At 48.1% G+C, this 124,314-nt stretch overlaps 1 pseudogene; it reads right to left on the bottom strand.

The window, feature by feature from the left end:
- Positions 1-24,160: 24,160 nt before the first annotated feature.
- On the bottom strand, positions 24,161-86,938 carry LOC121290040 (annotated as a pseudogene).
- Positions 86,939-124,314: the final 37,376 nt, after the last annotated feature.

Genomic DNA, 124,314 nt, shown 5'->3' with positions numbered 1-124,314 from the left:
GTGTGCATGTGTGAGTATGTGTGTGAGTGTGTGTATGTGTGTGTGTGTGAGTGTGAATGTGTGTGAGTGTGTGTGTGTGTGAGTGTGCGTGTGTTTGTGTGAGTGTGCGTGTGTTTGTGTGAATGTGAGTGTGTGTGTGAGTGTGAGTGTGAGTGTGAGTGTGTGAGCGTCAGTGTGTGAGTGTGTGTGTGAGTGTGTGAGTATGAGTGTATGTGTGAGTGTGTGTGTGTGAGTGTGTGAGTGTCAGTGTGTGAGTGTGTGTGTGAGTGTGAACAAGGTGCTTCACCCTGCTGGATGTTCTTGTCGGGATTGTCAGTGGGAGAGGAGGTTGGGTTTGTAGTGCGAAAGGAGTCTGGAATTGGAACTTTGATGGACCTTTCGGATAATGCCAAGGGGGACACACAGCCAATTGTAGCAATCATTCCAAAATTCAAGTTCAGGTTAAGCAGGAGAGTTGGAAGGCGGAGGAATAGTCGAGATTGGGAGGGGGAACAAAGCAGCCAGGGAATTCGGGTTGCCAACCCTGGCTGGTCATATGCCAGGAGAGGTTGTTGATGTGACATCACAGAAAGAGTGACTTTAGGAAACCGGGTCCATTTCTCGATGGGGGCCAGTTGCTGTGGAATGGCACCATTGGGCAGAGAGACCACCTCAGTGCAGTTTGCCCGAGATGCAATGAAGGATTTCACAGTGAAACTGGGACTGTTTAACATAAGGCATTTTGAAAAAGAGATGAAGCGAGTGTGGGCACCGGAATTTGCCTTATTAATTTTGCCTTATTAAGGGTGATTTAGTGTCACTCCCTGAACTGGAGACTGAGGGGTGCCAGACGCTGACCCCTGGCTGCCTCCCCCTCACTGGGTTATCAGCTGCAGCTCAGCACTGGTGGGGCAGAGTTCGGCATGAAGTGGGGGCACCTACTCTCGGTGCCCAGGAAGAGTTCAGCTGGTGTCGCTGGCACCCCGGTGTCAGGGGTCCAGCTTCCTCCCCTCCCTTTGGCAACTTGTCGCTCAGTGTTGCTGGCACTGGACCCAGGAGCAGCTGCTGGACAGTCCTCCCAGCCTCCTACAGGGCAAAACCAGAGACACGATGGTCACCATTCCACCACTCGGAATCACGCCTGCAGCTAGCAGCTCGTTCACTGTGCATGCTGAAGGATTTCAAAATCAGGGGCCAGCGCAGTTTGCAGGAAGACATTTACTGGGCAGTTAGTGTCCTCGGCCCAACCATCTTCAGCTGCTTCATCAATGACCTTCCTTCCATCATAAGGTCAGAAGTGGGGATGTTCGCTGATGATTGCACAATGTTCAACACCATTCGCAACTCCTCAGATACTGAAGCAGTCCATGTCCAAATGCAGCAAGACCTGGACAATATCCAGGCTTGGGCTGACAGGTGGGAAGTAACATTCACACCACACAAGTGCCAGGCGATGACTATCTCCAACAAGAGAGAATCAACCATTGCACCTTGATGTTCAATGGCATTACCATCACTGAATCCCCCACTATCAACATCCTGGGGGTTACTATTGACCAGAAACTGAAACTAGCCATGTAAATACTGTGGCTACAAGAGCAGGTCAGAGGCTGGGAATTCTCCAGGAGTAACTCAGCTCCTGACTCCCCAAAGCCTGTCCACCATCTACAAGGCACAAGTCAGGAGTGTGAAGGAACACTCTCCACTCGCCTGGATGAGTGCAGCTCCCACACACTCAAGAAGGTGACATCGTCCAGGACAAAGCAGCCCGATTGATTGACACCCCATCCATAAACATTCACTCCCTCCACCACCGACGCACAGTAGCAGCAGTGTGTGTACCATCTACAAGACGCACTGCAGAAACTCACCAAGGCTCTTCTGACAGCACCTTCCAAACCCACGACCGCTACATCTAGAAGGACAAGAGCAGCAGATAGATGGGAACACCACCACCTGGAAGTTCCCCTCCTAGCTGCACACCACCCAGACTTGGAAATATATCGGCCTTTCCTTCACTGTCACTGGGTCAAAATCCTGGAGCTCCCTCCCTAACAGCACTGTGGGTGTACCTACACCACATGGACTGCAGCGGTTCAAAAAGGCAGCTCACCCAGCACCTTCTCGAGGGCAACTAGGAATGAGCAATAAATGCTCCAAGAACAATATGACTTCTAGGGATTTAACAGTTTGGGGGTGGTGAAATAGCTGAATTACTCCAGCACTTCTGAAATGAAATGTCTTCTATTAATTTAAGTTCTGTTGGCAATGATCAGTGGGAGAAAGATTTAAAAGACAGAATTTAATATATGAAGTTGCTAAAAACGACAGCTACAGAACATCAGGCAGTTTATCAAACCTAACCTGTCAGAATGCTCAACCTACCTAAACACTCCCACTCCACCCCAATCCCTTAACCTTAACCCTACAGGGAGAGGCCAAAATACCCAAAGACACGGGTTTCTCCTGCCAGGATCCTCATTGTTAAGTTAAACAGTGACACATTTTAAAAGGGCTTTTTAAAAAAAAAATCCAAATGCATCTATTGTTGAGGAACACCACAAAATAAGAGCATGTTTTCCAAGGTGCTTAGTTTTGGAAGGCTGGGTTTTGAACTCCCACGCAGCAGGATTGTGGTGTTAACAATGTGTTCTGGTGTGATACAGAAGAATGCTCTCATGCTCTGGTCTAATATAAAAACTAAAAGGGCTATATTTGGAACTAAAATTATTAAAGGGGCATATTTTTAATTCTGTACCCTGACTGTTTACTTTCAGATGAGAGTCACAGAGTGCGAACTGACACCTAGAGTGTGGGCAGAAACGACTAGGGTCTTCACATCACTAAAAGGATTCAAATTCGCCAAAGGATGACTTTATGGATTGGTGTTAGGTGGAAGTGGGGTTATTATGTCAGTGGCTATCAAGATTATTTCCCCACATCCATTACCACTGGCCAGTCTGAAACCTCAAGAGGTCAGAAATGGACCCTCCAAATTTGTGTCGCCCTGTCAGGCAGTGCATTGCAGATCACCACAGGTCACTGTGTAAAATGTGGTCCTTTTGCCATTTATCTTGTAACTGCTCTCTAGTTAGACAATCTCCTGCCCCTGGAGAGCATCTCTGTGTATCGAAACCCCTATTGGTTTAGAACGCCACGTTCTAATTTGAGTATTGCTGAAAAAAGAGACATGTCGAAGCTTTTTGTCTTGCACTCATCAAGATGCTTCCCAAGAATACCAATATGAGGGGAAAACAACAATTTATACTGTATGAGAAGAGAGTGCTGATTGGTTGGCAAGTGGACTCTGATTGGTAGAGGCATCGTCATGGAGAATGCGCCAGTTGATTATGACTGACAGTTAACTGCCAAGCACTGTTTGAAATTTAAACCAGGCAGCTTGGCCCTGATTGCCTTGAGGAATGAGTCAGTGAATGGCTGTCACTTGTTTTGTTTGGCTGAAACAGGCGCAATGTGAGTACATGTTCTTTTCTGCCTGTAAAGAACAGGGCCCCGTGTATCAATATAATATTAATATTGGTATTCTCGCCAAGTGTCCTGATGAGTGCAAGATGAAAAACTTCAACCTGTTTCTCTTGTCAGCGCTACACTTCCTAAATTGTTGTGCCCAGAATTTGCTGCAATACTCCCAACTGAAGACTTTTACAAGGGCTTAGCATAACGTGCTTGCTCACTTATAAATCCTTATGCCATTTTTGAAAAGAAAAACAAGTTTTATCCAGCCACTTTCAAGGATTTGTGTATGTAAACGGTTAGCTCCTCGCTCTTGCAGCTCTCTTGAAAATTGTACCATTCCCAAATATTATTTCATCAATAAAATACAATTACAAAAAGATCAAATAATTATCCAGTCTGAATGACATTGAGAAATATACTGTATCTGTAAGCTATTTTATATATATATATATTTAGTTATAGATACATATGTGTGTGTGTGTTGAAGCTTTTCATCTTGCACTCTCCGTGAGAATACCAATATTAATATTATGTTGACATACAGAGCCCTGTTCTTTGCAGGCAGAAAGAACATGTACTCACATTGTGCCTGTTTCAGCTAAACAGAATAAGTGACAGCCATTTGCTGACTCATTCCTCGGGGCAATGCTTTGACCAATCCGAGTCAAGCTGCCTGGTTTAAATTTCAAACAATGCTAGGCAGTTAACTGTCAGTCACCACCAATTGGTGCATACTCCATGACAATGCTTCTACTAATCAGAGTCCACTTGCCAACCAACCAGCACTCTCTTCTCATACAGAATAAATTGTCGCTTTCCCCTTATGTTGGTATTCTTGCAAAGTGTCCTGATGAGTGCAAGATGAAAAGCTTCGACATGTCTCTTTTTTCAGCAATATATATCTCTCTCTCTCGCTATATATATATAATATACACACACATGCACAAACAGTTCACATTAAACACTGAATTATTATTGCACATTATTTATATCCTGTCTCCTCCTCTCAAATCTCAAGATGTTTTGCATTAGCTACTGTTTGTCTTGCTGTGCAGTCACAATAATAATGTGGCTTTGTATAGCTGGTCCTTTCCAGAACCCACCAGACATGGGGCGGTGCCAGGAAACATGGGGACTGGGTGGCATTGGAGCCCAGGGTCCAGCAGCAAGTGCGGGATGACCAGCTGGTACCCAGGGTGTGGCTTGTAGATTGCTGGTGAGTAGGAAATGCCCTCGGGAAGGTGGGTACAGCTGGCGTATGGACTGTGGTCATAAGCGGGCACACCTGAATATGCCAGGAGTTGGGAGGCAAAGTCCCAACGGAAGCCTTCGGCCCCTGAATGCTCCATCTGACGTTTTAACTTCATTCTCCTGTTCTGAAACCAGGTCTTAACCTAAAAGAAAAACCGAATTGAAATCGAGAGTTATTGAACTGACAGATAGTAAAGCGAGGCTGCAGCCATTCAGGTCAAAACTACCGTTCGGACGCAAGATTTTTATTGAGGTGCATTTCGCAGCACAGAAAGAGGCCATTCAGCACATCATGAACAACACACCTCGTCCCACTCCCCCGCCTTCTCACTGTATCCCTGCACATTCTTCCTTTTCACATAATAATCCAATTCCCTCTTGAAGGCCTCGATTGAACCTGCCTCCCCTACACTCTCAGGAAGTGCATTCCAGACCCTAACCACTCGCTGCGTGAGAAAGTTTCTCCTCATGTCTCCATTGCTTCTTTTACCAACCACTTTCAACCTGGGCCCTCTGATTCTCAATCTTTCCACCAATGGGAATAGTTTCTCCCTATCTACTCTGTCCAGACCCCTCACGTTTTGAACAACTCCATTAAATTTGGGCTCAGGTTTCCGATCCTGGGCCCTGCATAATTTGGGTTTATGATAAACTGATTAAAATCTTGTTTCTTTTTGATGAGGTGGCTTTTCCTGTCATCGTTTTGCAACCAGCATTTGGGGAAATGGATTCAATGTGCTGCTTCCGTGAATAAAGTAAATCAGCAACCTTAAGGCAGAAGGAGCACCCTCCCCCCACCCCCAACACATCCCCTCCGCCCCCCACCCCCCCCAACCACCCACCCCTCCCCCTCACCTCCCCAAGGAGTCTAACAAGCAAACCATGCCCACCATGCACGTCAAACAGGTCCAGGTTAAAGGCAAAATTCTGTGGACGCTGGAAATCTGAAACAAAAACAGAAAATGCTGGGAAAATCTCAGCAGGTCTGACAGCCTCTGTGGAGAGAGAGATGGAGATAACGTTCCGAGTCTGTATGACTCTCCTTCAGAGCTAAAGAGAAGTAAAAATGTGGTGAAATTTATACTGTTTAAGGTGGGGGGGGGTGGAAACAGGTGGAGCTGGATAGAAGGCCAGCAAAGAGTGGGGGCAAAGGAGAGATTGCCGAAGGTGTCATGGACAAAAGGTCAAAGGGGGTGTTAATGATGGCAGTTCTGACTAAAGGAGGTGCCAAAGATGGCATTAAGGTCAGAAAGCAGAATGTGATAATAGCCGGACAAGGGTGAGCACTCTGGATAGAACAACATGAGCAAGTGACAGAGCCCCTAGTGGGGGTGGGGTGGGGGGAGGGGACGGTGGTGGGAAAAGAGATGGAAAATAGGATAAAAGGTGGGGATAAAACAAGGAATAAAAATGAAAATAAATAAAAATAAAAATAAGTGGATCAAAAGTGAAAATGAAGATCCTGGGTTAAAGCTGGGACCAAAGCAGTGTTCACCGTGAGGGGTTAGGGGAGCTACGGTTCAGTTAGATTCAGCCAGGCCTGGTCACTATGTATCCTCCCAGTTGGAATCGTATTCTCCCTACATGTCGACAGCCTCACCCCCCGAGACGTTGCCCTCGAGGTGGCTGTGGTTGTCCATCTCCTTCCGGAAGGTGTTTTTGCGGAGAGGGTCTGCAGAGAGATGCCATGGGTTTTATGTTGAACTTCATCCCGAGCAGTTTGGTGATCGCAGGGCTCTGTGCTCTATGGGCTGTTCCCAAGGATGCACACCCAGGGAAACATCAACTCAGCGAAAGGCGCTCTTTAGTCTGCCTGAAACCTGCTGGATTTCCAGTGCAAAGGATTGTCCACGGCCAAGTATAGCAGACTGGCACGTTCCAAGGTCCGGGACTACGTGCTGAGGGATGTACTAAAGCTGCCTCAGAGGCGCAATGGGGAAAGATTGCTGTCTAAGGCCTTTCAGCAATAGTGCACTGAGGGGCTGGAACCCATGTAGAAGCCCTCAGGCTGTATGATGGATGTGGAATGTATATTGTGAATATCAGAGTGTCGAAATTGTTTGGAGGCTCCTTAGAGTGGAACATGCTGGATGAAGGAAGCTGAGTTTAATTGCACTTTCTGTAATATTCAATTTGAAATGTTTTGCTCATGGGCTATATGCCTGACATGCAATGTAAATAAAGGGTATTGCAATTATACTGCGGCACCTCAGAGTGGAACATGCTGGATGAAGGGAAGCTGAATTTTATCGCACTTTCTCGAATTTTCAAGCCAAAATATTTTGTGATATACTTTTCCAAATTTTATCAATAAAGTATATTTTTGAAAAAAAGAACAGGCTGAATAATATCCCTGCAGTCACTTTTTGAAATGTAGTTGCTATTGAAATGTAGGAGGTGTGCCAGCCAATTGTACACAGCAAGCTCCCACAAACAGAAATATGTTTATGGCCAGATAATCTGCCTTTAGTTGTTGGGAGACCCAGGACACCAGGTAAAACTTCCCTGTCTTTTTTCAAAATAGCGCCACAGGATCTCTTCTGCCCAACTTAAAGGGCAGATGGGGCTTCAGCTTAACAATTCATCCAAATACAAGCATCTCTGACAGTGCTGCACTCCCTCAGTACTACACTGGAGTACCAGTCTCAACTTTAAACTCAAGTCTCTGAAGTTGGTCTTGGACTCACAATCTTTTTTTAAAATTCGTTCACGAGATGTGGGTGTCGCTGGCTGGGCCAGCTTTTATTGCCCACCCCTAACTGCCCTTGAGAAGGTGGTGGTGACCCGCCTTCTTGAACTGCTGTGGTACACCCACAGTGCTGTCAGAGAGGGAGTTTCAGGATTTTGACCCAGCGACACTGAAGGAACAGTGAACAGTTTTTCCAAGTCAGGATGCTGAGTGGCTCAGTGGGGAACTTCCAGTGGTGTTCCCATGTATCTGCTGCCCTTGTCTTTCCAGGTGGTAGTGGTCGTGGGTTTGGAAGGTGCTGTCAAAGGAGCCTTGGTGAGTTTCTGCAGTGCATCTTGCAGATGGTACACACTGCTGTTACTGTGCGTCGGTGGAGGAGGGAGTGAATGTTTGTGGATGTGGTGCCAATCAAATGGGCTGCTTTGTCCTGGATGGTGTCGAGCTTCTTGAGTGTTGTTGGAGCTGCACTCATCCAGGTAAGTGAGGAGTATTCCATCACACTCCTGACCTGTGCCTTGTAGATGGTGGACAGGCTTTGGGGAGTCAGGAAGTGAGTTACTCGTCACAGGATTCCTAGCCTCTGACCTGCTCTTGCAGCCACAGTATTTATATGGCTAGTCCAGTTCAGTTTCTGGTCAATGGTAACCCCCAGGATGTTGATAGTGGGGGATTCAGTGATGGTAATGCCATTGAACATCAAGGGGTGATGGTTGGATTCTCTCTTGTTGGAGATGGTCATTGCCTGACACTTGTGTGGTGTGAATGTTACTTGCCACTTGTCAGCCCAAGCCTGGATATTGTCCAGGTCTTGCTGCATTTGGACATGGACTGCTTCAGTATCTGAGGAGCCGAGAATGGTGCTGAACATTGTGCAATCGTCAGCAAACATCCCCACTTCTGACCTTATGATGGAAGGAAGGTCATTGATGAAGCATTCAGTGACCACTGAAGATGGTTGGGCCGAGGACACTACCCTGAGGAACTCCTGCAGTGATGTCCTGGAGCTGAGATGACTGACATCCAACAACCACAACCATCTTCCTTTGTGCTGGGTATGTCTCCAAACAGTGGAGAGTTTTCCCCCTGATTCCCACTGACCCCAGTTTTGCTGGGGCTCCTTGATGCCACACTCGGTCAAATGCTGCCTTGATGTCAAGGGCAGTCACTCTCACCTTACCTCGGGAGTTCAGCTGTTCTAAATCAAATCCAAGGCACTAACCCAGAATTGTTTCCTTGGCATTTGAACCATAACCCAGGAGTTAAGAGAGGAAGACAGAAAAGTTGGAGGGGGGGGTGGTGATATAAAAAAAAGCAAAATGCTTCCAATTCAAGCCACTCAGGTACCTGTTTCTCCGAGAGGGAAAGGTTTCTGGCCAACTCTTGCCTCTCCCGCGCCCCCAGGTACAGCTTCTTCTTAAATCTCTTCTCCATTTGTCCGAGCTGTTCGACTGTGAAAGCGGTGCGGGCTCGGTTGGCTGCCGGCAGCGAGTCAGAACGCTCCCCCTCACTCTCGTAGCCTGAAGTCTCTCCGGAACTGTTGCAGTTTAACTCAGTCTCTGAAGGAGAGAAGAGGGTCCAAGGGTGAGCGCTGGCCGCACTGTACAACCTGAGGGCACCTCTCTGCTTCCTCAATCAGGTCGCTCAGCTTCATCCCTTCAGCTATATTAGAATCGCCCCATCTGTAATAACCTCCAATGAAAAAGAGAGCAGCAAGCCTTATCCTCTCTTTACAAAATTCAAGAACAGGCTGCGAGTCCGTCACTTTACCAAAATGTGCTAACAGCAGAGTCGGGTGGAGGGGCTGAATGGTCTTCTCCTGTGTCTATAACATTTGATTGGTAATCCTTCTTCTTGTTTTTTTTCAATATTATTTATCTTTATTATTATTCATTATTGCTAAATTATAATTTATTTAATTATTTGCTCATTATTTATTATTAGGGAGACTGGGCTGATCTTCTCTAGAGGGTAGAATTATGACAGGAGAGATGAGGAAACATATTTCACCCAGAGGGCTGTGGGGGTCTGAAGCTCACTGCCTGGAGGGGTAGTAGAGGCAGAAACCCTCAACTCATCTAAAAGGCGTCTGGATCGGCATCTCATAACCTGCAGGGCTACAGAGCAAACGCTGGACAGTGGTGGAAAATGAAAAGGCCGGGGGTGGGGGGAGGACTTGTTTCTCAGCCAGCACAGACAAGATGGGCCGAGTGGCCTCTTTCCATGATTCTAAGAATGAGAGATGATCTCATTGAAACGTGCAGAATTCTTACAGGGCGTGACAGGGTAGATGCAGGAACAATGTTTCCCCTGCCAAGCAACAGGGGACACAGCCCCAGAATAAAGAGTCGACCACTTAGGACTGAGATGAGGAGGGATTTCTTCACTCAGAGGCTGGTAACTCTTTGGAATTCTTTACCCCAGAGAGCTGTGGAAGATCAGTCATTGAGTATGTTCAAGACCGAGATTTCTGGATATTAAGGATATCAAGGGATGTGGGGACAGTGCAAGAAAATGACAATGGGGTAGACGGTCAGCCATGGTCTAGTCGAATGGTGGAGCAAGCTCGAGGGGGTGAATGGCCTCCTCTTGTTTCCCACGACATTGTTTATCATTTATAATTGGTTATTATTTATTATGCATGGAAGTCCTTGGGCTTTTGTGATGAGTTTATCGGGGTTGGGTGGGTAGATTAATCTCTTTCCTTTTCAAAGCCCCCTTACTGCTCCTGTTCTTTGCCTCTTTGTGTATTTATCTTGCTCCGCTGGCTGGAAGCAGAGTTGCTGCTTTTTTGGCGCCAAAACTGACGAACGAGTGACTGAGCAACATGAGCGCCCAGAGCTCTGCAAAACAGTCAGTGACTCCATCCTTCTCCTGCCCTGTTCCAAACCGCGTCACCGCCCCCCCACCCACCCCGCCCACCTCCCCCCCCCACCCCCACCGACACCACCCCCCCTCCCCCCCTCCGTGCCCTGAGCACAGTCCCAACAGGAAAGGAGTGTGGTCAGCCAGCAGATTCCAGGGATTTCCCAACAATTCCCTCCCATGTTATCCAAAAGTGCACAAAAGCAAAGTTTAAAGGCAGTTATAACAGGACAAGCGTTAATTATACAAAACACAGCTTTGTAGACAGAGGCCGACAATGACATGGGTATCTCCAGCTGCTCAGTAAAAAATAGTTTGGTAATTTGACTTCAAATAGCACAGACTGAATCAAGTTTGGAATCTCGTTCACAACGAAAACAGAAAATGCTGGAAAAACTCAGCAGCTCCAACAGCGTCTGTGGAGGGAAAGACAGAGTTAACCTTTCCAGTGCGTATGACTCCGCTTCAGAGCTAAAGAGAAGTGGGAACGCGATGAAGTTTATACAGTTTAAGGGGTGGGGAGAGGGGACAGTGGTGGGGGTGAAAAGATTGAAAATAGGATAAAAGGTGGGGATAAAAAAATGAAAAATGAATAAAAATGAAAATAAATAAAAACAAATGGATTTAAAAACAATGAAGATTGAAAAAAGGGATTAAAAAAGAGGGGTGAGGATGGAGGAGAGAGTCCATGAAGATGAGGCCATGAAGATGAGGCCATGAAGATTGAGTTTAACACCTTCCAGAGAGAAGCTGTTGAACTCAATATTCAGTCCGGAAGACTATAAGGGGCCTAATCGGAAGATGAGGTGCTGTTCCTCCAGTTTGCGTTGAAATCCTGCTATTTGCATTCACACTCAAGCAGTTGTTAGAATGAACTCACCCCCTCCCCCTGTACAAATCCCCCAAACCAAGTCAAATATTTCAACCATCTCTCCTGATCTGAAATGACTCCCAGTTTTTATTCGGGTGCCTCAAGGGTGAGAAGGGAAAACACAGAGATAAAAACAAAAAACTGCGGATGCTGGAAATCCCAAAGATAAACAGAATTACCTGGAAAAACTCAGCAGGTCTGGCAGCATCGGCAGAGAAGAAAAGAGTTGACATTTTGAGTCCTCATAACCCTTCAACAGAACAATTGCTTTTAACCTGGATGTAATTCCTTTAGCAGATTTGCGCCTGACTGTCGAGGTCTTACCTGGGGTGCTGCCGGCCGGGTCTTGGCCCTCCACTCCGGCTGGGGGATGCTCCAGAAGGTGCTGCTGGGAGCGGGTTTCACGGCTGAGCCCATCCAAACCACGTCCCGCACACACCCCCCTTTCAGATCCGATCCCTGCGTTTGCTCTGGAGACAGGAGGCAGCCTGCTCGCCCCACTGCCAGCCCTCACCACCTCGGGCCCTGCTGCTTCTCGGGGGGCCAGCTGGGGCCTGCTCTTGTGGCTGCTTTGAGACAGCCACTCAACAGAGAAGCTGCAGCTCATCCTTCAGGGCTGCCTGTGGGAGGCTTTGCTGTAGATATGCTGGCTGCAGGGGGACTTTTATACAGGAGATCTCAAGGCCTTTTTTTAAATCTGTAATCTGTTTTCCCCCTCACATCAAAGTAAGTTTGTCAACAATACAAGCTGGTCACGAGTACCATAATTAACTTCTTTCCCAGTTGAACGTGGTACAAAACGAAACTATTAATTCCAGGCTCCACAGAGTCTGCACCTCACAGATGTCTCTACCTCCCAGATAGGAGCCAAGTTCAAACGGGACCAGGATCCCTGAACCTCCTTTCTCTCTCCCCTGCAATCCCGGGAGCTCTTCATGTTTGGGCTCGGGGTTTCCTGTGCGTGCTGCTCTCCCCAACTGAGCTGGCGGAAAGTTCCCAGCCCAGTCCAGATCAGTTTCTCCTTCACTGTCGCTGGGTCCAAATCCTGGAGCTCCCTCCCTAACAGCACTGTGGGTATACCTACACCACATGGACTGCAGCGGTTCAAGAAGGCAGCTCACCACCACCTTCTCAAGGGGCAATTAGAATTGGACAATAAATGCTGGCCCAGCCAGTGACACCCACATCCCATGAATGAATAAAAATAATATGAATGTATCAGCTTCATACTGATTCCACCAGATCAGAGTGGCACCACTGATCCTTTTATCTAGTTTTTAAAAAAGGATACATTGCCCATAAATTAGAGCATTGTGTCTCGAGTGCAAGCTCGGGGGATCCTTTCAAATCCTTAGATAGCCCGCTTGCTGCTGAGTGAAGTGTTTCTCTGAAGTTCAGCATTTGCCTCCTCCCCCATGTTTGCAAAATCTTTCAGCACAGCCGATCATTGTTTAACCTTCCTGCCTGTGCCTGAATTGTAACTGTACCTTTGTCACCTTGAGGCCCGACTGTTCCAATCGGCCCTCCAATTCTCCCGCTCCCCCCAGCAGTGTAAGCTCATCCAAAAGCCTGTGTTCCAAACCACGTCAGGTCCTGCTCATCAGTGTTGTTGCTGCAGATCTACACAGGCGAGCTAGTTTTGAATGAGCTGATGTTTATGGCGGCTGGAGGATAACCACAGAGCAGTCAGTACAGCATTAGAATGTCTGCGTTACTTTAATCACCTTAATTAGACGACCAAGGTGTTAGCGATGCCCTTAAGGAGGGTCACTTTGTAATGCTAGTAAAGTCAGGGCAGCAGAATTAGAGTCTTTCAAAAACAGTTCCTCTGACATGTCCTCCTTCTTCCTTAACTAAGGTTTTCCGCACACGCTGGTTGACAGGGCCCTCAACCGTGTCCAGCCCATCTCCCGCGCATCCACCCTCACACCTTCTCCTCCCTCCCAGAAACATGATAGGGTCCCCCTTGTCCTCACTTATCACCCCACCAGCCTCCGCATTCAAAGGATCATCCTCCGCCATTTCCACCAACTCCAGCATGATGCCACCACCAAACACATCTTCCCTTCACCACCCCCCGGCGGCATTTCACAGGGATTGTTCCCTCCGGGACACCCTGGTCCACTCCCCCATCACCCCAACACCTCAATCCCCTCCCACAGCACCTTCCCATGCAACTACAGAAGGTGCAACGCCTGCCCCTTTACTTCCCCTCTCCTCACGTCCAAGGGCCCAAACACTCCTTTCAAGTGAAGCAACATTTCACTTCCACTTCCCTCCATTTAGTCTACTGCATTCGCTGCTCCCAATGTGGTCTCCTCTACATTGGAGAGACCAAACGCAGACTGGGTGACCGCTTTGCAGAACATTTTTTCCAATAATTTATATAAATTTTTCTTTTCCCACCTATTTCCATTATTTTTAAATGTATTTCCATCCATTGTTTTAGCTCTACCTTTTAGCCTATTTCGATCCCTTCCCCCCACCCCACCCCCACTAGGGCTATCTGTGCCTTGCTCGTCCTGCTTTCTACCCTTAATTAGCACATTCCATAGATAATATCACCACCTTCAACACCTCTTTGGCCTTTTGTCTGTGACATCTTTTGGTTATCTCCACCTATCACTGACCCTCTATCCAACTCTACTTGTCCCACCCTCCCCGCTTAAACCAGCTTATATTTCACCTCTTTTCTATTTTTCCTTAGTTCTGTTGAAGAGTCATACGGACTCGAAACGTTAACTGTGTTCCTCTCCGCAGATGCTGAGTTTTTCCAGTATTTTTATTTTTGTTTTGGATTTCCAGCATCTGCAGTTTTTCGCTTTTATTATATTAAATTAGAGTCTGATTGTGATCAAGCTGTACAGGCCTCTCTCTGATACAAAGCACCTTTAGTAGTGCGTCAAATCCTGGTTACTGGCCACTAGGAGGATCTACCACTGGGGCAGTGTAGAGAGATGATTCCCCTTGTCCCCTGCTGTAGCAGGGTGTGAAATGCATCATACTGTGGCTACAAGAGCAGGCCAGAGGCTGGGAATCCTGCCACGAGTAACTCAACTCCTGACTCCCCAAAACCAGTCCACTATCTACAAGGCACAAGTCAGAAGTGTGATGGAATACTCTCCACTTGCCTGGATAAGTGCAGCTCCCACAACATTGAAGAAGCTGGACACTGTCCAGGGCAAAGCAACCCCGCTTGATTGGCACCCCATCCACAAACATTCACCACCTCCACCATCGACCTGAAGGCATTAGAGAGGGTGCAGAAAAGATTCATGAGAATGGTTTCAGGGATGAGGGGCTTCAGTTAGGTGGAGAGATTGGAGAAGCTGGGGCTGGTCTCCTTGGAGATTAAGAGGAGATTTGGTAGAGGTGTTGAAAATCACGAGGGGTCTGGACCGAATGGATAGGGAGAGACTGTTCCCATTGGCGGAAGGATCGAGAACCAGGTTAAAGGTAATTGGCAAAAGAAGCAATGGAGACATGAGGAGAAATTTTTTCACGCAGCGAGTGGTTAGGATCTCGAATGTGCTGCCTGAGAGTGTGGAGGAGGTAGGTTCAATCGAGGCTTTCAAAAGGGAATTGGATCATTATGTGAAGAGAAATGATTTTCAGGGCTGCAGGATGGATTGGGCAAGTTGGTCTAGCCAAGTTATTCTTGCAGAGGGGGCCAGCATGGACATGTGGGGGCCAATTGGCCTCTTTCTGTGCAACCATTGTGTGTTTCTCTGATTCTAAGGCAGTAGCACCTGACAAAACCTTCGACCATGATTAAGGTTTAATCTTTAAGCACAATCGTCACTCCTAGCTCGGAGGAATGAAGTGTTGCCGCTGGGTGATGGGCAGGAGGCACTGGGGGGAGATGGGCAGAGAAAGGGGAAAGCTAAGAGTGAGACAATGCAGGCTGGAAAGTCATAATTTCCTGCTTTAGTCGTTTCTTCACTCGAAGACACAACCGATATGGTTGAATGAAGCTGACTTATTCTGAACATTAAGCTCTGTCCTGTGGGTCTAGACGATCACTGACTGCCTGGGGACACTGGCTGCACTTCAGAAGCACTTTATTGATGATCAAGAATCTTGGGTACCGAGCTTGTGTAAGGCAGGTCTTCCTCCTCCTTCTTCCTGGTTCTGATTTTCCAGAATTCCCCGGATTCTTGAAGAGTCCCCACAGGTTGAAAGGTTGAAAACATAACCGCGTTTTTCAAGCAGGGAACTCAGGGAACTATAGACTAGTGAGCCTGACATCAATAGCAGGGAAAATGCTCAAATCTTTATTACTAGGAATATGGTAATTATAATTTAATTGGACAGAGTCAACGCAGATTTATGAAAGGGAAATTAGGTTCAATAAGTCTCTTAGAGTCTTTGAGGAAGTAATTAGTAAGTTAGATGAGGGGGAACAAGTGGATGCAGTATATTTTGGATTTCTGGAAAGCATTCGATAGGGTGTCCCACAGGAGATTGTTACACCAAATTAGGGCTCCTGTGGGATTGGAGCAAAATATTATCATGGACTGAGGTTTGGTTAATGGATGAAAAAACACAGGCGGTGGTAATATTCGGGATGAAAGGCTTTGAGGCACCTCAAAAGTCAATGGTTGAGCCTTGGCTATTTGCAATCTACATCAATGACTCGGCTGAGGGGATGGATCCAAGTTTGTGGACAATAGGTGAAGTAAGTTAATGTGGAGGATGCTTAGATGCTGCAGGGGGATATAGATAGGTTAGGTGAATTGGCAAGAGCATGACAGTTGGAATATAAGGTGGAGATATGTAAAGGAAAAGTAGAGGAAAATTGAGTAATCTTTTTATATTTATTAATTATTTTATTAATTTATTCACTTACAGGATGTGGACATAGTTGGCTAGCTCAGAATTTATTGTTCATCCCTCATTGCCCTTGAGAAGGTGGGGGTGAGCTGCCTTCTTGAACCGCTGCAGTCCATGTGGTGTAGGTACACCCACAGTTAGGGAGGGAGTTCCCGGATTTGGACCCAATGACAGTGAAGGAACGGTGATACATTTCCAAATCAGGATGATGAGTGGTTTAGAGGGGAACTTCAAAGTGGTGTGTTCCCATGTGTCTGCTGCCCTTGTCCTTCTGGATGGTATTGGTCATGGGTTTGGAAGATGCTGTCGAAGGAACCTTGGTGAGTTGCTGCAGTGCATCTTATAGATGGTACACACACTGCTGCTGCTACTGTGCATCGATGGTGGAGGGAGTGAATGTTTAAGATGGTGGATGGGGCGCTGATCAAGCAGGCTGCTTTGTCCTGGATGGTGTCGAGCTTCTTGTGGGAGCTGCACTCATCCAGGCAAGTGGAGAGTATTCCACTCCTGACTTGTGCCTTGTAGATGGTGGACAGGTTTTGGGGAGTCAGGGGGTGAGTTACTCTGCAGAATTCCCAGCCCCTGACCTGGTCTTGTAGCCACAATATTTATTAGGCTGGTCCAGTTCAGTTTCTGGTTTAAAATCATGAGATATTTTGATGGATGGTAGAAAAAGAAAATGTTTCTAATGATGGAAGGGTCAATAGGGTGAGATGAAGAGCTAGAACTTAGATATAGAAGAAGGTTTTTTTATATAACTGCTGTTTAGGATTTAGGAATGTGCTGATATGATGGTGGAGAGAAATTCAAGAGGAATTGGATGAATAGTTGATGGAAAAAGAAATGTGGCTGTTGTTTGGGAAAAGAGAAGTGGGACTAACTGGATTGTCCTTCAAAAGAGCTGGTACTGACTGGATGGGCCAAATGGTCACCCATCATTCTCTAAAGTAAATAGCACAGAGAAGGAGACATAATAAAGGCAAATTTTTAACTGACATCAAGAAATGTTACTTCAAAGATTCAGCAATGCATCGACCAGCCTCCTGTGGAAAGCATTAGAGATATTTAAAGGGGAATCCCTCGCTTTATCCACGTCGCTTGCTGTGCCTTATCCTTGCTATTGTAGCCCCCCACCTCCCCCCCACCCCCTTGCTGTGTCTGTCTCTCCCCCTCTGTGGCTGGGGAGGGGGTCAGGGTTCAGAGACAGTTGTCACATGTTGTACAGTTCCGTCCACAGATACAGACCAGAGAATCCAGCTCCCGAGACCCACAGAACATGTGTCAAAATGTCAATCGAAGCCAACAGTGAGACGACAGTTTGTTGCGTGTTTACTGTTGAATGGAGCTTTTCGATTTTAAAATCCTTCTCTCCGTCAGATACAGAGCCTCCTTTCTTTGTGTTTTGATACAAGCTTGTGTTATGCCTTAAGTTATCACTTCCAGCAAGGGGAGGTGGGGGGGTGGTTCTGTTTTGGAAGTGGAGGTAAAAGGGAGTCTTTAATCTCTCTCAGTGTTGTTTGCACTTGGGTTCAAATGTGGCCCCTGCACTTGATGATTGACCCGAGTGTGTGGTTCATGTGAACCGTGTTAAGTGATTAGCAGTTATCTTGTCTGTGTGGAGCTGCTTTAAAGCTGCCTCAAGATGAAAAAGCCGCAAGATGGCTTTGTGAAGATAGGACCCTCTGCTCTGAGGTCCCAGAGGCACTCATTATCTCTTCAGTGGCTCCCTGCGTCCCCTAAACACCACCATAGCTGCAATAACACTGGTTTAAAAATCATAGGATAGAATCATAGAAATTTTATGGCACAGAGAGAGGCCACTCTGCCCATCATGTCTGTGCCAGCCGAGAGATGTGCCTCCCCAGCCTAACCCCACTGTCCAGCGTTTGGTCTGGAGCCCTGCAGGATACAACACTCGAGGTGCCGATCCAGACACCTTTTAGATGAGTTGAGGGTTTCTGCCTCTACTACCCCTTCAGGCAGTGAGTTCCGGACCCCCACACCCTCTGGGTGAAAAAATCTTTCCTCATCTCCCCTCTAATCTTTCTACCAATCACCTTGAGTCAATGCCCCCTAATCACTGACCTCCCTGCTAAAGTAAATAGACCCTTCCCATCCACTCTATCCAGGCCCCTCACAATTTTGTACATCTCTCCTCAGCCCCCTCTGTTCCAAGGAGAACAACCCCAGCCTCTCCAATCTTTCCTCATTGCTGCAATTTTCCAGTCCTGCCAACATTCTTGTAAATCTCCTCTGTACCCTCGCTAATGCAATTACATCCTTTCTATAATGAGGTGACCAGAACTGCACACAGTCCTCGAGTAGTGGCCCAACTAATGTTTTATATAGTTCCAGCATAACCTCCCTGCTCTTATATTCTGTGCCTCAGCTAATAAAGGAGAAGATTCCATTTGCCTTCTTAATTACTTTATTGACCTGTCCTGCTACCTTCCGGGATCTGTGGACATTCATTCCAAGGTCCCTCACTTCCTCTACACCTCTCAGTATCCTCCCATTTACTGTGTATTCCTGGGCTTGTGTGGGTCAGAGCTCCTGAAGTGCTTGAGGCAGTGTTCAATCCGCCAGGGTTTCATTCTTTTTATTAAACTGGGGTGCTACCAAATCCTGATGTGTGAGCCAGTGGCTCTGACAAGTGGACCTGGGGGATTGTGAGATGTGTGTGTTTAGATGGCATTATAACAAATTATTCTTTATAAATAATCACGATCTGGTAGCTAAACACAATTCTCTCAAGATCAGCTGTGGCTCAGTCAGTTATGGGTTCAAATCCCAGTTGGAGCAAAGAAGGAGGCCATTCAGCCCATCAAATCCTTGCTCTGTAGGTCAATCCAGTCAGTCCCATTCCCCCCCACTCCATCCCCGTCTCCCTGTGAGTTTATTTCCCTCGAGTGTCCATCCAATTCCCTCTTGAAATCTTTCATCGTTTCCACTTTCACCACCCTCATAGGCAACGAGTTCCAGCTCATTCCCACTCGCTGTGTAAAAGAAGTTCCTCCTCACATCCCCCTCCCCCCAACAACCCCGTATCTGTTACCCAAAATTTTAAATCTGTGTCTGCCCCCTCATCCTCGCACCATCAGCCAATGGGAATCAGCTTTTCCTTGTCTACCTTCAGCACCACCGAGGGAGGGTCACACTTCCAGAGGTGCCTGTCTTTCACATGAGATGTCCAGCGGAGACCCTGTCTGACTTCTCAGGCGAATGCAGAAGTGGCGCGATTTCGACGAGTCCCTGGCACCCAGGTCAATATTCAGCCCCTCACTCAACAACACTCAGACAGGTGATCTGGGGCAGGATTTTTCGCTGAGTGGAGTGGGTGGGTGTGTGACCGACCAGCTCGAGTGCAAAACGACGCCTGGTAATGTCCGGCAAGCGCCCCGACATCATTGCGCACTCGTGGGATATTTCTGTTGGCAGGCGCGCACTGGAGTTGGCAGCGCAGCCACCGACAATTAACAGGCCTGTTAAGGCCATTGAAGTCCCAATTAAATGTAACTTTCTGCTGCCCATCTAACCTTACGATTGGCAGGAGGGCAAAAAGGCCAAGTGGCCTCTGCATTTTTTAGGGAACCTCATCCACGGGTGGGATGAGGTCTCCAACAATGTTTTAAATTAAAATATAAATTTTAACGTTTCATTAAGAACATGTCCCTGCTCCTGTGACCAAGTTACATGAGGGGACATATTTTTTAAACAATTTTCAATTGTTTATTTTTAATTCTCAAACCCTTCATCTCCTGTTCCAGTGCACACCCACCCACCCCCGTTTAAAATGTGCAGGATAAATGCATCATGCTTTTTTTATCCTTTCGTGGGATGTGGGTGTCACTGGCAAGGCCAGCATTTGTTGCCCGTCCCTAATTGCCCTTGAACTGAGTGGCTTGCTTGGCCATTTCAGGGGGTAGTTCAGAGTCAATCTCATTGCTGTGGGTCTGGAGTCACATGTAGGCCAGATCAGGTGAGGAAGGCAGATTTCCTTCTCTAAGGGCATCAGTGAACCAGATGCATTTTTACAACAGTTGATGTTAGTTGTCATACTGCTTTCAGCTCCAGATTTTTAAAATTGAATTTGAAGTCAGCCAGGGTGAGATTATGAGCCCATGTCTTCAGGCATTAGTCTGGGCTTCTGGATTATTAGTCCAATGACGTTAGCACTATGCCACAATTGCCTCATATATCACTTGTGGGAGCTGTTATGTTATTAAGTCAAGTTTATTAATGGCACCCAGAGTTGACCCTTCATGACAGACGTCTGTAAACGCTCGCAGGTCCAAAGAGGGCTGAGCTTGTGTGAATTGTACCACTGTCCCCATCTGGTGGACAAAACCAAAATAACAGCCAAATATCGTGGGCCAATGGGTTCAATGGGCTATCAGAGGGTGAAGGCAGGTCAGGAGGGGAGGGGAGGGAATTGGTAACTTACATATCACATTAATCAGAAATCCATCGGTTTCAGCCTTTCTCCAGTTCTGCATTTTAGTTTCTCTTTCAAAACAAACCGCAGTCTGTTACTGGAAAGATTACCTTTTCATATAAGGTTAATGATTATGGCTTTCTCTTTACGCTGGGGAATTCGAACACTCATTTAGGCTGGTACCTTTCCTGTGGAATTGGTTCCGCTGATTGATCAGAACGCAAATAGACAAAGAGAAGCCGTTCCCATTGGCTGATGGTGCAAGGACTAGGGGGATACAGATTTAAACTTTTGGGTGAGATATGGGGCGGTTGTGAGGAAGAATATTTTTGCACAGCGAGTGGTAATGAGCTGGAACTCGCTGCCCACAAGGGTGGTGGAAGTGGAGACGATGAATGATTTCAAAAGGAAATTTTTGTGGCCATTTGAGGGAAATTAACTCACAGGGATACGGGGATAGAGGGGGGAATGGGACTGACTGGATTGAGCTACAGAGAGCCAGCATGGACTCAATGGGCTGAATGGCCTCCTTCTGTGCTCAATGACTTTAAGTAATTACCTGCTGTTGACTTAAGTAGAACCTGTGAGGCACAACTTTAATGGACCAAAATTCTAGAGGAAAACTGTGCTTTCCAGACCTATTCCTCTCATTTGTAGGTGACTGAGATTTAATTGTATCTTATCCAAGCTAACTCTGAGGTGAGTTGATTCTGAGTGATACACTTGGGGAATTTGGGATGTGTGTGCCCTGAAATATATTAAAGTTCCCACACTCAGGAACAGACAGTTTGAAAAAGGATCCATATTCTATTTATAGTAAGTCGGGTTTGAATTCACCGTTCAAAACTCTTCCAAACTGATTCCCCTGAAGCGCATGTGTAGACAAATCTGACTTCATTTCCTCTCTGACCCACCATGGCCAGTGTAAAGTACAGAATATTTGGGGTTGGTAGCGAGCAGAGAGTTACTGTCCTATAGTCCAGACATGAGAATCAGCAAGAGGTTTAAGGCTCAAGACCTTCATCAGAACAAGATCTGAACCTTGTCGTCACCAAAAGCCACCACGTTTAAATCCTTGCCAGACCTCCCTGCCTATGAAGACTGTTGCCAAGCGCTCTGTCCCTCAAAAGTCCTCGAACAAGCTCACAAATCTGCGTCCACCTTTCCCACCTTGAATCCCTCCCATCACATCACTGAAGCATCACTGGCAGGAGCAGGTAACACCCTGTGGAGCTGTAATGGTGTGGGCTGTCCCTTCTCGACCCCTCCACAGCCTCTGGCACGGTCAACCACACTGGCCTCCTCCAGCGCCCCTCCACTGTCTCCCAGCTGGGTGGGACTGCACTGGCCCAGTTCCATTCTTAACTATCAGATCGTAGCCAGGGAACCACCTGCAATGGCTTCCTTCCCACACCCGCAACCTCACCTGATACTCCCCCAAGGATCTATCCTTGGATCCCTCCTATTTCTCTTCATGCTGGCCCTCGCCATATCCGATTCCACACATACACTGACGACTCTCAGCTCTACCTGGCTCGACTCCTCTTCTGTTTCTAATTTGTCGCATGGCGTATTGGACACCCAGTACTGCACAAGCAGGAATCTCCTCCAATTAAATCCCAGGAAGGCCAAAGCCATTAACTCCAGTCCAAGCAGCAACAAAGTTGCTCCATACCTACTGCCTGTGCCCCCCCTTGCCAGCTGATTCAGTCTGGTTTGTAGTCTCGACATCCATTCGGCCTTTGGCTGAACTTCCAGATTTTCTCTCCATCAGCTTCCTCCTTCCACCCTCCATCACACCGCTCGACTTCGCCCTGTCTCAGCTCGTCCACTGCTGAAACCCTCATCCCTGCCTTCGATACCTCTAGTCTCAACTATTCCGACACACTCCTACCTGGTCTCCCTCATTCTACCCCCCGTAAACTGGAGCTCATCCAAAATTCTCCTGCTCGAGCCATAACTCACACCGAGTCCCCTTCCCTTATCATCCCCTATGCTCGCTGACCTACACCGGCTCCTGGTCAAGCAACATTTTGATTTAAACATTCTCATCCTTGATTTCAAATCCCTCCATCGCCCGTCCCTATCTCTGTAATCTTCCCCAGCCCCAATAACCCTCTGAGATCTCTACACTTCTTTAATTCTGGCCTCTTGAGTAAGCCTGATTTGAATCGCTCTATCATTGGCGGCCATGCCTTCAGCTCTGGAATTCCCTCTCTCTACCTCTCTCCTCTCCTTTAAAACTCTTTGGCTTTGGTTACTGTTTGGTCATAATTTTCTTCCCATGACTCTTTGTCAATTCCTGATTCTGTTCCTGTGATGATGCACCATGTGAAATGTTTTCCCACACTAAAAGTTCCATATTAGTCCAAGTTGTTGGTATTGGCCTGTTACAGATGATTGGGATGCAATGATTTGATGTCAAATTGACTGGACTGCACCAGTCTTTTGTTCAAATGCTTGGTATTCAATTAGTTGAAAGCTCAGACTATTTTTAGTTACATCGAAAGCTGTTGGTCTGGTGTTGCTTAATCCATAACAGGGACAGTGACAGAATGGTAAAGATTGAACCAATACAAATCATTGCCTTAGTTGCATACGGTGGCTGAGGTGGGGTTGAGATTGAGAAGATGCATGGCCAGTGGTTGCTTGGCTGGTATTAGTGTTTAAGGTGAGGTGGTTGTGTAGCGATATTGGTATGGGGCTGGTAACCCTAAGAGCCCAAGGTAATTCTCTGGGGACTGTGTTCAAATCCCACTGTGGCAATGATCAAATTTGAATATGATGGAAAAATTGGAATTCAAAGTCTAATGATGACTATGAAACTGTTATTAAAAACTCATCTGGTCTACTAATGGAAGGGAATCTGCTGTCCTTACCTGGTCTGATCTCTATGTGACTCCAGACCACATTGTAATGTGGTTTGACTCTTAAATCCCCCCTGAACCAGGGCAATAATGGATGAACATTAAATGCCCAAATCCCATGAATGAAATTTTAAAAACTTATCTCAATGCCAATAATGGACAAGCTTTACTGTGGCATGTTTAGAAGGACATTCTGCCCATTGAGTCCATGCTGGCTCTCTGTAGGGAATTCAAGTGAGTTTGATTCCTGTTCCCACCAACCATCCAATTTCTTTTCGAGATCATTGGTCATATCCACTTTCGATACCCTCGTAGGCCCACTTACAGGGTAAAAAAGCTGTTGCTCACATTCTTGTTGCTGCTGAAACCAGCGCAGGAGGAGCAGGGGTGAAAGAGGTCTTATTATGCACAGAAACGCATGGATTTTGCGTTTTCCCCCATGTGTGCTCACCTGGCGTTGCTGGTCTTTAAACAACAGTGACCTTTCAGCGTAAAGTCCAGCTCAGTCGGTTCTGACGACAGCAGGAAGAAGAATTAAAGGTTGGCACTCTGTCACTTCATGCCGGCCAGGCTGTGGGACACTGCCTGGCACTTTTGAAACCAATACATCACACTTTGCACATTTTTCAGATGGTGTGAACAGCTCAAAATTTTATTGTAAGTGTAACTGAATCATAACTAATGGTCGTTTGGTGTTTCAGAGCTTGATATTGGTGAATAAAGACATTTTGTCAAAGTTTGTGGTTTTACACTCATCAGGAAAATTGCAAGAATACCAATGTCTGGGGAGCAACAACTTTATACTGTTACGAGAAGAGAGTGCTGATTGGTTTGAAAGTGCATGATGTTTGGTAGAGGTGTTGCCAAGGAGAATGCACCAGTTGATGGTGACTGACAGTTAACTGCCCAGCATTGTTTGAAATTTAAACCAGGAAGTTTGACTCTGATTGGTCGAGGCATTGCCCTGAGGAATGAGCCAGCTTTGACAAAATGTCTCTTTCCAGCAACACTGAATTGTAACTACTGCACGGCATTTGAGCCTGTGGTTAGGTGACTGATGGGATAAGTCTGTAACGTTTACTTTGTGCGGAAGCCATATGTCACCAGTGCCCTGCCAGCAATCAACTCACTGTTGCTGAAGTGCTCGGAGGATTTCTGCACGATAGTGCTGCGCATCCATTATACTAAATGGCCACTTAATTTAAGAAAACCAAAACTGTTTTTAGCTCTCTGTTAATGGAGGAAGGTCCGAGTACCGACTACAAAATGTGCAAATAGTCTTTTTTAGAAATAAACCGAAAGTTTTCCCAATTAACATTTGCAACAAAAGCACAAAGCATCCCCTTTTTGAAATGCAAAGCTCAAAGGTGAGGCTCAGCAGCTCTCAAGAGTCATACGGACTCGAAGCGCTAACTCTGTTGTTTTTCTCTCTCCACAGAGGCTGTCAGACCTGCTGAGTTTTTCCAGCGTTTTCTGTTTTTGTTTCAGATTTCCAGCATCCACAGTATTTTGCTTTTATCTCAAAGGGAAAGTCTCCCCGGAGGTGACAGATTGTTTGGGACCCTGCGTCCAGTTGTGTCTCGAGAATGTACAAGGCTCCGTCCAGAGTGCAGCGACGAAGCTGGTCGGCTGAGTGGCAAATGCCCGGTCACAGCACAGGCAGTCAGTGAGTGAGCCGCCCCTCTCCCGCTTCAGCACCGGCGGAACGTCCTTCCGACCATCCGGAAGAAACTCCGGTTGTGTTGGTGGAAGTAGCGGCAGAGCTGGCCCAGCGCTGTTCTGTTCACCGCAGGGTGGGTCCGGCCTTTGGAACGGTCCAGGCACCTCTGGCAGCCCCCGGTCCGCAGGCAGTAGAAGTAGAAATTGGAGGGCTGGATGCGTGGAGGGAGTCGGAGGAAGCTCTCCACCTTCTGCAGCTCTGACAGCGAATCCTCGATCAGGACGTCTCCGTCGACAATGTGGATTTGCTGCAGCGGGAAGCACTCGAGCCAGGCTGTCATGTGAACGTGGTAGAGGCTGCGCTGATCAGCTTTGTACTTGCTGTTCACTTTTCCGTTCTGCATGAGGATCTCTTCGAGTGGCTCTTGGCCTTGTGGTGCTCGATCCTGTTGCACAGCACCTGGGTGTAGTCTGATATAACCCGCTCGGTGAGATCCCGCACAATCAGCAGGAGCCGGGTGGAGCTGTTCATGCCGTGAATTCTTCCGGGGACCTTTGCGGACGTGAAGTAACCGGGTGTCTTCTCCATGGTGACTTGGCTGAGCAGTGAGGCTGGCATCTGCTGACGGTACCAGCCGAAGCCCCTGTGGTAATCATCGTCCCAGCCTTGAACTTCAGCCTTGACCACCACAATGTCCGGGTGGAGGTTCAGCATCTCTAAGAGCACCCGGGTGCCCCCTTTCCGAACGCCAATGATGATGGACTGAGGAACCTGTCACCACAAAATTGTTCCGTGTTAATAAAATTGGACCAAGCAGTCGCTGAGTAGTCTGGAACCAAGGCCCAGGGGAGGGGGAGGGGGTGGGGAATCCCCTGTTGTGGGCAGGGTGGGGGAGGGGTGCTCTGGCTCAAAGTCATGAGATTACAATTATTTTTTTAAATGAGAAAAGGGAGGGGTAGGGGACATGGCGGTCAGAAAAGATCAGAGGAGGGCAGGTGCCACCCAGACAGGTCAGTGGGGAGGGGGACCTGTATGAATAAGATAAGATTCGTTCTGTGTGAATAAGGTTCATTCATGGGATGTGGGCATCACTGGCTAGGCCAGCATTAATTGCCCATCCCTAATTGCCCTTGTTCAGGGGCCAGTTTAGAGTCAACCACATAGCTGTAGGTGTGGAGTCACACGGAGGCCAGTAGATTTCCTTCCCTAAAGGACATTAGTGAATTAGATGGGTTTTTTTTTACAATACTCACATTTAATTCCAGATTTCTATTGAATTCAAATTCCACCACCTGCTGTGGTGGGATTTGAGCCCAGGTCCCCAGAGTATTACCCTGGGTCTCTGGGTTACTAATCCAGCAACAATACCACTATGGTTGAGGGTCAAAGTGGGGGGAAATAAGGGGCCAGGAAACAGAAGAAGCTCCAGGGCGCAGGGATTCTCTTCCCAGGCCCTGTACAGATTTTGAATCTCACAGAAACGAGAGACATGTTGCCAAAACTTTTCATCTTGGACTTATCTTGGACAAGCACAAGAATGCCAAATTTCAAATGATCATGAGGAGAAAAGGGTGCTGATTGGTTGACAACTCAACTCTGATTGGCCGCGGTGTTGCCATTGAGAAAGCAACAAGAAAATAATCAAACAGATAATAAAATAAAAGTCGGCCAGTCAGAGATGAAGTGCTAACCAATTAGCACCCTTTGTCTCCTGTAGTATAAATTACTATATACTATAAATCAGTATAAATTGTAATGGCCTGATATTTGGCATTCTTGTATTTGTCCTGATGAGTCCAAGATGAAAAGATTTGGCGACCTGTCTCTTTTCAGTAATATTTAAGTTAGACTGCCAACATTAACATATCTCCCAATTCCCTTAAGAGGATCACAGCCCTCCAGAAACATCAAAGCCCCTGACTAGCGACCCCGGACAGGAACGCACTGCAGTTGGGAGGTTTGTCTTGCAACACTGAGATTCAGGCCAGCATCGACAGTCGTCCTGAATCACAGAGGGACTTATACAGTTAACACAAGCTGAATTCCAGCTGTGTGGAATAACCCGACAAACCGTGTATAGTACATTACAAATGGCACAGCCTCTTTAGGGGCCTTTCCTAGCATCTGAGGGATCCAGGGACCCCATTCTACAGTGTGTCTCTTGCATTTTGCTGCTAATAATTTATCGCACATTAATTAGTGGCAAAGCTGCTGAATGAACCACACTGTAAGGATTTCTCCTTCGATCGTCTTGGCCTAGATTCCAGGCCACCTCCTGCCCCAGTGTTGTACAAAATGAATGACAGCTATAGCATTGCCTTCAAGCTTAAACAACAGTGAGATAGTTAGTTCCACACCACTCGTCCACCTAATATCACCCAACCTTCAGATTCATGCCAGCAACCAACTTTCAAAGCAACTGTGCATGAAGGTTATTATCCATTTTGGTCAGAAGAATAAAAAAGCGACTTATTATTTAAATAGAGAGAAACTTCAGAATGATTCAGTGCAGAGGGATCTGGGTGTCCTCGTGCATGAATCACTGAAAGCTAGTCTGCAGGTACAGCAGGTAATAAGGAAGGCAAATGGAATTTTGACATTTATTGCTAAAGGAATAGAGTATAAAAACAGGGAAGTGTTGTTGCAACTGCACAAGGCATTGGTGAGACCGCACCTGGAGTACTGGGCACAGTTTTGGTCCCCTTACTTGAGGAAGAATGTAGTTGCATTGGAGGCGGTTCAGAGGAGGTTCACTAGATTGATTCCAGAGATGCAGGGCTTGTCTTATGAGGAGAGATTGAGCAGTTTAGGCCTATACTCGCTAGAGTTTAGAAGGATGAGAGGAGATCTAATTGAGGTATATAAGATGCTAAAGGGGATAGACAAAGTAGACGTGGAGCGGATGTTTCCCCTTGTGGGGCATTCTAGAATGAGAGGTCATAGTTTTAGGCTAAGGGGTGGTAGATTTAAATCAGAGATGAGGAGGAATTACTTTTCTCAAAGGGCCGTGAATCTGTGGAATTCACTACCTCAGAGTGCAGTGGTTGCCAGGACGCTGGATAAATTTAAGGAGGAGATAGACAGATTTTTAATTAGTAACGGGTTCAAAGGTTATGGGGAGAGGGTGGGAAATTGGAGTTGAGGCCGAAATTAGATCAGCCATGATCGTATTGAATGGCGGGTCAGGCTTGAGGGGCTGAATTGCCGACTCCTGCTCCTCGTTCTGATGTTCAAAGGGTGCAGCCAGGTGGCTGCAACAACCCAAGTGCTCAGTCCTGGTTAAGACAGAGGAAGAGGCATTGAAAAAGGAGCAAAAATTATTTCTAAGGACAACACTGGCACTGAGAGCATTAACTATCAGGAAAGACCGAAACAGACTGGGGCTGTTTGATCAGAAAAGACCTCATGGTGATCTTCAAAATGATTAAAGGATTTCACGGGGTTGATATGGGGATATTTCTACTTGTGGGGTGTCCAAAGCTAGGGGCGATAAATATTAGATAGTCACTGATAACTCAAGCAGCGAATTCAGAAGAAACTTCTGTACTCAAAACAGTGATAAGCATCTGGAGCTAGCTGCCATATGGAGTATCTGAAGATAATAGTAACGATGCATTTAAGGGGAAGCTAGATAAGTACATGAAAAAGAAATTATATTTATTTATATTGCATTAATTTAGTGTCTTTCATGACTATAGGGTGTCTTGAAGCACTTTATGGACAATGAGGTGCCTATTTAAGTAGGCATTTAATAGTGCAGAACTTGGGTATTGCTAAAAAAAGAGACATGTTGAAGCTTTTCGTCTTGCACCCATCGGGACTCTTCGCAAGAATAGCAATATAAGGGGAAACAACAATTTATACTGTATGTGAAGAGAGTGCTGATTGGTTGGCAAGTGGACTCTGATTGGTAGAGGCGTTGCCATGGAGATTGCACCAATGATGGCTGACAGTGAACTGTTAAGCATTGTTTGAAATTTAAACCAGGCAGCTTGACTCTAATTGGTCAAGGCATTGCTCTGAGGAATGAGTCAGCAAATGGCTGTCACTTATTCCATTTAGCTGAAACAAGCAAAGTGGGGGTACATTTTTGAAGTACAGTCACTGTTGTAATGTCAGAAATGCAGCAGAAACTTTGCGCACAGCAAGCTCCCACAAGCAGCAATGCGATAATGACTGGCTGTTTTTTTTTTGTGATGTTGATTGAGGGGTAAATATTGGCCAGGACACCAGGGAGGATTCCCCTGCTCTTCTTCCATATAGGGCACCGGAGAGGGCAGGCTCATTTAACGCCTCCTCGAAAGAGGGCTCCTCCCACAGCCATGATCATGTGATCACCACACGGAGCAGACCTCTGTCTTGGGTTGGCAGTGTTAAGAGCTGTCTAAAGCACTCAGGGAAGCGGTCATGAGATACAGACCTTGCGCGTGGTATTCGTGCCCAAGAAGGGCAGGAGTAGGGTTCTCGGAGTTGGTAGGTCCACGTGGTGTTGTGGGTCTGCGAGCGCTGACCCTGTCAGCTGGGCATTCGAGAGGTGCAGAGGAACCCTGAGGAGAATCATCACTCCTCCAATGGTTACCCATGACATGAGGAGAGACAGGGTCAGTCTCCAGGCAGCAGGCCCTCAGCAGGACATGTCACAAATTAAAACCATGGTGCCACTGTCCGAAATCCCCTGCGACTCCTTGGGGGAAGGTCCACACAGTCCAGGACGAGCTGTTTGAAAAACAGAAATGAAAATATCGGGATTATTGAGGACTATTAGAACCGGCCAACTATGGAGCTGGAATGTGTCGCTGTAAATCAGAACTTTTTCTGATTTACAAATGGGTTTCACCCTTGCCAATTTTTGTGTCCGCCAATTTGAACTCAAAAATTAAATCATTGTGAGAGTTTTCCATAGCATGGGTCAAGGGTCAGTGAGCAACCAGCCCATGTGAAAGATGTGTAAGACCCAGCACCCCTTGGCAACTGGTGAGCTAAGAGTGGGGACTGACCCTTTTGGCAGCCTCCGCGCACAATCCGAGCTCCCACCGTCACACCATGCTTAGGGGCTAGTCCCCAGTTTTGTGCTTTCCGCAGTCTTCCAGCTCCTCGTTGGTTTGGCTGCTGCTTCTAGAGTGCCGCTCTGAGCTGTGGGCCTTCACATGCGCTAGTCAAAGGCTCATTATGGGGATGTTCCTGTGGGAGCGACACTGCCATCAAAGCTGAGGCCCCCCCAGGCCCCTCTCTGTCTGTCGCGGATTGAACTAAGTGCTCGTTTGGCTTCTTGGCCCCTTTCTGCTGCTTGGAGAGAGGCGGGACTGTCCCTATAACATCCCTCGCCCACGTTATCTTTTACCCTGTGGCTTTTACTAGAAGTAGGGGACAATCCATGCTGGCTTTTATTTCAACAACAAATTATATCACACCATTCACGTAAATCCCAAGCTTCACAGGAGCATTGTAAAACAAAGAGTGACCCCGGGCCACATAAGGAGATATTAGGTCAGATAACCAAATTCTCGGTCAAAGAGGTGGGTTTTAAGGAGCGTCTTAAAGGAGGAGTGTGATGTAGAGAGGGTGGGGAGAGGGTGTAGGGAGGGAATTCCAGAGCTCGGGGCCCAGGCAGCTGAAGGCACGGCCGCCAATAGTGGAGAGATTCAAATCAGGGGGGCTCGGGAGACCAGAATTAGAGGAAGGCAGAGATCTCGGAGGGTTGTGGGGACTGGAGGAGATACAGAGACAGTGGGAGCGAGGTGGTGAGAGATTTGAAAGCAAGGTTGAGAATTTTAAAATCAAGATGGCGCTTGACCAGGAGCCAGTGTTGGTCAGCGAGCACAGGGAGTGATAGGGAAACGGGACTCGGTGTGAGTTAAGACACAGGAAGCAGAGTTTTGGGTGAGCTCGAGTTTACACATTCACTTATCCCAGTATCACAGAAGAGGAGGGCTGCTAATTTGGGCCTGGATTAAGGAGAGGACGTTGCTCCTGATCAGTGCAGCAAGACCTGGTGGGGTGTGTATTTGTGTGGGTGAAGGATAAGGCCAAGATCAAGCTAGAATTCAAGGCCACATCCTGTCAACACTCACTGTCTGACTAGAATTGGGGACACAGTTTAAAAATAAGGGGTCTCCCATTTAAGACAGAGATGAGGAGGAATTTCTTCTCTCAGAGGGTTGTTAATCTGTGGAATTCTCTCCCCCAGAGAGCAGTAGGGGATAGCTCAAGGCTGTGTTAGATTTTTGATCAACAAGGGAGTCGAGGGGAAAGGCAGGAAAGTGGAGTTAAGACTATAATCAGATCAGCCATGAATGGTGGACAGGCTCAAGGGGCTGAATGGCCTACTCCTGCTCCTATTTCTGATGATCTAAGTTCTCAGACAAATTATGCCTCAGCAAGTGCTGCCCCAATGAGGATCCTTCAGGAGGTAAATAACAAGGTTTGCTAAGGTGATTAAAAATTAATACAGTTATGAGATGCTATGGGACATATTGAGTTTGGCCTTCATATAGTAACATGGAATGGATTCCTTCACCCCTAGGCGCAGAGGGAGGCCTATCAGCCCTTCACAGCTCTGGTGTACATGGGGAAGGAAGAGTGTACAGGCTATTCTGAAGTGTATTGAAAGCCTGTTATTGTGTCGGGAAGCATGGCAACTAGTAGTGTGCAGGAAGATGACACAAGGAGTAATGAAATAAGTGATGTTTTGATGTTTTGTTCATTCATGGGATGTGAGCACTGGCTGGGCCAGCGTTTATTACCCATCCCTAGTTGCCCTTGAGAAGGTGGTGGTGAGCTGCCTTCTGGAACCGCTGCAGTCCATGTGGTGTAGGTACACCCACAGTGCTGTTAGGGAGGGAGTTCCAGGATTTGGACCCAGCGACAGTGAAGGAACGGTGATATATTTCCAAATCAAGATGGAGATTGGCTTGGAGGGGAACTTCCAGGTGGTGGTGCTCCCATGTGTCTGCTGCCTTTGACCTTCTAGATGGTACCGGTCATGAGTTTGGAATGTGCTGCCTAAGGAACCTTGGGGAGTTCCTGCATCCTGTAGACGGTACACACTACTGCCAATGTGTGGATAGAATGAAGGTTATGGATGGGGTGCCAATCAAACGGGCTGCTTTTTTACTTCCCCTCTATCTTTCTTCTGAAACTTCTCTCACCAAAGATGAGTTGTTTGTGATTGGAAAAACCCACCAAAAGACCTCATTGCTGCAAACTGGGAGTTCATAAAGGAGAATCCCGAGGCAACACTACTGTCTCCAGTGAGAAACCCCAAGAACCAGCAGCTTCTGTGGACCAGGACCCTCCAGCTGTCAACAAGCATCAGGAGACTCCAGGAATTATTTCTTTCCCCTGTCTTTACTTGCTTCTTGGCCAAGTTTTTAAGATCCGATTCTCTGTAAGAGTTTTATTTCTTTTCTGCATGCTCAGACTGGCAGGGAGGAGGATTGTGTGTGTGTTGTTTTACATTAATGGATAATTGGACATTTTATACTTTTTAAACCTTTTATTAATAATTTCTGCTTCTTTACCTGAGTGAGGTTCATCAATAAACCTAACTTCTTCCTTGTTAACTTAAGGAAACTGGTTGGCTTATTTCTTGCACGGAGATAGTACAATGTTAAATAAATATTAAATTGGCAATGTCACCTCCCTTTCAAATTCAAACTCTGTTATAACCAACTCAGGAGTGGGACAAAGAGAGGAGTCAGTTCACCCCTGTTAACCTGGTGGTAACTATATCAATATATCCTTACACTGCCTCTCCGCTCTACCCCATCTAGGTTCTATTTAAATGAAGCTATTCAAAAGTCCTGAAGGGATTAAAGAGACAAAATCGGGAGAGAGTAGGGTCGATGATGTAATCCTAATGAAATCACTAGGGGATTGTAAAAGATTGATTGTGCTTGGTTGAAATTCTTTCCCTGGCATGTCCCTTTCTTTCCAGTAACTCGCTCCTTAATTAAATCCCCTGATAATAGCACCACTGCCTCCCGGTCTCACCAAAAAGCATCAGGATTCATGGGATGATTAACTCTAAAGATTCAAATGCATTCACTTTGAAAGTAGTGTCACCTTGCCTGGTACTTTAAGCAGGTAAGCGATAGCATGGTTTCATATACACTGGGGGAGAGGTCAGCTCCAATTCCCCAGCATATCAGCAGACCTGATAAACTACTAGTGCCTCATTTCCTTGGCTGTAGTTCCAAACTGAAGTCAATGACTGTCCTTTCTTGTACTCAGACCGTGTTGGAGCGATGTATTTTTCGGTGTCTACATGGCAATAATGTTTCACTGTTTTGGTGCACAGCATAGAAGCAGTCCATATTAGAAGGGAATGGATTCTTTGTTTTAATTATTGCCCCATTCAAATCTCATCACCTTTGCATGGCTCCAGCACAAAGCTGAGCTGTTTGTGATTTGAAAAACCCACCAGAAGACCTCATTGCTGCAAACCGAGAGTTCATAAATGAAAATTCCGAATCAACACCACTGTCTCCCCTCAAGAACCATCAGCTACTGTGGCCCAGGACTCTTCAGCTGGTTCAGTCTCAGAGTGTCAGCCATGGCTCAGTAATAGCACACTCGTCTCTGTTCCAAGTCCCACAACAGGCCGTGAGCACCACAATCTAGGCTGATGCTCCCAGTGGAGTACTGAGGGAGTGCTGCACTGTCAGAGGTATGGCGAGGCTCTGCCTGCCCTCTCAGATAAAAGATCCAGTGGCATGGAGTGGAGGAACAGAAGCGGAGTTTGAAGTTTGCAGGCGGTGCCAACCTTGGGAATGCAATGAAAGGCGGGTGATAGACTTCAAAAGGGTGGAATGGGCGGGTGCATGGCAGATGAAATTCACTGTAGTGATTCATTTTGGTAGGAGGAACGTGAGAAGCAATATAAAATAAAGAATACAATTCTAAAAGGAGATACAGGAACGAGGGACCTGGAGGTATAAATCATTGAAGGTGGCAGGGACAGACTGAGAAAGTAGTTAAAAGGCAGACAGGATCCTGGGCTTTATAAAGAGAGACATAGAGTGCAAAAGCAAGGAAGTTATTGTGAACCTTTATAAAACACTGGTTTGGCCTCAACTGGAGGATTATGCCCATTCTGGGTGCTGCACTTTAGGAAGGATGTGAAGACTTTAGAGAGGGTGTGGAAAAGGTTCACGGGAATGGTTCCAGGGATGAGGAACTTGAGTTGCGTGGAGAGATTGGAGAAGCTGGGACTGTTCTCCTTGGAGAAGAGAGGGTGGAGAGGAGATTTGATAGAGGTGTTCAAAATCATGAGAGCTCTGGGCCAAGCCAATAGGGAGAGACTGTTCCCATTGGTTGAAGGATCGAGAGCCAGAGGCCCCAGATTTAAGGTGATTTGTGAAAGAAGCAATGGGGACATGAGGAAAATGTTTTACACAGTGGATCAGGACATTGGTGGTAGATTCAATCATAGCTTTCAAAGGTGAATTGGATAAGTTCATGGTGAGAAAATAAAGTTGCATGGGTGTGGGTCCAGTTGAGTTGCTCTTGCAGACAGCCAGCATGGGCTTGATGGGCTGAATGGCCCATAGAAGAACTCTATGCTTCTATGAGTTCTCCCTGGTTTCCTGGCCAATAATTATCCCACAGTCGCCATCACTGAAAGAGATCATGTGGTCGTGATCATTTTGAAGTTTGTGGGAGCTTGCTGTGCACAAACTGGTTGCCGCATATTCCACATGACAACAGTGACTATGATTCAAAAGCACTTTATTGGCTTTTTATGTGCTTTGGGACGTTTCTTGCATTTAGATTGGTTCTTGTGTCCAACAGGAATCAGTCAGGAAGGGAAGGGACAAAAGCAAAGAACTGTGGATGCTGGAAATCCAAAACAAAAACAAAAACAAGAAGGGATAACGTTGGTGCAACACTGAGGATAGGGTGCTATGTGTTGGTGTTGTCTCTTGGGTCTCTGCTGTGGGTAATAATTACACATCAAGCTTGGAAAGATCAGAACTCTTTATCTTTAACTTGCCATGCTGCCTTGTACACAAGAAGGACTGGTTTGAACATCATATCAGTCTCTAGTGCAGCTGTGAAATGCGGCCCCGGAACACATATAACAACTAGCTTCTAGCTAATTGGTTCCCAGCTCTTTCAAGATATTTACAGATGATAACATATAACAGAGGGAAAGAGATAAGTTGAGAGGACGATGCTTCATCTGATATGCACTGATATGAACCTTCCTGTGTGTGCTAATTACGAGTTGCTAATGAATGGATGTAATTGTTTGATATATTACTTCTATCTGAGTGTATTCGAAGTTACAGTCAGGTGCTAATCCTACCTTGCACAAGTGACCTTTCCGAAGTGTGAGCGAAGACGCTAGAGGTCAAAACCAGCCTGAAACTGACCCCAGATATTGCTCTGTCCAGCAAGCAGATAGCAATTCAACCATACACTAACGCTGCACAGAATAATAGGAGCAGTGAATGATACTGTACAGAAGGAGCAAAAATGGCCAAACGGGTCTGTGCCAACTCCATTAAAGAGCCATCCAGTTGCTCACACTGAACAACCCACTCCCGATATCCCTGCATTTTTCCTCAAAGTAGTTAAACCATTCCATTTTGAAAGCAAGAATTTAATCTGCATAATGGTCATCCCCAGTCAGACAGTGTGTTCTCATCTGTATCCCCCAACCATGATCAGACAGTGGGTTCTAAATCTGTATCCCCCTTCCCTGACCAGACAGCGTGTTCTCAGTCTGAAACACCCTCCAGGATCAGGCAGTGCATTCCCAAACTGTATCCCCCTCCCCGATCAGTCAGTGTGTTCTCAATCTGTATCCCACCTCTCCAATCAGTCAGTGTGTTCTCAATCTGTATCCCCCTCCATGATCGGACAGTGTGTTCTGTATCTGTATCCCCCCTGCTCAATGAGACAGAGTTCTCAGCCCGAATCCCCCGCTCCACCATCAGGCACTGCATTCCCAATCTGTATCTCCGCTCCTCAATCAGACAGTGTGTTCTCAATCTGTATCCCCCCTCCCCGATCAGACAGTGTGTTCCCAATGTATATCCCCTGTCCCCGATCAGAGAGCGTGTTCTCAATCTGTATCCAACCCTCCACGATCAGACAGTGTGTTCTCAATCTGTGTCCCCCCCTCCCCGATCAGACTGTGTGTTCTCAATCTGTATCCCCCCACCCCAATCAGACATTGGGTTCTCAATCTGTATCCCCCCTCCCAGATCAGACAGTATGTTCTCAATCTGTATCCCCCTCCCCAATCAGACAGTGTGTTCTCAATCTGGATCCCCCCCTCACCGATCAGACAGTGTGTTCTCAATCTGTATACCCCCTCCTCGATCAGTGTGTTCTCAAACTGTATCCCCCTACCCCATCAGACATTGTGTCCTCAAACTGTATACACCCACCCCGAACAGACAGTGTGTTCTCAAGCTGTGTCCCCCCACCCAGATCAGACATTGTGTTCTAAATCTGTATACCCCCTCCGCGATCAGACTGTGTGTTCTAAATCTGTATCCCCCTTTCCAGAGCAGACAGTGTGTTCTAAATCTGTATCCCCCCACACCGATCAGACAGTGTGTTCTAAATCTGTATCCCCCTCCCGGATCAGACAGTGTGTTCTGAATCGGTATCCCCTCCACCTCGATCAGACAGTGTGTTCTCAATGTGTATACCCCCTCCCCAATCAGACAGTGAGTCCTAAATCTGTATCCCACCTCACCGATCAGACAGTGTGTTCTCAATCTGTATCCCCCCACCCCGATCAGACATTGTGTTCTCAATCTGTCTCCCCCCTCCTCGAACAGACATTGTGTTCTCAATCTGTATACACCCTCCCCAATCAGACAGCGAGTCCTAAGTCTGTATCCCCCCACCCCGATCAGACAGTGTGTTCTCAATCTGTATCACCCGTCTCCAATCAGACAGTGCGTTCTCAATCTGTCTCCCCCCTCCTCAATCAGACATTGTGTTCTCAATCTGTATACGCCCTCCCCAATCAGACAGCGAGTCCTAAGTCTGTATCCCCCCACCCCGATCAGACAGTGTGTTCTCAATCTGTATCCCCCATGCCCGATTAGACAATGTGTTCTCAATCTGTATCCCACCTCACCGATCAGACAGTGTGTTCTCAATCTGTATCCCCCCACCCCGATCAGACATTGTGTCCTCAATCTGTCTCCCCCCTCCTCGATCAGACATTGTGTTCTCAATCTGTATACGCCCTCCCCAATCAGACAGCGAGTCTTAAGTCTGTAACCACCCTCCCCGATCAGACAGTGTGTTCTCAATCTGTATCCCCCTCCCCGAACAGACAGTGTCTTCTCAATCTGTATTCGCCCCTCCTTGATCAGACAGTGTGTTCTCAATCTGTATTCCCCCCCTCCCCGAACAGACAGTCTGTTCTCAATGTTCAAACCCATCCCCGATCAGACAGTGTGTTCTCAATCTCTACCCCCCTCCCCGATCAGACAGACAGTGTGTTCTCAATCTCTATCCCCACTCCCATATCAGACAGTGTGTTCTCAATCTGTATCCTCCCCCCCATATCAGACAGTGTGTTCTAAATCTGTATCCCCCTTCCATATCAGACAGTGTGTTCTCAATCTGTATCCCCCCCCTCCTCGATCAGGCAGTGTGTTCTCAATCTGTATCCCCCCTCCCCATCAGACAGTGAGTCCTAAATCTGTATCCCCCCTCCCCATCAGACAGTGTGTTCTCAATCTGTATGCCCCCTCCCTGATCAGACAGTGTGTTCTCAATCTGTATCACCCCTCCCCAATCAGACAGTGTGTTCTCAATCTGTATCCCCCGTCCCCGATCAGACAGTGTATTCTCAATCAGCATCCCCCCTCCCCGATAAGATGGTGTGTTCTGAATCTGTATTACCCCTTCCCCAATCAGACAGAGAGTCCTAAATCTGTATCCCCCCTCCCCAATCAGACAGTGTGTTCTCAATCTGTATCCCTCCTCCCCGATAAGACGGTGTGTTCTGAATCTGTATTACCCCTTCCCCAATCAGACAGTGAGTCCTAAATCTGTATCCCCCCTCCCCGATCAGACAGTGTGTTCTCAATCTGTATCCCTCCTCCCCGATAAGATGGTGTGTTCTGAATCTGTATTATGCAATTCCCGATCAGACTGTGTGTTCTCAATCTGTATCCCCCCTCCCCGATCAGACAATGTGTTCTAAATCTGTATCCCCCCTCCCCGATCAGACAATGTGTTCTAAATCTGTATCCCCACTCCCCGATCAGACAGTGTGTTCTCAATCTGTATCCCACCTCCCCGATCAGACAGTGTGTTCTCAATCTCTATCCCCCCTCCCCGATCAGACAGTCAGACAGTGTGTTCTCAATCGGAATCCCCCCTCCTCGATCAGACAGTGTGTTCTCAATCTGTATCCCACCTCCCCGATCAGACAGTCTGTTCACAATCTGTATCCCCCTCCCCAATCAGTCAGTGTGTTCACAATCTGTATCCCCCCTCCCTGATCAGACAATATGTTCTCAATCTGTATCCCCTTCCCCAATCAGACAGTGTGTTCTCAATCTGTATCCCTCCACCCCGATAAGACGGTGTGTTCTGAATCTGTATTACCCCTTCCCCAATCAGACAGTGAGTCCTAAATCTGTATCCCCCCTCCCCGATCAGACAGTGTGTTCTCAATCTGTATCCCTCCTCCCCGATAAGATGGTGTGTTCTGAATCTGTATTATGCAATTCCCGATCAGACTGTGTGTTCTCAATCTGTATGCCCCCTCCCCGATCAGGCCGTGTGTTCTCAATCTGTATCCCCCCTCCCCGATCAGACAATGTGTTCTAAATCTGTATCCCCACTCCCCGATCAGACAGTGTGTTCTCAATCTGTATCCCACCTCCCCGATCAGACAGTGTGTTCTCAATCTCTATCCCCCCTCCCCGATCAGACAGTCAGACAGTGTGTTCTCAATCGGAATCCCCCCTCCTCGATCAGACAGTGTGTTCTCAATCTGTATCCCACCTCCCCGATCAGACAGTGTGTTCACAATCTGTATCCCCCTCCCCAATCAGTCAGTGTGTTCACAATCTGTATCCCCCCTCCCTGATCAGACAATATGTTCTCAATCTGTATCCCCTTCCCCAATCAGACAGTGTGTTCTCAATCTGTATCCAACTCCCCGTTAAGACAGTGTGTTCTCTATCTGTATCCCCCTCCTCAATCAGACAGTGTATTCTCAATCTATAACACCCCCACCCCGATCAGACAGCGTGTTCTCAATCTGTATCACCCTCCACAATCAGACAGTGTGTTCTCAATCTGTATCCAACTCCCCGATCAGAGAGTGTGTTCTCAACGTGTATCTCCCTCCCTGATCAGACAGTGTGTTCTCAATCTGTATCCTGCCCTCCCCGATCAGACAGTGTGTTCTCAATCTGTATCCCCCCCACCCCGATCAGACAGTGTGTTCTCAATCTGTATCCCACCAACCCGATCAGACAGTGTGTTCTCAATCTGTATCCCCACCTCCCTGAACAGACAGTGTGCTCTCAATGTTCAACCCCATCCCCGATCAGACAGTGTGTCCTCAATCTGTATCACCCCTCCCCATTCAGACAGTGTGTTCTCAATCTGTATTCCCCCTCATCGATCAGACAGTGTGTTCTCAATCTGTATCCCCCCTCCATAATCAGATAATGTGTTCTTAATCTCTATCCACCCTCCCCGATCAGACAGTTTGTTCTCAATCTCTATCACCCCTTCCCGATCAGACAGTGTGTTCTCGATCTGTATCCCACCACGTCGATCAGACAGTGTGTTCTCAATCTGTATCCCCCTCCCCAATCATACAGTGTGTTCTCAATCTGTATCCCTCCTCCCCGATAAGACGGTGTGTTCTCAATCTGTATCACCCCTCTCCGATCAGACAGTGTGTTCTCAATCAGCATCCCCCCTCCCCGATAAGACGGTGTGTTCTGAATCTGTATTACCCCTTCCCCAATTAGACAGTGTTTTCTCAGTCTGTATCCCCCCTCCCCGATCAGACAGTGTGTTCTCAGTCTGTATCCCCCTCACCAATCAGACAGTGTGTTCTCAATCTGTATCCCCCTCACCAATCAGACAGTGTGTTCTCAATCTGTATCCCTCCTCCCCGATAAGACGGTGTGTTCTGAATCTGTATTACCCCTTCCCCAATCAGACAGTGAGTCCTAAATCTGTATCCCCCCTCCCCAATCATACAGTGTGTTCTCAATCTGTATCCCTCCTCCCCGATAAGATGGTGTGTTCTGATTCTGTATTACGCCAACCCCGATTAGGCGGTGTGTTCTCAATCTGTATCCCCCCTCCCCGATCAGACAGTGTGTTCTCAATCTGTATCCCCCCTCCCCGATAAGACGGTGTGTTCTGAATCTGTATTACCCCTTCCCCAATCAGACAGTGAGTCCTAAATCTGTATCCCCCCTCCCCGATCAGACAGTGTGTTCTCAATCTGTATCCCTCCTCCCCGATAAGATGGTGTGTTCTGAATCTGTATTACGCCATTCCCGATCAGACTGTGTGTTCTCAATCTGTATGCCCCCTCCCCGATCAGGCGGTGTGTTCTCAATCTGTATCCCCCCTCCCTGATCAGACAGTGTGTTCTAAATCTGTATCCCCCCCTCCCCGATCAGACAGTGTGTTCTCAATCAGTATTCCCCCTCCCCGATCAGACAGTGTGTTCTCAATCTGTATCCCACCTCCCCGATCAGACAGTGTGTTCTCAATCTCAATCCCCCCTCCCCGATCAGACAGTCAGACAGCGTGTTCTCAATCTATATCCCTCCTCCCCGATCAGACAGTGTGTTCTCAATCTGTATCCCACCTCCCCGATCAGACAGTGTGTTCTCAATCTGTATCCCCCTCCCCAATCAGTCAGTGTGTTCACAATCTGTATCCCCCCTCCCTGATCAGACAGTATGTTCTCAATCTGTATCCCCTTCCCCAATCAGACAGTGTGTTCTCAATCTGTATCCACCTCCCCGTTAAGACAGTGTGTTCTCTATCTGTATCCCCCTCCTCAATCAGACAGTGTATTCTCAATCTATAACACCCCCACCCCGATCAGACAGCGTGTTCTCAATCTATATCCCCCTCCCCAATCAGACAGTGTATTCTCAATCTATAACACCCCCACCCCGATCAGACAGCGTGTTCTCAATGTGTATCTCTCTCCCCAATCAGACAGTGTGTTCTCAATCTGTATCCTGCCCTCCCCGATCAGAGAGTGTGTTCTCAATCTGTATCCCCCTCACCAATCAGACAGTGTGTTCTCAATCTGTATCCCCCCTCCCTGATCAGACAGTATGTTCTCAATCTGTATCCCCCCCACCCCGATCAGACAGTGTGTTCTCAATCTGTATCCCCCTCCCCAATCAGACAGTGTGTTCTCAATCTGTATCCCCCCTCCATAATCAGATAATGTGTTCTTAATCTCTATCACCCCTTCCCGATCAGACAGTGTGTTCTCGATCTGCATCCCACTGCCTAGATCAGGCAGTGTGTTCTCAATCTGTATCCCCCCTCCCCGATCAGACTGTGTGTTCTCAATATGTATCCCCCCTCCCCGATCAGAGAGTGTGTTCTCAATATGTATCCCCCCTCCCCGATCAGACAGTGTGTTCTCAATATGTATCCCCACTCCCCGATCAGACAGTGTGTTCTCAATATGTATCCCCCCTCCCCGATCAGACAGTGTGTTCTCAATCTGTATCCCCCCCTCCCCGATCAGACAATGTGTTCTCAATCTGTATCCAGCCTCCCCGATCAGACAGTGAGTTCTCAATCTGTATCCAGCCTCCCCGATCAGACAGTGTGTTCTCAATCTGTATCCCCCCTCCATGATCAGACAGTGTGTTCTCAATCTGTATCTCCCTCCCCGATCAGACAGTGTGTTCTCAATCTGTATCCCCCTCCCCGATCAGACAGTGAGTTCTCAATCTGTATCCTCCTGCCCGATTAGACAGTGTGATCTCAATCTGTATGCCCCCTCCCCGATCAGACAGTGAGTTCTCAATCTGTATCCTCCTGCCCGATTAGACAGTGTGATCTCAATCTGTATCCCCCCTCCATGATCAGACAGTGTGTTCTCAATCTGTATTCCCCCTCCCCGATCAGATAATGTGTTCCCAATCTGTATCCCCCCCTTCCCGATCAGACAGCATGTTCTCAATCTGTATCTCCCCTCCCAGATCAGACAGTGTATTCTCAATCTGTACCCACCACTCCCCGATCAGACAGTGTGTTCTCAATCTGTATCCCCCATCATCGATCAGACAGCTTGTTGTCAATCTGTACCCAACCCTCCCCGATCAGACAGTGTGTTCTCAATCTGTATCCCCTCTCCCCGATCAGACAGTGTGTTCTCAATCTGTACCCACCCCTCCCCGATCAGACTGTCTGTTCTCAATCACTATCCTCCCTCCCCAATCAGACAGTGTGTTCTCAATATGTATCCCCCCTCCCCGATCAGACAGTGTGTTCTCAATCTGTATCCCCCCTCCCCGATCAGACAGTGTGTTCTCAAGCTGTATCACCCCTCCCCGATCAGACAGGGTGTTCTCAATCCAAAGCAGAATTACCTGGAATAACTCAGCAGGTCTGGCAGCATCGGCGGTGAAGAAAAGAGATGACGTTTCGAATCCTCATGACCCATCAACAGAACTGAGTGAATATTAGGAGAGGGGTGAAATATAAGGTGGGGGGAGGGAGGGTTGGGTGTTGAGAAGTGGAGGGGGATGGTGTGGTTGTAGGGACAAGCAAGCAGTAATAGGAGCAGATAATCAAAAGATGTCACAGACAAAGAAACAAAGAGGTGTTGAAGATGGTGATATTATCTAAACGAATGTGCTAATTAAGAATGGATGGTAGGGCACTCAAGGTACAGCTATAGTGGGGGTGGGGGGCATACAAGTTTTAAAAATAATGGAAATAGAATGGAAAAGAAAAATCTACATAAATTATTTGAAAAAACAAAAGGAAGCGGGAAGAAACAGAAAGGGGGTGGGAATGGAGGAGGGAGTTCAAGATAGAAAGTTGTTGAATTCAATATTCAATCCGGAAGGCTGTAGAATGCCTAGTCGGAAGATGAGGTGCTGTTCCTCCAGTTTGCGTTGGGCTTCACTGGACAATGCAGCAAGCCAAGGACAGACATGTGGGCAAGAGAGCAGGGTGGAGTGTTAAAATGGCAAGCGACAGGGAGCTTTGGGTCATTCTTGTGGACAGACCTCAGGTGTTCTGCAAAGTGGTCGCCCAGTTTACGTTTGATCTCTCCAATGTAGAGTAGACCGCATTAGGAGCAACGAATGCAGTAGACTAAGTTAGGGGAAATGCAAGTGAAATGCTGCTTCACTTGAAAGGAGTGTTTGGGTCCTTGGACGGTGAGGAGAGAGGAAGTGAAGGGGCAGGTGTTGCATCTTTTGCGTGGGCATGGGGAGGTGCCATAGGTGGGGTTTGAGGAGTAGGGGGTGATGGAGGAGTGGACCAGGGTGTCCCGGAGAGAACGATCCCTACCGAATGCCGCCAGGAGGGGTGAAGGAAAGATGTGTTTGGTGGTGGCATCATGCTGGAGTTGGCGGAAATGGCAGAGGATGATCCTTTGAATGCAGAGGCTGGTGGGGTGATAAGTGAGGAAAAGGGGGACCCGATCATGTTTCTGGGAGGGAGGAGAAGGCATGAGGGCGGATGCGCGGGAGTTGGGCCGGACACGGTTGAGGGCCCTGTCAACTACCGTGGGTGGAAAACCTCGGTTAAGGAAGAAGGAGGACATGTCAGAGGAACTGTTTTTGAAGGTAGCATCATCAGAACAGATGCGACGGAGGCGAAGGAACTGAGAGAATGGGATGGAGTCCTTACAGGAAGCGGGGTGTGAGGAGCTGTAGTCGAGGTAGCTGTGGGAGTCGGTAGGCTTGTAATGGATATTGGTGATATTCTCAAACTGTATCCCCCCTTCCCGATCAGACAGTGTGTTCTCAATCTGTATCCACCCTCCCCGATCAGACAGTGTGTTCACAATCTGCACCCACCCCTCCCCGATCAGACAGTGTGTTCACAATCTGCACCCACCCCTCCCCGATCAGACAGTGTGTTCACAATCTGCACCCACCCCTCCCCGATCAGACAGTGTGTTCACAATCTGTACCCACCCCTCCCCGATCAGACAGTGTGTTCTCAGTGTATATACCCACCACCTGGAGCATACAGTGTGTTCTCAGTCTGTATACACACCTGTTGGAGCAAACAGTGTGTTCTCAATCTGTATACCCACCATTCGGAGCAGACAGTGTGTTCTCAATCTGGTATCCCCCCTCATTGATCAGACAGTATGTTATTAATCTACAACCCCCCTCCCCGATCAGACAGTGTGTTCTCATTCTGTAAACGCACACGCCGATCAGCCAGTGTGTTCTCAATCTGTATACGCACACGCCGATCAGACAGTGTGTTCTCAATCTGTATTCCCCCTCCTTGATCAGATAATGTGTTCTCAATCTGTATCCAGCCTCCCCGATCAGACCGTTTCTTCTCAATCTGTATCACCCCTCCCCGATCAGACAGTGTGTTCTCAATATGTATCGCCCCTCATCGATCAGACAGTGTGTTCTCAACTTGTAATCCAACTCCCCGATCAGCCAGTGTGTTCTCAATCTGTATACGCACACGCCGATCAGACAGTGTGTTCTCAATCTGTATTCCCCCTCCTTGATCAGATAATGTGTTCTCAATCTGTATCCAGCCTCCCCGATCAGACCGTTTCTTCTCAATCTGTATCACCCCTCCCCGATCAGACAGTGTGTTCTCAATATGTATCGCCCCTCATCGATCAGACAGTGTGTTCTCAACTTGTAATCCAACTCCCCGATCAGACAGTGTGTTCTCAACAAAAACAAAAACAGAATTACCTGGAAAAACTCAGCAGGTCTGGCAGCATCGGCGGAGAAGAAAAGAGTTGACGTTTCGAGTCCTCATGATCCTTCGACAGAACAGTGTGTTCTCAATCTGTATCCCCCTCCCCAATCAGACAGTGTGTTCTCAATCTGTATCCCCCTCCCCAATCAGAGAGTGTGTTCTCAATCTGTAACCGCCCTCCCCGATCAGACAGTGTGTTCTCAATCTGTATCCCCACTCCCCGATCAGACAGTGTGTACTCAATCTGTATCCCCACTCCCCGATCAGACAGTGTGTACTCAATCTGTAACCTCCCTCCCCGTTCAGAAAGTGTGTTCTCAATCTGTATCCCCCCCTCGAAGATCAGTGTGTTCTCAATCTGTATCCCCACTCCCCGATCAGACAGTGTGTACTCAATCTGTATCCCCACTCCCCGATCAGACAGTGTGTACTCAATCTGTAACCTCCCTCCCCGTTCAGAAAGTGTGTTCTCAATCTGTATCCCCCCCTCGAAGATCAGTGTGTTCTCAATCTGTATCCCCTCCCCGATCAGAAAGTGTGTTCTCAATCCGTATCCCCCCTCCCTGATCATACAGTGTGTTCACAATCTGTAAAACCCCTAGCTGATCAGCCAGTGTGTTCTCAACCTGTATACCGACAGACCAATCAGACAGTTTGTTCTCAGTCTTTATACCCACCACCCGGAGCAGACAATGTGTTCTCAATCTGTATACCCACCATCCGGAGCAGACAGTGTGTTCTCAATCTGTATACCCACCAACCGGATCAGAGAATGTGTTCTCAATCTGTATACCCACCAACTGGAGCAGACAGTGTGTTCTCAATCTGTATCCACCCTCCCTGATCAGACAGTGTGTTCTGAATCTGTATCCCCCTCACCGATCAGACAGTGTGTTCCCAGTCTGTATACCCACCACTCGGTTCAGACAGTGTTTTCTCAATCTGTATCCCCGCTCCCTGATTAGTTAATGTGTTCTCAATCTCTATCCACCGTACCCGATCAGACAGTTTGTTCTCAATCTGTATCACCCCTTACCGATTAGACAGTGTGTTCTCAATCTGTATCCCCTCTCCCCGATCAGACAGTACGTTTTCAATCTGTATCCCCCCATCCTCGTTCAGACAGTGTGCGCTCAATCACTATCCCCCCTCCCCGATCAGACAGTGTGTTCTCAATCTGTATCCCCCCTCCCTTATCAGACAGTGTGTTCTCAATCTGTATCCCCCCTCCCTTATCAGACAGTGTGTTCTCAATCACTATCCCCCCTCCCCGATCAGACAGTGTGTTCTCAACCTGTATTCCCCCCTCCCCGATCAGACAGTGTGTTCTCAATTTGTAATCCAACTCCCCAATCAGACAGTGTGTTCACAATCTGTATCCCCCCCTCCCCGATCAGACAGTGTGTTCTCAATCCTCTTTCCCCGATCAGACAGTGCGTTCTCAATGTGTATCGGCCCTCCCCGATCAGACAGTGTGTTCTCAATCTGTATTCCCCCCTCCCCGATCAGACAGTGTGTTCTCAATTTGTAATCCAACTCCCCAATCAGACAGTGTGTTCACAATCTGTATCCCCCCTCCCCGATCAGACAGTGTGTTCTCAATCTGTATCCCCTCTCCCCGATCAGACAGTGCGTTATCAATGTGTATCGGCCCTCCCCAATCAGACAGTGTGTTCTCAATCTGTAACCGCCCTCCCCGATCAGACAGTGTGTTCTCTATCTGTATCTCCCCTCCCCGATCAGACAGGGTGTTCTCAATCCAAAGCAGAATTACCTGGAATAACTCAGCAGGTCTGGCAGCATCGGCGGTGAAGAAAAGAGTTGACGTTTCGAGTCCTCTTGACCCATCAACAGAACTGAGTGAATATTAGGAGAGGGGTGAAATATAAGCTGGTTTAAGGGGGTGGGAGGGAGTGTTGGGGGTTGAGAAGTGGAGGGGGTTGGTGTGGTTGTAGGGACAAGCAAGCAGTAATAGGAGCAGATAATCAAAAGATGTCACAGACAAAGAAACAAAGAGGTGTTGAAGGTGGTGATATTATCTAAACGAATGTGCTAATTAAGAATGGATGGTAGGGCACTCAAGGTACAGCTCTAGCGGGGGTGGGGGGCATACAAGTTTTAAAAATAATGGAAATAGTCTGGAAAAGAAAAATCTATATAAATTATTTGAAAAAAACAAAAGGATGGGGGAAGAAACAGAAAGGGGGTGGGAATGGAGGAGGGAGTTCAAGGTCTAAAGTTGTTGAATTCAATATTCAGTCCGGAAGGCTGTAAAGTGCCTAGTCAGAAGATGAGGTGTTGTTCCTCCAGTTTGCGTTGGGCTTCACTGGAACAATGCAGCAAGCCAAGGACAGACATATGGGCAAGAGAGCAGGGTGGAGTGTTAAAATGGCAAGCGACAGGGAGGTTTGGGTCATTCTTGCGGACAGACCGCAGGTGTTCTGAAAAGCGGTCGCCCAGTTTATGTTTGGTCTCTCCAATGTAGAGGAGACCACATTGGGAGCAACGAATGCAGTAGACTAAGTTAGGGGAAATGCAAGTGAAATGCTGCTTCACTTGAAAGGAGTGTTTGAGCCCTTGGATGGTGAGGAGAGAGGAAGTGAAGGGGCAGGTGTTGCATCTTTTGCGTGGGCATAGGGAGGTGCCATAGGTGGGGGTTGAGGAGTAGGGGGTGATGGAGGAGTGGACCAGGGTGTCCCGGAGGGAATGATCCCTACGGAATGCCGATAGGGGCGGTGAAGGGAAGATGTGTTTGGTGGTGGCATCATGCTGGAGTTGGCGGAAATGGCGGAGGATGATCCTTTGAATGCGGAGGCTGGTGGGGTGATAAGTGAGGAAAAGGGGGACCCGATCATGTTTCTGGGAGGGAGGAGAAGGCGTGAGGGCGGATGCGCGGGAGACGGGCCGGACACGGTTGAGGGCCCTGTCAACGACCGTGGGTGGAAAACCTCGGTTAAGGAAGAAGGAGGACATGACAGAGGAACTGTTTTTGAAGGTAGCATCATCAGAACAGATGCGACGGAGGCGAAGGAACTGAGAGAATGGGATGGAGTCCTTACAGGAAGCGGGGTGTGAGGAGCTGTAGTCGAGGTAGCTGTGGGAGTCGGTAGGCTTGTAATGAATATTGGTGATATTCTCAACCTGCATCTGGCCTCCCCGATCAGACAATGTGTTCTCAATCTGTATCCCCACTCCCCGATCAGACCGTGTTGTCTCAATCTGTAACCCACCCTCCCCGATCAGACAGGGCGTTATTAATCTATACCCCCGCTCCCCGATCAGACAGTGTGTTCTCAATCTGTATCCCCACTCCCCGATCAGACCGTGTTGTCTCAATCTGTAACCCACCCTCCCCGATCAGACAGGGCGTTATTAATCTATACCCCCACTCCCCGATCAGACAGTGTGTTCTCAATCTGTAACCCACCCTCCCCGATCAGACAGGGCGTTATTAATCTATACCGCCGCTCCCCGATCGGACAGTGTGTTCTCACTCTGTATACCCCCTCCCCACCCAGACACTGTGCTCTCAATCTGTATACCCACCACCCGGATCAGACAGTGTGTTCTCATTCTGTATACCCAACAACCGGATCAGACAGTGTGTTCTCAATCTGTATCCCCCCACCCCGATCAGACTTTGTATTCTCAATCTGTATCCTCCCTCCCCGATCAGACAGTGTGTTCTAAATCTGTATCCCCCCACCCCGATCAGACTTTGTATTCTCAATCTGTATCCTCCCTCCCCGATCAGACAGTGTGTTCTAAATCTGTATACCCTCTCCCAACCCTGACACTGTGCTCTCAATCTGTATACCCACCACCCGGATCAGACAGTGTGTTCTCATTCTGTATACCTACCAACCGGATCAGACAGTGTGTTCTCCATCTGTATCACCCCTCCCCACCCAGACAGCGTGTTCTCAATCTGTATCCCCCATCCCCGATCAGGCAGTGTATTCTTAATCTGAGTCCCCCCTCCTCACTCAATGTGTTCTCAATCTGTATTCCCCCTCCCCTCACAGATCAGGCAGTGTGTTCTCAGTCTGTATCAACCCCTCCCCAATCTGAAAGTGTGTTCTCAATGTGTGTCCCCCCTCCCCAATCAGACAGTGTGTTCTCAGTCTGTATCCCCCCTCCCCGATCAGACATTGTATTCTCAATCTGTATTCCCCCACCCCGAGCAGACGGTGTATTCTCAATCTGCATCCCCCCTCCCCGATCAGACAGTGTGTTCTCAATCTGTACCCCACCCTCCCCGATCAGACAGTGTGTTCTCAATCTGTATCCCCCCTCCCCGATCAGTCAGTGTGTTCTCAATCTGTACCCCACCCTCCCCGATCAGACAGTGTGTTCTCATTCTGTACCCCACCCTCCCCGATCAGACAGTGTGTTCTCAGTCTGTATACCCACCACCCGGATCAGACAGTGTGATCTCAATCTGTATCCCCACTCCCTGATCAGGTAATGTGTTCTCCATCTCTATACACCCTCCCCGATCAGACAGTTTGTTCTCAATTTGTATCACTCCTTCCCGATTAGACAGTGTGTTCTCAATCTGTATCCCCCCCTCGCAGATCAGACAGTGTGTTCTCAATCTGTATCACTCCTTCCCGATTAGACAGTGTGTTCTCAATCTGTATCCCCACCTCGCAGATCAGACAGTGCGTTATTAATCTATATCCCCGCTCCCCGATCAGACAGTGTGTTCTCAATCTGTACCCCACCCTCCCTGATCAGACAGTGTGTTCTCAATCTGTATCCCCCCTCCCCAATCAGTCAGTGTGTTCTCAATCTGTACCAAACCCTCCCCGATCAGACAGTGTGTTCAAAATCTGTATCGCCCCTCCACGATCAGACAGTGTGTTCTCAATCTGTATCAAACCCTCCCCGATCAGACAGTGCGTTATTAATCTACATCATCCCTCCCCAATCAGGCAGTGTGTTCTCAGCCTGTCTAACTACCTACTGGATCAGACAGTGTGTTCTCAATCTGCATTCTCCATCACCGAACAGACAATTTGTTCTCATTCTGAATCCCGTCTACCTGATAAGGCAGTGTGGCCTCAATCTGTATGCCCCCTCCCCAATCAGACAGTGTATTCTTAATCTGTGCCCCCCCTCCTCACTCAATGGGTTCTCAATCTGTATTCCCCCTCCCCTCACAGATCAGACAGTGTGTTCTCAATCTATATCCACCCTCCTTGATCAGACAGTGCGTTCTCAGTCTGTATACCCACCACCTGGATCAGACAGTGTGATCTCAATCTGTATCCCCCTCACCGATCAGACAGTGTGTTCTCAGTCTGTATACCCACCACCCGGATCAGACAGTGTGTTCTCAGTCTGTATACCCACCACCCGGATCAGACAGTGTGTTCTCAATCTGTATCCCCCCTCCCCGATCAGACAGTGTGTTCTCAATCTGTATCCCCCCTCCCCGATCAGTCAGTGTGTTCTCAATCTCTATCCCCTCTCCCGGATCAGACAGTGTGTTCTCAATCTGCATTCTCCATCACCGAACAGACAATTTGTTCTCATTCTGAATCCCGCCTACCCGATAAGGCAGTGTGGTCTCAATCTGTATCCCCCCTCCCCAATCAGACAGTGTGTTCTCAATCTGTATCCCCCTCACCGATCAGACAGTGTGTTCTCAGTCTGTATCCCCCTCACCGATCAGACAGTGTGTTCTCAATCTGTATCCCCCCTCCCTGATCAGACAGTGTGTTCTGAATCTGTATCCCCCCTCCCTGATCAGACAGTGTGTTCTCAATCTGTATCCCCCCTCCCTGATCAGACAGTGTGTTCTCAATCTGAATCCCCCCTCCCTGATCAGACAGTGTGTTCTCAGTCTCTATACCCACCACCCGCATCAGACAGTGTGATCTCAAACTGTATCCCCCCTCCCCTACCAGACAGTGTCTTCTCAATCTGTATCCCCCCTCTTGGATCAGTAGTGTGTTCTCAATCTGTATCCTCCCTCCCCGATCAGACCGTGTTGTCTCAATCTGTAACCCACCCTCCCCGATCAGACTGTGCGTTATTAATCTATACCCCCGCTTCCCGATCAGACAGTGTGATCTCAATCTTTATCCCCCCACCCGGATCAGACAGTGTGTTCTCATTCTGTATCGCCCCTCCCCACCCAGACAGCGTGTTCTCATTCTGTATCCCCCCTCCCCGATCAGACAGTGTGTTCTCAATCTGTATCCCCCCACCCCGATCAGACAGTGTGTTCTCATTCTGTATACCCACCAACCGGATCAGATGGTGTTTTCTCAATCTGTATCGCCCCTCCCCACCCAGACAGCATGTTCTCAATCTGTATTCCCCCTTCCTAATCAGACAGTGTGTTCTCAATCTGTATCCCCCCTCCACGATCCGACACTGTGTTGTCCATCTGTATCACCCCTCCCCACCCAGACAGCGTGTTCTCAAATCTGTATCCCCCATCCCCGATCAGACAGTGTGTTCTTAATCTGTGTTCCCCTCCTCAATCAATATGTTCACTATCTGTATTCCCCCTCCCCTCACAGATCAGACAGTGTGTTGTCAATCTGTACCCACCCCCTCCCCGATCAGACAGTGTGTTCTCAATCTGTATCCTCCCTCCCCGATCAGATAGTGTGTTCTCAATCTTTATCCAACCCTCCCCAATCAGACAGTGTGTTCTCAATCTGAATCACCCCTTCCCGATTAGACAGTGTGTTCTCAATCTTTATCGCCCCCTCGCAGATCAGACAGTGTGTTCTCAATCTGTACCCACCCCACCCCTCCCCGATCAGAGAGTGTGTTCTCAGTCTGTATCCACACCCGCCGATCAGACAGTGTGTTCACAATCTGTATCCCCCCTCATCGATCAGAGTGTTCACAATCTGTATCCCCCCTCATCGATCAGACAGTGTGTTCTCAACCTGTATTCCTTTTCCCCGATCAGACAGTGTGTTCTCAATTTGTAATCCAACTCCCCAATCAGACAGTGTGTTCTCAATCTGTACCCACCCCTCCCCGATCAGACAGTGTGTTCTCAATCTGTACCCACCCCTCCCCGATCAGACAGTGTGTTCTCAATCTGTACCCACCCCTCCCCGATCAGACAGTGTGTTCTCAATCTGTATCCACCCCTCCCCGATCAGACAGTGTGTTCTCAATCTGTACCCACCCCTCCCCGATCAGACAATGTGTTCTCAATCTGTACCCACCCCTCCCCGATCAGACAGTGTGTTCTCAATCTGTACCCACCCCTCCATGATCAGACAGTGTGTTCTCAGTCTGTATACCCATCACCCGGAGCAGACATTGTGTTCTCAATCTGCATCCCCCCTCCCTGATCAGACAGTGTGTTCTCAATCTGTGTCCCCCCCTCCCCGATCAGACAGTGTGTTCTCAATCTGTATCCCCCCTCCCTGATCTGTCAGTGTGTTCTCAATCTGTATCCCCCCTCCCCTCACAGATCAGTGTGTTCTAAATCTGTATCCCCCCTCTCCTATCAGACAGTGTGTTCTCTATCTGTATCCCCCCTCCCCAATCAGACAGTGTGTTCTCAATCTGTATCCCCCCTCCCCGATCAGACAGTGTGTTCTCAATCTGTATCCCCCCTCCCCAATCAGACAGTGTGTTCTCAATCTGTTTTCCCCTTGATCTTAACGTCACTGAATAATAAATATCTTCTTCATGTTACCTCTGCTTATTTTCATTCAGCCACTGGAAACAACTTCTCTTCATTTACTTTACCTAAAGTCTTGATGATCTTAAACATTACCAAATCCACTCTTCATCTTCTCTGCTTTAGTGAATGCAACCCCTGCTTCTCCAGTCCATCCATTTAACTGGAATATCTGCACCCCTGTAACAATTCTAGTAAATCTCTCCTGCACCCTCTCTAAAGCCTTCACATCTTTCCTGAAGTGTGGTTGCCCAGAATTCAGTCCAGTACTCTAGTTGAAGCTGAACTAGTGTTTTATTAAGATTTAATCATGATGTCCTGGCTTTTGTATTCTCTCCCTCTATTTTGAAAGTTCAGAACTCCGTATGTTTCAGGAGGATACAGACAGACTGGCAAAAATGGCAAACACATGGCAGATGAAATTTAATATAGAGAAATGTGAAAGATTATGTATTTGTAAAAAAGGCAATATCAACTAAATGGTACAATTTTAAACCTGGGGGTGAATGTACATAGAGTCTTGAAAGTGACAAGACATGTTCAGAAGGGGATCTGCAAAAGAGTCATATCAACCTCGAAACCTGAGTTAGAAACCTTCATGTCCTAGAAAAAGGCTGGTCTTAAATCCCATTTTTTTCTCCATTACTATTTCCTTCTCTGCTTTTTGACTTATTTTAGATTCTAGAATATTATCACCAATAACAATTGATCTGTTCAAGTCAATGTTCAAACTAATCTCGCATTATAACCACATTGTTTTTGGTTGATGTTCCCTCCTCACTGGGTTTATCTGTTCATGTCTTGTCAATTACGTTGTTGAGGTTTGTTAATGTCAATTACATTGTTAAATTTCAGAGAAGGAGAAGTGTATTAATTGTCTGTGAGCACATATAAATAGGGGACAGCAGGGCCGTGTGGGAGGAGAGCTTTGAGACTGAGCAAGTTAATAAACTCTCTCAAGAAAGAAAAGCTTCAGCTTCAACAACGGGCTTGGATCCTGTTAACATTATCCACCCTAATCCCAACCACAACCCAGCCACAGGTGATATGTAGACTGTCCCTACTAGAGTTTTGCAACCTTTGCTGTTCATTAATTCGACCCATAGGTTTGGGTTTTAATGCCTCCACCCGTGTCAGAATGGGGGTGGGTGGGGTTTAAAAATGGAGGGCAGGGCCTGATTCTGGGATTCACGCCTCCATTCCCACTGGCGTGGGAGTTTTATGGTCCTGGGAAAAAGGTGCGGGTAGTGGGCCCACACATTTCTGCCCTTGCCCACTCCATTGTGGAATTGGGCATTTTAGACCCCCTGTTATTCCCATGAAGTCAGGCCAGTTTTGGAAGGAGACGTGGTTCACAGCACCTCAGCAGTGTCATGAATCATGAGGAAAACCTAGTTTGGATTTCAGAATCTTTTGACAGGTGAGTTCAAAAGCTGTTGACAACTTTACATGTCATCATGTAATGGTGTAGGATGGCCATCTGTTCCATTACTTCAAAGGTTTCAATGTTTCTAGGTCTAGAGGATTTGTTGACACAGCTGTGCAATGCCATCCAATTGTGAATGCTTGGCTGAGCTCCAAACTCCACAAAATGGATTCAGCTCAGTAGGGGTTGTTGACACAGCTGTCAAGGGGACAATGAGCTTTGTTTTGATTGGCAGTTTTATGAGCTTCTTGCCAATTATACGTTTGAATGGCTGTGTTTGATTGACAGTCCTTTGAGCAGTTAATAGGATTAAGGTGTTTTGAAAAGTCTTTTGAAGGATACTGGTTTATTTTGACTGTTTCATGAGCATCTCAAATTCTTCTCAATGTGATTATAGGGCTCAGGAGTTCTTTCCATAGTGGGTACTTGAGTGACTGGACATGGTAGGGAGGGGTTGGATGGAGCAAGGAATTATATGAGTAGGCATTTGGTATGGAGGGGGCTTGGGGAAATAAAGTGGCATGGGTGGGGGAGGTTAGGACATGAGGGTTAGGATGACTAACACTTACTAAGACCAGTTATAATTTTGAGCAGCTCTTTGTTCTCTTGAAAAGTGACTCTAGTTTCTCTTCTCTATCACCCTAATTAAAACTTCTGATCCCTGGTCTTATTGCCTCTGCACCAACTTGCCATGGGGCATAGTGGCATTGTCGCTGGACTAGTAAATAAAGGGACGTGGGTTTGAAACCCACTACGCAGATGGTGAAATTTGCATTCAATAAAAATCTGCCATTGTCAAAAAAACTGTCATTGTTGATTGTTGTATAAACCCATCTGGTTCACAAATGTCCTTTAGGGAAGGAAATCTGACATCCTTACCTGATCTGGCCAACATGTGACTCCAGACCCACAACAATGTGGTTGACTCTTAACTGCCCCCTGAAATGGCCAAGCAAACAACTCAAGTTTCTCAAAGGAAATTGAGGATGGGCAATAAATGCTGGTCCACTAGAATGTAAAATTCCTCGCTAACTGTAGGCTAACAAATAATTGCCATAGGGTTACCAGCACCTCTGTATTTTTGCACACTGAATGCTTGCCTGAAACCTGGGATCTCGCAATTCCTTACATCGGGGAAGAGGACAGGGGCCATTTGTTTCCACTATCGTATTGCATCCTCCCCGCCTAAGAACAAGGGAGACAGCAAACACCGTTTCCTGTCTTCTTTCCACAAGTTGCCATGGGAAACCATCTCCGACTGTGGTATTCAAAGGGGCAATGACATTTCATTCTTTGCTTAAGTTGACTCAAGGGGCCAGGAGGGGGCAGGGGCTGGGCAGGGAAGACGAAGCATTATTGTTAATGGTGAGAGGAAAGGGCAGAGACCTCAATGTACTGCGTGTGTGATGGTGGGGGTGGGGCGTGGAAGGGTCACGCCAGAAAACACATGACTGGAGTGTACAGAGATGCAGAGGACTTTTTACCCCTTCAACATCTTACCACTCACTTCTTGACTATATTGCATTTTGCCATCATGTGTGTGACAACGGGTAACTTTGCTCCCACAATTGCTAAGTGCCTTCATGCGGTGAAGATATGCAAATGTGCTTACCAGTCACCAGATGTGAGCGAGCAGGGCTTTGCAGTGTGGGCTATGTCCTTGTAGTCTGCGAATTGAATGCTGTTACCAAGTATGAAGCAAAGAGGACCAATTGACAACAAGACAGATCTGAGGGGGAGCTGGAAGGCAATGGTTCAAGATGAACGATACCAGTTTATTCATTGCACGGCCACTCTTGAGTTCACCCCAGTTTATTTCAGTGATGAATGTTTATCGACCAGTCTGTTGTGCAAACAATGCTGCTGAAGTCAAAAGGTGCCAAATGTTCTTCTCATACTCCCGCCATGTGACACTACCCTAGTTGGTTTCCATGCCACCAATCACACCTTACACAAAACACTGCATCAAAACGGTGAGGGGAAAGGAAACAGTGAGCTCAATGAAACTTTGAGCTCAGAAGTCAGGTCCATGGGGCTTCTGGAGTCCACCTTCAGGAGCTGTAGGCATGGGCAGAGCTTCTGGTCACTTCCGTCACAGCCCTCAGGGTGCCCCCATGCTGAGAAACATGCCAGTGCGGGCACTGCCAATGGGTAGATCCTAACTGTGAAGGTTTTAAATCTAGCAGCCACTCTGACCATTCCATGCACGCTTTTGAAATTTGACCTGCACAGGTCCACTGGATGCCTGTGCCATTCACTCACAGCTGTTCAGCTACAAAAAGTACCCCGCACCAACACTACATGCTTTGCTGAGAGCACTCCTCCTCCTCCCTCTTCCAGCAGCTTGTCCTACTCTTTGTCACCTCTCTCTGTCAGGCTGTAGTCCAAGGGGATGCAAAGTACTGTACCCTGGCCTGGGAGTGAATGACTTGTGTAGAATCCTTGCAGTCATGCACGCGCCATGTCACTCTCCCTGCTAACGTGAGATCGGGAAACCACCAAACACTTTGCCAGCCTGCAAAAATCAACCAGCAACTGGTCTGAAAGGATCTGTGGATGCCTTCATGCTGGTGGGGCTGTTCTCCCTGCTGCTGCTGCACGTTCTGCTGGGCAAGGCTAAAGTCTGAATTTTACAGCCAATAGCAAATAACCCATCAACCAACGGAGAAGGGATGGGAAGGACAGAGTTAAATTGAAGGCTGACTGTGGTGCAGCATCCAGTCTAGTAAATCAATGACTTCACTCCCTTGCAAAGCGCTAATAATTTGATGCTTATATCAGTAATCACAAAATTGTTGATGTGGAGAGGGCCTATCACTCTCAAGCTTTGCCGGCAATGAGGATGCAGAAATTACTCTCAGTGGGGTTCTCCAAGCTCATTTATTTGGTGTTATGACTGCGAAACGGTTGGGAAATACTCAGTGTGGCTTCTAACAGCGCACCACAAAGGCCTGAGGTCCCTGACTGTGCATGTTGCAGACCTTCAGTCTGTCCAAATAAATGAAGTAATCAGTCATTTCTGCAGCAGCACAGCAGCATTTAAACATGTTGGGCTAAACTCAGGCATTCGAGAAAGGACCAGCCACAAACCTCGCATAACAAGGCCAGAAAGATGCTGATTAGTCAGCTCAACCATTCAGCCCTACTTATTCGATAGTGGCTGCTGGTGAAGCCTTGTTAAATCTAGAAGCCATCACTCAATACTGGTGCAAAAAGACACTCTGTCAAAGCTTGTCTTGCGCCATCAGTATTGCCAGAGGAAAAGCTCCAACAAAATGTCTTTTTTTCTGAGATACTCAAATCCTGTACTTCCAGATGACAGGATTAATAACTAGAAAAAGGCTCTGCCTGATAAGTAAGTGAGCATCTGTTCTGATGACGCCACTTTCATAAACAGTTCCTCTGACATGTCTTCCTTCTTCCTTAACCGAGGTTTTCCACCCATGGTGGCTGACAGGGCCCTCAACCATGTCCGGCCCATCTCCCGCGCATCCACCCTCACACCTTCCTCTCCCTCCCAGAACCATGATAGGGTCCCCCTTGTCCTCACTTATCACCCCACCAGCCTTCGCATTCGAAGGATCATCCTCCACCATTTCCCTCAACTCCAGCATGATGCCACCACCAAACACATCTTCCCTTCACCTCCCCGGCGGCATTCCACAGGGATCGTTCCCTCCGGGACACCCTGGTTCACTCCTCCATCACCCCCTACACCTCAACCCCCTCCCACGGCACCTTCCCATGCAACCGCAGAAGGTGCAACACCTCCCCCTTTACTTCCCCTCTCCTCACCGTCCAAGGGCCTAAACACTCCTTTCAAGTGAAGCAGCATTTCACTCGCACTTCCCTCAATTTAGTCTACTGCATTCGTTGCTCCCAATGAGGTTTCCTCTACATTGGAGAGACCAAACACAGACTGGGTGCCCGCTTTGCAGAACACCTGCGGTCTGTCTGCAAGAATGACCCAGACCTCCCTGTCGCTTGCCATTTTAACACTCCACCCTGCTCTCATACCCACATGTCTGTCCTTGGCCTGCTGCAATGTTTCAGTGAAGCCCAACGCAAACTGGAGGAACAGCACCTCATCTTCCGACTAGACACTTTACAGCCTTCCGGACTGAATATTGAGTTCAACAATTTTAGATCATGAACTCTTTCCTCCATCCCCACCCCCTTTCCGATCCCCTTTTTTCCAATAATTTATATGGATTTTTCTTTTCCCATCTATTTCCATTATTATTAAATGTATTTCCATCCATTGTTTTATCTCTACCTTTTAGCCTATTTCGATCCCTTCCCCCTACTCCACCCCCAACAGTGTTATCTGTACCTTGCTCGTCCTGCTTTCTACCCTCAATGTCACCTATTAGCAATTCCTTAGATAATATCACTACCTTCAACACCTCTTTGTCCTTTTGACTATGACATCTTTTGGTTATCTCCACCTATCACTGGGCCTCTATCCAGCTCTACCTGTCCCACCACCCCTTAAACCAGCTTATATTTCACCTCTTTTCTGTTTTTCCTTAGTTCTGTTGAAGAGTCATTCGGACTCGAAACATTAACTGTGTTCTTCTCCACAGATGCTGTCAGACCTGCTGAGTTTTTCCAGGTATTTTTGTTTTTGTTTTGGATTTCCAGCATCCGTGGATTTTGGTTTTATCTCAGTAGGTGGGCTACACAGTCCCAAGCTGTGCTGTCTCCATTCTGCAGCTCAATGCCTTGGGATCTGAGGTGCATGAGGGCAGATGCATCCTCAATTTCCAGTCTGGATTAAGCCTTGAGAGGTTGGAGGGTTGGGGGACAGAAAGCGCTGGCCTTCTCACGGAGTCGATCGACATCCTCAACACCCTCGAAGCTCCTCACATGTCGCCATGCAGGCAAACAGCACAGCAAGATCCCACAGGTTGGTGCCTGGGCCTGAATTCCCTTGGTTGCGTAGAAGCTAAGAGCCGCACAGTAATCTGCGAATAATGCAAACCTTTTGCAAATGAGAAGGGGGCGGAGACACAAAGCATGGCAGGCATTTTGTGTCTGACGGGCATTGTTAATGGATCATCATTCAGTCCATCTGACACAATTTACTTCAATTCTGTTGCTTTGGTTGATTCTCCCTCAGCGTCGACTCCACATGCTGACGTCCGACAGAGTCTGAAATCATTCCCTGATCTGCCATTTTCCACTTATATAATTCTGCTCTGAAGTTTGACCGGTCAGGTTGTAATCCCAAATGAAAAAAATATCAAGAGACATTGGTGCTCCAAAATAATACTCATCACTTTTAGTCTCAGGTATACAAAAGGTTGCTTGGCTGGACAGAACCTGAATCTTGCTGAAAAGAGAGATATGTTGCTGAAGTCTCTCATCTTGCATTCATCAGGACAAACAAAAAAATGCCAAATTTCAAACAATCACAATTTATACTACAGGAGAGAAGGGCGCTGATTGGTTGCAAGGTCGACTCTGATTGGTTGAGGCGTTGCCATGGCGACAGCAGTGGGGAGCTATAGGCTCTCCAAGCTCCCAGGTAACTCTAAAAAGATGCAAGGCATCATTTCCCTTCTGTTTGCAGAGGACGGGTCCCTGTGTATGAATCTATGTTACCTGTAGCGAGGGTAAATAAGCCACATTACCAGCTCGACTGATTATTTTAAGTTGGTTGTTAGTTTAGCTGTTCATGCACTGAGGATTGTTCCGCAAATCTTCGGAAGCATATCTCCTCTCAGCAAACATTGTAATCTGCTTTTCCATTAGCTTTGGACGCGCTCTTATTACAAGACACCCCAGCAAATCCTGTTAAATCACTACAGTTCTTGGACCAAATATAGTTTAGGGTTTTACGACAAGTCTCCTCACACACTCCCATCATTCTGTGCAGTCTGGACAACACACTGCAAAAGCCTGGGAGGCGATGGTGTAGTGGCATTGCTGCTGGAACCAGTAATCCAGAGACCCAGGGTTAATGTCCTGGGGACCCAGGTTTGAATCCTGTCACAGCAGATGGTGGAATTTGAATTCAATATTTAAAAAATCTGGAATTAAAAGTCTAATGATGACCATGAAACCATTGTCAATTGTTGCAAAGACCCATCTGGTTCACTAATGTCCTTTAGGGAAGGAAATCTGCTGTCATTACCCGGTCTGGCCTACATGTGACTCCAGATCCACAGCTATGTGGTTGACTCTTAAAGGCCCTCTGAAAAAGGGCAATTAGGGATGGGAAATAAATGCTGGCCTAGCCAGCGATGCCCATATCCTGTGAATGAATAAAAGAAAATCCTACTCTCCAAGTAGCACACAGGAATCCCCAAGTCATTTTGCTGTAGAAGTAACTGTGAGCCAACCACAGTCACTGATACAACCAAAAGTCCCGATTGCAATCCTCTGCCCACACAGGCACTGACAGGAACACACCGATGTCCCAATGATGTTTCACTTGTGCTAATACAGCCGCGGAGTGGGGCTTTTGCAGACTGAATACTGGCCTGATTGCATTTGGAACATTCTAGCAATACTTGTCTTAATAAGTTGACATCATTGGAATATTTATTGCCCATCCCTCATTGCCCCTTGAGAAGGTGGTGGTGAGCCGCCTTCTTGAACCGCTGCAGTCCATGTGGGGTAGGTACACCCACTGTGCTGTTAGGGATCTTCTGCCACATTCCACTTTCTCGCTTGCTCCCCATATCCCTCAATTCCCAAAAGGGCCAAAAATCTGTCCAAAAGATGGGACTTTGCTGCGAAGGAACCTGATGGGGATATTATTCCCCAGTGAGATACATTTAAATATTTACCTTGATTCGCTTCATCCCATCTCCCACTGAGTGATCCACCTCACCCATTCAGACTGCTTCCTCACTACCTGCTACAATCTAAGAAGGAGCACAGGATTGAACTAGCCCACAAACCACGCAAGAGAAATGTTCCACTTGAAGCAGCCTAAGCACAATGGGCTGAATGGCCTCTTCCTGTGTTTGTGTGCTCTCAATGGGCTGAATGGCCTCTTCCTGTGTTTGTGTGCTCTCAATGGGCTGAATGGCCTCTTCCTGTGTTTATGTGCTCTCATGAGACCGCAGAGCCTGCACATAATCGTGGCAACTCCTAAACCTTAAACACTGACCGGATGCTGGGGGATTCAGAAGCAAATGCCCTAAAACCGTCAGCCATCCAAACTCTCCGGCATCACAGGGTAGGACAGCAGGAGGCCGTTCAGCCCATCGAGTCTGTACTGGCTCGTTCTCGCTGCGTTCCTTCAATTCTGTCCTCATGTATGAGCATTCCCCAATTTTAATGGCTCCACCACTGGTTGCCAGGAGAATGCCTAGGTGCTAATTCTCTCGCTAACCCTGCCCCCTTCAAGAAGCTCCTTTAAATGACCTCTTTGGCTGAGTTTTGGCCTAACATATCTTTATGCGCCTTGGTGTAAAAACAATTTTTAGTATTGCTCCTGCAAAGCATCTTGGAATGTACAAATTGTTGAATTGAAGGAGGAGATGGAGAGAGAGAGAGAGAGAGACAGGGAGAGATAAAGAGGTGAAGAGGGGTAGGGAAGGCATTCCAGAGCTTAGACAGATGAAATATGATTTGTTACCATTGCTACATATGGGACAGATTTAAGGATGAAAGTGCCTGAGGTGTGGGGAACAGAATATTATTAATATCTAAGCATTTGCCTGGTTACACTCTAACGATGAGGACACCCCTTTCTACGCAGTTGCTTCAGAGAAATTAAGCATAAGGTACAAGAGTGCACAGTACGGACATGCAAATCGGGAGGAGTAGACCACTCGGCCCCTCGAGCCTGCTCCACTATCCACTAAGATCGTGGCTGATCTGATTGTAACCCCAACCCCACATTCCACTGATAACCTTTCACCCCCTTTCACACAACAGGAAGGGGTGATGTGTTCGAAGTATAGCATGAGATTTCAGATTGCTGCATACCTGGACAGATACTACATCGCCCTGGGTTAAAAGCTCCTCAATGTAACCAGAATATGGGAGACACAGCACAGGCAGGCCAGCTGATTCAACTTGTTTAATCTGCACAGCAGTCTTCTCCCTCTCATTTTCTCTCTCTCTCTCTCTCTTTCACTACATCCTTCTATTCCTTCCACCCTTGTGTGCATATCTAGCCTCCCCTGAAATGAATCGACACTGTAGAAAGGTTTAAGAATTCTTGTTATATTTCTTGTGATTGTGCAGCCCCCAATAGCAAAACACAAGGATTTTTTTCTGCCAATAATAATTTTAAATCCAAATATGAGCTGCTGAATATTTAAGTTGCCAACTGATCAGCACTCTCTTCCCATTCGGTGTGAATTGTTGTTTTCTCCTAATATTGGTATTCTTGTGAAGTGTCCTGATGAGTGCAAGATAAAAAGCTTCAACGTTTCTTTTTTCGGCAATACTCAAGGTCTGTACCACCAAAAGACCCCTAGGTTAAATATACTCAGCACATCAATAAATGGAGTTACAAAAGCTGTACAAACTACTCACGTCAAGCCAATGTGGAACTGTACTTATCCCTCAGATGAACTGTTGGGTTAGAAACACTCCAAATTGACTTCACCCCTATGCCAGCAAGAACAGCAACACCGTGAGACGGAAGAATCTTTTCGTACACACGTTTTGCTTTCTTCTTTCAAACATTTAGTGTGACATCTCCTGCTAAAGAGCAACGAGGGGGATCAAGCTGCTAGGTGAAGTAATCACAGACACCTTCACAAGGGCCTGCCAGTCTGTCACCAGCTGGCATCGGGCACAAAACGCTGCCATGTCTCTCCGCCTTGCATTGGTCAAGACGCTCTGTGCCCACACTCAAACCTCAGCATTCAGGGGTGGAGGGGGTGGGAGTCGGGAGGGGGGAGCAGGATTCGCTCTGCCACTCTGGGCATCAGAAGAGTGCTTGCAAACATTGTCACCACACCCAATCCTGGCAGCTTTCAAAGAAGCAAATTTAACCCAGTATGCTTAACAATAAAAACCCCACAATCTCACAGATCTGTGATTGAACGGCATTGAAAGCAGTCAGGAAAGGGCTGAGCTACCTTTGGAGTCGGTGGCTGACGATTGTCCTGATTTCAGACGGGTCTTCATGGTAGCAGAGCCTGCCTGGGGCTGTTTAGCTGGTGCTATGAGATACACACACAGAGCCCTGCTACTGCTGGAGTCTGACAGGAGAGAGAGTGTTCCCAGCTCGCTCACAAACATAGAGTCACAGCTAAACCTCCCTGAGCCCGGCTCCCTGCGGGTTACTCAAAAGGGAAAGGCACTGACTTCTCTTTTCCATCTGCTGATTCACTAATCAACCAGCACCACCCCCACCCCCACCCCCACCGCTACACCCAACCCCACCCCCACCCCCACCCCCACCCCCACCGCTACACCCATTCCCACCCCCACCCCCACTCCCACCGCCAACCCCACCCCCACCGCTACACCCAACCCCACCCCCACCCCCACCGCCAACCCCACCCCCACCGCTACACCCAACCCCACCCGCACCCCCACACCCACCCCACCACCAACCCCAACCCCACCCCCACCCCCAACGCTACCCCCAACCCCACCCCCACCTCCACCGCCAACCCCACCCCCACCCCCACCGCTACCCCCAACCCCAACCCACCCCCACCCCCACCCCCACCCCCACCGCTACCCCCAACCCCACCCCTACCGCTACACCCAACACCACCCCCACCCCCAACGCTACACGCAACCCCACCCCCACCCCCACCCCCACCGCCAACCCCAACCCCACCGCCAACCCCACCCCCACCCCCACCCCAACCCCACCGCCAACCCCACCCCCACCCCCACCCCAACCCCACCGCCAACCCCAACCCCACCGCCAACTCCACCCCCACCCCCACCCCCACCGCTACCCCCAACACCACCCCCACCCCCACCGCTACACCCAACCCCACCGCCAACCCCAACCCCACCGCCAACCCCACCCCCACCCCCACCGCTACCCCCAACCCCACCCCCACCCCCACCGCTACACCCAACCCCACCGCCAACCCCAACCCCACCGCCAACCCCACCCCCACCCCCACCCCCACCGCTACCCCCAATCCCACCCCCACCCCCACCCCAACCCCCACCGCTACCCCCAACCCCACCCCCACCGCCAACCCCACCCCCACCACCACCCCCACCGCTACCCCCAACCCCACCCCCACCACCACCACTACCCCCAACCCCACCCCCACCCCCACCCCAACCCCCACCCCCACCACTACCCCCAACCCCACCCCCACCACCACCCCCACACCCAGCCCCACCGCCACCCCCACAATTCCGCTCCCGGGTGAACCCCCATAGTGGCGCTTCATGCTTGCTTGTTAAACAGCTCAATATCACAGTAACTTCACTTACATTCTCCCCCGACCTTCCCCGCTTTAATCAGAAGCAGAATCTGAAAGGGTGGAGCACTCCCTCACTACTGACCCTCCGACAGTGCAGCTCTCCCTCAGTACCGAACCTCTGACAGTGCAGCACTCCCTCAGTGCTGACCCTCCGACAGTGCAGCTCTCCCTCAGTACCGAACCTCTGACAGTGCAGCACTCCCTCAGTACTGACCCTCCGACAGTGCAGCTCTCCCTCAGTACTGGACCTCTGACATTGCAGCACTCCCTCAGTCCTGACCCTCTGACAGTGCAGCACTCCCTCAGTACTGACCCTCTGACAGTGCAGCACTCCCTCAGTACCGACCCTCTGACAGTGCAGCACTCCCTCAGTACTGACCTGCTGACAGCGCAGCACTCCCTCAGTACCTCCCCTCTGACAGTGCAGCACTCCCTCAGTACTGACCCTCTGACAGTGCAGCACTCTCTCAGTACTGTCCTACTGACAGCGCAGCACTCTCTCAGTACTGACCCTCTGACAGCGCAGCACTCCCTCAGTACTGAACCTCTGACAGTGCGGCTCTCCCTCAGTACTGAACCTCTGACAGTGCAGCACTCTCTCAGTACTGACCCTCTGACAGCGCAGCACTCCCTCAGTACTGACCCACTGACAGTGCAGCACTCCCTCAGTACTGACCCTCTGACAGCGCAGCACTCTCTCAGTACTGACCCACTGACAGTGCAGCACTCCCTCAGTACTGACTCTCCAACATGGAGAACATGTTCCCCACATTCCTACAAGTCTCCACAGATGACAGTAGTGATAGCCTCCAATTCAAAGCTGAAATTTAAAAATGCCTGAGTCTCTGTTCAGGGCAAAGCCTTCAGATGTGGAATATGCAGCTGTTATTTTAGTAAGCACCAACCTGACTATCATTATTATTCGAATGAATCAGCGTCTGTGTGTCCGAGTGCTGAGTGTGGCTCCGGGACAGGAGGCATCAAGCTGTGGGGCTGGGGGACAGGCTTCGGGTCAAAAGGGTGTGGGCTCCAGTTCCACATCAGAGGACAAATATTGAGATTGTCACTCGTACAGTACTGAGGGAGTGCTTCACTGTCGGAGGGTCAGTTTTGAGGGATTGATGCATTGTTAGAGGGTCAGTATTGAGGGCGTGCTGCGCTGTCAGAGGGTCAGTACTGAGGAAGTGCCGAACTGTCGGAGGGTCATTACTGAGTGAGTGTTGCACTGTCAGAGGGTCAGTACTGAGGGAGTGCTGCACTGTCAAAGGGTCAGTACTGAGGGAGTGCTGCAATGTCGGAGGCTCAGTTTTGAGAGAGTGCTGCACTGTCGGAGGGTCAGTTTTGAAGGAGTGCTGCACTGTCAGAGGATCAGTACTGAGGGAGTGCTGCACTGTCAGGGGTCAGTGCTGAGGGAGAGCTGCACTGTCAGGGGTCAGTGCTGAGGGAGTGCTGCAATGTCAGAGGATCAGTACTGAAGAAGTGCTGCACTGTCAGAGGGTCAGTACTGAAGAAGTGCTGCACTGTCAGAGAGCCTGTACTGTGAGCAAGCTGCATTGTCAGAGGTCAGTACTGAGGAAGTGCTGCACTGTCAGAGGGTCAGTACTGCAAGAGTGCTGCACTATCAGAGGGTCAGTACTAAGGGTGTGCCGCACTGTCAGGGGGTCAGTACTGAGGGAATGCTGCACTGTCAGAGGGTCAGTACTGAGGAAGTGCCGTACTGTCAGGGGGTCAGTACTGAGGGAGTGCCGCACTGTCAGAGGGTCATTACTGAGGGAGTGCTGCACTGTCAGAGGGTCAGTACTGAGGGTGTGCCGCACTGTCAGGGGGTCAGTACTGAGGGAGTGCTGCACTGTCAGAGGGTCATTACTGAGGGAGTGCTGCACTGTCAGAGGGTCAGTACTGAGGGAGTGCCGTACTGTCGGAGTGTCAGTACTGAGGGAGTGATGCACTGTTAGAAGGTCAGTATTGAGGGAATGCTGCATTATCGGAGGGTCAGTACAGATCGAGTACTGCACTGTCAGGTTGTCAGTACTAAGGGAGTGATGGACTGTCAGAGGGTCAGTACTGAGGGAGTGCTGCACTGTCAAAGGGTCAGTACTGAGGGAGTGCTGCACTGTCGGAGAGTCAGTACTGAGGGAGTGCTGCACTGTCAGACGGTCAGTACTGAGGGAGTGCTGCACTGTCCGGGGGTCTGTACCACGAGAGTGCTGCACTGTGAGAGGGTCAGTAGAGAGGGAGTGCAGCACTGGTGGAGGGTCAGTACTGAGGGAGTGCTTATTGTTGGAGGGTCAGTGCTGAGGGAGTGCAGCACTGGTGGAGGGTCAGTACTGAGGGAGTGCTGTATTGTTGGAGGGTCAGTACAGAGGGAGTGCAGCACTGGTGGAGGGTCAGTACTGGCTGCCTAACTGTTTTTCTTTTCAGATGCTGTTCTGTTACTAGGAATAGATTATCTTAAACGTCTCCCAATTGAAACTTTTCACACATATGTCGTTATCGATGAGGTTTACAGAAGCTGTTTGTTCTGCTGTGGGTGGTGAATCTAAGTAAGAATCCACAGCTTAGGAAACATATGTTGAATTTGCCATAAAGAAAGGATATAATAGATCAACAACAAGCATCTTTTTACTCATGGAATGTGGATGTCACTGGCTCAGCCAGTATTTATTGCCCATCCCTAGTTGCCCTTGTTTAGGCTCAATTTTAAGAGCCAACTGGAATTACATATAGGCCAGATTTCCTTCCCTAAAGGGGATGAGTGAACCAGATGGGGTTTTTTGAACAATGGTTTTATAGTCACCATCAGATTTTCTAATTCCAAGTTTTTATTGAACTCAATTTTCCCTAACTGCTGTGGTGGGATTTGTACCCAGGTCCCCAGAGCATTACCTGAGATCTCTAGAATACTAACTCAGCAACAATGTCCCTCAGCCACTAAGCACTGCCTCCCCCTTCCCCAAATGCAGAACTTTTAAAAAGCTTCACAAGGCATATTCGTAAACAACTTTTGACACCGAATCACAGAGAGAGATAGGGAGCGCCTTGATGGGTGACAGGGAGAGAGAGAGGTGGAGAGATATGGGAAGGTAATTCCTGACCTTGGGGCCCAGGCTGCTAAAGGCTGAGTCACCGATGCTGGAGCGATTCAAACCCCTCTCCTTCTTTCCTGCTGATCGGTGGCTTATTATTGAGACCCCTGGAGTGCCAGGAAATAGAATACCTGAGGTTTGCTTTACCTCCAGAGTCAGTTCAATATTAATTTGAGTTCAAGTCCCCACCAGCAACTTGGGAAATGGCCCTCGAGGGGTTGCATGCTAGGGGTACTGTCTATAATGCTACCCCAATAAGATACAAGCCGGCCCATACCTTTCACTCAGGGGCATTGGCAAGATCTGGTTGCCTAATTTCAGGGTAATGTTCCTTCAAGTCGCTGTGGGTTTCACACGCATCATCAGAGTCACAATGGGCCAATCAGGAGCCTTCGTCCAAAATTTCAGAGCCCGCCACCTAATTGGCAATTCTCTAATTAACTTACTACAAATTCCATATTCATTAAGATTATGCAATTGAGAGATGCCTATGTGTCCTTTGACACCATAGGACTTGTAATTTTCACAGCTACTGTTCATTTACAGCTCACATTAGCTGCACGTATTTAAATTCACCAAAAGGCAGAATAATCAATTTGATTTTACATCAGGCTGGACAATCTGTGGTCGAGGACAGTGATTTTATGACAATTTTGGGCATTATTATGGAGCACAAGTATTGCACAAAGCCCCATGCCAGTGGTGGTCTCCTGCTCTGCTTGCGAAGCACTGACTTGAGCTCCAGCTCGACCTCCACTACGCCACCCCCATGTGTCTGCTCCTCCTTCGTAAGTCTAGGCAATGGTACTGTTCAACTGCAGCGGGATTCACAGCTGAGCTTGATCGCGTCCGCACTTAACATGGCCGGTGTCGGTGGGTAGTGATTGGCGTGGTGAGGGAGGGAGGGGGAACCCTGATTGGTGCCCCCCTCCCCCGTGACTTAAGGTACTAAGGCCAATTTTAGTCACTGGCTCATCTGGCTGAGATCAACTAATGCGACACAGACTAAGATTGGACTCACTACATGTGTGTCTCTAAAGGAATTTCTGGCCGGAAAGCAAGCCTTGGCAATGTCATTCATTCTCTCTTTATGCTCCAATTTATTAACTTTACATAATAAACTCATTTCTTAAAAGCCATTTACTATAACTTGTGTTAATGCTGCTATTTTGCTGATGGGGAGTTAATATGACGGTGTTAACCAGCACGTTAAGATTATTTTAAACCTCCATGTTGCCCTCACTTGAATTTGCATTCCTCACCATGGATGAAAAAGGTGTGGAAAGTAAAATCTGGCGCATTATCAAGGGAGCTTTTGTGTTCAAACGTGAGTCATTGTGTTAATATGAAGCAAAATAATAAAGGTGACTTTTCTTTAATTTTTTTTTCCAACCCCCTCCCCCCACAGGGCCATCTGCAACTCGTGCTTTCAAAGAGCGCTGACCCTTGTTCTGCTATTAACACATTCTGCTACCTGACCTTATTGCCACTATCAACACTTTCTTTAGTCTTTAACACTACCATTAACACTCCCTTTGTCTTGTGTCCATGACATCTTTGTCAATCTCTCCTGGGATCTCACCTATCCCTGACCAGCTCCACCCTCTTAAACAGTATAAAATCCACCGCATTTCTACTCTTTAGAACAAAGAACAAAGCAAAGTACAGCACAGGAACAGGCCCTTCAGCCCTCCAAGCCTGCGCCAATCATATTGCCTGTCAAACTAAAACATTTTGCACTTCTGGGGTCCGTATCCCTCTATTCCCATCCTATTCATGTATTTGTCAAGCTGCCTCTTAAACATCACTATTGTACCTGCTTCCACCACCTCCTCTGGCAGGGAATTCCAGACACTCACTACCCTCTGAGTAAAAAACTTGCCCCGCACATCTCCTCTATAGTTTTCTCCTTTCACCTTAAATCTATGTCCCCGAGTAATTGACTCTTCCAACCTGGGAAAAAGCTTCTGACTATCTACTCTGTCCATGCCACTCATAATTTTGTAAACTTCTATCAAGTTGCCCCTCAATCTCCGTCACTCTAGTGAGAACAATCCGAGTTTCTCCAACCTCTCCTCATAGCTAATAACCTCCAGACCAGGCAGCATCCTGATAAACCTCCTCTGCACCCTCTCCAATGCCTCCATATCCTTCTGGTAATGTGGTGACCAGAATTGCACGCAATATTTCAAGTGTGGCTGAACCAAGGTTCTATACAGCTGCAGCATGACTTCCCAGCTTTTATACTCAATACCCCTGCCAATGAAAGCAAGCATGCCATATGCTTTCCTGACTTTCAGTGACCTGTGGACCTGTACACCCAGATCCCTCTGCCCGTCGATGCACTTAAGGATTCGGCCATTTACTGTATAATTCTTGCCTGTATTAGACCTTCCAAAATGCATTACCTCACATTTGTCCAGACTAAACTCCATCTGCCATTTCTCCACCCAAGTCTGCAACCGATCTATATCCTGATGTATCCTTTGACAATCCTCTTCACTATCTGCAACTCCTCCAACCTTAGTGTCATCTACAAACTTACTAATTAGCCCAGTTACATTTTCCTCCAAATCATTTACGTAGACTACAAAAAGCAAAGGTCCCAGCACTGATCCCTGCGGAACTCCACTAGTCACAGCTCTCCATTCAGAAAATCACCCTTCCACTGCTACTCTCTGTCTTCTATGACAAAGCCAATTCTGTATCCATCTTGCCAGCTCACCTCTGATCCCGTGCGACTTTACCTTCTGTACCAGTCTGCCATGAGGGACCTTGTCAAAGGTCTTACTGAAATCCATGTAGATAACATCCACTAACCTTCCATCGTCGATCATCTTTGTCACTTCCTCGAAAAACTCGATCAAGTTAGTGAGACATGACCTCCCCTTCACAAAACCATGCTGCCTCTCACTAATATGTCCATTTGCTTCCAAATGGTAGTAAATCCTGTCACAAAGAATCTTCCCCAATAATTTCCCTACCACTGATTTAAGGCTCACCGGCCTGTAATTTCCTGGATTATCCCTGCTACACTTCTTAAACAATGGAACAACATTGGCCATTCTCCAGTCCTCTGGGACCTCACCCGCAGCCAGTGAGGATACAAAGATTTCTGTCAAGGCCCCAGCAATCTCCTCCTTTGCCTCCCTCAGTACTCTGGGGTAGATCCCATCTGGCCCTGGGGACTTATCCACCTTAATATTCTTCAAGACGCCTAACACCTCCTCTTTATTGATCTCAATATGATCCAGGCTATCTACACACTCTTCCCTAGACAAATCGACCGCTAAGTCCTTCTCTTGGTGAATACTGATGAGAAGTATTCATTTAGTATCTCTCCCATTTCTTCTGGCTCCACACACAGATTCCCACCTCTGTCCCTGACTGGGACTACCCTTTCCCTGGCTAGCCTCTTGCTTTTTACATGTGCAAAAGAGTCATACGGACTCAAAACGTTAACCCTGTTTCTCTCTCCACAGATGCTGCCAGACCTGCTGAGATTTTCCAGCACCTTCTGTTCTTATATCCCATTCCCTACACTTCAAAATGTATTCAAGTGTCTAAATCGCTTTGGGATATCAGGGGAATGTGAAAGACTCTATACAAACACAAGTTTGCTTCTTTTTTTCAATAGCTTCGAGGCTGCATCTTGAGTTCCTTAAGCTTGGACTGAGGTACTTTCCACTCGTAGCAAGAATGAAATGAAAACAGCTTTCTGATAAAGAGCTAGTGATAAAAGTGAAAAACGAAATAGAAACTTAAAGTGCTGGAAGTACAAATGAATAAAGACAGGTTAATGATTTGGACTTTAACTTGCTTCTTGTCCCCCTTCAGGTTGATGGCACTGCTGTGTATGTTTTCTGGACTCTCTCCTGTCTACTGTAGGCTGTGTCACTGCACACGATGCAGTCTCACGCTGCTGCCTCCTTACCAAGTGTGGCCTCCAAACAGGGACAGGACTACCTGCCTCTGGCCAACTCAAAGACAATAACATCGACATGACAGCTTGTGCCCCAGCCCCCTTGCCCTCACCAGTCTGAAAGTGGCTTTGGCACAGTGTTGCCCTCCAAGATGCAAGTCTTCACCCTTTGGAAAGAGGGGGGGATGAATTAGAAACATATAATGTGCAAACAGAATTAGAATGAATGCTAAAGAAGGCAGAAAAGAGGTTTGTCTTCCTCTCGAACCTTTCATGACTTTGCGATGTGCTTCAGAGGCAACCACGTACTTTGTAGAGTGGAGCTGCTCTCGCAAAGTAGCAAGTGCAGCAAGCAACGTGCGCACAGCAAGCTCCCACAAACAGCAATGTGCTAATGGTCAGATAATCTGTCTGGCTGACAGATAAATACAGGGCAGGGAGAATTTCAAAGTGAAATCTTTTCCCGTCACATGAGAGGCCAGACAGAGCCTTGGGTTCACATCTCACTGGGCAGGTGAATGGAGACAGATTAGCAAATTATTCCCTCTGCAAATATATTACAACAAGGCTTTGGAAACCTCACTTGTGACTGTGCACGCTGGAAACTGCTGAAGTTAAAACCTGTGGAGAATAAAAGCTTCAGCGAGCTGACAGAACCAAATACTAAAAGGTGTAAATGATACCAACTGTAAGCTACTTTGCTGTTGAAATAAAGCCCATCAGTTAATGGTGTCCTTCCTCAATAAGCGATTAGCACTTAAAGGCTCGACGTGATTGTTGGACTCAATTAGTGATTAATGGGGCTGGATAACAGATGACTAAAGGTCAGAGGGCACACAGCAGGTGAAAAAAAATAATTCAATTGTCAGTTTGCTTTTGTCAAGAGAAACCAATCGGATCCGGAGGGTATTGTTCGCAGTGAGATTGTGCGCACGCATCCTAACAGAAAATATTGAAGGGCTTTTCACTCAGGCTTCAAGGCCCTGACATCAGGGTCACATGGGGGGGTGGGTCAGAAACCCGCACTGTGTGGGAAACCCCACCCAGTCTTGATTTGATTTTCCCGGAACTGGCCAGCGTGTGGCCGGCTGAAGGACCTCGAACTCAGAGGAAAGAACAGCCTGCTCTGGTCTGGAGCTGGAAAAATGTACTAATTTTGCTTCCAATCTCCACCCCTCCACATGGTCCATCTCTGACACTTCCCTTCCCTTCCTTGACCTCTCTGTCTCAATCTCTGGTGATAGACTGTCCACCAATATCCATTACAAACCTACCGACTCCCACAGCTACCTCCACTACAGCTCCTCACACCCCGCTTCCTGTAAGGACTGCATCCCATTCTCTCAGTTCCTTCGCCTTCGTCGCATCTGTTCTGATGATGCTACCTTCAAAAACAGTTACTCTGACATGTCCTCCTTCTTCCTTAACCGAGGTTTTCCAGCCACGGTGGTTGACAGGGCCCTCAACCGTGTCTGGCCCGTCTCCCGCACATCCACCCTCACGCCTTCTCCTCCCTCCCAGAAACATGATAGGGTCCCCCTTGTCCTCACTTATCATCTCACCAGCCTTCACATTCAAAGGATCATCCTCCGCCATTTCCGCCAACTCCAGCATGATGCCACCACCAAACACATCTTCCCTTTACCCCCCTGGCGGCATTCCGCAGGGATCGTTCCCTCCGGGACACCCTGGTCCACTCCTCCATCACCCCCTACACCTCAACCCCCTCCCACGGTACCTTCCCATGCAACCGCAGAAGGTACAACACCTGCCCCTTTACTTCCCCTCTCCTCACCATCCAAGGGCCCAAACACTCCTTTCAAGTGAAGCAGTATTTCACTTGCACTTCCCTCAATTTATTCTACTGCATTCACTGTTCCCAATGCAGTTTCCTCTACATTGGAGAGACCAAACACAGACTGGGTGACCGCTTTGCAGAACACCTTTGGTCTGTCCGCAAGCATCACCCAGACCTCCCTGTCACTTGCCATTTCAACACTCCACCCTGCTCTCATACCCACATGGGAGTCAAACTCAAATTCTGTCGAAGGGTCATGAGGACTCGAAACGTCAACTCTTTTCTTCTCCACCGATGCTGCCAGACCTGCTGAGTTTTTCCAGGTAATTCTGTTTTTGTTTTGGATTTCCAGCATCCGCAGTTTTTTTGTTTTTGTCTCTGTGTTTAATTGACTGCCACTGCTCTTCAAGAAATGCCTACCTCCTTGAAGAAGTTCTGTTCCTCTCTGCGACAAGATTTCCGTATCTCTCTGTTGCCTTGCTCACCTTCCTTGCTTTCCATTTCCCTCCTGGTGTTTGACAAGGTTTTTACTTGGACTCGAACTCAAGTTCTGTCGAGGCGTCATGAGGACTCGAAACGTCAACTCTTTTCTTCTCCGCCGATGCTGCCAGACCTGCTGAGTTTTTCCAGGTAATTCTGTTTTTGTTTTCTCATACCCACATGTCTGTCCTTGGCCTGCTGCATTGTTCTAGTGAAGCTCAACGCAAACTGGAGGAACAGCACCTCATCTTCCGACTAGGCACTTTACAGCCTTCCAGACTGAATATTGAATTCAACAACTTTAGATCACGAACTCTCTCCTCCATCCCGAACCCCTTTCCGATCCCCCTTTTTTCCAATAATTTATATAGATTTTTCTTTTCCCACCTACTTCCATTATTTTTAAATGTATTTCCATCCATTGTTTTATCTCTACCTTTTAGCCTATTTCGATCCCCTCCCCCCAGCCCACCCCTACTAGGGCTATCTGTACCTTGCTCGTCCTGCTTTCTACCCTTAATTAGCACATTCCTTAGATAATATAACCACCTTCAACACCTCTTTGTCCTTTTGTCTTTGACATCTTTTGGTTATCTCCACCTATCACTGGCCCTCTATCCAGCTCTACCTGTCCCACCACCCCTTAAACAAGGTTATATTTCACCTCCTAATTTCACCTCCTTTCTATTTTTCCTTAGTTCTGTTGAAGGGTCATTCGGACTCGAAACGTTAACCATGTTCCTCTCCGCAGATGCTGTCAGACCTGCTGAGTTTTTGCAGGTATTTTTGTTTTTGTTTTGGATTTCCAGTATCCGCAGTATTTTGCTTTTATCAGGTAGCCCAGGCCCGGTGCCCCCCACCACCACCCCCCCCCCGCCCTTATGAAAACGGCTCCGGGGCCCGGCAGGTACACCAACTGTACGGTGCCAATTTCTGTGCCCACCATCACCAGTTTCTCAGCCCACGTACACACGGATAATTAAATTATTCACACAACACAGCTCTATAATAATACATTACTGCACTCATCACGGAGATGTAGATCTCAAGCCTCGGCTAACGTCTGTTCCTTGTGTGCAGTTTGAGAAAAAAAGATAAAGCAACATTTGATAAAGCCCCCCTCGTGCATCTGAACTTCAACCCACCCACTCCTCAGCCCTCAGGAAGCCCATCGGAAGTTTCCGCTTGCCAGGGAGGCAGCCAAGCCAGATTGAGAGGCACCTACAAGAGGGAAGGGAGGCTGAATGGCCCAAACCACCAGAGCAGTTATTGGATCTTGGAACTGAGGGCTGGCATCTTCCGCTAGAAAGCTCCCACTATTCCAGGGTACGCAAGTGGCAGCAGCAGGCTCAGGGAGTGGCTGGGGAAGAATCCCGACCTGGAAGATGCGTGAAAACGGTGTGACAGGCCAGGGAACCTGCTCCCACAACACGGATTCAGTGCGAGAAAAAGTTCAATGACCCCACCCGTGCAGTCAAGGTCATTGAATGTATCCTCAAATGTCTTATGGCACCAACTGCACCACTAGTGTCACGCATCACTCACACCCAGATCACTCACTTACCCAACAATCTGTACCAATCACAACTCATCCCTGACACTCATAGCTTCAACCTCCCCCTGCACACTTCCCTATCTTTTGCAGACAATGGGTAACAAAGACACAGGAGCAAACCAGCGCGGGACAGTCAGAAATAAACTCCAGCACTTGGAGACACAAATGCCACTAATATTTGTGCCCTGCTTTCTTGGATCTTGTCAACAAAGAAATGGCTTCTCAGACATCCTCTGCCAATGCATGATTCACAGACTACAGGCCTCTGATAGAAAACATCACTGGAAAGCTTCGAGAGCAGAGCATGCAATCATACAAGTGATTATTACCATTAACTATTTCCTTGGAAATGTAGTCATTGCTTAAAAATATCCCAGAATGGTTCCAGCACAGAAGGAGGCCATTCTGCCTATTGTGTCTGTGCTGACTCTCCAGGTGAGCAATGCACCTTGTCCCACCTTCTCCGTGTAACCTTGCACATTTTTCCTTTTCCAGTAATAATCCAATTCCCTCTTGAAGGCCTCGATTGAACCTGCCTGCCCCACACTCTCAGGCAGCGTGTTCCAGACCCTAACCACTCGCTGCGTGAGAAAGTTTCTCCTCATGTCTCCATTGCTTCTTTTACCAATCAGCTTCAATCAGTGTCCTCTGTCCAGACCTCTATCAAATCTCCTCTCAACCTTCTCTTCTCCAAGGAGAACGGTCCCAGCTTCTCCAATCTATCCACGTAACTGAATGTTCCTCATCTCTGGAACCATTCTTGTGAATCTTTCCTGCACCCTCTCTAATGCCTCCACATCCTTCCTAAAGTGGAGCCCAGAACTGGGCACAATGTTCCAGGGCCAATTTGAATTGGCTGTGCCCAATGAGGGTTAAAATAGGGGCTGAGTGCTGCGTGGACCCTTCCCCCATCGCCCTCTGACCCTACAACCTTGATGGCATATCTTACTGCTGAGGAGCGCTCCCTGTGCCACCTGAATGCTTACCCCCGTCTGCCCGGCAGCCCCCTCACCATTTCCTTAGGTGTGTCTATGGGGGTGAAACTGTCATGTGGTTCTAGCCACCCCAGTAGTGTGAGCTTGTTTCTTGCCCCCACCCCCTCACCTCCCTACTCACAAATTGTACCCGAATTAAAATCCGGCGGTGAGGGGGGATAGATTAGCGTCACAGTGTCCAGCACTTAAAACCGCCCCAAAGAAACAATGGCCGGGACTTTCTGGCCTGTTGTGGTGGGACCCACTGTGGGGGAGGCGGTGGCCCAGCCAAAACTCCATTGGCTTCGGGCAGACCGGACAATCCCGGCGGCAGGCGAGGGGCCGGAAAATCCCGGCCAGTGTTTGGGTCCCAGTATTGCCCGAGGCTGATCCGGCCTTTCGAGCAGAGCTGGATATGTGCTCGCAAAATCTGTGTTAAACCAGCCTCAGTGTAAGGTGAAACTTTCTCCACTGGCTGTGATGAAGGGGTTACACGTGATGGTAATTAATTAGAAATGTTTGTTAACAGCACACTGAGCAACTTTGCAGTTCTATCCGCACGCAAGTTATTTACCATTCAAATAAAATGACCTGGGCTCTACTTTTGGAGGACTCCATTTTTATGCTTCACTAATGCTGCAAGATGTCGCTGCCATGGCAACCTGAAGCAGAGGTCAAACCTCGGCCCTTCACAAAGTCAAAGCATGAATGTGACTAAATCGTCGGCACGCGGGGGGAGGTGGGTCAGTATTCCGAGTTTATTTCCATCTCAGGTGCCCGGGAGTCATCACTGATAGGAGGATTGAGTCAATGAAGCACTTTCTGAAGCGTATCCAGCCTTGCAAAGTCAGAAATCCCACAGCCAATCTGCGCACAGCAAGCTCCCACAACCAGCAATGTGATAATGACGTGAGAATCTGCTTTTTGTGATTTTGGTTGAGGACTAAATATTGGCCAGGACACCAGGGAGAACTCCCCTGCCCTTTCTCTGAAACAATGCCATGCGAGGGGACTGACGTCTCACCTGAAGAGTGACACCTCTGACAGTGCGGCACTCCCTCTGTGGTGGGGATATCTGGAATGCTTAAAGCATAGGGTCATACCCGGCAATCCAAAAGTTGAGATTCTGGAGATCTGGGAACATGAACTTTATCTCCTCATTTTCACGACCCATCATGTAGCGGGAGGCGATGGTGGAGTGGTATTGTCGCTGGACTAGTAATTCAGAGACCTAGGGTAATGCTCTTGGGGAGCTGGATTCAAATCCTACTACAGCAGATATAATGGACAAAAAAAATATCTGGAATTAAAAGTCGATTGTCATAAAAGACCCATCTGGTTCACTATTGCCCCTTTAGGGAAGGCAATCTACTGTCCTCACCTAGTCTGGCTTACATGTGACTCCAGACCAACAGCAATGTGGTTGACTCTTAAATTAGAGATGGGTAATAAACGCTGGCCTAGCTAGTGATGCCCTCATCCAATGAAATAAAAAAAAACAAACACCATCACCTGGCTCTGTAACAAACCCAAAGTAGGTACTCTTCCAGACCAATCCATCTCAAGTAGTAGATAGTGGAATATGTGACTCATGTAACCAGTAGAATGGAATGACTTGCTTAACCCTCCTTAAAAGATGCTCTGCCTACCACACAAATGAGCAATGTCGTGTATGTATGTCAGATATATAGGCCCTACATCTCAGCGATCGGACAATCGAATTAAAAGGAATGTTCCTTTGCTTGTCTGTAATAGGCAGAGTGCAGACTGCACTTGACCAGCCTGTGCTTGTAAAACCCAAAACAAGTGTCTCCCATGTCAAACCTTTGACACATATATAATTAAAGGTTTATTGATGAGGTTCACTCACTTGTACATCGACAACTTGAGAAAAAGGTGAGGAATTACTGTTGAAATTATTAGCTTGTTTTCCCAAGCGTTGCTGATCTAGGGTCTGGAGCATGTTTAGCTGTTAATGTCATGCCTGTCTCTTTAAGAGCACAGCTCTCGACAATCAAATCCAGGTCAGTGCAGCTCCGTCTAAACTGTGAGGGATCCGTCAGAGGACAGCGTGGACGTGCTCCTAAACTCCACATGCTAGACTGGCCTTCTTTACTGTCTTGCATCGGACGGAGCCCTGAGGAGGATTTCAATTGAAATCAGGTAGCGGTTCGAATAGCAAAACTCGGAATACAAAACGATAGAGCGACAGGGCAGGTCAAGGCGGTTCGAGCAGTTAGGATTCTGTCCATGAGCTGGCACTAGTGTCGGGCTGAATGGCCACTTCCTGCCATGTAATTTCTACAGTTCTATGATTAAGTCTTTTCTGGGGTAATTTTAACCCCCCCCCCACCACCTCCAAACCCCAGGTTGAAACTTAGAAAGTGGGAAACCTGGACCCAGCTCACCTCCTGGATGGTGGGGGAGGTGTAACTAACCTGCTCTTGAGAGGTGGGTGCCTAGTTGAACGATGATAATGAGGCTGTGTGACTCTGATTTTTAGTAGAGTTTCACTTTTCACACCTGTAGGGGAAACCCTTCAGCTGCAGGGAGGCACAAACAGCTGATTCCAAAGGTAAAGTGCTTTTCTGGCACTGCTTGTGGGCTAAGAGGAGCAGGGGTGTTTCCCCACCCTACCTCGCACCCCCCCCGACTCCCCCAACCAAAGTTTCTCAGGTGCTATGACGTGATTAGCAAATCATGTGGCTAACCCATAAACTACTCTGAGAGGTTGTACAGAACCCGATCGTCACGTAGGTAAGGCACACATCAGGAACCAAGACTATGGCCCAGCTTTAGTGTATGGCTTACTGACCTATCAGGGGACAGCTTCACCCATCTCCACAGTCAGGGAGATTCACAAACTCTTTCAGTCAGGAACATGAGACTTGACAGAAAGAGGGAGGTGCACTGCATGCAGAAAATTTTAATGCATCATTTCTAAGAGAAGGACAATCAAAGGGACAAGGTAGAAATTGTTTTTCAAGAGAAAATCAGGTTTTCAAATAACCGCTCTCAGTTTCTTTATGCAGTATCTCCCCAAACAGCAACTCACCAAGGCTCCTTCGACAGCACCTTCCAAACCCGAGACTGTTACCACCTAGAAGGACAAGGACAGCAGATAGATGGGAACACCACCACCTGGAAGTTCCCCTCCAAGTCACTCACCATCCTGATTTGTAAATATATCTCCGTTACTTCACCGTCGCTGGGTCAAAATCTTGGAACTCCCTCCCTAACAGCACTGTGGGTGTACCTACACCACATGGACTGCAGAGGCTCAAGAATCACAGAACTGTTACAGCGCAGAAGGAGGCCATTCAGCCCATCGTGTCTACACCGGCTCTCCAAATGAGCAATTCAATTAGTGCCATTCTCCTGCCTTTTCCCCGTAACCCTGTACATTCTTCCCTCTCCAATAACAGCCTAATCCCCTTCTGAACCCCAGTTGAACCTCCCTCCTCTCAGGCCTCAGGCAGTGCATTCCAGACCTTAACCACATGAGAAAAGAAGTTTCTCCTCATGCCGCTTAGACTTCTTTTACTAATCACTTTAAACCTGTGCCCTCTCCTCAATCCTTTCATGAGTGGGAACAGATTCTCCCTACCTACTCTATCCATGAGCTCTAAATCATTCCCAGCTTCTCATTCCCAATAATTAGGGTTGGGCAACAAATGCTGACCTCGCCAAGTTACGCCTCACGTCCCATGAATGAACGAAAGCCGAAGGGAAGCCAGGAAATTGATGTGCCATTTTCATTATTCAGTCAGCTCCAATGTTAAGAAGCACAGCACCCACCCCGGACCCAGGGCTGAGCTGCCTGTCAGAGAAAATGTCTCGGGTGGACTCGGCAGAGCGCTATGCTGATGGGTATTCCAGATGTTCGGGACTCGATGGAGGCTCTTTTGTTGGTCGCATGCCTGCTCTGCCAGATGCTGTGCAGCGACAGCGTGTCCTGTGGTTAAACCTGTGACTCGAATCCCAACTGGTGTTTCGCTTCGATCTTTCAAACGAAACAGCCTCAGCTGCTGGAGAGCGGGATGTTGAACTTTCATACACACGCAACACTGCCCACACAGCCAGCTCCCCCCTGTCCCCACATGTTTGGCTGAATATGAAGCAGGAAGTGTGGTAGATCACTCCTGATAGTATAACCACCATCTATCTCCCTGGCTCCAACAATAAGAAGCTTACAGGTAAAACATGAATGATCGCAGCTGAAGTTTCAAGGAAAGCTAGTAGAATGTTATCATTTATAGCGAAGGGAGTTGAATACAAATGTGGGGAGGTTATGCTTCAGTTGTACAGGCCACCAGTGGAGTCCTGTGTACAGTTCTGTCGAAGGGTCATGAGGACTCGAAACGTCAACTCTTTTCTTCTCCGCCGATGCTGCCAGACCTGCTGAGTTTTTCCAGGTAATTCTGTTTTTGTCCTGTGTACAGTGTTGGTCTCCTTATTTAAGGAAGGATTTAAATGCATTAGAAGCAGCTCAGAGAAGGTTTACCAGACTAACACCAGGAATGGGCGAGTTGTCTTATGAGGAAAGGTTGGACAGGTTAGACTCGTATCTGCTGGAGTTAAGAAGAGTAAGAGGCGACTTGATTGAAACAGACAAGATCCTGAGATGTCTTGACAGGGTGGATGTGGAGAGGTTGTTTCCTCTTGTGGGAGAATCTAGAACTAGGGGTCATTGTTTAAGGTAAGGGGTCATCCATTTAAAACAGAGATGAGGAGAAACCCTCTCTGAGGGTCGTGAGTCTTTGGATCTCTCTTCCTGAAAAGGCAGTGGAAGCAGAGGCTTTGAATATTTTTAAGGCAGAGCTGCATGGATCCTTTATAAACAAGAGGGTAAAAGGTTATCAGGGGTAGTTGGGAATGTGGGGTTGAGATTACCCCATGATCGTATTGAATGGGGGAGCAGGCTCGAGGGGCTGAGTGGCCTACTCCTGTTCCCAATTCACATGTTTGTATGAAGGGATTTTTTTTGTGTGGAATGGAAGACTCTGATTCACACCTGCCATCAACAACACCTTTTAGGACTCAGCAATTTGGGTCTTGCATTTTATTGATGCTTATGATGGGAAAAATTGACAATAAACTCTCAGCCTAAAGACCAATCAAAAGCCAGGGTGTGCTGTCAGGATACAATCCAGTTTTCACACAACCAGCCCATCAAATCATTGTATAAAACACTGGTTCAGCCTCAACTGGAGTATTGAGTCCATCCTGGGTGCCACACTTTAGGAAGGATGTGGAGGGTGCAGAAAAGATTCACAGGAATGGTTCCAGGGATGAGGAGCTTCAGTTACGTGGATAGATTAGAGAAACCGGGATGGTTCTCCTTGGAGAAGAGATTTGATAGAGGTGTTCAAAATCATGAGGGACTTGGACAGGGTAGATAGGGAGAAACTGTTACCAATGTTGGAAGGGTCGTGAACAAGAGGACACAGATTGAAGGTGATTGGTTAAAAAAAGACAATAACAACTTGAGGAAAAACCTTGTTAGGCAGCTGGTGTTTCAGATCTGGAATGCGCTGCCTGAGGGTGTAGGAGAGGCAGATTCAATCACGGCTATCAAGAGGAAATTGTATTGTTATCTGAAAGGAAGCACATGGAGGGTTACAGGGAGGAGGTAGGAGCGTGACACAAGGTGAATTGCTCCTTCGATGGATCAGTGCAGACACAATGGGCTGAATGGCCTCTTTCTGTGCTGTAACCATTCTGTGATATGTGCAATCTTCTATGTCATTCAAATAATTCACTTGAAGCAGCCGCTTATTCCAAGACATGCTATATAACTGTGCAACTCAGATCAGGATGGAGCATCTGGTAGGTTTTTACTATGTTGTATTAGCTGATATAAATTATTGGAAACAAAACAAATTATTACACAAATGTCACTTTGTTGAGCAAGGTGTTCAAACTGTTGATCCCTGGGTCACACAGATCCATGGCACCCTTGGTTCATGACCATCTCCAACAAGAGAGAATCTAACCATCTCTATTGACAGTCAATGGCATCACCATCGCTGAATTCCCCCACTATCAATATCCTGTGGGTTACCATTGGCAAGAAACTGAACTGGACTAGCCATATAAATCCTGTGGCTACAAGAGCAGGTCAGAGGCTGGAAATCCTGTGGCAAGTAACTCACATAGAACCATCGAATCATAGACATTTTTAGCAAAGAAGGACTTGTTGGCTGGAACAGATATGATGGACAAGGAGCCATCTGGCTTGACCCCACTTTCCAGCTCTTGGTCCACATCCCTGTAGGTTAGGGCACTTCAAGTGCATATCCGAGTGCTTTTTAAATGTTAAGAGGGTTCCTGCCTCCACTACTCTTTCAGGCAGTCAGTTCCAGATCCCTACCAGCCTCCGAGTGAAAACATTTCTCCTCAAATTCCATCATATCACTTCATATCACTTCCCCTAAGTCTATTTCTCATGGTTAGGGACCCCTCAACCACAGGGAACAGGCCCTTCCTATCCAGTCTACCTGGGCTCTGCAACATTTTATGAACATCAATTCTCCCTCAGCCTCTTCTGTTCCAAAGAAAACAACCCCAGCCTGTCCAATCTTTCATCATCAATAAAATTCCCCAGTCCAAGCAAAATCCTTGTAAACCTCCTTGGTCCCATCTCAAGTGCAATCGCATCATCCCTATAGAGCTGCATCCCTGGCCTAACTCAACTCCTGACTCCCCAAAGCCTGTCCACCATCTACAAGGCACAAGTCAGGAGTGTGATGGGATACTCCCCACTTGCCTGGATGAGTGCAGCTCCCACAACGCTCAAGAAGCTCAACATCATCCAGGACAAAGCAGCCCGCTTGATTGGCACCACATCCACAAACACTCACTCCCTCCATCACCGACGCACAGGAGCAGCAGTGTGTACCATCTCCAAGATGCACTGCAGGAATTCTCCAAGGCTCCTTCAACAGCACATCAAACCCACAACCACTACCATCTAGGAGGACAAGGGCAGCAGATAGATGGGAACACCACCACCTGGAAGTTCCCCTCCAAGTCACTCACCATCCTGACTTGGAAATATATCGCCGTTCCTTCACTGTTGCTGGGTCAAAATCCTGGAACTCCCTCCCTAACAGCACTGTGGGTGTACCTACACCACATGGACTGCAGCGGTTCAAGAAGGCAGCTCACCACCACCTTCTCAAGGGCAATTAGGGATGGACAATAAATACTGGCCCAGCCAGTGACACTCACACCCCCAAAAATGGATAGATTAAAAAAAAGTTTTCAGAACTGTTCATCTCATAGTTTCCTGGATTACAGTAATCGGTTATTGCCATACCTGAGTTCATATCCGTCGATGGATTCAGGGTATCTTTGGAAAAACCAAACTCCCAATTTTTAGAAACTGGTATTAATTACTTGCTGAAGGAGCTAAGCTTGTTCATGGCCTGGCAAACTACACATTCAGACACTGAAGCAGACACTACTGAAGGGTGTAAAACAGCATGCCCAGAGCAACAGCAAGCATACCCGAAGATGAGGTGCCAACCTGATGAAGCTGCAACACATGCTTTAGACCAGGGCTAAGGGATCCCACAACCAACCAATCAGATCTAAGCTCTGCAATCCTGCCAGTCGAATGGCAGTGGACAATTAAACAACTCACTAGAGGAGGGGGCTCCACAATTATCCCCATTCTCAATGAAGGAAGAGCCCAGTGTGAGTGCAAAAGACAAGGCTGAAGAATTTGCAGCAATCTTCAGCCAGACGTGCTGAGTGGTGAATCCATCTCGGCCTCTTCCAGAGGTCTCCAGCCTCACAGATGCCAAATCTTTAGCTAATTCCACTAGATAGCAAGAAACAGCTGATACAGCAAAGGCTGTGGGCCCTAACACCTTTCCAGCAATAGTACTGGAGACTTGTGCTCCAGAACTTGCCGCGCTCCCAGCCAAGCTGCTCCAGTGCAGCTACAACACTGGCACCTACCCGGCAAGGTGGAAAATGCAGGACAAATCCAATCTGGTCAACCAGGCTCCTCCCAAAGGCACTCATCCCACAAAGGAGCTGATTTTTCAGGGTAGATTGTTGGGCACATTTGAAAAGTTTCATTCAGAAGACTAGTTTAGAAGGTTAAAGATAAGACAGTGTGAGACCTTGAGAGCGATGGGGAACTGTTGTAAACATCAAATGGTGCAGCATTGGCTTGTTTGAAACCAGAGGAAAGAGGGAGAGAGTGTGGAAATGTGCCAGAATCTTGCTTTGCATTAGAAAGAAGGGAATAAGTACAGCCATTTTAGTAAGAGCAAGGGCATGGGGGTGTAGTGGTAATATCACTAGATCAGAGACACATTCCAATCCTCTGGGGATATGGGTTCAAATCCCACTGTGGGCAATTGCTAGAGTTGATATTTAATGAATAAATGTAGAATTGAAAAGCTAGTCTCAGTAATGGTGACCATGAAACCAGTTGTAAAAACTCATCTGGTTTTAGGGAAGGAAGTTTGCTGTCCTTACCTGGTCTGGTCTACATGTGGCTTCAGACCCACAGCAATGTGGCTGACTTTTAACTGCCCTGGTGTGGGCAAGCTATTCAGTTCAAGAGCAGTTAGGGATGGGCAACAAATGATGGCCATGCTTGCTGGACATGCCCACATCCCATGAAAGAAAGAGATGCCCCAAAGCAGTACATAGGATGCCAACTCTTGAACCCCAGACTCAAAACTTGTCCAAATCGCCATCTGTAAGATTTACATCAACCTTGATAAAAGCAGTTGAGGGAAAGCAATGGTCCCTCGGTTAACTCTCGTCTGAAAGAGTTGAGAGTTAAATACCTTCCATTTGACAAACTATGACCCTCAGTGCGAGCTCAGTTACTGTCTCTCTCGATGCCAATCAGAAGTACGAGATGCACTTGAAGGTGGGCTGTTTGTAGTGGCCGGAAATATATAATTCAGAGGGTTAAGCAGCTGGAATGCAGAACGTAAAGTGATTGTTCAAAACATGATATGACTTTGTAACAAAAAAATTTGGAAAAACTCAGCAGGTCTGGCAGCATCGGTGGAGAAGAAAAGAGTTGACGTTTCGAGTCCTCATGACCCTTCAACAGAACTGATTTTTCTTTACAATGAGAGGGGTGAAAAATTTGTACCTGTTTCTGGCTCCATTGGCAAATGGTCACAGGATGCAGTGATCATAAATGCAGATTTAAGTGTTTAATCAATAAAGCAGACCCACTGGGAAACTCAGAATGAAGTCAGTGCACTAAGGTGGACTCTTCAATGCGTTTAGGAACTTTTCCATGAAAACCAGCGGCAATCCCAAGCAACTGGTCCAGGGGTGGGGAACTTTGTCCTTATCGAGGACCACTCACAATGAGACAAAATCATTTGTGGGCCGCACACACACGTTTAAAAACAACTTATTTTTTTAAGGGAGTTTACAGAAACATTCAACTCACCCACTGCTTTAAGGCAATGGCTGAGTTTGCTTTTCCTTAATGATTAGTACAGTTTGTGTATCTCAATCACAGCACTCCTGAAATTCAACTTTTTACTTGTTTTGCTTTCCCATTCTCCCTCTCTCTCTGTCCCTTTTCCCACTGTGTCTGTGTCTCTCTCCTTCTCTCCTTTCCCACTGTGTCTGTGTGTGTCTCTCTCTCCCTCTGTCCCCTTTTGCACTTTGTCTGTGTTTATCTCTCTCTCACTCTCTCTCTGTCTCCTTTCCCACTTTGTCTGTGTGTGTGTCTCTCTCTCCCTCTATCCGCTTTTGCACTTTGTCTGTGTTTCTGTCTCTCTCTCTCTCTCCCTCTGTCTCTTTTCCCACTCTGTCTCTCTCCTTTCCAACTCCATCTGTCTCTCTCTCTCCCCCTCTTTTCCCACTTTGTATGTGTGTCTTTCTCTCTCTCCTTCCCCTCTGTCTGTCTGTCTGTCTGTCTGTCTCCCTCTATTTTCTGACTTAGTCTGTCTCTCACTCACTCTCTCTTTCTCTCCTTTCCCACTCTGTCTGTCTGTCTCTATCTCCTTTCCCACGCTGTCTCTCGCTCTCTCTCTCGCTCTCTCTCTCCAGAAGGAAAAACATTTTGACCAGTATTCTTATTTCCCAGTTTTTACTGTTTTTTTCATTCTGACTGCTCCTTTCCCACTCTGTCTGTCTGTCTCTATCTCCTTTCCCACTCTGTCTGTCCCAGAAACCAGCCCAGGGGATTGGCTCAACAACCCAAGGTTCTAGCCAACTCCCAGTCCGAGGCTGCACCTGGGCCTGGAGCCTGGGCCTCTTCCTCAGGCTGAGCCTCTGTCCTGGGACACCAATGGAGCTGGGAGGGGGGGTTTTGAGCCGCCGATGGAGCCGGGTGTCCCCCTGCTCCCTTTCTCCCCCGCCCCGGGTTACTCGCACTTCACCACCTGATCGGCAGCCCCCAGCTTCCCCTCTCTGCCCTGCACTCCTGCTCCAGGAACTCCGGCCTCGCTCTCTCCCCACAGCCTGGGCCTCTGGTGACTGCGGCCGGGGCTCGGGCATCAGAACAAGGCGCTGGCTGGCCCAGAGCAAAGTGCACGGTGGGGGGAAGAGGGGCCGGATTTTGAAGGGTGACAAAGTGCAATAGGCCGGATCCAGCCCTTGGGCCTGGGGTCCCCCTGCCCCTGAACTCGCCGGTATTACTGAAGAAGCTGGAAATAAATAATCAGTCCAAAACGGAAAGAATTCAGGGACCCCCACCCCACCCCGCCACTATGATCCTGAGATTCATCCCTCTCTTCAGTCCTGCATCTCCCCCTCCCCCGACACTATCTGGATGAACAACCCCTCCCCCCATCTGGGCACTTACCAAAATCAGTCATTTTGGTCTGAATAACACATTTTGACTGATCAAATGCGTCCACCTGAAAGCACCTTTCATTCTTAAACCCTCCCCCACTCCCCCCTGCCGCACTCCATCCAAAAGCACACAATATCCCCAAACTCCTCCAAACCCAACGGAGGCATTTATTACCCAGCGAAATCTCTGCAAAGTCCTTTCATTCACATCAGAAAGTTGCCTCTGGAAACCTCATCTCCCCACAACATCAGCATCATCTGTCACTCAGGTACCTCCCAATCCCTCCCCTAGTTTTCCATTTCTCTCCCTGTCTGCTCTCCCCCTCCTCCATCCCATTCCCCACCCTTCCCTCCATCCCTCTCTCCTTCCTCTCCTCCTGCTGTCTCCTTATCCCCCTCCTCTCTCCCTCTCCCCCCTCCTCTCCTTGTCTGCTCTTCCCACTCCTCCATCCCATTCCCCCCATTCCCTCCCTCTCCCCGTCCTTCTCCATCCCTTTCCCACCCTTCCCTCCCTCTCTCCTTCCTCTCCTTTCCCTGCTCTCTCCCTCCTCTCTCCTTCCCCTCCTCACTCTCTCCTCCCTTCCTCGCTCCCTCTGCCCTCCTCTCGCTCTCTCTCCTTCCCTTCCTCACTCACTCCTCCCCTCCTCTCTCCCTCTGCCCTCCTTTCTCTCTTTCCCTTCCTCTGGTTCTTCCCTCTCTTTTCCAGCTTTCTCTCTCTCTCTCTCTCCCTCTTTGCCCTTTTCTCCTCTTCCCTCTATCTGGTCATCCTCACTCTCCACACTGTCCCCTAACTCTCCCCCGCTGCCTCCCAATTCCCATTCTCCATGCACTGGTACAATTGTGACCCTAATTGAACCAAAAAATTCACACTGTCCCTATATTCACTGGCTGCATTTGTAGGAGACCAGTGGGTTAAATATTCAGCCTGGTGAATAATGGCCCGATTCTGAAGCTCTTGGCTCTGTACATGACTTTACAGCATGACCAGTGATGATCAGCTAACATCACCCAACAGCCACTGTTGAACAGGAATAATTCCATAGTGTAAGATTGGAAAGATCACATTTCTGAGAATCCTGGAGATATCCAAGCAAGCAGGGAGGATCATTGAAATGTTAATCTGTCCCAAGCTCATTCAATGTAGCTCAGAAACCCAGAAGGCTTTGTGCAAAATATCCCTCGTGGTGAACCATGACCTTGAACCAAGGTACCGGGGTGGGGGGGGGGTGCAGGGGTATAGGGGAGTCATGTGCAGCCATCCAAATTAGTCCAACACATACAGCCCCACAAAACATAAAGGGTTAAAAATCTGATTAGTCCCTTTAGAATCGCAACGTCTGATTACCCGAGACAAGTGATGGAAACTCCGTGCTGCCTGCTCTTCACCATAGTTACAGCGTGTAGCCCAGTGCTAAACACGCTGGCTTGTGCAAAGCCAGTTAAACTTAACTGGTGGTGCAGTGGTAATGTCACTGGACTAGTTAATCCAGAGGCCCAGGTTAATGCTCTGGAAACAGGTTCAAATCCCACCATGGCAGCTGGTGGAATTTAAATTCAATTCAATCCAATTCTGGAATTATAAAGCTAGTTTCAGTCATGGTGATCATGACATCAATTATTATTAAAAACCCATCTGGTTCACTAATGCCCTTTAGGGGGGGAAATCTGCTGTCCTTACCTGGTCTGGCCTACATGTGACTCCAGACCCACAGCAATGTGGTTGACTCTTAACTGCCGACTCAGTTCAAAGGTCATTTAGGGATGGGCAACACCTTGCCAGTGACACCTGCATCCAATGAAAGGGTATTAAAAAATCCTTGAAGGCAACATGCACCTCTTAAAGGGGAGGTGCCAATCCCCAAGTTTGGGGAGAGTGTCAGACTGCCATGCTCGGTGCCACAGGAGATGGGAAATATGCCAGGGTTTCCGATGGGTAGCAAGCAGGTATTGGGTGACGATACATTCAGTGGCCTTGGCAACCTCGATTGAGTTTCTTGCAGCCGGACTCCCAGTGACACAGGAAGCCAGCTGAGGAGGAGGGGGTGGGGGGGAAACGAAAGCAATGGAGCAGAGAGGGGACTCGGAGGGTCTCAGATGCAGCAATGTAGGCCCTCAGTGCAGGAGGCTCAACACAGTGCTTGGCAAAATGAAAGCCTCAAATCTGCGGCCAGGATACCGGGCATTCACCACCGCTGGACATGGTCACACACTAACCCCAAGGTGTAAGGGGGCAGTGTGTGGAAAACTTTGAGGCTCTGGTACTGCTCCCTGTTGTAGGGTGGCACCTGCAAATATGTGTGTGTGCAGTTGCTGGCTCCCTGTGCCACTGGGGTCCCGCTATCATGGCAAAAGCCCATGCCCATTCCCCGTGCTTAGAGAGAAGTCCCATCTCATGGTATACAGGGCCTCAGTGACATTTCTGATGCGGTGAGCCATGCTGATTCCAGTCCAGGAAGTACCCGGCGTACAAATTGAGGACCCTGATGACCTTGACAGCCACTGGCAGCACCATATCCACCCTACCTTATGGCTGCCAGCCTCTTTTGAGGAGGTGGCAAGGTTGTGTGACCACCTCCTTGGTCAAGTGCAGCCACCCGCAGACACTGGTCAAGGTTCAGGTGGGTGAATTGCTCTCAAAGCCCTCCCTCTTTGCAAACAGCTCCACCTCTCTGCTCCACCCCACCCCCAAGGTGCAGCTCGGAGGGAATGGGTTGGGGGGGAGGGTGGGTGGCACTGTGCCTGTTTGACAGTGGGGCGCCAACAGGACTGGCAAGGTCCCCCACCCCAGTGAGGCTAGCAGGTGTTACAGTTCATCTGCCCCTCTTAAAGGCAGCCTGTCCCACTTAAGGGCAGCCGGTGTTCAATGCTGACTGGCATCACAGTCTTCCCCCACTGTGTTCTGCCAGGGCATGTGCATGGCACTCACATACTACTGCCGTCCACTGTAACGCGCTCGGAACGGAGACCACGTCCTATCCCACCATCTCTTCCCTCGCCGGTGGTGCCGATACTTGCAGATCCAAGTCTCACAGCCCAGGATGGCATACAGAGCACCAGTGTACTTACCCAGCCCCGGCGCTAAAGCCTGATCTCTGATACACCCCTGGCAAATAATATTTCATGAATAGAGGTGAAGTTCCAATGTTAATGAAGACGTGACAGTTTGACTCAAAAGAAAATGGGATTCTAATAGACAGCACACTCTTGAGACAGTCTCGGGGAAAATCGATCTTGTTACTTTTAGAGCTCGTAACCTCTGCTTCTCTCTCCCTCTGGTACCTCGGCAACTCACGGCTGAGGCTCTTGAATTAGTCACTTCCCCTTTCAGAATCTGTGCCACCTTTACCACAATGGTGAGCTCGTCCAATGCACGTCTTGACTCTACCCTTCTCGCTCCAGCAGGAGAATGGTCACTGAGGTGTGGAAGAACGAGATTAAAATTGCCAGCCCATCACGCACACTCTGCACGAGAACAGCCCTTGCATTTATCCATCCAAAGTTAAGGACTGAGTATTGCTTAGAGTAACCAGTCAAGAGGGCATCTTGGCATGGGGGGGGGGGGTTGTTGTAGGATATTTACCCTTGATGCCCTCTGTTTGTAGGCCTCTGAAGAGTCTGTTCAAACTGAAGCTTTACTTTTAGGCACAAGGGGTTAAAAATTTGTTAGTTCCCATTTTCAGGCCCAGGGTGATAGGGGATGGGGGGTGGCTGGGGGTGGGAGGTGGGGGTGGGGGGCAGTATTATTGGTGTAGTCATGATTCGCAACCTGCCCACTCCCATTCAGGTAGAGAGCACACCAGCTTTGTGCAACCTCCACAGCTGAATGACTGCCTGGCTGGGCGGGACATGAGTGGGGCTGTTCCCCACAACCCCCACCCCCTGCAACCCCCCACCCCCCCCCCCACCTCTCCCGCCCCGAGGTGAGGCTAGCATGTATTACAGTTCGTCTGCCCCTCTTAAAGGCAGCCTGTCCCACTTAGGGGGATCCTGTGCTGACCACTTCAACTGCAACCGGAAACAACGTCGTGTGGGCCACAAGGGCAGTGGGAGGGAGGCTGCAGATACGTCACTGAGTTTGATAGGGTAGAGCCTGTGTTTCCATGGGCACCAGGAGGCTGCCGATGACTCCCCTCTGAAGGGAATGGGAGCAAGCAGCTAGAACCTGGCAGCAGTGCCAGGAGAAGTTCAATGGTCAGTCAAAGGTCAGCGCATGTATCTCCACCGGACATCTGCTTCCCATCCCTCCACTAGCCTCTCGCGCCACTCAATGCATCAGTAGTTGCCGGTACACAGGAACCAGGTCTAACATTCAGGGACTCCAGCTCGCTTTCACATGCCCAGCAATGCTGCCAGCCTCACCGTGAGCACGTCTCACTGCTTCCACATCCCTCCGAAGCATGGAGCTGGTATCGGCGCAGCACATTGCAACCTCCAGCACAGAGAACGTTAAAGAGGACAGACTGTTACTGCCCCATGCTGACCCTCAACTCCCACCCCGCTCTTCACACTGCCAACAGCCATGTGGTGCCAGCTGCAGCTTGTTCCTTTTCCATTTCAACCCCAGCTGCCCAGCTTTCCGATCCCCAAAGAATCACCAGCTGCCCAGTCACAGCAGGAAGAAGAGAGAGAGAGAGATGATGGCACAACACCGATGAGCAGGTGCCATCTCTTGATTTGGCACCAGCTCAGTAACTGGCACCCTTCACAGGCTGGCGCAGAGCCAGGGTCAGCACCGAGTCACCGAGCACGATGGGTCTGCAGCCAAGGCAGGGGCGAGTAAAAGGTACAGCGTGTGCCAGTTCACCCGAGGGCAAAGTCACAGATGCATCTGCCACAGGGAACTCAGGCCAGGGTCTCAAGGGGCAGCAGACAGGATGACACTCAGGAGGGGGCACATCGAGATGCCGGGGTGCATTGCCCGGCATGACTCGGCAACCACCCGTTCCTCTCAGGGGGCACGGAGGTTTCAGTCACCCCATGGCACTGGACATCGCACAGAGCTTGGACGCTACGAGATCACCTGTGGGCACTGTTGTGATTTTGGTGCTGGATGTCCCAGCTTCCACTGCAGCGCCCGGCTCAAAATGAGGCGGAAAGTGAATGAAGTGAACAGTAATACTGAGGGGGTTTTGGCAGGGCAGCGTTGAGTTTCAAGCTCGCAGCGGGAGCATTGCCAACGAGGTGAAGAACCAGCGAGGCCTGGGAGCCAGGGGCTGGTTTAGGCTTGCCAACCCTGCAGGAGTCTCCAGGAATTGTTCCACAGGGCACTGAAACCCCGGAGCAAAGGCAGCGGGACGTGGAAAACAGTGTGGCCGGGATTTTCCAGCCCTGTTGTGGGTGGGACCCGCCAAAGGTGAGGTGGTCCCCCAGCCAGAAGTCCATTGACTTGCAGCGGGACCAGAAGATGCCAGCAGTGGGCGGGTATGGAAAATCCCACCCTGTGTCTTTCAAAAACATTTCTTTTCATACTTCTGCTTACACGCGAGCACACAGTGTTGGCCTCCTTATTTAAGAACATCCAACCATACACATTAGGAGCAGGAGTAGGCCATTCAGCCCCTCAAGCCTGCTCCCCCATTCAATAAGATCGTGGCTGATCTGATTGTAACCCCAACCCCACCTTCCTGCCCACCCCCAATAACCTTTCACCCCCTCGCTTATCAACAATCTATCCAGCTCTGACTTAAAAATATTCAAAGGCTCTGCTTCTACCACCTTTTGAGGAAGAGAGTTCCAAAGACTCATTGCCCTCTGAGAGACAGAATTTCACCTCACCTCTTTCCTAAATGGGTGACCCCTTATTTTTAAACAGTGACCCCTAGTTCTAGATTCTCCCACAAGAGGAAACATCCTCTCCACATCCACCCTGTCAAGTCCCCTCAGGATCTTCTATGTTTCAGTGAAGTTGCCTCTTACTCTTCTAAACTCCAGCAGATACAAGCCTAACCTGTCCAACCTTTCCTCAGGAGACAACCTGTCCATTCCTGGTATTAGTTAAGTAAACCTTCTCTGAACTGCTTCTAATGCATTTACATCCTTCCTTAAATAAGGAGACCAGCACCATACACAGTACAGCTTCTACATCATGGAAAGCTTTGGGGAAAGGTTTGATTGACTAAAGACTCTTCAGGCAGCTGTAAGGAACATATCTTTTTATTTCTGTTGGACTGTGGATTAAAATGACAATGGCTGCAGTTTGAAAGACATATCCATTGGAACAGGATGAGCGATATATACAATTTTGCAGTCCTGGAACAGAGTGTGCCATGAAAAACAGGATGGTGCCAGAAAGGAGTCCTGGACCAAGGGAACTGCCTGACAACAATGTTTTAATTGGCTCTTGACCAGGTGACCAGGATTTTGTGTGGTAGCAGCGTGCAGCAGAAAGCTCCTGACCTGCAAAGAGGAAACATCTAAAAGCTAAAACAAAAACAGAATTACCTGGAAAAACTCAGCAGGTCTGGCAGCATCGGCGGAGAAGAAAAGAGTTGACGTTTCGAGTCCTCATGACCCCAGACCTGCTGAGTTTTTCCAGGTAATTCTGTTTTTGTTTTGGATTTCCAGCATCCGCAGTTTTTTTGTTTTTACATCTAAAAGCTCTCTTCCTCATATCTCTATAGCCTGCTCTCTTTTAGAAGAAACCCCAGTCAAGAGGCAAAAGGGAAGAATCACTATTAGAAGCATTGCAAATCAAGTTCTCAACCAGTGAACTAAAGACTGAAAGTGCTGGAAGGCAACCTCGTGTCATCAACAAGAACTGAAAGGAACTTAGAAAACGGATCAAAATCAACCCATCGAATCCTGTACTCCAGAATTGGTGCTATTAAGCTGTTTTATCCCAGCCTTATAATCCATGTTTTTGTGTGTCTTGTATGTGTGTGCATGTGTGTGTGTGTGTGTGTGAGTGCCTGTGTGTGTCTGTGTGTGTGTCTGTGTGTGCCTGTGTGTCTGTGTGTGTGTGTCTGTGTGTGTGTGTGTGTGTATGTGTATGTGTGTGTGTGTGTGTGTGTGCGCGGCTGTATGTCTGTGTGTGTGTGTGTGTGTCTGTGTGTGTGTGTGTGTGTGTGCCTGTGTGTGTGTGTGTCTGTGTCTGTGTGTGTGTGTGTGTGTGTGTGCCTGTGTGTGTGTGTCTGTGTGTGTGTGTGTGTGTGTGCCTGTGTGTGTGTGTGTGTGTGCCTGTGTGTCTGTGTGTGTGTGTGTGTGTGTGTGTGTGTGTGCCTGTGTGTGTGTGTGTGTGTGCCTGTGTGTGTGTGTCTGTGTCTGTGTGTGTGTGTGTGTGTGTGCCTGTGTGTGTGTGTCTGTGTCTGTGTGTGTGTGTGTGTGTGTGTGCGTGTGCCTGTGTGTGTGTGTCTGTGTGTGTGTGTGTGTGTGCCTGTGTGTGTGTGTGTGTGTGCCTGTGTGTGTGTGTCTGTGCCTGTGTGTGTGTGTGTGTGTGTGTGTGTCTGTGTCTGTGTCTGTGTGTGTGTGTATAGGGATTTAAGAAATGGCTGGAGTTTAAGTTATTGAGTTAGAAGTTAGCAGTTCATATTTCTTTCTTTTGCCACTAGTTAAAGTCAATTTGCTTAATAAACAGTTATTTATTTATTAAGTTTACAAACCTGGTGATCGTATTCTTTGAAGCTAAATTAAACAGTTCGGTGGAATTGGGACAATCTGGAAGTTTGGTCAAACATTTCACATTTGTGGTGGCTCAGGGAACAGTGGGGTTTGATGTTACAGTGCACTATCCCCAGTGAATCCCCACTGAAGAGACTGCTTGAGGTCAGGGCATGAACAAGCCATAGAACTTCACAGAGTCACAGACTCACAGACTGGGTACAGCGCAGGAGGAGGCATTGAGCCCATCATGCCTGAGGCCGCTCTACGAGCGAGCAATGCACCCAGTGCCATTTCCCCGCCATCTCCCTGTAACCCTGCACATTCTACCTTTTAGATAACAACTCCCTCTTGAAGGCCTAGATTGAACCTGCCTCCTCCACACTCTCAGGCAGCGCATTCCAGATCCTTTCACTGCGTGAAAAGGTTTCTCCTCATGTCGCCATTGCTTCTTTGACCAATCATTTTAAATCTGGGCCCTCTGGTTCTCGATCCTTCCGCCAATGGGAACAGTCCCTCCTTATCTACTCTATCCAGACCCCTCATGATTTTGAACACCTCTACCAAATCCCCTCTCAACCTTCTCTTCTCCAAGGAGAACTGTCCCAACCTCTCCAACCTATCTACATAATCTACATCACTGAAGCTCCTCATCCCTGGAACCATTCTTGTGAATCTTTTCTGTGCCGTCTCTAATGTCTTCCGATCTTTCCTAACGTGCAGAACCCAGGACTGGACACAATACTCCAGCTGAGGCCGAACCTGTGTTTTATACACGAGTCATTAAGGCACAGGAGGAGGTCATTCGGACCATTCGGACCACATGCCCTGCTGGCATGTGTTTCATTTCTTTTTATTTGTTTATGAGATGTAAGTATCGCTGGCTGGACCAGCAGTTATTGCCCATCCCTAACTGCCCCTTGAGAAGGTGGTGGTGAGCTGCCTTCTTGAACCGCTGCAGTCCATGTGGTGTAGGTACACCCACAGTGCTGTTAGGGAGGGAGTTCCAGGATTCTGACCCAGCGACAGTGAAGGAACGGCGATATATTTCCAAGACTTGGAGGGGAGCTCCTTGGAGGATTTTCAGTGGAGCAGTGGACTCATGGTGAGGTAGGGGCAAAGGAATGATGGGAGCAGGGCGGCCTGCTTGTAGAGCGGGTAAGAGAAAATGAAGGAGCTGAAAAAGGTGCTGTTTAATATTCACGTGGCCAAAGAAGCACAAATATGGCAGGTGGAGATGTGTCGAGGAAAAATCTGTAACGGCTGGTACTATTGAAGGGCGGAGTGAAGAGGCAGATTGGAGCACCCAGGCTTTCTGGACCAGGCAAAGAATGGCTTACAGCAGTGTGGTGACCCTTGCTTTAGCACAGTGTAAGTGTAGAGAGCTAGAGAGACTCGGAGAAAGACATTTTTGGAGTTTAGAACAAGTAAGGCCAGAGTTCAGAGCTTATTCTCTGGAACTGTGCACACATACAAAGTATGACCTCTCAGGTGAGAGCATAAAACTTAGGAGCAAGAGTAGGCCATTCGGCCCCTCCAGTCCGCTCCACCACTCATTAAGATCATGGCCTTAACTCCACTCTCCTGCCCGCTCCCCATAACCCTTGACCCCTTTGTCGATCAAAGTTATGTCTAACTCAGCCTTGAATATATTCAATGAGCCAGCCCCTCTGGGGTAGAGAATTCCACAGACTAACAACCATCCGAGAGGAGAAATTCCTCCTCATCTCTGTCTTCAATGGGGGTCTCCTTATTCTGAAAGTATTAGGAGAACTAGACTGGATGTTCCCTAGGGGAGAAAGGGTTTGCATTGATATAGTGTTGATGGACATCCCAAAGTGTTTCACAGCCAACGACATATTGCTGTAATGTCAAAACTCAGCAGCCACAGTTTGCCTACAGCAACGTGCTGAGTGAAGTTGGCTGAGGGATGAATCTAGGCCCCAGGACAGCCAACAGTGCTGCCTCTTGTGGTAGATCCTGGAATAGACTGCTCTCTCAAACACGGGGCACAGAAAGAGAGTCAAAAGCTAGATTTACTGTCAGCTTTATACATAACATTTTTTACTATTTCACAGACATTTATTATCTTTTGGATAGTCAGTGTTGGCAATTTTTGTAAGTCATTGATGGAGCTTATTTGAAATATCTATCAAGGATATTTGAAACGTTGTGTTTAAAAACAAAGCACACTAGTGAAAAAGAAATGTTCAGTTACTGAAAGGTTAAAGCAAATAGACAAATTTCAATTCACACTTTATAACACTGTGCACTTTCAGGATAAAGTCTGTCACAAATATTTCTAACACGAAGATGGTCAAACAGAGGGCGTATAAAATATTAACATGCACTTCAACCACTCGAAATACCAGAGTTGCTGCTCACCTACTTTTCACTGCAACTCATTTGTTTCTAGGTTCCTGGCGGATTGAGGTATCTTGGACACCATTCTGTGCGTAGGAAATGGAAAAGTGCTCCACCATGTAACAGGAATCAAGGCTGACACTCCCAGTTCAGCTAAGGCGGTGCTGCACTGCCAGAGGTGCTGGCTTTCGGATCAGGTGTTAAACTGAGGGCCTGGCAGGGGGATGTAAAAGGTTCCATGGCGCTGTTTTGAAGAAGATCAGCGAAGCTCTCCCAGCCAGTCAACATCACTAAAACAAACCAGCTGGTCATTTGTGGGATCTTGCTGTGCGCAAATTAGTTGCTTCGTTTCCGACATTGCAACAGTGACTACACTTCAAAAACACCTCATTGACTGTAAAGTTCCTCTGGGGCCTGGGGCCGTGAATGGCGCTGTACAAATGCAAATTATTAATAATAAGTGTTCCTTCCTGAAATCAAATTATCATCGTGCAAATAAACGGAACAGTTACAGCTACAGGGAGAAAATATGCAGAAAATGACCAACAACCAGAAGTGTCAGCGCACAAGCCAATTGCCGAAGCCTAGGACAATCTCTCCAAAGTCAGGGGTCAACTCGTACGTCAGGTTGGAAAGTAAAAAGGGTGGTCGCCATTTTGAAATGTCAGCAGCAGCAGCGCAAAGAGTCTTAAACTCACACGTATCTTAGCAACACAGCCTGTATCGATCCTTTGTTCCCAGTTACAAGGTACCCATAAGTAAATATTGATAGAAGGATTTTTTTGATTAATTCACAAGATGTGGGCTTCACTGGCTGGGCCAGCTCTAGTTGCCCCTTGAGAAGGTGGTGATGAGCTGCCTTCTTGAACCGCTGCAGTCCATGTAGTGTAGATACACCCACAGTGCTGTTAGGGAGGGAGTTCCAGGATTCTGACCCAGCGACAGTGAAGGAACGGTGATATATTTCCAAGTCAGAATGGTGAGTGGCTTGGAGGGGAACTTGCTGGTGGTGGTGTTCCCATCTATCTGCTGCCCTTGTCCTTCTAGATGGTAGAGGTCATGGGTTTGGAAGGTGCTGTCTAAGGAGCCTTGGTGAATTCTGCAATGCATCTTGTAGATGGTACACACTGCTGTTACTGTGCGTCGGTGGTGGAGGGAGTGAATGTTTGTGGATGTGGTGCCAATCAAGTGCGGGCAGAATTGTCCTGGATGGTGACAAGCTTCTTGAGCGTTGTGGGAGCTGCACTCATCCAGGCAAGTGGGGAGTATTCCATCACACTCCTGACTTGTGCCTTGTAGATGGTGGACAGGTTCTAGGGAGTCAGGAGGTGAGTTAATCACTGCAGAATTCATAACCAATGACCTGCTTTTGCAGCCACAGTATTTATATGGCTAGTCCAGTTCAGTTTCCGGTCAATGGTAACTCCCAGGATGTTGATAGTGGGGGATTCAGTGATGGTAATGCCATTGAACATCAATGGGTGATTGTTGGATTCTCTCTTGTTGGAGATGGTCATTGCCTGACACTTGTGTGGTGCGAATGCTACTTGTCACTTGTCAGCCCAAGTCTGGATATTGTCCAGGTCTTGCTGCATTTGAACATGGACTGATTCAGTATGAGGAGTCGTGAATGGTGCTGAACATTGTGCAATCATCAGCGAACATCCCCACTTCTGACCTTATGATGAAAGGAAGGTCATTGATGAAGCAGCTGAAGATGGTTGGGCCCAGGACACTACCCTGAGGAACTCCTGCAGTGATGTCCTGGAGCTGAGATGACTGACCTCCAACAACCACAATCATCTTCCTTTGTGCTGGGCATGACTCCAACCAACAGAGAGTTTTCCCCTGATTCCCATGGACCCCAGTTTTGCTGGGGCTCCTTGATGCCACACTCGGTCAAATGCTGCCTTGATGTCAAGGGCAGTCACTCTCACCTCACCTCTGGAGTTCAGCTCTTTTGTCCATGTTTGAACCAAGACTGTAATGAGGTCAGGAGCTGAGTGGCCCTGGTGGAACCCAAACTGGGCATCAGTGAGCAGGTTATTGCTTAGCAAGTGTCGCTTGATAGCACTGTTGATAACCCCTTCCATTGCTTTACTGATGATAGAGAGTAGACTGATGGGGTGGTAATTGGGTGGGTTCGATTTGTCCTGCTTTTTGTGTACAGGACATACCTGGGCAATTTTCCACATAGCTGGGTAGATGCCAGTGTTGTAGCTGTACTGGAACAGCTTGGCTAGGGGCACGGCAAGTTCTGGAGCACAAATCTACAGTACTATTGCCGGAATATTGTCAGGGCCCATAGCCTTTGCAGTATCCAGTGCCTTCAGCCACTTCTTGACATCACATGGAGTAAATAGAATTGGCTGAAGACTGGCATCTGTGATGCTGGGGACCTCCGGAGGAGGCCGAGATGGATCATCCACTTGGCACTTCTGGCTGAAGGTTGTAGCAAATGCTTCAGCCTTGTCTTTTGCACTGATGTGCTGGGCTCCCCCATCATTGAGGATGGGGATATTTGTGGAGCCTCCTCCTCCAGTGAGCTGTTTAATTGTCCACCAGCATTCACAACTGGATGTGGCAGGACTGCAGAACTTAGCTCTGATCCGTTGGCTGTGGGATCACTTAGCTCTGTCTATCACTTGCTGCTTCTGCTTTTTGGTACGCAAGTTGTCCTGTGTTGTAGCTTCACCAGGTTGACACCTCATTTTTAGGTATGCCTGGTGCTGCTCCTGGCATGTCCTCCTGCACTCTTCACTGAACCAGGGTTGATCCCCTGGCTTGATGGTAATGGTTGGGGGGGGGATATGCTGGGCCATGAGGTTACAGATTGTGTTCTGAGTACAATTCTGCTGCTGCTGATGGCCCACAGCGCCTCATGATGCCCAGTCTTGAGCTGTAAGATCTATTTAAAATCTACCTACACGGAGGCTGACTACTAAGGTGAGTGTGGCAAGTTGTGGCTGAGAAGAGGGTGGGTCGACTTATACACCGAGCCCAGTAAGTCCTTGTTTTAAGTCACCCCGCTTTAGATTGTTTTATTTTGACGTTGTTTGTGTTTCTGGTCCATTTTCCTCCCCCTTCCCCCAATTAAAGTCACGTTTTCCGCTTTTGAGTGGTTTCTCATCACCGCCATGCTGACGCCATTCTCGACATTGACGCATCATCACGTTCCCTTTGTGTAACCCTGGGTTCTGTGACCTGATCGGCACCATTATCGAGGAGGCCGCTTGGACTGTACGCCCGGCAGCATCGATTTAAAACAAATATAAAGCCCCAGAAGTGTTCAAAGCCAGAGTTGTTTCTTTTGAGGTAAAGGTTGGATTTAGATTCGATTTAGATATTGTCTGCTGGGTGGGTGAGAGTTTTTAGATATTGCCTGCTGGGTGGGTGAGAGTTTTTAGATATTGCCTGCTGGGTGGGTGAGAGTTTTTAGATATTGTCTGCTGGGTGGGTGAGTGTTTTTAGATATTGCCTGCTGGGTGGGTGAGAGTTTTTAGATATTGTCTGCTGGGTGGGTGAGAGTTTTTAGATATTGCCTGCTGGGTGGGTCAGAGTTTTTAGATATTGCCTGCTGGGTGGGTGAGAGTTTTTAGATATTGCCTGCTGGGTGGGTGAGAGTTTTTAGATATTACCTGCTGGGTGGGTGAGAGTTTTAAATCACTATTAAAACAGGAGTCAGAAATGCCCAGTGAGTGCTGGGAGTGTGCCTGCTCTTACTTACACAGAAAGCAAGGAAAGCCGTCAGCTTAGCAGTGAAATTGGATGTTTTAAAACATTTTGAGGCTGGTTAGTGTTAATCGCTTGAATTTAAACGGGGCTTCTTTGATTTTTAAGGATTTATTTTATTTGGCAAGTTATTTCAGCCAGAAATGCACAGTTCTGCACATTTGGTACGTTGTTTGTATGTCGTTTCTCCCGGGATGAGCAATGCTCAAAACCCCGGCTTTAACATTGATTCCTATGGGAATTAATGATTCACATAAAGTTGTTTCACTTAAAGTCGCAACTTCCAGGAACGCAACCACAACTTAAAACTAACATACGTGCAGAAACACCATGTTTGGGGCTGGAAACAATTGGGGTCATTTTACACTCTGTGTTGACTAACACTCCACAATTTACGGTAAATCAGCAGTTAGAAAGAAGGCTTTCAATAATGGGAGGGGAAATGACCTTTAACCCTTCAACCCGGCTGATGTAAAGTCCAGAATTTGGCAATTTGCTCAGGGTAATTCCTTATGACGACCACACAAATGAGCCTCGATAATTCACAGATACAGCCCCAACTTCACGCCGAGGTACGGCCAAAGCCCAAATTCTATGGGAATTTAAAAACATTCACATAAATGTTTACCTCATTGGGCAGGCGGCCACTGTCCGCTATTGGGCCCTGACCACGATTTCACGCCAATTAATGGCCAGCCAGCGTGAAACGGGCACTGATAACTTCAGTGCTGCCGGGGTGGGGGTGGGGGGAGGGCGAGCGCTGAAATGTGAGCGTGTGTGTGCAGAGGGAGCGCTCGGTGAAAGCTTCCTGAAGGTACAGAGGCTGCCTCAGGGAGCTGAAGATTTTTAACATCAAAAATGAAGATTTCAGGGACATGTTTAAAAATGAGTTCTGAAAGGTCTAATTTTTTTTTTAAAAAATCACTGTTCGAGACCTCATCCCCACCCCATGGATGAGGCTTCGCAAAGAGTGCAAAGGCCGCTTGGTCTATTTGCCTGCCCGCCAATCATTACGTTGGGCGAGCAGGGGAAAATTTCACTTTGTGGGAGGCTACGGTCCTGAGAAATGATCAATATTCTATCTCAGCTGTCAGGGAGCGATGGCTGTAAATCTCCGGAGTGCTTGACATGCGAGAGCTGCAGGTGTGTGACACTGGCAGCAAACATAGCCATTTAAAAACGAAAATGTTTCACTGTAGAAACATCTGGGGCTTCCTGGTGACCGTGAACTGAATCACTGCAGTCAGGTAGGACACCTACTGGTGTCTCAGTGAATGGCCCCAAATCCCCAATCTGTGTTGTGTGGACACGTGGACCGGTTTTGCAAATGATCACTTTGTACTGTTTATTTTTAAATTGGTGCCTTCTGACAGATCGCTAAATCACCAGATTAATTAGCCATGCGGGGATAAGATGTATAATCAGGGGAAGAGTTCATTTGGCAGAAATTTGTTTCGAAAGTATGTGCTGCCAGTTTTTAATGCAGCAAGTGTCGACAGAAACTGCAGGCTACTTCCTGAAAGGAATATAAGGGCAAAGAACTAGAGTAAGATCATAAGAATGAGGAGCAGTAAATACCAAGGGAGGAGAAATTAGACTACGAGAGAAAGCTCGCTTGAAATAGAAACACGGATAGTAAGAGTTTCTACAAGTGTTTGAAAAGGAAAAGAGGAATATTTTGTGCCTGTCATCACTGTAGAAGGCACACAAAACAGCCCAAGAATACTTGAAAAGCAAGAGGTAAAAGTGAGGGAGGAGCTGGAAACAGTCCGAATCACTGGGGAAGATGTACTGGGGAAACGCTTAGAAACTGGGAAACTGGGAAACTGGGGAAACAATTAGAACTAAAGGTCTTCAAAGAAGTGGTTGCCGGGATGGTAGATGCATTGGTTGTGATCTTCCAAAATTCGCAAGATTCTGGAAAGGTCCCAGTGGCTGGGAAAATTGCTAACGTAACACCTCTATTCAGGAAAGGGGTGAGACAGGAAGCAGGAAACTGTAGGCCAGTTAGCTTAACACCTGTCACAGGGAAAATGCTGGAATCCATTATTAAGGAGGCAATAGTGGGGCACGTAGAAACTCATTATACAGTCAGGCAGAATCAACACGGTTTTGTGAAAGGGAGCTCATGTTTTACTAATTAATTCAAGTTCTTTGAGAAAGTAACAAGGACAAGGTGGATAAAGGGGAAACTGTAGATGTGGTGTACCTGGATTTCCAAAAGGCATTTGATAAAGTGCCACATCAAAACTTATTACACAAAATAAGAGCTCCTGGTGCAGAGGGTAACATTTTAGCATGGAGAGAGGATTGGTTAGCTAACAGGAAGCTGAGAGTAAGAATAAATGGGTCATTTTCAGATTGGCAAGCTGACACCAGTGGAGTGTCACAGGGATCAGTGCTATCAGTGCACAATTAATTACAATCTATATCAATAAGTTGGACAAATGTGTTGATGACACTAAGCTAGGTAGGAAAGTAAGTTGTCAAGAGGATATGAAGAGTCTACAGAGGTATTTAGATAGAGCAAGTGAGCGGTTAAAAATTTTGCAGATGGAGTATAATGTGGGAAAATGTGAACTCCATTTTGGCAGAAAGAATAGAAAAGCATTTAAATGGAGAGAGACTGCAGAACTCTATGGTACAGAGGGATCTGGGTGTCCTAGTCACAAGAAGTTAGTATGCAGCTACAACAATTGATTAGGAAGACAAGTGGAATGTTGTTGTTTATGACCAGGGGAATAGAATATAAAAGTTATAAAATATAAAATATAAAAGGGAATAGAATATAAAAGTAGGGAAGTGTTGTGACAGTTGTACTCCTGCTCCTAATTCTTCTTGCTAGTGAATAGGCCATTCAGCCCCTCGAGCCTGCTCCTCCATTCAATACGATCGTGCCTGATCTGCTGACTGTGGCCTTAACTCCACTTTCCTGCCTGCTCCTGCTCCCCCACCCCCACCACCCCCACCCCCCTCACCCCCACCCCTCCCCCCCGGGATAATGCTTGACCCCCTTGTCTTGTCAATCAAAAATCTGTCTAACTCAGCCTTGAATATATTTAATGACCCAGCCTCCACCGCTCTCTGGGCAAGAGAATTCCACAGGGTAACAACTCTCTGAGAGAAAAAAAATTTCTTCATCTCAGTCTTAAGTGGGCGACCCCTTATATTTAAACTGTGCTCTCTGGTTCTAGATTCCCCCACAAGGGCAAACATGCTCTCTGCATCCACTCTGTCACACCCCCCTCAGAATCTTATGTTTCAATGAGATCACCTCTCATTCTTCTAAACTCCAATGAGTATAAGTCCAACCTGCTCAAACCTTTCCTCATAAAACAACCCCTTCATCCCAGGAATCAGCCTAGAGAACCTTCTCTGAATTGTCTCCAGTGCAAGTATATCCTTCCTTAGGTAAGGAGACCAAAACTCTATGCAGCACCCTAGGTATGGTCTTACCAGTGCCCTGTACAGCTGTCGCAAGACTTTGCTACTTTTATACTCTATTGCCCTTGCAATAAAGGTCAACAGTCCATTTACCTTCCTAATTACTTGCTGTATCTGCATGCTAGTTTTTTGTGATTCATGCACTAGGACACCCAGATCCATCTGTACCACAGAATTCTGCAGTCTCTCCCCATTTAAATAATATTCTGCTTTTCTATTCTTCCTGCCAAAACCTCACATTTTCCCACATTATACTCCATTTGCCAAATTTTTGCCCACTCACTTAACCTATCTCTATCCCTTTGCAGACTCTGTGTCCCCCACACAACTTGTATTCTTACCTATCATTGTATCATCAGCAGATATGGCTACAATACTGTCCGTCCCTTCATCCAAGTCATGAATGTAGATTGTAAAGAGTTGAGACCACAGCATTGATCGCTGCAGCACTCCACTAGTTACAGTTTGTTATTCTGAAAATAACCATTTATCCCAACTCTCGGTTCTCTGTTAGCCAGTGATCTACCCATGCTAATATATCACCTAACACCATGAACTCTTAACTTCTGCAGTAAACTTTTATGTGGCACCTTATTGAGTGCCTTTTGGAAATCCAAATACACCACATCTATTGGTTCCCCTTTATCCACCCTCCTCAAAGAACTCTAAAGAAGTTGCTGTTGAAGGAGTCTTGGTGAATTCCTGCAGTGTATCGTGTAGATGGTACACACTGCTACCACTGTACGTCAGTGGTGGAGGGAGTGAATTTTTGTGGATGTGGTGCCAATCAAGCGGCTGCTTTGTCCTAGATGGTGTTGAGATTCTTGAGTGTTTTGGGAGCTGCACACATCCAGGCAAACATGGAGAGTATTCCATCACAATCCTGACTTGTGCCTTGTAGATGGTGGACAGGCTTTGGGAGTCAGGAGGTGAGTTACTCCTGGAGAATTCCCAGCCTCTAACTTGTCCTTGTAGCCACAGTATTTATATGGCTAGTCCAGTTCAGTTTCTGGTCAATGGTAACCCCCCAGGATGTTGATAGTGGGGGATTCATTGATAGTAATGCCATTGAACATCAAGGGATAATGGTTAGATTCTCTCTTGTTGGAGATGGTCATTGCCTGACACTTGTGTGGGGTAAATGTCACTTGCCACTTGTCAGCCCAAGCCTGGATATTGTCCAGCTCTTGCTGCATTTGGACATGGACTGATTCAGTATCTGAGGAGTCGTGAATGGTGCTGAACATTGTGCAATCGTCAGAGAACATCCCCACTTCTGACCTTATGATGGAAGGAAGGTCATTGATGAAGCAGCTGAAGATGGTTGGGCCGAGGACACTACCCGGAGGAACTCCTGCAGTGATGTCCTGCAGCTGAGATGACTGACCTCCAACAACCACAACCATCTTCCTGTGTGCTGTGTATGACTCCAAACAGTGGAGAGTTTCCCCCTGATTCCCACTGACTCCAGTTTTGCTGGGGCTCCTTGATGCCACACTCGGTCAAATGCTGTCTTGATGTCAAGGGCAGTCACTCTCAATAGGCGGGTCAGAGGTGGGTTGGGGTCGGGATTTAGAATTTTCAACCTTTAGCCTTCCCCTTCCATCCCATTCAAACCCTCCTGTTTTTTTGGGGTTCCCCTTGCTGGCATATTTGACCTTGAGATGACCTTCCGACCACATACCATGCTGTCACCAAGACTGCACACATCCACCTCCATAGCATCGCCTGACTCTGCCCTGTCTCAGCTTATCAGCTGCTGAAACCCTCATCCCTGCCCTCGATACCTCTAGTCTGCACTATTCCGACACGCTCCTGGCTGGTGTCCCACCGTCTACCCGCCGTAAACTGGAGCTCATCCAAATCTCTCCTGCCCGAGTCGTTACTCACACCGAGTCCCCTTCCCCTATCACCCCCTGTGCTCGCTGATCTACACCGAATCCCGGTCAAGCAACAACTTCATTTCAAAAATCTCGTCCTTGTTTTCCAATCCCTCCATGACCTCGCCCCCTCCTTATCTCTGTAATCTCCTCCAGCGCCCTCAAACCTCCGAGATCTCTGCTCTCCTCTAATTCCAGCCTCTTGAGCATCCCCGATTTTAAGCTCTCCACCACTGGGGGCCGTGCCTTCAGCTGCCTGGGCCCCAAGCTCTGGAATTCCCTCCCTACACCTCTCCCCCCCTTCTCTACCTCACTCTCCCCCTTTAAGACGCTCCTTATAACCCACCCTCTTTGACTGAGATTTAAGTCACCTAACCTAACAACATATCAAATTGTGATGTGTGACACTCCTCCTTGGGATGTTTTGCTCCAGTAATAACGCTCTCTAAATATAAGCTCTTGTTCCAGCAATAAGCCGGGACCGTCCGTCAGTAATGATGGATCGGGGGGTAAAGGTCCACTCGTAGACAAGCAGGCTTAGCCAGAGACTCTTCAAGAGAATCACCTTGGAATTGGTAACAATGTGGTTGAACCTCAGCCCTCCTACCACGGGGTCTTTTGAACCTGGCTCTGTTCCCAGCTCGCCTGGAAATCCCCTTAACTCTATCCTTAAACTCTCACTGGATACTGAAGGGCATACAGGGGCAGGAGAAGGCCACTTGGTGCCTCAAACCTGCTCCACCATTCAACAAGATCATGGCTGATTCGTCCGGTGTTCCAACTTCCACGTTCCCATCTAACCCCCAGAGCCTTCAATTCTCTTGCCTAATAAGAATCCATCTACCCCGGCCTCAAAAAGATTCAGTGACCCCACCTCCACCACCTTCAGAGGCAGAGAGTTCCAAAGTCACACAACCCTCTGAGAGAGGAAAGATTCCTCCTCATCTCTGTGGACAGGGGCCAATCAGAAGGCTTCACCCTGGGGGTTATTCAGTTGCAGGACACTGGGACAAGGTGAAAAGGAGGCACAGATGCATAGAAAAGTTTTCAAACTAGTGTCAGGCAAAACCTTCACTCCCCCGGGCTGCAGGCAGTAACTCTGTCGCTAACTGGGAACACTTCCTGCTTTCTCTCGACAGCACCGAGGCAGCATCTGACTTTTATTTCTACAGTATTTGCATCCTTGATCAGCTTTGCACAGTGTTTGTGTTGCTTCTAAATGCAATGCTGCAGAATTTCTGAATCCCATTGAATTTGCCTTCAGACAGCTCCCTCTGAACCAAGCTGCCAACTGTGCTCACTGCCGCCCTCAGGTGGGCAATGTTGGTACAACCGTTTGGTTCACATCAGGCTGAATACTATGAGTCGAGTCAGCTCCGATGTCAAATGACTTACTTACTGAATACTTACTGCTCGGCTTCAATCAAGGGTTACCACAGGGGCCCGTTGGTCAAGGCAGCCATGGAGAGAATGGTGAAAAATTCCAATTGAGCATTTCTGAGCTTCAATAGTGAACAGGCTCAGTAGAGAAAGAGTTTGCGTTGCTATCGCATCTTCCACAACCTCAGGACATCCCAAAGCACTTTACAGGCAATGACACACTTTTAAAATGGAACCACTGTTGGAAACGCAGAGGCCAATTTGCACACAGCAAGCTCCCACAAACCGCAATGAGACATCTGACCAGATTGCCTGTAGCAATGTTGGTTGGGGGATAAATATTGGCCAGGACACTGGGGTGAACTTCCCTGAACTTCTTTGAAGTTGTGCCCTGTGATCTTTTACGTCCACGCGAGAGGGCAGGCAACACTCACAGTCCTCCCTCAGTGCTGCACTGCGAGTATCAGACTAGATTAAGCCTGTCAGGGATAGATCACTGCGGCTGACAGCATGACTTCCGAAGGCTGTGTTGCCTGCCTGGTGCCAGAGTTCAGGGCATCTCCTCAGGCCTGGAGAGGGTCTTGGGGTGGGAGGAGAAGGATCCAGTCTTCATGGTCCATGTGGGTACCAATGACATAGGTCGGACTAAGAAAGAGGTTCTGCTGAGGGAGAATGAGCATCTAGGGTCTAAATTAAAAAGCAAAACCACAAAGGTAATATTGTCTGCAATGCTACCTAAGCCACGAGCAAATTGGCACAGGGTAAATAAGATCAGATAGTTAAATGCATGGCTCAAAGATTGATGTGGGAGAAGTGGGTTTCAATTCATGGCACTAATACTGGAGAAGGAGGGAGCTGTGCCATTGGGATGGCTTTCACCTGAACCAAGCTGGGACCAGTATCCTGGCAAGTCATATAACCTGGGCTGTGGAGAGGGATTTAAACTACATAGCGGGGATGTGGGGGTGGGGGGGGGGGGGGGTGGTGTGTGGGGGATGGTGGGAGAGCTCACGTGAGGTGGAATTTGGAAAGTTAAAGAGAAAGGTCAAGGCTATAGTGCATGGTAGCCATACGGGTAATGATAGCCAGAGTGTGACAGGAAGGGACAGAGCGTACAAACATTAGAGTGCACCAGCAGATATGGTCCGAGCAGGGGAAAAATGGCTTTAAACTAATAGAAATGTAGGAGGGTGTGGGTGAAAGGAGATTTAGAAACCCAAGAATAAAAATTGAGGCAATGGAAAAGTATATTGATGTAGATAAAGATAAACTGAGTGGAAAAGGAAGGAGCAGAGAGTTAAATGGTAATAGTGCATCAGAGAGTAAGGTCCATGCAGGGAAGAGTAATAAAAATATAAACTTGAAGTCACTTTATCTGAATGTATGAAGCATTCACAATAAATTATATGAACTAGTGGCACAAATGGATATACATGGTTTAGATCTAATCACCATTATAGAGACATAGTTACAAGATGGCCAAGGGTCAGAAATAAATAGTCCAGGGAACACTACATTCCAAAAAGGCAGTCAGAATGGAAAAGGAGGAGGATAACCCTGAAAATAACGGGTGACATAAGGACATTAGTGAGAAAGGATCTTGGCTCAGAAAATCAGGAAGTGGAGTTCAGGTCAGGGAGAGAAGACACCTTATCTCCCTTTTTAACCTTCCTCCTCAATATTATTTATTTTTTTTTGCCCATTTCATCAACCTATTTTCTTCCTGAGCCCTTTATTCTCAATCACAACCTCTACATCGTTCAGATTTTGCAATTTTTTATTCCTCCGTTAACCAGTGTTTATTTTCACTAGGTTTATGGGGGCTGCCGGCTCAGCGGTCCCTAATTGCCCTTCTTGAGCCGCTGCAGTCTGTGTGGTGTAGAGAGGGAGCCGCTGCAGTCTGTGTGGTGTAGAGAGGGAATTCCAGGGTTTTGACTCAGCGACAGTGAAGGCCAGTGTCCTGGTCAATGCCAGGTGGTCCATTTGGTTTTATTGGTTTGATACAACTGAGTTGCTTGTGAGGCCATTTCAGAGGATATTTAAGGCCACATTTCTGTGGGTCTGGAGTCACATGTAGACCAGACCAGGTGAGGACAGCAGGTTTTTCATGACAATTGACAAGGGTTTGATGGTCATCATTAGACTGTTAATTTATTCTTTTATTGAATTCTGCCATTGAATCCCACCATCTGTTGATTCGAACCAGGGTTACCAGTCCAGTGCCAGTACCACTACACCAGTGCCTCTCCCCCTTTAACATGGTGAGAGTGCTCTCAAAGCCTCTTTTTAAAACAAGTTAGAATTGGACTGAAAATCCATCGAATTTTAAGAGACATAGTGGAAGTGGGAAACTTTATTTGAAACAAAATTTAGTTTTTAATATTTGAGAAGAAAGGAGGGACACGAGGGTCGGAATTAAGCATCGAGATAAAAACGAATGCAGCATATCTAAAGGGAAAGGCCTGTTTGATCTTTCACAGCAGAAATGGAATCAATAACATCACTTTCAACTGGTATTTCTCCACAATTCATTCTCAATGTTGAAAATTGTTATATTAACTCATCAACTCTTAGCGTCTGTGCAGTAATATGTCAATCTCTTAGGTATAGACCCTTCCTCAGAGAGGGGAAGGTTTGAAGAAACACACTTTGTCAGCTATTGTCTCCCCCACAGATGTTGCCTGACTTGCAGAGGATTTTCTGCCCTGTTTGTTGTGTATCGGGAGTATTTTAATTACTCATCCTCAAAGCCTGGGGTTTATCTGGAGTCAGCACAAGTGGAAAATAGTCAGATGTGATCCCAGTGAACATTCAGGCCAGGATTTTCCATGCCCACTGGCATCAGGCGTGTTCGGTGGCGCGAGCGGTCAATATGGCGCAAAGGTCAAAAGTCCCTTTCACAGCATCGTGAATCCAGTCTGCGAGTGTCCGCTCAGCCCATCGATGGTAGCCCACCATCGGAAGTCGGGAATCATCATTGTAATATGTCAGCGTATTGTTATAAAGCTGGACTCTGCCACCTCGTCCCACCCCCCCCCCCACCCCCCCCACCGCCCCCCCCCCCCCCCCCCCCCCCCCCCCACTGCACCCCCCCCCTCCCCCCCCAACCACGCCCCCTCCCCCCCCACCCTCCCGCCCCCCCACCGGCTGGATCGTCCGCCCACATCAGCGGGAAAACACATCGACAAGTGTGATGTGTAGAAGTCAGGACTAACCGCCAGAGCCTCGCTCACATTGTGGGCATCTGAGAGCCAGAAGATGCTGGAGCCTGACAGCAACTGCACCCTGGGAGAATGTCCATGGCATGTTGGGTGGATTCTCATGGGCATGGCCCTGCTGTGAAGCAGCTCACGGAAGGTGGAAAGTCACCGTTGAGGGTCTGATCACAATGGATGATGGTCAAGGGGGTGGGAGAGGAAGGTCCAGCTGTGCTTGGAAGAGGAAGATGTACCGGGGGTGGGGTGGGACAGGAAGGTCTAGGATTGACTGGGAGGGAAGGAGAGGTGAGGTTGGGAGGGGGAGGATGAAGGTGTCAGGGGGTCAGGTTGGGGGGGTGGATGAAGGTGTTGGGGGGTTAAGGTTTTGTGGGGGGAGGGAATACACAGGGAGGAAGGGGTAACGGGGAGAAGATGGAGAGGTAAATGTAAGGGGGTGGAGGTTGTAAGCGAAGGAGTACGGAGAGGGGAGGGAGTCTGGGGGAGGAGGAAGGAGCTGGGAAGGAGGAAGAGGTAAGGGTGTCTGAGGGAGTCAGGAAGGGGAGGGACCAAGCAGGGGGAGTCCGGCAAGGTGGGGGAAGGTGCAGAGGGTGGTGGGAGTACTAAGGGGTGGTAAGGATTCCGGGGGGGAGGAGCTCGAGGGTTGGAGGGGTCCGGAGTGTTTGTGTGTGTGTGTGCGTGCGTACGCATGTGTTTGTGTGTTGGTGTTTGTGCATGTGCGCATTTCTGTGCGTCTATGTGTTTGTGTGCATGTGTTTGTGTGAACGTTTGTGTGCGCGTGTTTGCGTGTGTGCATGTGTTTGTGTGTGTGTCTGCATTTGTCTGTGAGAGTGAGTGTGTGTGCTTGTGTTTGTGTGCATGTTTGTGTGTTTGTCTGAGTGTGTGTGTCTGTGTTTGTGAGAGTGTGTTTGTGTGTCTGTGTGCCTGTATTTGTGTGAATGTGTATCTGTCTGTGCGCTTGTGTGCACATGTGCTTGTATGCAAGTGCGTGTGTGTGTGCATGTGTATGTGTGTTTGTCTGTATGTGTGTGCATGTGTGCACATATGTGAGTGGGTGTGTGTGTATTTGTGTGTGTGTGCACGTGTTTGTGTGCGCATGTGTGTATGTGCATGTATGAATGCATGTGTCTATGCATTTGTGTATTTACGTGTATGTGTATGTGACTGTGTGCATGCGCAGGTTTATGTGCATGTTTGTGTGTGTGTGTTTGTGTGCATGTGTTTGTGTGTGTGTGCATGTTTGTGTGTGTGCATGTGTTTGTGCATGTGAATGCATGTTTGTGCATGTGTTTTTGTGTGCTTGTGTGTGTGTGTTTGTGTGTGTGTGCATGTTTGTGTGTGCATGTTTGTGTGTGTGAATGCATGTTTGTGCATGTATTTGTGTGTGCTTGTGTGTCTGTGTTAGTTTGTGTGTCTGTACGTTTGTCTGTGAGAGTGTGTGTGCCTGTGTTTGTGTGCATTTTTGTTTGTGTGTGAGCGTGTGTGTGTCTGTGTTTGTGTGTGCGCGCATTTGTCTGTGAGTGCATGTGTTGTGTGTATGCATCTGTGTGTGTGTGTATTTGTGTGCATGTGTGTGTGCACCTGCATGTGTGTGTGGGTGCATGTGTTTGTATGTATGTGCATGTGTGCGTGCATGTGTATGCGTGTTTGTGTGGTTGTCTGTGTGTGCGTGCGTGCACGTGTGTGTGTGTGCACGTGTTTGTGTGTGTGTGTTAGTGTGTGTGCTTGTGTGTGCACGCCTATGTTTGTGTGTGTGCATGTGTTTGTGTGTGTATGCATGTTTGTTTGTACATGTGTTTGTGTGTGTGTATCTGTGACAGTGTGTGTCTGTGTTTGTGTGCATGAGTGTATGTTTGTTTGTGTGTGTGTTAGTGTGTGTTTGTGTGTGAGCGTGTGTGTTTGTGTGTATGTGTCTTCATTGTCTGTGTGTGTGTCTGTGTTTGTGCATGGGCGTGTTTGTTTGTGTGTGTGCATGTTTGTGTGTGTAGGTGTTTGTGAGTGTGTGTTTGTGTGTGTTTGTGTATGCGTGTATGCATGTTTGTGTTTACGTGTTTGTGCGTGTGTGCATACATGTGTTTGTGAGTGTGTGTGCGTTTGTATGTGTGTGCACGTGTGTTTGTGTTTCTGTGTGTGTTTGCGTGTGTGTGAGAGAGTGTCTGCGTTTGTATGTGTGTATGTGTGTGTACGTGTGCATGTGTTTGTGTGTGCCTGCGTGTTTATGTGTGCATGTATCTGCGTGTTTGTGTGTCTATGTTTATGTGTTCGTGTCTGTGTCCACGTGCTTGTGTGCATGTTTGTGTTTGTATGTGTATGCATGTTTATGTGTGCATGTGTTTGTGTGCGTGTTTGTGTGTCTGTGTGAAAGTGTGTTCGTGTGCATGTTTGTGAGTGTGTGTTTGTGTGTGTGTGATTATGTGCGTGCATTTTTATGTGTGTCTGTGTGTTTATGTGTGTGTGTTTGTGTGTGTGTATGTGCATGCATGTGCGCTAGTGTGTGCGTGTGTTCGTGTATGTATGTGTGTGTGTTTGCGTGTGTATGCATGTTTATGTGTGCATGTGTGAGTGTATGTTTGTGTGTGCATTTGTGTGTTTGTGTCTGTGTGTGTGTTTGTGTGAGTGTGTGTGTGTGTTTGTGCATTTGTGTGTGTGTCTGTGCATTTGTGTGTGAGAGAGTGTGTGTGTGTTTGTATGTGTGCTTGCATGCACGTGTGTGTGTCTTTGTGTGTGTGTGCATGTTTCCGTGTGTGTGTGTATGTGTGTCTGTTTGTGTGTGTCTGTGTGTGTGTGGGTATGCATGTGTGTGCATTTTTGTGCTTGTAGTGTGTGTTTGTGTGTGTGTGTGTGCATGTGTTGTATGTATGTGCTTGTGTGCATATGCATGTTTATGTGTGTGTGTGTTCGTGTGTGTATTTGTGTGTGTGCTTGCATGTTTGTGTGAGTGTGAATGTGCGTGTGTATCTGTGTGTGTGTCTGTGTCTGTGCATTTGTGTGTGTATGTGTGTGTGTGCGTGCATGTTTCTGTGTGCGTGTGTCAGTGTGTGTATGTGTGTGTGCGTGCATGTTTCTGTGTGCGTGTGTCTGTGTGTGCATGTGTGTGAGTGTGTGCATGTGTGTGTTTGTGTGTGTGTGTGCACGTGTGTGTTTGTGTGTGTTTTTGTGCATGTGAGCTTGTGTGTGTGTGTCTGTGTTTGTGTGTGCGTGCATGTTTCTGTATGTGTGTGTTTGTATGTATGTGTGTGTGATTGTGTGTGTGTGTTTGTGTGTGCACGCATGTGTTCGTGTGTGTGTGCATGTTTGTGTGTGTAAGCGTGTTTATGTGTGCATGTGTTTGTGTGTGAGTGTGTGTTTGTGTGTGTGCATGTGTGTGATTGTGTGTGTGTGCCTGTGTTTGTGTGTGTGATAGTGTGTTTGTGTGTGTTTATGTGCATGTGTGTGTTTGTGAGTATGTGTGTCTGTGTTTGTGTCTGTGCATTTGTGTGTGTTTTTGTGTGTGTGTGAGAGTGTGTGTGTGTATGTGTATGTTTCTGTGTGTGTGTGCGTATTTGAGTGTGCATGTGTGTGTGTGATTCTGTGTGTGTGTGTTTGTGTGCATTTGTGTGTGCGCATGTGTTTGTGTGTGTGTGCATTTGTGTGTGTGTGCATGTGTATGTCTGTGCACGTGTTTGTGTGTGTGTGCATGAGTGTGTGTGATTCTGTGTGCGTGTTTGTGTGTGTGTGAGAGAGTATGTGTGCATGTGTTTGTGTGTGTGTGCATGTGTGTGTGTGAGCGTGTTTGTGTGTCTGTGTGTGCATGCGTGTGTGTGATTCTGTGTGTGTGTATGTGTGTATGTGTGAGAGAATGTGTGCATTTATGTGTGTACATATGTGTGCATATATGTTTTTGTGTGTGCGTGCATGTTTGTGTGATTGTGTGTGTGCATTTTTATGTGTGTGTCTGTGTTTATGTGTGTGTTTGTGTGTGCGTGCATGTGCGCTTGTGTGTGCGTGTGTTCGTGTATGTATGTGTGTGTGTGTTTGTGTGCGCATGTGTTTGTGTGTGTGCATTTGTATGTGTGTGTGCGTGTGTTTGTGTGTGTGAGCATGTTTGTGTGTCTGTGTGTGCATGTGTGTGTGTGATTGTGTGTGTGTGTTTGTGTGTGTGTTTGTGTGTGTGTTTGTGTGTGTGTGTGTGTGTGTGATTCTGTGTGTGTGTTTGTGTGTGTGTGTGTGATTCTGTGTGTGTTTGTGTGTGTGTGTGATTCTGTGTGTGTGTTTGTGTGTGTGTGTGTGTGATTCTGTGTGTGTTTGTGTGTGTGTGTGTATGTGTGTTTGTGTGTGTGTGTGTGTGATTCTGTGTGTGTGTGTGTGTGATTCTGTGTGTGTGTTTGTGTGTGTGTGTGTGATTCTGTGTGTGTGTTTGTGTGTGTGTGTATGTGTGTATGTGTGTTTGTGTGTGTGCGCGTGTGTGATTCTGTGTGTGTGTGTTTGTGTTGTGTGTGTGTGTGTTTGTGTGTGTGTGTGTGTGAGTGTATGTGTGCTTGTGTGTGTGCGCGTGTGTGTGTGATTCTGTGTGTGTGTGTGTGTATGTGTGTTTGTGTGTGTGCGCGCGTGTGTGTGTGTGTGTGTGTGTGATTCTGTGTGTGTGTGTTTGTGTATGTGTGTGTGTGTGATTCTGTGTGTGTGTGTTTGTGTGTGTGTGTGAGTGTATGTGTGTTTGTGTGTGTGCGCGTGTGTGTGTGTTTGTGTGTGTGTGTGTTTGGGTGTGTGAGCATGTGTGTTTGTGTGTGTCTGTGTGTAATGGAGGGCATTAGCAGGGGGACTGACTCCCTGATATTTATGAAATAGGGCTGATGAGGGCGTGACTCTGTGGTTTTATATCCCTGGATAAAAGACAATGGGGGAATGCTCAGGAACGAGCTTTGACTGGCAAGGAATGAGTTATCTAAACTTGGATCCTGAGTTTGAAACTAGCCAGGGAATTTTGAGAAATGATTTCCAATGATGAGGCGAAACCTGCTTGAAAGCCAAGCTTTCACTTTTCAATTGAGTTTGAGGAGTGTTTGGCAATTTTAGCAAGGTGGAGTCCTTACTGGGGCTTTCCTCATCATAACAGAACAGAAATGAAAGAGAAAGTCAATGATTAATAAATGTTTAAAAATGGAGAAACCAGTTTAAACAGGCCTGTGATATCAGACTAAAGACCTCCCATTGGTTGAGTTTTCTCATTTCCAGATGAGTCAGAATTTCCATTGTTGGTAAGCAGCTCGATAAAATCAAGGGCAAAAAATGTTTTCACAGGTAGAGAAATATGTGAGCAGGAGGAGGAGGAAACACTGGGTGCAGTCGGCCAGGGTTGGAACCAGTTTTTAACTCTTTTGAGTCAAGACAACTAAACTAAATTAACAAAATCAGGGACAAAGTAAAGGCAGCCTCTTAAAGGGAAACTGAAAAAACAAAAGACAAAGTGCAAAGAAAACTTACCAACATCAAATCAAAATGTGACTAACGGGGTCGATAAGACACTCCAGTCCCCGCAGTGCCGGCAGACACCACCTGCTCCCTCTCCAGGGGCACCCGGCTGCGATCGTAGCTGCAGAAGGGGGGCAAACAGTCGGGTCAGATGACCCCTATGATCGCCCATTGCCTGGACCTGTTAATGGCCAACTTGAACAGGCCTGGGAGCAGATTCAAGAGGAGGTCCTCCTCCCTCCCCACACCCCCTCTGCACCTGGTGTCTATAGATCAGGTTCATGGGACTGAAATGCAAACAAAACAATAACCAAATAACTAAAAAGGGGGGTGCAGGAGCCAGTTTATAGTTGAACCCAAGTTAGTCATTCCTTCATCAGGAGAATAAATTGCAAAGATTAATGATAACTTGTTTTTAAATTGCATCTTTAACGTCAAATAATGTCCCAGCGAGGTCCTTTTAAAAGGAATTATTCCCAGACTGTGAGCAGCACCTGGTAAAACCATCGCTTTTGCCCATCTTGAGCTGCCTCCCCAAAGATAAAACCAGTAAAACGTGGAAATGAGGGATACCAGTAAAATGTGTCCAAACTGGTCTCGTCCACTTTAAAATGGAACCGCAGTGTTACCGGTGCCGGTGTTGCTGATTCTTACTGGGATTTGAAAGATCTCAAACTTGCTTTTTTCCCTTCTTGCTGGTTGGGCCGGGCCTTCACTTCATCTGTTTCCAAAATGGGTGCCGGACTGGGAAAGGGGAGAGGTTAGTTGGACGGACGGTAAGTCGAGCCAGAGGGGTGAGCGGTTGAGGGGTTTTTCCTGAAGAAAGGCCAATTGGAAAAGATGGGAGCAGAGGGATGATCCAAGCAGCTGGTTTGAATTTTTAAGTGCCCTGACTCCTGCTCCTTGTGAGGATTCAGCCTTGAAACCAAAACCAATTTGCTGTGTTTTTGCGTTTCTGCCTCATGACACATCCAGTACGTGACAAACACAGGAAACAAGCCCCAACATGTCTAAGCATGTGATGTGACACTGCAGTTGGGATTTATAGCAGTGCAATTATGTCACTGCCTATACACACATAGACACCCACAAACACACACACACACACCCTCCCTCTGGTATCTAGTTGCTTCATAGGGTGGCGATGAATATCTTTAATAGATGGCTTCCCTGCTCCAGTTCCACATTATTCAAATAATGGAGAGAAGTGACGTGTAGTTAGAAGATCAGGGAGATGTGACCCTCCGGATTGGTTTATGTTGAATAGTTTCCATTTCAGCTACGAGCGGCTGGGTGGAATTCTCAATCGGAGAGTGAGAACGCCATGAGAGACTCTGTGTGTCACCGTGAAACCAGTGGAGCTACTTTTAGAGAAAAGCAAAATACTGCGGATGCTGGAAATCTGAAATCAAAACAGAGATTGCTGCAAAAACTCAGCGGGCCCATGGAGAGAGTCAGCGTTTCGGGTCCATATGGCTCTTTATCAGTGCCGCTACCTGAGTGTTTGTCGAAGAGAATGGAGGAGGTCTTGCAGTAGTGTCCCTACGTCTGGCCAGATGCTCTGGGTTCATGTCCCACTCCAGGGCACGGTGACCATGGAAGCTGCACTCACAACGCGGTTATCGGCCCTGTAAGTCCTCCCGAGTGCCCGAGGGCAGGCGGTATGAGTTTCCTGGTCAGTTATGCCGCAACAACACCCACTGCAGGGCTTTGCCACAACCATGGCCCAATCCAATGGGAGTCCATACTTGCCAACGTCCTCTTAGTGCCTGGTACCGGGAGGAGGGGGAGTGTGGATTCGGAAGAGAGGTCACCAGCAATCACTGCACCCCAGCCCCCAACACCGTGCTATTGGGAATGGCTCTGAACTACTGGTCAGAGCTTCAGCACCCCAGGAACAAACTAACACCACCTCATCCTCTGACTGGGCATTTTACAGCCTTCCAGACTTAACATTGAGTTCAACAATGTCAGACCATGACCTTTCTCCTCCACCCCCACCCCCAACCCACCCTTTTTATCCCCTTTTTTCAATGTTCATTTTCATTTTTTAATTTTAATTTTTTCATCCTTATTTGTTATTCACTTATTCTTACTTTTATTTATTTTCATTTCTATTCATAGTTTTATCCACCACCTTTTATCCTATCATTTTCCCACCATTGTCCCCTCCCCCACCCCAGCCCCATAGGGCCATCGGTCACTTATTGACGTTGATCTCTCCAGAGTCCTTCCCCTTGTTCTGCTGTCAGCACATTCTGCTTTCTGGCCTTAATGCCACTATCTGCACCTCCTTTAGTCAGAACCACCATCATTAACACACATTTGTCCTTTTGTCTGGGACATCTTTGGCAATCTCTCCCTTACCTCCACCTATTGCTGGCCCCCTACCCAGCTCCAGCTGTCCCACCCCCCTTAAACAGTATAAATTTCAGTACATTTTTACTTCTCCTTAGCTATGAAGAAGAGTCACACGGACTCGAAACGTTAACTCTTGTTTTCTCTTCCTCTCTCAAATGTTGTTAGCCCAGGGTTTTCTGTTTTTGTTCCAGGATCACACTGTCACTTGGGTGATGGGACCATCTTCCTAGCAGGTCCACTTGACTGTGGGAAAGGCCCCAGAGTTAAGGTGCCCCCTGAGCAGGTGAGGTGTCCTCCTCAGACCGGTTCAGTTGGATAAGCGGGACAGTAGTCGGAGGGGCGGGGGGGGGTTGGTGGTGGTGGTTTAATGAAAACTTGGGCCAAAGAAGGTGGATTTGCTTTCTGAAGAAGGGGAAGGTGGAGGGACAGAAATCCAGTGAGCCAGCCCCACTTTACAGAATTTAATCTTCCTGTGAGACAGCAGTGATGGGACTGCCAAGGGTGCAGTGGCCAATTTGAAATGATGGGTTAAGAAGTGTCACACATGACATGTATTGGTCTGATACAGCAGCGGTTTCCCCTGCAGTGGTTTTCCTAGAGATGGTAGGACAGCAAGCTACATGACAAGGCTAGAAATATAAATGGCAGAGACCGATAAAAGAGGAAACAGATACTGGACCAGCTCAGAGCTCTTAGCCCAGGATCATCCCAGACTGGCACAAAGTGCGGTTGAGGGCAGGAAAAAGGACATCTTACACGCCAGCCCGCAATGGCGGCCTTTTGCGGTGTTTCGCCTGCTTCCCGCCTCATTAATTATGCAGCCACAAGAAAGGTGCCGTCTCGTGGGAGGGCAGGCCTCTGACTCACCCACCCTGCCATCGCCTCACCACTTCCCCACTCTGGGTGCCATGTCTAAACTGCAGCCGCGCACACAGTTCTCAATGCTTGCTGCCCAGGGCTGGTCTCCAGTGAAAACACAGCCCTGAAAGACAGGAGGAGTTCAGTGACCGGTCACTGCCGTGATGTCCTCTACCCCCACTCTAGCTGCAGGAGGCCCAACAATCTCACCCCTCCGGCTTGGGAGACAGTGGCAGTGGTGGTCAGTGCCAATGCTGCACACGAGAGGATGAATGATCTCATCTGTGTCCCCAGGGTAAGGCAACCATCTCATCGCCCTAAACCCACACACTCAAACCCATCACACATTCACTGGCATCGCCCTCACTGCCAGCTCAAGGGGCATCACCACCCATTCTCACACACACACACCCTCACATCTCCATCTGACCTCATCTCCTCTGGAGGCTGCCTCCTCAGCCCTCACCATCTTGCACAGATCAACATGTGCCCCCCACACACCCTGGGATACCCCCCTTCCGCAGTACAGCCCTCGCCCTGCAGCCTCTTCCCTTGCCTGAGGCCACTTCTCCCCCTTCCCCAAGCAAGCCCTAGCCCTGCAGCTGCTGAAAAACCTTATGAGTGATCTGGTAGGTAGAGACCTGCCAGTGAGGCCCCCTAACAGTGACGTGGTGCTGCCTGTGAATCCTGGCACTGACGACAGCGAGTGCTGCCTGAAGCAAGGTAGGGAAACAAACCTCGAAGTCCTGAGTGAAGTGCAGCCACCAGGTGCACGTTGTCTATGTACCGTTGGCGCACAATCATGCCAATGTGCCCGATTGGTTCAACGTGGGGTGGGCGATTCTGGCGAGCTGGGTTTATAATTAGATGCAGATGTATTAAAATGACATTCCTGACGTACGATGGTGGGAAGCGTGGCCTGCCATTGGCTGTCAGAGCGGACAATCGCAAACTGGGTTCATGACAGCATGAGACTGATTGTTGGCGTTCCCGCCATATTGTCCGCTCATGGCCGCCATAACACCCAAGGCCAATGGGGACGGAAAAGACCGGCCCTAGTATTTGCTTGGAAACAACTGACCTCGTCTGTCACAGTCGTAGAGTCATTTATGACACAAGGAGGCCATTCAGCCCATCGAGTCCACACTGGCTCTCTGTAGGTCAATCCAGTCAGTCCCGTTCCCTCACTCTATCCCCGTATCCCCGCGAGTTTATTTCCCTCAAGTGTCCATCCAATTGCTTCTTGAAATCATTCATCGTCTCTCCTCCCACTGCCCCCCCCCACCCCCCCGGGGAGGCAGCGAGTTCCCGCTCACCTTATCTAGCGGACACTCCTTGTTCACCCTCCTCGTCTCTCCTCCCACTTTGAACAGAGCCGGCTCTCTGACACGACTGTTCTTCAATTGGCTGAGATGTCCCAGGACACAGTTCACTTTCTGTTTCTAAACTCCCCTCCCCACAACCCCACGCCAGGCCCTTCACCTCCGCCAGCCAGGGTCCCCACCCCCACCCCAGGCTCCTTACACACGGTTCATGGTGGATCAGTTCCCTAGCCTCTCCTGAAAATCCCAAAAGCTCCTGGCACCATTTAAAAAGACATAAAGTGTTGTTGTAGTAACCTATGGGGAAAACGTGAGATAATGTTTGGAAATAAACGGTCAACTCACAATGAACACGGACAACAAATGCAGACTTCCATCTTAAAAATGCTTCAAGATGTCTGAATGACACACGATGGGAGCAAAAATATCAGCTTGAGCATCGATGGTTTTTCCAGCTCACACAAGACCTGCTGACCACCAGGCCGAGGGCAAAGAGGCGGAAATCCTTTCATTCAGCCTTACAGAACTGAAGGAGGCCATTCAGCCCATCAGGTCCATGCTGGCTCTCTGTAGAGAAAACCAGTCAGTCCCATTCCCTCCTCTATCCCCATATCCCTGTGACACTGAGACTGACACTGCCGTCCTGTCCCGGGTCAGGTCTGAGCCCTGAGACTGACGTCCTGTCCCGGGTCAGGTCTGAGCCCTGAGACTGCCGTCCTGTCCCGGGTCAGACCTGAGCACTGACACATTTTGCTATCCCGGGTCAGGCCTGAGCACTGACACTGGCGTCCTGTCCCGGGTCAGGCCTCAGTGCTGACACTGCCGTCCTGTCCCGGGTCAGGTCTGAGCCCTGAGACTGACGTCCTGTCCCGGGTCAGACCTGAGCACTGACACATTTTGCTATCCCGGGTCAGGCCTGAGCACTGACACTGGCGTCCAGTCCCAGGTCAGGCCTCAGTGCTGACACTGCCGTCCTGTCCCAGGTCAGGCCTCAGTGCTGACACTGCCGTCCTGTCCCGGGTCAGGTCTGAGCCCTGAGACTGACGTCCTGTCCCGGGTCAGACCTGAGCACTGACACATTTTGCTATCCCGGGTCAGGCCTGAGCACTGACAGCGCTGTCCTGTCCCGGGTCAGGCCTGACCGCTGACACTGGCGTCCTGTCCCGGGTCAGGCCTGACCGCTGACACATTTTGCTATCCCGGGTCAGACCTGACCGCTGACACTGGCGTCCTGTCCCAGGTCAGACCTGACCGCTGACACTGGCGTCCTGTCCCGGGTCAGACCTGACCGCTGACACTGGCGTCCAGTCCCAGGTCAGGCCTGACCGCTGCCAGTGCTGGCGTGCAGACCCCACCAGGCCAGCTCGACATGCGCAATGGAAGGCTGCACAATCACAGTTAGCGACGTTGGCCAGGCAGTGGACTGCTCCAGGACAAATTATGTCCCGGGAAGCCCACACCCAGGTCCCGGGCCCAGAAGGCAAATCGCTGGACAATCCCATAAAATCCATCACAGTTGGTCACCCTGCTCTTCATTGTTGTGAAAGGCACTGTACAAATGCAATTTCCTCCTTTCTCCAGTTGAGTGAAAAAGGATCCACACAAGGAATAAGCTATGGGGTTAGGTGGTCAACCTTGCCTCCTCTCTATCAACAGTGTTGGCTCTTTCTCCTCAAATTAAGGTTTGAGATCCCAATTAAGTTGTGGTTTTCACATTTTACTGGCCTGAAGGTAACTGCAGGTTGCAGACTTGCTCATAATGTGTGAGAAAATCAGACGTTACTTTATTCATTAGTCTGCCCTCCAGTTCCACTTCCTCCAGCATCTTTTCATATTTGAACATGCACTCTGAGTAATAATTCCACCACCTACTGAGGAACACCAGAGGATGCATTTTGAAATTCTCATCCTTGTTTTCAAATTCCTCCATCGCCTTGCCCCCTCCCTATCTCTGTGATCTCCTCCCACCCTCACGACATTCCGAGATCTCTGCATCCGATTCCAGCCTCTCGAGCAACCCCAATTTGAATCGCTCCACCATTGGGGGCCGTGCCTTCAGCAGCCTGGGCCCCAAGCTCTGGAATTCCCTCCCTCCACCTCTCCCCCTCGCTACCTCACTTTCCTTTTAAGACGCTCCTTAAAACTGACCTCTTTGACCGTGAATTTGGTCAAATGACCTACATGTCCGACCTTGGCGGCTTGGGGTCAAATCTTGCTTTAGAAAGCTCCTGTGAAGCGTCTTGGGATGGTTTATTCTGTTAAAGGCACTACCTAAATTCAAGGTGTTGTTGTACTGCGGGGGGCGGAGATGGGGCAGATGAGGTGAGTGGTGGCAGAGTCCTTCTCCCGACTGGACCGGGGCTTTGAAGTGGCCGCCTCCAGACTGCGTTTGAACACATCATTTCCGTGTCCTTGACTCTGCGCCCCCTGCCCGTTACCTCGGGGGAGGCTCCAAGTCGTCCTAACGCCTGGGAGCCCTGCAGTCTGAGAGGTGGTGGGGGTGGGGCGGAGGTGATGGGGTGTGGGCACAGGGCAGAAAGCCAGCAATGAGCCAGCACATCAGCAAGTACACAGACTGTGACATCTGTTTCCTGAAAGCGGTCAAGCACTTGACGCAAGGGTTTCCCAGTCACCGCTGTCATGCCCAGAGCTCACTGCTGATTCCTGTAAACAATCGGGCTTTCATCCTCCGCCTGAACTCTGCTTTTTGCTATTGCCATTTCTCAAGCCAGCCTCGTTGGGTAATCTCCAAACGGAGGCACCCGCAGAGTGTTGGCCAATGCTTTACCGGTGATGACATGGCCTTTTTCTAGTATCTGGCCCTCATGTGCTGGGAATACAGAACACTCCAAACTCAGAAACACAAGCTCGCAAGCGGACAAACAAACTCGGTGAGTTCCACCTCATGTTCCTCCTGGCGGGAGGCGTAAGTCCATTTAAAATAAGCACCTGCGCAACTGCATCAAAATAGCAGGTTCAACATAAAAAGCCTGACAACACTGCATTTATATAGCGCCTTTAGTGCAAGCACATCTCGTAAGCATAATTAACCTCGTCCTCACCAGTCTCCCTGCTGCAGATGCTTCTGTCCATGAAGTATCGGTAGGAGTCGTTGTGGAGGCAAAGTTTCGTCTTTACATTGAGGATACCCTCCATTGTATTGTTTGGCACTAGCACCATCCTAAATGAGATAGGTTTCAAACAGATTTAGCAACTGAGCATCCATGAGGCGTTGTGGGCCATCAGCAGCAGCAGAATTGTACTCAACCACAATCTGTAACCTCATGGCCCAGAATATCCCCCACTCTACCATTAGCATGAATCCAGGGAATGAACCCTGGTTCAGTGAAGAGTGCAGGAGGACATGCCAGGAGCAACACCAGGCATACCTAAAAATGAGGTGTCACAACACAGGACTACTTACTTGCCAAACAGCTGAAGAAGCGTGCAATAGACAGAGCTAAGCAATCCCACAACCAACAGGTGAGGTCTAAGATTTGTAGTTCTGCCATATCCATGGCAGTGGACAACTGAACAACTAACACATGGGGGAGACTCCACAAATATTCCTATCCTCAATGATGGGAGAGCTCAGTTTGATCGGCCCCCCCATCCAACATCTTAAACATTCACTCCCTCCACCAGCGAGCACAGTAGCAGCAGTGTGTACCATCTACAAATGCACTGCAGCAACTCACTAAGGCTCCTTCTACCATCTAGAAGGACAAGGGCAGCAGGCACATGGGAACACCACCAACTGGAAGTTCCCCTCCAAGAGACTCACCATCCTGACTTGGAA

This window comes from Carcharodon carcharias, chromosome 17 (assembly GCF_017639515.1).
Source record: "Carcharodon carcharias isolate sCarCar2 chromosome 17, sCarCar2.pri, whole genome shotgun sequence".
Classification (NCBI taxonomy): Eukaryota; Metazoa; Chordata; class Chondrichthyes; order Lamniformes; family Lamnidae; genus Carcharodon; species Carcharodon carcharias.
This window is presented reverse-complemented; position numbering and strand designations above follow the sequence as displayed.